This window comes from Sylvia atricapilla, chromosome 6, assembly GCF_009819655.1.
Source record: "Sylvia atricapilla isolate bSylAtr1 chromosome 6, bSylAtr1.pri, whole genome shotgun sequence".
In the NCBI taxonomy this organism is placed as follows: Eukaryota; Metazoa; Chordata; class Aves; order Passeriformes; family Sylviidae; genus Sylvia; species Sylvia atricapilla.
Genome location: NC_089145.1, coordinates 36,337,153 through 36,466,508, shown reverse-complemented (window position 1 = coordinate 36,466,508; position 129,356 = coordinate 36,337,153). Strand labels below are relative to the sequence as shown.

General features: G+C 53.3%; 6 protein-coding genes across 11 annotated transcripts; 1 reads left to right on the top strand and 5 right to left on the bottom strand.

The window, feature by feature from the left end:
• Nucleotides 1–14,186: 14,186 nt before the first annotated feature.
• PTGER2 (prostaglandin E receptor 2) lies at nucleotides 14,187–18,418 on the bottom strand. Its single transcript, XM_066321518.1, has 2 exons — nucleotides 17,551–18,418; nucleotides 14,187–14,821 (listed from the first exon to the last, which is right to left on the bottom strand). The coding sequence occupies exons 1-2, from the start codon at nucleotides 18,394–18,396 to the stop codon at nucleotides 14,576–14,578; spliced, it is 1,092 nt and encodes a 363-aa protein (XP_066177615.1). The 5' UTR covers nucleotides 18,397–18,418; the 3' UTR covers nucleotides 14,187–14,575.
• A 5,716-nt stretch (nucleotides 18,419–24,134) lies between these two features.
• On the bottom strand, nucleotides 24,135–28,135 carry PTGDR (prostaglandin D2 receptor). The gene is made up of 2 exons (XM_066322275.1): nucleotides 27,235–28,135; nucleotides 24,135–24,748 (listed from the first exon to the last, which is right to left on the bottom strand). The coding sequence occupies exons 1-2, from the start codon at nucleotides 28,048–28,050 to the stop codon at nucleotides 24,482–24,484; spliced, it is 1,083 nt and encodes a 360-aa protein (XP_066178372.1). The 5' UTR covers nucleotides 28,051–28,135; the 3' UTR covers nucleotides 24,135–24,481.
• Nucleotides 28,136–39,873: 11,738 nt separating this feature from the next.
• Nucleotides 39,874–56,949, top strand: NID2 (nidogen 2). The gene is made up of 22 exons (XM_066321517.1): nucleotides 39,874–40,092; nucleotides 40,753–41,055; nucleotides 44,404–44,639; nucleotides 44,862–45,229; nucleotides 45,879–46,028; nucleotides 46,105–46,350; nucleotides 46,598–46,798; nucleotides 46,911–47,129; nucleotides 47,407–47,550; nucleotides 48,300–48,428; nucleotides 48,505–48,648; nucleotides 48,731–48,850; nucleotides 48,933–49,166; nucleotides 49,836–50,072; nucleotides 50,171–50,392; nucleotides 50,499–50,668; nucleotides 51,686–51,815; nucleotides 52,866–53,037; nucleotides 54,470–54,627; nucleotides 55,191–55,314; nucleotides 55,966–56,078; nucleotides 56,161–56,949. Exons 1-22 carry the CDS (start codon nucleotides 39,904–39,906, stop codon nucleotides 56,169–56,171), a joined length of 4,020 nt encoding a protein of 1,339 aa, XP_066177614.1. The 5' UTR covers nucleotides 39,874–39,903; the 3' UTR covers nucleotides 56,172–56,949.
• A 257-nt stretch (nucleotides 56,950–57,206) lies between these two features.
• Nucleotides 57,207–70,136, bottom strand: RTRAF (RNA transcription, translation and transport factor). 2 transcript variants are annotated; one of them, XM_066321514.1, is made up of 8 exons: nucleotides 69,972–70,135; nucleotides 69,154–69,278; nucleotides 67,745–67,844; nucleotides 65,148–65,234; nucleotides 64,171–64,259; nucleotides 61,252–61,320; nucleotides 58,352–58,400; nucleotides 57,207–57,551 (listed from the first exon to the last, which is right to left on the bottom strand). In XM_066321514.1, exons 1-8 carry the CDS (start codon nucleotides 70,030–70,032, stop codon nucleotides 57,397–57,399), a joined length of 735 nt encoding a protein of 244 aa, XP_066177611.1. In that variant the 5' UTR covers nucleotides 70,033–70,135; the 3' UTR covers nucleotides 57,207–57,396. The 2 variants fall into 2 exon arrangements, with proteins under 2 accessions (XP_066177611.1, XP_066177610.1); XM_066321513.1 differs by lacking the exon at nucleotides 58,352–58,400 and having other exon boundaries at nucleotides 69,972–70,136.
• Nucleotides 70,137–75,871: 5,735 nt separating this feature from the next.
• On the bottom strand, nucleotides 75,872–96,912 carry GNG2 (G protein subunit gamma 2). Of its 2 annotated transcripts, XM_066321515.1 has the most exons (4): nucleotides 96,833–96,912; nucleotides 78,656–78,722; nucleotides 77,043–77,158; nucleotides 75,872–76,259 (listed from the first exon to the last, which is right to left on the bottom strand). In XM_066321515.1, the coding sequence occupies exons 3-4, from the start codon at nucleotides 77,127–77,129 to the stop codon at nucleotides 76,131–76,133; spliced, it is 216 nt and encodes a 71-aa protein (XP_066177612.1). In that variant the 5' UTR covers nucleotides 77,130–77,158; nucleotides 78,656–78,722; nucleotides 96,833–96,912; the 3' UTR covers nucleotides 75,872–76,130. The 2 variants fall into 2 exon arrangements, with proteins under 2 accessions (XP_066177612.1, XP_066177613.1); XM_066321516.1 differs by lacking the exon at nucleotides 78,656–78,722 and having other exon boundaries at nucleotides 96,833–96,899.
• A 5,988-nt stretch (nucleotides 96,913–102,900) lies between these two features.
• FRMD6 (FERM domain containing 6) lies at nucleotides 102,901–120,582 on the bottom strand. Of its 4 annotated transcripts, none has more exons than XM_066321509.1 (15): nucleotides 120,488–120,582; nucleotides 118,834–118,952; nucleotides 111,617–111,802; nucleotides 110,528–110,618; nucleotides 110,256–110,398; nucleotides 109,564–109,640; nucleotides 108,913–109,099; nucleotides 107,813–107,968; nucleotides 107,202–107,267; nucleotides 107,047–107,115; nucleotides 106,211–106,385; nucleotides 104,880–105,215; nucleotides 104,656–104,781; nucleotides 103,860–103,951; nucleotides 102,901–103,783 (listed from the first exon to the last, which is right to left on the bottom strand). In XM_066321509.1, exons 3-15 carry the CDS (start codon nucleotides 111,713–111,715, stop codon nucleotides 103,499–103,501), a joined length of 1,902 nt encoding a protein of 633 aa, XP_066177606.1. In that variant the 5' UTR covers nucleotides 111,716–111,802; nucleotides 118,834–118,952; nucleotides 120,488–120,582; the 3' UTR covers nucleotides 102,901–103,498. The 4 variants fall into 4 exon arrangements, with proteins under 4 accessions (XP_066177606.1, XP_066177605.1, XP_066177609.1 ...); XM_066321508.1 differs by having other exon boundaries at nucleotides 120,492–120,582; XM_066321512.1 differs by having other exon boundaries at nucleotides 110,319–110,398; nucleotides 120,492–120,582.
• Between the last annotated feature and the right edge of the window lie 8,774 nt (nucleotides 120,583–129,356).

Below are 129,356 nucleotides of genomic sequence, written 5' to 3'. Positions count from 1 at the left end.
CTGTTGCTTGCAGGGTGACCAGGATGGGGTCTCCATCCCTTCTGCCCCATGCCCAGCATGGGCAGGAGTTGGGTCTCAAGGACACCACTGCCTCCATCCTCCTGGATGGAGATTGGGATGGAGCTGGGAAGATCAATCCAAACCAGCTCCTCATAGAACACCTTCTGTCTGTATTTCCCCTTCCCATAGGAGTGCTCCACCTCCAGCCCATCCTGGCACTGCACCCACAGCTCTGCTCTCCTGTTCCATTCCCAAACCAGGTCCATACAGGGTCCTGACTGCTCATGACTCCCATGAAGTGGCTGTAGTCAAAGTCCAGGCTGGAAGAGCAGCAACCACCATGGACCATCCCACAGTAATCCCTTCCCAGTTCCTTTCCTGCTGCTCCCAAAAAAGCAGGAGCCCCCAGGGTTCCTCAGGGAGCAGAAGTGGCACGTCCCCTTGGGGATATTGTTGTTCATTGTCCATTGTTCCCTCTTGGCTCGATGTGGAGACAAGGAGTGATAAGTGGGGAGAGGGCAGCGCTTGGTTCCTGCTCCCTGACAGGTTATTTCCCGACCTCTCCTTAGGTAAACTCAGCCCTTCACCTCTCTGAGAGTTTTCTTTGCTCTCCCTCACCCCTCCAGCACGGCGTGGGGCCCAGGAGAGCAGCCTGGCTCTATTAATAGCCCGTGGAATTGCCAAATCCCTCCTGTGTGTTGAAAGAGTGGCTGCAAGCCCATGATTCAGCTCCGTGGTAACTCACGGGACAGTTCCCCAGCACGGCTGTGGTGGGAAAGCTCCCAGCTCTGCTGCAGCCCTGCAGGGCAAGCTGGGCTCTCCGGAAGGGAGGAGAGATGGGGAAGAGCCCATCAGCTGAGGTTTCTTGGCTTTCTGGCAGCACAAATGGTCCCACTGCTAAATTTGGTGGTGTTCTCTGCACTGGCCACTGCCCGATCTCACTCTGCACATGGATCCACAAAGAATAAAATCCAGGAGCCTCAGAGAGGACAAAGCCATGGAATCATGGAATCATCTAAGTTGGAAAGGACCTCTAAGATCATCGTGTCCAACCATTCCCCCAGCACTTCAAAGTCCCACCAAATCACATCCTCAAATGTGTCCACACAGCTTTTAAATCCCTCCAGGGATGGTGGCTCCACCACTTCCATGGGCAGCCCTGCCAGTGCTTGGCAACCCTTTTCATGAAGAAATTTTCCCTAATATCCAATCTAAACCTCTTCTGGAGCAATTTGAGGCCATTTTTTCCTTGTCCCCAGGGCTGAAGCAGGCTCATGGGGTTGAAATCCATGGTGTCCCTATCCCAGTCTTGCTTCATGAGCAGTCCTGCCTGGAGGAGAGGGGAGAGCAGAACCTCGGTGCAGAGCATGGACCAGCTCCTCAGGCTCCTGAGTTTGAAGTCTTGGAGCCTCCTTAAGTTGGGCTTGTGAGTGACTCACAATGAGGAGTGGGAGCTCTGCAGGGCTGAGGTGGCTCCCTGTGGATCCTGGACCTGCTGTGAGGACATGGGTGGGAGAAGGGACCCATGGGGAAAGGTGAGATCCTGCATATGGAAGTACAAGGGATGCTGCAGCTGGGAGAGTTCAGCTTAGCACAGCGGGGAGCAGGCAGGGAGCTCGAGCTGTCAGCAGGGCCAGGCACCAACACCAAGGCAAATATTTGGAAAGGCAGTTGCTACCAAAAAAATAGCTGGAAAAGCTTTCAGTGTTTGTGGGCAGCAGCCAGAGTCCCCCAGCCCAGCGCATCTCCCAGACACAGGGAACAGAGATGGGAAAGGGGAATGACCAACATCTGTCTATTAATTGCCCTTCCTATGGCAGTGGGGGATCTGTGGGGTTTCTTCTGGAGACATCCCATCCCATGGTCCTCGAAGCTGGATAGGGGAAAAGTAGAATCATCCTCCTTGTCAATATAGGGATGCTGAAATGTGGGGACCAGCATCCAGATAATCTCATTTGCTCCCAGGAATCAGCACTTTTGGATTCAAAGGGGCTGTGTGATTTTGCAGGGCGCAAGGTGACAGAGGGATGGAGCAGATTCCCCATCCCAGACACCCAGCTTGGAGCCCAAAAACCTCAGCCCACTCCCACTGAGCCACAGCTGGGTGTAAATCCAAGCAGGGAGCAGGGACAGGCAACAGGAACATCTGGGTGGGATTCCTTGCCAGGTGAATGTGTCCAGAGCCAAGTCCTCCCTGTTCCTGAACCATCCCTGGCGTCCTGCATTTCCCTCCTGCTGAATCCCGCTCTCTCTCCCCGAATCTCTACACACTCCCCAGGAAGGGCACAGCCCCCAAAAGGACACATGGTGGGTGACAAAACCCATCTCTAGGTGTTGGGAATGAGCTGAGAGGACAACCAGGGTAGGAACAACCGGTTTGAGTCACTTGGCCACTGTCCCCTCCTGGGTCCCCAGCCTGGTGACAGTCATCCTTCCTCCTCCTTTCAAGAAGAGCATGAAAAAAACTGAGCTGGCAACTCTGCCACACCATCCTCAGAGGCTCTGGCTCCCAAGGGACATGAGCTAAGGACCCCAGAGGGACAAATCCCAAAAGCTCCAGGTCTCTTGCCTCTCCTTGCTCTTCCCCTGGGGCTGGGGAGGAGGCAGCAGTGAGGCTCCGCAGGCTCTAGGTGCAGGCAGGATCCTGTTTCATTCCTTCTGCTCTGAGCCCAGACTGAGCTCCTCACCAGAGTCTTCCCTACCAAGGGATGCACTCAAAATGCTTTTGGAGCCTTAATTAAGTGCTGGCTTAATTATAGGGCTGGCTGTGACATTTTTGTGTCCCCGCGTCCCACCTGGCAGTGCTCCATGTTCCCACTCATCCCTGTCCCCGGGGCATCAGCCAAACCCAAAATCCATAAATAAAAAAGCCACCAAACCCCAACCTGTCTGTTTAGCCTCACTCCATGTTTTTCAATGGCATTGGAGATAGGAGCTGGGAATGTCTGTGGCTTCCAGCTCGAATGTGAGGCTGAGGCCTTGTGCTGTTACATGTTTGAGTAGGGTGGGAGATTGGGAGATTGGTCCCAAAAGGTTTGGAGGTACCAGCACCAATGCTGGGAATGGGTCACATCCTGTGAGGCACCATCCCCATACCCAAGGGCACCAGGGTGGCCATCCTGGGTGGCACCTGCAGCAGAGACCCTTAGGGTGAGGGTGGCATCCAGCCTTCCTGGAAAGGGGCACCCAGTCCTTTCTCCCAGTCTGCAACTGGTGTGCGCAGCTTTCTGCACTGAGGGCAGTTGGATCCCTCATTCCACCACAACTGGGATGCCCAGCAGGGGCTGTCCAGCCACTCTCACCCTGGGGGTGAAGCAGCTCAGGAGAAAGCCATGGAGAGTGAAATGGGAGGGTGGGAATGTGATTCAGGCTGTGTCACCCCGGGGCTGTCCCCACCAGAGGAAATCCCTCTTGATTCATGGCCTGGGAAGCCCTGTGGCTTTTTGGGACCACGGTGACCCAGCGATGCCACCCCACAGCAAAGAGGGCTTTGGGTGATGGGACACTGCCAGGTGCCAGCACTGCTCGCTCTGCCCACTGCATCCTCCCTGGCCAGGGAGGATACAGGAAGGCAGTGAGATTCCGGGGATGACACACAGGTCACCAAAATGCTTCCTGGGCTGAGTAAGAGAGAAAGCTGGAATTTTTCCCCAGCAGGGATTTCTCTCTTCCTTTCTCGCAGCCAACAGCACGGTTTTAAGGACTCTGCTCCAGCTGGGACAGGTCTCACATATTTTACTTTATCTGACTTCACTTTACACTGCAGTCTGGTTCCCAGGGAATGGGAAAGGCTTCCCAACACAGCCCAGCTGGCCCTGCCTCCTGATGGCAGAGCTTCAACTATTCCCCATGTCCTGCCATGTCAGAGGGGCCAGCTGGCCGCAATTCCCAGCTTTTCCCCCTAAAATAACACCCCCTACATCCCTTGTCCCCACAAGGTGGGTTCCCCACCCATGGAATAACCTCCAGTGCCTTGAGGGTGGGGGTCCCTTCAGAAAGGCTTGGGATCCACCATCCATCACCAGCTGAGGCGGTTCTGGCTTCCTTTATCCTTGGACTCATTCCCTAAATCCCAGCTCATGTCTGTTGGTGGAGACAAGCTACAAAGAGACCTTCGACATGAGCCAGCAGGGCCAGCCTTACGCATTCCTGTCCCCAAACAGCTCCCCAAGTAGATCTATGTCTGTAGGATATGAGTTAAAGCCATTTAATCACAAGCCTCCTGTTGTCCATTTCCTTTGGACCTCCTCAGATTTCCCTTTTTTTTTTTTTTTTTTCCTTGAGCAACATCCCTCTGAGATCCTGGAGATGGTTGGGAATTGAGTCATCGGATGCAAGGACGGTGTAACCCTGCTCTGCTCTCTCACACTCCGTGGATCTTCCCTGATCCACCACAGTCCAAACTCCTCTGTGCATCCACCCTCCTGTGAGGGGAAATCGAGTGCTCCAGTGCCACTTGATATCCAGGATATGCAGCCAGGCTGGGAGAGCTGGGAGTGTCCAGCTGGAGAAGAGAAGGCTCCAGGGAGAGCTCAGAGCCCCTTGCAGGGCCTAAAGGGGCTCCAGGAGAGCTGGAGAGGGACTGGGGACAAGGGATGGAGGGACAGGACACAGGGAATGGCTTCCCACTGCCAGAGGGCAGGGACGGATGGGAGATTGGGAACTGGCTCTGAGGGTGGGAAGGCCCTGGCACATGGTGCCCAGAGAATCTGTGGCTGCCCCTGGATCCCTGGAAGTGTCCAAGGCCAGGTTGGACAGGGCTTGGAACAACCTGGCATAATGGAAGGTGTCCCTGTCCACAGCAGGGGGTGGAATGGGATGAGCTTTAAGATTCCCACCAACCGAAACCATTCTGCAATTCTGAGACAGTTTTTCTTAGACTTACAGCCAGGCCCATTTTCTTACCTAGATGAGGAAAGGTGACTTTTTGTCCCTCCCAGCCCTCATTCCCAGCTGGCAGTGCTGACATCGGTCACTTTATTTTCTGCAGAGCTCAGCTCTTGCTCATCCCTCCTCGCTCCCCTGGCCATTGCCCTCTCACTGTGACCTCTGCCTGCCCTGTCCTGCTCTAATATCCCCAACATGAGGCTCTGTGAGATTTTCCAGACCACAGCAGCTGTTGGTCTGTGTTGGGAATGTCCCACAAACTGGATTTTCAGCCAATTCCTTGTCCCCTTCCATCCTGGCTGTCCCCTCTGGAATTTGGCTCCCTGTAGGAGACACCCAGCTCCTCTCAGCTGCTGCCATCCCCTACAGATCCCCTAAGAGGGCAAGGATGTCCTGCTCAAGGACAATGATCCCATAGGAGGACAAGGACACTCTAAAAGGGGTTTAAACCCTCTGGGAGGATGAGAATCCCACAATGACTCCCTACAAGGACAGGGATCATCCATAGGAGAGCAGGGACCCTGCTTCCAGGACAAGGATCTCACAGTGACTCCCTAAAACAGGGTCTTCTCTGCAAGGATGGGGACTCCAAAAGTGTCCTCTGTTAGTTATGGCCCTGTGGACTGCCAGCAGCCTTCCACTCGCAGAAAGGAACCAGTGGATCCAAGCAGGGGTGAAAGGGCAATTAAATAGGATTTAAAAAATGCTCTGAGCACTGCTGTGTGAAGGAAAATCTGAGAGAAAACATGCCTGCAAGAAGAAATCTTCCCTGGCTTGTCCTTCTAAAAACACACAATGACTTCAGAAAAATGTGAGAAAACACATTTTTCCCTTCCCGGAGGGAAAAACTAGAGAAAAGCAGCAATGTGATGGTGTTTGGTGACAGGACCTCAATCCTTGTCCTGGCAGGGGGTGGGGAATGTGCTCCAGGGGCTTTGGATGGGCAGGATGGGGGTGTTGGGAGCATGGGCAGCAGATATCCCTGAGAGCACCTCTGCAATGTCCAGGCAGAGCTGAACCCCCTCAAAAAGTTTTCAGATGCTCAGTATTTGTTCCAATGCTCCCAAACAGAAGGGATGTGCCACTCCTGGGCCCTCCCGCCCCCTCTCAAAGGGAGATTATTGATAATAAACATTGTAAATCCTGATTTATTCAAACAACATTAATCCCAGTCATTAATAATTAAAGCAATAGCTCTTGTGAAGCTCTGGAGAAGTGTTTGGCACCATGGGAGCACTTGGCTGCTTGAAGCCGAGCCCGGTTTCTCTGTGCTGCTGTTGGAAGAGGCACCAGTGGGATGCAGTGGCAGGAAAATGTTGTGCCCAGGGAGGCAGAACTGGCCTGGTCTGAACAGAAACTCCAACAAGGAGGAAAATGCTGAGCAAACCACTTGGGGCAGGACCTGTCTGAGGGGGAGAAAGCTGCCTGAAGCAGCAGATGTCCTGCCCTGGATGTTCTGGTGTTTGGATTTGATCCCTGAACCCTCTCAGGCACATCAGGGGTTCTGTCCTGGGATGCTCCCAAACCCCTCGGCAGCACCAAGCCTCCAGTTCTCAGAGCATCTTGCAGGGGATGCTGAGGTTTCTAGGGCTGATTGGCTGCCAAAATTGGGGAATGCAAAAGGTAATAAATGGAGGGATGATGGCAAAATGACACACACTAAGAAACCAGCTGGCACAGCAATTCAGACACACCAGGACAGAGCCTTGAAGCTTTTCCCTTGTCCTCTTTCCCCTTTCCCCTTTTCCCTTTCCCCTTTTCTTTTTCCCCCTTCCATTCCCTTCCCCTCTTCCTCGTCCCCTATCCCCTGCCCCCTGCTCCTTTCTATTTTCTCTTGTCCCCTTTCCCCTTTCTCTTCCATCTCCCTGACCTACTTCCCTTTTCTTTTGTTCCTTGTCTCATCCCCTTTCCATCTTCTCTTGCCCCATTTCCCCTTTCCCTTCTCTTCTCTTTGCCCACCCCTTCCTCTTTCCCCCATCCGCTTCCTCATTCCCTTGCCCACTGCCCCCTCTTCCTTTCTTTTCTCTTGCCCTTTTCCCTTTTTTCTTTCATTCCCCGACCTCCTTCCCCTTTTCTGTTCTCTGTCCTTTGTCCCCTTTCCACCTTCTCTTGCTCCATTTCCCCTTCCCCATTTCTCTTTGCCTTTCCCTTGTCTCTATCCCCTTTTCCTTTCCCATTTCTCTTTCTCTTTCCCTTGTCCTCTTTTCCTTTCCCTTTTCTCTTCCTGTTTTCCCATCCTCCTTCCCTATCCTTTGTCCCTTCCCTCTTCTCCTTCCCCATTTCTCTTCCCTTTCCCCCATCCCCTTCCCCTTTCCCTTGTTCCCCATCCATTATCCCCCTTCCCTTCTCTCTTGCCCCCTTTCCCCTGTCCCCATCGCTGTTTGCAGAGGCTCCGTGCTCCTCCTTATCCCCATCAGGGCCATTGTCCTGCAGCAGACAGGAATTCCAGGAACAGCTCCAGGGGAGCCCCGGATGCCGGGGATGGTGATGACCCGGGGGTGCTGGAGGAAGCAGGAGCACTCCACAGCTTTCCAAAACTGATGCCTGACGTGATCATTCCAAGATGATGAGCAGCTTCCTCCAGCAGCCCCAGGGAGCTCTTGGCAGAGCCCCTCAGCAGGGCATGGGCTGCTCCTGCCTTCCCCAGGCATTGATTTGCTGGGAGTGAATCCGGAGGACTCATCCTGATGGATCTGTGGCTCAATCCAGCCTCTGCAGGGCCCTTGGAGAGACCTCACAGCTCAATTCCCAGCCCCAGTTGCACGGAAAAGGTCTGGAGCAGAGGAAACAGCAGCTGCTCATGACAAATAAATGTTGCCTGGTGTACACATCCATGACAAACCCTGTGGCTCCGCGGGGCCAAAGCTCTGGTAGCACGAATGTCCAGGGATAAACAGGCTCCAAACCGCCCTGGAACAGCTTCTTGTAAACAGAGACTTTTCTTTTTAACTCTGTTCAAAACTCTGTCTGCTTTTGATGTTTCACATCTGTGCTGGCCCTCACCATTTCCTCCTGCCCCCACATGAGCAGATTGATAGAACCTTGTCCCTGCTGCAGTGTTTGGGATAGTGGGATCCCTATAAATGGTGTCCACAGTGGATTTATCCATCCCAGTTCTGCCAACCATTGCTGAGCTGCTTATCCAGCCCCTTCCAGGTGCAGAGGGAGGAGGGTGGTGCTGGAATGGGTTTGGGGAGGGTGATGTGCTCAAGGAGCTCTGAGAGGTTCTCCCAACACTGTTTCCCACCACCATGGAGGGGAAACTGAGGCAGAACAACCACAGAATCCTAGAATGGTTCAGATTAGAAAGACTCTTAAAGCTCATCTCATTCCACCCCCTGCCATGGGCAGGGACATCTTCCACTATCCCAGGTTGTTCCACTATCCCAACCTGGCCTTGAACACTTCCAAGGATGGGATATGCCAGACCTGAGGGCTGGAATTCTGACTATGGCTGGACCCAGCTGCTCAGAAAACAACATTTCCAGGTGGTTTTTCAGAGAGGTTTTAATTCAGCCACAAAATGGAACTTTCTGCATCTGGGGCAGCTCAGCGGGAACCACAATGAAGCCAGAGCCACAGCGCTGGCACGTGAAACCCTACAAAGATTTATGGCCTGACTTGCCTGGAAACCCTGGGACCTTTGCTCTCCTCTTTATGTGAGCTCAGCTCACGAGGCTGCTTATGGGGTCCTGATTTTTCCTATTAAGTGTGGGGTTTTTTTGGCAAAGGTGACAGGTTCATCACAGGGAGCAGGATGGTGAGAGATCCATCCAGCCCACTCCACGATGCCTCGAAGCTTTTATGGCCCCTATAAAATCCAGAAGCTCCATGTGAGTTTGACACTGTTTAGTCTCTTGGTTTGGAAGATTTAGGGAACAGCCCCAGAGCTGGCAGATGGGCAGCACTTCCCTGAGGATTTGATGGACGGGGATGTTTGCACATTTCAGGGAAAGCCAGTTAAAAAAGAAAAGAAAAAAAAAAAAAAAAAAAAAAAAAAAAAAAGCCCAGCATGGGAAACCCTGGAGATTTCCAGGAGTGTCCCCAGCACATTCCCCGCCTCGGGCTGTCAAACAGGGACACGATGTGCCCCTTCCAAACCTCTGTGGAACAGCCCGAGGGCACCGGGGAAGAGCCATCCCGCCCTCCCTGCCGGATGCATCAATGGAGAGCAGAGGGTGAGGATATAAATTCGCTCACACCTCATCTGGATGCTCTTAAGGGACCGGATTTTCTCCGGGGGCGAGCCCCGGGCCCGCCTTGAGCACACAAACCAGCGCTGCCTGGACACCCGGCCCCTCCCCGAGTCACTGCCGCTGTATTTTTAGCTCCACGTCCCAGTCAGGCTCGTAAAACTTTCCCTTCTTTCTGTTTTCAGTCACTTGTGGATCATCCTGGAGCTCTGGCTGGATTTTTCCCAGTCCTTCTGGTTGGTTTTCTGGTTGGATGTCCCCTGGCTGGAGGGGGGACTCAGGGCCTCTGCTCCATCCAAGAGTTTGTCACTGTGCATTTTGGATAAAGGATGGACCAGAGAATAGCAGGGATTCAGGGACACAGGGATATAGGAATTCAGGAATTCAGGGATATATGGATTCAGGGATAAAGGGATTCAGGGATACAAGGATTCAGGGATTCGGGGATTCGGGGATTCAGGGATATAGGGGTATAGGGGTACAGGGATACAAGGTCCAGCCCCATCCCAGGATCCTCCAGCTCACCCTCCCTCACACCCAGCTCCATCTGAGAGGAAAAACAAGCAGCAGAAGGGCTGCAGCTCCATGGAATCGTGAAATATTTAGGTTGGAAGAGACCTTACAGCCCATCTTATTCCAACTCCTGCCATGGGCAGGGACACCTTGCACTATACCAGGATGTTCACATTGTTGTTTTCGTGTCAGAGCAAGAGGAAAACAGAGTTACATGAGAAAATGTCTGGGCACGGCCCTTCTAAGTGAGGAGGTCACACCCACAGCTAAAAAAATGTCTTAGGCTTGAGAAATGGACACTTTATGGTAATCTGGGGAAAAGTCATATGAGACCTTCACCCCCTGCAATGCTGAACTCAAAATCCAGAGTCAAAATTGTTATTCATATATTGTAAAAAGGCTTGAAAATTCAGGGCTCTGCTGGGAGAGCTGGGAGTGTTCACATGGAGAAGATTCCAGGGACTCTTTAGAACCCTTCCAGTGCTTAAATGGGGCTCCAGGAGAGCTGGAGAGGGATTGGGGACAAGGGATGGTGGGACAGGACACAGAGAATGGCTTCCCACTGCCAGAGGGCAGAGATGGATGGGATATTGGGGTAGAATTTCTGACTGTGAAGGTGGGGAGGCTGATGCAGGGATCCCAGCCTGTGGATTCCACTGCAGAATTCCCAAGTAAATCTGATGTGGCACAAGGAATTTATGCCCCCACAAAAGTTTGTTCTGGGTCTCACAGGTGTGTTTGGTTTCCCTGGGTAATTCTGCCCAGCCCTCCTGCTTCCAAGGTCTCATAACTCCTCACGATGACAGGGGACAGGCCACAAATCACTCATTCTGGGTCTCAGTGTTGGGCACCAAGCTCTGACTTTAAACCTTTGAAGTTTGGGATACCACAAAAGCAAACAAACAAACAACAACCTGGAAAAGGCTGATCCCTCTTTCACAATGGGATCATTCTGATGTGAGGCAGCCTGGAGGACTCAGAGGAAAGGTTTCACATGGATATGTGGGGATGCTGAGGTGCAAAAGCAGAAGGCAGCTGTGATAAAGTCAAATGTGACCTTTTTCTGTGTCATGGGAAGCCCTGGAATCACTGCAGAGCTGGATGGGAAGCCCAGCCATGCCATGTCTCCATAAGTCATTTCCTTGGCTAATTAATTTAATCCAATTTAACATGGATCACGCCCTCTGGAGCCCAGGGAGGGCTCCTGTGTCTGGAAAGGCAGCTCTGCTCTGCTATCAAAGGACTGGAGCAGCAATTCCAGAACTGCTCTGCAGGAATGCTGGGCTTGGACACACCACTGCACCCCTCCCATCCCATCCCATCCCATCCCATCCCATCCCATCCCATCCTAAACCCACCTTTGTAGGGTGTTCCAAAATGTTGCCTACATTTCCTATCCCCCTGAATGGGGTGGAGGGGCTTTTGTGGCTCCCAGTAAAACCATGACCAAAACAGCCAAAAAATGAGTTTCCTCCTTGCTGACAGCACAGGAATGTGGAGGAAATGTTCCAAACAAGCCAGGAAAGGAGAGGGCAAGAGGGAAGTGTTTTTCCTTTCTTCTCTACTTCCCCAAAATGCTTATTTCCCAAAAACATGGTGTGGCATCACCATCATTTGGGAATGGAGAGGGATTATTTACAAGGGGCTGAAGTGCCAGAATAAGGGGCTTCCCACTGACAGAGGTTAGGTGGGATATTGGGGAGGAATTCCTGGCTCTGAGGTGGGGGAGGCCCTGGCACAGGGTGCCCAGAGAAGCTGTGGCTGCCCCTGGATCCCTGGAAGTGTCCAAGGCCAGGCTGGACAGGGCTTGGAGCAACCTGGGATAGTGGAAGCTGTCCCTGTCCATGGCAGGGGGTGGAATGGATGGGATTTAAGGTCCTTTACATCCCAAACCACTCCATGATTTTAATGCAGATTTTGGAGAAGATTCCCACTCCCTGCATCCCTCCAGCCACTTTGGAAAATCTCAGAATTTTTAAGAAGTCTGAGGGGCAGCTGAATGCCCTCTGCTGCCTCCAAGGAATGGCTTCTCCCTCCCTCCTCTCCAGCAGCAGATTCCCAGATGGAAATGCAGGATTAAAGACCTGCCTGGAGCTTCCCTGTGCCAGCAGGTTTCCGGTGGGCAATAAAAAAGTCATTAAGGGCTGGCACAGACAATGAAATTAAACTTTGTCATCTTCTATTTGAGCTGAGCAGACGCTGAGGGAGCTGACGAGTGACAAATTAATTTGCTTTTTCCAAATGCTCCTGCGTAACGTTAATAAGAGCAGCATTTTGTGCAGGCTCGTGGCTCAGGATGCAGGGATTCACAGTCCTCCTTGTCCTCACAGAGCTCTGGTGAAAGCTCTCTTCTCCTTTGGAAGCAGGGAAAGGAGGAGCTTTTGGATTCCAGAGCTTGGGGGCAATCCCTGGCCAACAGGTCATGATGTGTCCTGGCAAAGGGACTCAGGTTAAATGGGTTCCTCTCCTTTCATGCACCAATTTCTGTTCTGTTTTGGCATTCGGTTTGATCAAAATCATTTCCCTGAGCCCTCTTGCCAGGATTGCTGCCCTGATGGTTGGGACAGAGACTCTCCTGCAGCAAAAAGCAGATCCCAAGGGATGGATGCCGAGAGGTTCTCTCCCAGCCCTGCGTTTCCTGATGAGGAGCCACAAACCTCCCAAAAAAACAAGCAGCTGGTCATTAGTGGTCAGCAGAGGAGCTGGGGGCTGGCAGGAGTGAATCCTTGGATTCTGGGAGAATTCTCCCTTTGGGTTGTGCCACGGACCCTGCTGGGTTCTCTTCCCACCCTGTCACATTCCTCTGATCCCTGCAGGATGTGACCTCCTTGCCATTTCCAACATTTTTCCCATTTTTTTCTTAATTTTCTATCTTTTGCACACCAGGCAGACATCCCCTCTGGCTTAGAGGAGAATTAGGCAACTGCTCCTGAAATTCCAGCCTGAGCAACCAGGTCATGACCATCCAGATAAATAAAGCTCAAGGACCCAAGGCTCTTCCCAAAGTTTTTGGCTCCTTTTCCAGCTGAGCACACCCTGAGACATGATGGGACCCCCAAAACTGAGCCCAGAATGTGCTTTTCCACCTGCTGTGTGCATGGATGAGGAAATAATTTGGGAAGTGACAACTGTGCCCTCCAAGTTCTCAAGATGTCAATCCAACCAAATTTGGGTTGGCACCAGGATTAATGACATTCCAGTGGTGTGGGGAGCACCCCAGCTTCCCCCCTACAGCGGGCACATCTGGAAACCCTATCCCTAAAATTCCACACCCCCTCCAAAGCCCCCCCACTGCCAAAAACCCGTTTGAGCAAGAGCAGCCCCTGTCTGACATCTGCCCACGCACATTTGGGAGGCCAGGAAACTTCCTGTGGACATTGGCTGCCTGACAGCAGTGACCTCAATTCTGCCTTTTTTTAGTGTGGGTATTTTTGGGGGTTGTGTTTTGATAACAGGTGGCAGCTTTGTCTGCCTGTAGGATAAGAAGGTTTTAGGGAAGAGCTCAGAGATCAGGGGGATTTCTGTAGCTCTGGTAAAAAAATGTCATTCTACATCTGTAAAACAGAGTTTATTGCCACTTTTTAGGAAATTGGAGGCACCCACTTCCCCCTGCCAGCCTCTCCTGCTGCCCTCTCCCCCCATTCCCGCGGTTTCATCCCACATCCGACACTTCCTCCAGAAGCCAGATCTGCCCTGAGGAGCATCACAAGCACAAACCCACACATGATTCAGCAGGCTCCTTTGAGAGACATTTATTATTTAAATAATAACTCTTTTATTTGTTTTTCACATCACCTCGACTCACAAACCATGGAAAAGCCCCAAATCTCAGCACCTTTGGGCTCCCTGAGCAGACCTGCAGCTCCCAAATGGGGCTCCACACTCAGAATAGCACAAATGCCACTGGCTGTGTTGGATGCTGCTCAAATGGGAGCCACAAGAAAATTCCTACTGGCAGTGGCCTCGGGATGTGGAGCTGGATGCTCCTCATCCTGGCGGGAACAATCCTGGAGTCCCAAAGAGCAAGAGGGATCCCAAAAAATAAAATAGTGGTGTTGAAGGATGCTGCCCAGCAAGGCAGCATTGATGACCTGGATGGTTTTGCAGTTGGTTTTTTGCTTTTATTGGGGTTTTTGGGGGGTTTTATTTTAAATAAGTATTTGGCCCAAATCAAGGACAAACCCCAACCCCACCAGCAGCACCACCCTGGATGTGGGTGAAGCTCACGGCTGTGACCACTCCCTGGGCAGGCTGTTTATTCCCTCTGTTGGGTCTTGCAAAAATCACGGGGCAAAGGGAATTTCCAAATGGGTGCTGAGGAGGGGCTGCTCTGCTCCATCACAGTGCCAGGAAGTGCCAAAATCTGGCTTTTTTAGTATCGTGGTTCTCCTCAGGGACCCACCAGCGCCTAAAATCTCAGGGGTGTGGGACAGACAGAGAGACAGACATGAGAACACAGACCTGCCCCTGAAAAAGTGCATTTCTTTAGGCAACCAGCCTAAAAAAAGAGGGAATTTTTTTAGGATACACTGCTCCCTTCCTCTCCTTCCCAATCCTTATGGATCTGGGGGAACAGATCCTTACGGAATCTGGGTGCTTGCAGCCACCCAGCCCCATCTCCAGGAGCTGTAGCCCTGCCCACATCCTCAAAAAAACCAGGGAGACCTTGCTGGGAAGCACACCAAGCAGGAATCTCTGCTTCCCAACACGCCCCAGCCATGTGGTTACAACAAAGCCTCCCAATCTTCACCCCCAACAGGGCTGAGCCCTTTTCTAGGAGGGACCAGCCCTAAAGGGCGACAGCAGCACTCAGGGACTCACCAGCCCTTCCAACCTTGTCCTTTTGTCCCTGTGAGAGGCCGCCGTGGTGACAGGTGACACCTGAGCCACTGCCATCGTGCCCAGGCCGCGGCAGACGCGCCGAGAGCTTCCTCAACACCCTGAGGAGGGAAAATCCTCCGGGAACACCGGCCCAGAGGGATCTAAGGCCCGCAGAGGTCCGTCCGCGCCGGCAGCTTGGTCACCTTGGGGGAGGCGGCGCGGCCGCCCGGGGCCGTGGGGGTGACCTGGCAGCACAGCACCGCCCGCATCAGGCGCAGCACGGAGGGCCGCAGGATGGCGAACACCCAGGGGTCCACGATGGAGTTGATGGACAGGAATCGCAGCGCCAGCAGGTCCCACTCGTGGTCGGCCTCTTCCCTGGTGAACTTGTTCACGTAGGCGCGGATCTGCGAAGGCAGGGAGAGGGTCGGGTAGGGAAAGAGCTTAAAAATCATCTCGGTCCACCCCTCGCTGCCATCTCACTATCCCAGGTTCATCCAAGCCCCATCCAGCTTGGCCTGGAACACTTCCAGCCACAGCTGCTCTGGACAACCTGTATCAGGAAAGAATTTTTCCCCCCAGTGTCCCATCTAAACCTCACAGGAAAGAATTTTTCCCCAGTATCCCATCTAAAGCTCCTCTCTGACAGTCTGAATCCATTTCTCCCTCATCCTGTCACTCCAGGCCCTTGTAAAGAGCCTCTCTCTGCATGTCTACACAACATGTGCATGGTTACAATCAAAGGACCTGAAGGGAAGAAAGCAGTTATTCATCCTTTTGTTGTATAGGAACCCATTACAACATGGGGAAAAGACCCACTATTACAAAGGGGAGTAAAATAGAAGTGGATTTTTAATTAGAATAATGTACTATATTTAAGTCTAAGTTAAGTTTTCTTTCCTATAGTTCCTTTCAAGAACTGGAAGGTCATAATTAGGTGACCCCAAATCCTTTTCTTTTCCAGGATGACAAATCCCAATTCCCCTAGCCTTTCCTCACAGCACAGCTGCTCCATCCCTTTAATCAACTTGGTGCCTCCTCCGGACTCACTCCAACAGTTCCAGGTCCTTCCTGGGCTGGAAGGATCACAGAGCTGGACACAGCACTGCGCTGGGGTCTCACAACCAGGGAGAAATAATCCCGGGCCTGAGCCCCCAGGCAGCTCTTTTGGGGCCATTTGGGCTGTCACAGCAAATTTGCTGACTCCATGGGTTTAAATGAACTTTAAACGACAGCCAGCCACATGCTACGCTTTGTTCAGAGCCACAGTTAAACCTGTGGCTGCTAGAGGAAGTGGTATCTCTCACCTTGGGACCACACAGGAGAAATAAACGTGGGAGACAAGAGAGGACAAGGGGTGCTGGACCTCGCCGGTCCTTCCTGCGACTGCCGACTCATCACAGCCCGCGGGGCTTCCTGGAAGGGTGACTCAGCACTCCTTACTCATTCGGGTCACCCACCACCCCCTCGTCGGGGGTGGGGAGATGCTTTGGATGGGGATGGGCAGCAGAAGCATCTCTCCCCTGCCCGGGATCCACCGGGTACCACCCCGCATTGGTACACCCACCCGCGGTGGCCGCACGTGGCATTTCCAAGCTCTGGTGTGTTTTGGGAAGCTCTGGTGTGTTTTGGGAAGGAATTCGTGGCCTGATTGGGTTCATGTGCCTGGACTGCTCCTTGGGAGGAGCTGTGGGCAGCTGGGGACAGGAGAGAAAGTATCACCCGAAGGAGGCAGCTGGGTTTGAGCCGCTGCCAAAGCACAGCCCCACATGGGAGCCAGGCGATGGGAAAAGGGAAGCTGGCTCTGGATAAGGTTATATCTGCCACCACAGGGCCCATGGGATCCTGGCCAGGGCTGCTTTCCCAGCCCCTCTGCCCCAAGCACACTCACAGGGCCCTGCCCACGTGTCCCCACCAAGGGGTTCCACTTTGGGCTGACCACAGCGGCCAAGGCAGGGCTTTTCTGGGACACAGGAAGAGCTGTCCATCATGTGCAGGCTCATGGTCAGGAGCTGAAGTGTCTCTCAGGGCATTGAGATGCTCACGAGCATCTGCACATTATTCCTTTGTCCTAAAACCCTTGCTCAGCTGTAACCTGTGGTTATTTCCACCCCCCTTAGGAAAAGCAAGGGAGCATGAATGGCAGGTAGAGTCTTTTTAACACCAAGAGTATATGAAATGAGCACTGGCTGTGCTGCCAGCCTTGGTGGGGTCACTTTTAATGGGACCAAACTGACCTCCTGCACTGGGGGGGCTCACACACCCAGGCAGGGACCGGAGGTGCTCCAGAGCCATTGATGCTTCTGGTGGAAAAACACTTGGGTGGATAAAAAGTGGCCCTTGGGAGGGGAGAGCCCAGACAGCCAGGGGACTCACTCTCCCCGCTTCCTCACATGGCTGTTTTGATCCTGGACCTCTACTGGAAGCCTCGTGCATGGATGGGGCACGGGATGTGGGCATTTCCCTTGGGATAACACGTGCTATGGCTGCTGTTCCCAGAAATCTCCCATCTCTGTGCCTGTGCCTCCGTGCTGTTACAGAGGAGTAGAAACTGCTGCATAAGGTGGGTGCAGCTTCCCTCCACCTCCAGCTCCATCTGCAGAAGTCTGGGATAACTCATCCTGCCCAGCACAGATATCCACTGCCTCCAGCCCAGGGCAGCTCCTTCATCCCGTGTCTAGAAGTGGAATTGGTTGTTTTGCCATCCCTCACACCTCCACCATGAGTTCCTGGATCCTGGGAATCGCAGCAATGTTGGGTGGTCCAGGGGACCCCCAGCCTGTCCCTGCCTGAGCCACATGGCCTGGCCTGGGAGCCTCTGTGGGGTAGGAGGGCACCTCTGCTCCTGTCACACCATCCTCCTGCCATCCTGTCCTCCTGCCCCCCGTGATCCTGACCTCCCATCCTCCTCCTGCCACTGGTGATACAGGGAGTGATTCCCTCTCTCCCCAGGTGATGTGCAAATTGCCAAGCTCATGCCCGAGCTGGGCTCTGCCAAGCTTTGGGAACAGCAAAGCTTTGACCTCACCCCTCGAGGTTTGGCCAGCAGAGTTGGGGGAAGCTTTATCAAGGCCAGGAGACAAATGTGGGCGCTGGGGAGAGAGACCCCACCCCGGGGACAGACAGCGACACTCACCGTGAAGGGCAGGGAGCAGATGACGAAGGTGATGGTCATGATGGAGAGCAGCAGGAGGTGGTCGATCTCCTCGGCCATGGAGAACATGCGGCGGCCGCAGCCGGTGGAGGCGCGGGGCTGCTCCGGGGGCGTCACCCGGCGCGTCCTCTGCCCGCGGCGGTGCATGCGGGCCAGGTTCACGATGACGCTCAGGTTGCAGAGCAGCACGGCCAGGATGAGGAAGAGGAGCAGGGTGGCGTAGAGGAGCGAGAAGGTGACGTTCAGCTCCGCCACCTCCCCAGCGCTCTGGTGGGGACCCAGATGCATCTGGATGAAGCACCAGGTGCCGGGGCAGTACTGGACGTAGCGCCCGAAGCCCACCAGCGGCAGCGAGCAGAAGGCGGCCGAGAAGGTGTAGATGGCCGGCAGGGCCACCAGGCCCGTGCGGGGGCTCAGGAAACGCTCGTAGAAGTAGGGTCGCCCCAGGGCCAGGCAGCGCTCCAGCGCCATGGTGAAGAGGATGAGCATGGTGGCGAGGCCGAAGAAGCTCATGGCGAAGCCGAAGTAGAGGCAGATGTGCCCTCCGCGGGCCAGGGCGGTGAGGGTGAGGTTGCGGTGGTAGGAAGCCAGCACCAAGGGGCTGACGGAGCAGGTGCCCAGCAGGTCGGTGACCACCAGGGCCAGCACCAGGACGTGGAACAGCGCGGGCGGGCGCTGCCGGTGCCAGCGGCGGCCGCGCAGGAGCAGCCCCAGAGCCAGGAGGTTGCCCAGGAGTCCGGCCGAGAACATGAGCGCGCTGACCAGCGGGCGAGCCCCGGCCGGCAGCGCTGCCCCGTCGAGCCCGCACGCCCGGCTCGTCCCGTTCATCCCGCGCCGCCGCCGCCGCACGCCCGACTGCGCCACCGCCCCCGGCACCGGCACCGGCGCCGCCCGCCCCGACGGCACCGCCCCGCCCGCCGCCCCCGGCACCGCCCCGGGCCCCGGCACCGCCCCGGGCCCGCGGCACCGCGCTCACAGCCTTGGAAGGAGCGGGGGCGGGGGACGCGCACGGGCCGACCCTGGCCGGACTGAGAGTCCCGGTTCTGGTCCGGGAGACCGGGACACGGCCGGTCCCGGTGCGGTCCGACAGTCCCGGTACCGGTCTGGGAGCCGCGCACACACACAGTACTGGTACCGGTCTGGGAGCCCCGGTGCCGGGCCGGGAGTGCTGGGGCGGCCCCGGGGTCGCTGGGACAGTCCCCGATCTGACCCAGCCCGGCTCCGGCAAGCCCAGCCCCGCGGCCCGACCGGGAGCGTCTCTTACGATCAGCCCCGATGTCGGTCCAGGAGCCCCGGTGCGGCTTCGAGAGTCCCTCGTATGACTGACCCCGGTGCCGGTCCAAGAACCCGGTGCTGCTTTGAGAGCCCTGAGGCACGGCCAGTCCCCGTGCCAGAGCAGGAGCAGCTCTCACGGCCAGTCCCGGCACAGCTCCAGGAGACCTGGTGCCGGTCCAGGAGTCTCAGTGCCGGCCTGGGATCCCTCCCACGGCCAATCTCGGTACAGGTCCTGGAGTCACACTCTGTCCCAGGAATCCCAGTGCTGGTCCAGCAGCTCCTCACACGGGCAGGGATTCCCAGAGGTGCTCTGGGAGCCCTGAGGCACGGCCAGCCTCGGTTGGCTCCAGAGCCCCAAGTCGCTCTGAGCCCAGGGTCCTAGATGAGCCCAGGCTGTGCAGGAGAATTCCCACAGCTCCAGAAGAACCCATGGAGAACTCCCTGCCCCATGGCTGGCAGTGTGCCATGTCCCCATTGTCCCCTTCTCCTTCATGTCATCAGAGGTCCCCAGCGGGGTGCAGCCTGTCTGGCTGTGACCTTAAAGCCCATCCAGTCCCACTCTCTGCCATGGGCAGGGACGCCTTCCACTATCCCAGGGTGCTCCAAAGCTCATCCAGCCTGGAACACATCCAGGGATGGGAAATCCACATGCTCGATCCCAGTGGCCTCAGATGCTCTCTCCATCCTCTAGGACACTAGCCCTCACTCAAGCTGCCTTTATTTAAGCAGTTGGTGTTTTGCTTCCAAAACGCCTCAAAGATAGAAAATCTTTTCCCTCCTGTGGTTCTGGGGCTGTTCCAACAGCTGTTAACAAATTAATTTTTAATTTACTCTGTACACCTGGTTCCCCTGTAGCATGGACACAGCAGGTTGCAGACACATGGGTAGGTTTGGCTGTTACATTTAAAACCACGGTTTTGTAACAGGAACTTCATAAAGGAAATTCGGGGCACAGCAAACTTGAGGGCTGGGCGAGCTGCGGTTTGTGACAGCAGCACCTCCATTTCTGAGAGGCCACTCTGAGTCCTGGCTCTGCTTTTTCTTTCTCACACAGCTCAAAGGTCTCGTCAGCATGGTGGGGAGGATGAGCTGAGTGTAAGGTGGCCAAGCCACAGCTCTAGCTCTGTTCCCACAGTCAAAGCAGTGGGTGAGGCAGAGGGGACAGTGTGTCAGCCATCTCACTTCCCCTCAGCAAAGGTGAGCCAGGAAAACACATCCCAGGAATTCTTTTAACCCTGCAGAGCATCAAATCCCATCTGCTGGTGGGAGCCATCCTGTTTGATTCCACAGAGTTGGGTGGCACCCTGGCCCGTACAGCTTGCCTTTGTGCCACCCACAAATTCAGCTGAGGCTGAACCCTGTCCTGATCCCTCCAGGCAGCTGCAGTCTGCCCACCCAAGAGAAGTCCCCAGACCTTTTCCAAGCAGCAGGCACCCCCGCAGGGTGCTGCTCAAAAGCTTTTCCCAGCCTCCCGCTCCTTTCTGGCATTCCGTGTCACAGCTCAGGAAGGGGTTTTGGCTTCTTCTGGAGCTCATTTTCCTGGCAGCTAATGGAGCCTTAAATACCCTTCTGGGGCTTCAGGCTTCTCCACTGACAGTTGTCTCTGATGGGATTTTTTTCTGCAATAATAGGAAAATTGCTGGGCTTTTGTTTCTTCATTCCCCCTTTCGGAGCACAAAACCAGGAACAGACTGCTTGGTACAATCTGTCCTGCCTTGGGAAGTGTTTGTTTTCTTCCCTTTGCTTCCATGTTTAGCTCGTGTCTTGCCCTAGCGAGGGCCATATCAAATCCCAGAATTATTTAAGTTGGAAAAGTCCTCTAAGATATCGAGTCCAACCATTCCCCTAGCACTGCCAAAGTCAGCACTGACCAGTGTCCCCAAGTGCCACATCCACGCAGCTTTTAAGTCCCTCCAGGGATGGGGACTCCACCACTGCCCTGGGCAGCTGTGCCAATGAAGAGATTGTCTCCGATATCCAATCCAAACATCCCCTGGTGCAACTTGGGGTCATTTCCTCTTGTCCTCCTGTCCCTGTTCCCTGGGAGCAGAGCGCGACCCCCCCGGCTGTCCCCTCCTGTCAGGGACTTGTGCAGAGCCACAAGGTCCCCCCTGAGCCTCCTTTTCTCCAGGCTCAGCCCCTTTCCCAGCTCCCTCAGCCTCTCCTGGTGCTCTAGACCCTTCCCCAGCTCCGTTCCCTTCTCTGGTCACACTCCAGCACCTCATACACCCTCTCAAGGTTTGTTGGCATTGTTTTCCCTAAAAGAAAATTTCCAGGCTTGGCCCAATTGGAGAAAACACTCTGGGCTTGTAGGAAAATTTCATTAAATTCACAGAGAGGACCCAGCCTCTGAAGTTTGCTGCCTGTGGTTAGGGAGAGTGTTGGGATCCTGCTCCATCCCTGGTGGATTTTAAAGGATGGCTCTGGCACCAGGGACATGGAGTCCAGCCCTCCTGTTTATGATGAGTGGATTTCATCCCCTTTTAACCGAATCCCCATCCTGAGTTGTGTTTAACAAATCCTGACAACACTTCCAAAGCCTTCTCATCCTTTATCTCGTGTTCCAGTGCTTCCATCAGCCTCACTCCCCATCCTGGGAAAGCAGGCAGGTCCAGGTTTTGGTGCCTTGTCTTGTTATCCTGTACCAGCACCTGGGTGCATGGGTTAAAAAATAAATGAAGCCACTCCTGGGTTGGCAGGGGCTCCTGGCAGCCCTGGCACAGCTGCCTGCCCAGGCACGTGTCTCCCTGCTTCCAGAATAGCTGAAAAATGCAGGCAGGCAATAAAAAAAAAAAAAATTAAAAAAACCCAACAGGCTCTTTGAAAGAACGAAACAATTTGTCGGGAAATGAGCTTGAGCGAAGTTGTGCCTGGATTTCGTGAGCTGAAAAAAAAAAACAACCCACCCCACACTGAGAGTGATTTATATCCAGGAAAGGAGCGGGATGCAGGGAGAGGTGATGCTGGTAACAGCAGAGACAACGTGGGACAGGGCAGCTGGCAGTGCTGGAGGGTGACAGGGACATAAAAGAGCCCCCAAAAGAGCATCGCTGGCGGGGAGCTCCAGCCTGGAGCTGAGCAGCGTCTCTTTATTGCCTCCATTAAGCCTCAGGTCCATCCCTTTGGGAACGGCTGGCACAGGAGCGGTCTGGCACGGAGGTGTCCCGAGGGGAATGACTGAGCAGTGCGGGAGCCTGGGGGGAGGATGTGATCAGGGACGGCTCCACAGCCTCTCTCCCCTCCTCAGCTGGAGCTCCCTGAGCTTTTTTGGTTCCTATTTAGCAACATTCCGAACCAACCCTCGCCTTGTCGGGATTTTTCATTTCAATCCTTATTTGATTTATGTATTTTTTTTCCCTTTTATTTTGATGGTTCTCAGACTTAGTAAGGAGGGGATCTAAGTTTTGACATAACTCCTGGAAGCCCCAAACTGCACGTGTTGAGGCACTTAAAAATAGGGTGCCCAAGGGACCAGCGTGGGGTGGAGGACACCCGTGGCCTCCCGGCTCCTCGTGCTCGGCCAGGCAGGAGCCCGGCCCTGGCTGGGGACGTGCTGCCATCTCTGGCGAGGACGGTGACACGGCAGCTCGGCCCTGGGAACACCCGGGAGCCAGGATTTATCCGCCCTGGCTGCAGCCCCAAGTGCAAACCTCGCTGGCTGCAGCCCCGGCTTGGCTCGCCCGCAGGCAGCAGCGGCTGGCTGGAGACTCCAAGTCTGTTCCCACAGCAGGTAGGACACCAGGAAGGGCAGAACCCCGATTAAAAGTGCTGCCCAAGCCAGAGAAGCATGTCAAGGTCACTGGGAAATGTGTGGTTCCAGCCAAGGAGCAGGGAAGCTGCAGGGATGGGGAGGTCATTCATGGCTCCATGATTTATCTCCTGAGATGATAAAATCATGGATGGGTCAGTGATGTGGTGTTTGCTTCATCTTGGAGCTCAGGTAGAGTCTGGTTTTGTACCTTAATCAAGAACCTGGTTTGGTTTGTGTCACTTTAATTACTGATTTCCATGGATCGTGGTTGCCCTGGGATCTAAACACACACATGATGGGGCAGGGACTTTTCCTGGGGCAAGGCCTCTCCAGGAGTGAATCCTCAGAGGCATCGGAGGCAGGTGATTCCCTGCACACCCAGAGCACCCTCAGCTCCTGTTAATGCTGGATCCATGGTCTTGGAAATGTTATCCCACCTCAATGAACACTCCATGGTTCTACATTGCTGAACACAGTTCCTGCTCCATCTGTCTTTAGTGGAGCACGAATCTGTTTGAGGGAGGAGATCCCAGCTTAGGGGAGAAAACAACAAAGTTTTCCGGGGCTGTTATCTCATCCGGCTGGGGCAGAACAGATCCCGGGAATGCCACGGAGCAGGCTCGGAGCTGTTGACTCTGCAGCCCCACGTGAGCCATCTCCAAGTCGATACCATGCCAGTAACATGAAACCAATCCATGAACCAACCCTCATTTCCTTCTTTCTCCTCGGAAAAAAAGAAAAAAAAAACAAACCCAAGGAGAGGCACCGAGCCGGCAGCTCTCAGGTGCCCCCAATACATCCCCAAACACAACTCTGCCCTTTTCTCCAGCTGGGAGAGAAACAGCCAGAGCCAACCCCAGCAGGTCACCTCCAAAAAGCTCCAAGATATTGTTCCTTCAAAAACAGAATGTGTTTGACACCAAGAGTAAACATCACGTGAGAACACGGCAGGAACACGGCTACACCTTGCAAGGCTTAGCTAAACAAAGGAGAGAAATACTCTCTGTCTCCTCCAAGGGCACTAAACAGTTGGTCATCATAATTTTTTTTGGCCTAAATGGTCACTTGAGGCAAAAATTAAATCCAGTTAATACGTGTGGTGGAGCGGAAATGGATCTTCCATTAAAACAATCACTCTCTTGCACGCTTGTGCATCCCAGGCTCTGTGTTCTCTCAATTACTGCCCTCATTAAGGCTCAGGACAGTCATAAATACTGAATTTAAGTAATTACAGTGGAACAGGTACGGCTGGGGAACATAAATGCAACATCAGGGCTTGGAGTTCTCCAGAGAAGAGCGAGATAAAGGCGGATTAACCACAGCCCTGCCCCTGGGATTAGGGAAGATCGTGGGCAGGGATGGAGGGTGTGCCAGGGAGGGATTCCACCTTCATCCAGCTCCTCCTCACACCAGCAACTGCTGCTCAAATTTCTGAGTCCTTCACCCAGTCTGGGGCCACCCCAACCCAGCTCTGGATAAACCCCCTTGGCCTGGAATGGGATCACGCACAGGACAAGGTGATGAAAACGCTGATCCACTTTTATTCCACGGGGACACAGCCACACTTCTCCTCCCTATACGTCCCCACTGCCCTGTACCACACTCCAAATCCCTCCTGCCTTCCTGGAGCCGGGCGCTCCCCAAACCCTCCGCAAAACCGCTCGGAATATTCCCAAATCCCCGGGGAGCCCCGCCCCGACTCCTCTCCGGGGCCAAACACGGCCTGGGGAGGGGACAGAAACCCTTTCACAGCGCCCCTTGCAGCCAGCTGGACGCTGTCCCCGCCTTGCCACCGCCCTGGGACGCTCCAGGGCAGGGATGCGGGGCCGAAGGCTCGCTCCTCATCCTCGCCGGCAGCCGCCGGCCTCCGCAGCCAACTCTCCGCTCTCAGGGGACGCCGAGGTGCGGCGGGTCTGTCCTGCGCCAGCCCGGGGGACAGAACTGGCCGTCCCCGGGAGGGCTGGAGCCGTTCAGGGAGGCTCTGCGGGAGCCGAGGCGGCGGCAGACGCGGCGCACGAAGCCGCGGAAGACGGAGGTGCGGAAGATGATGAACACCCAGGGGTCCACGATGGAGTTGACGGAGAGGAAGCGCAGCGCGGTCAGGTCGGCGTTCTCGTTGAAGTCAGCGGCAAAGGCTCCCATGTACGCCCGGATCTAGAAAAAAAAAACCAAAAACAAAAAAACAAAACCCAAACCAAAACAAACCAAACCAAAACAAACAAACAACAAAACAAAACAAAATAAAACAAAAACAAAAATAAAACCAAACCAAAACAAAACAAAAAGCAGGGAAATGGGAGAAAGTTAGGGAAGGGCAAGGAAATAGGGGGAAATTAAGGGAGGTCTTGCTAGGGTGGGGGTAGAAATATTCCCGTGGATGTTTTAACCCCTCAGTGTTCCCATGAATGGCATCAGGGTCTGTTGTGGGTTGTGGATCCAGCTGGGAGTGGGGCTGGATCATGGATGACCGTGTCCTCATCCTATCAGGACAAGGATGTTCGAGCTGGAAATGTGGTCCCATTGACCGGGATTTTTTCATGGATGAAGGAATCATCCAGCCTCGGCAGGTGGTGCTCTGTCCGCGAGGCTTGGGCAACCCCCCTTGTGCCGCCCTCCTCGCCATGGGAATTGGAATTGGCATCCATTGGATAACTCAGCAGGGATCCATCCTGACTGAGGATCTCTGGGGTGGTCACAAAACCAGGAAGAGCCCAGGGCTGCTGGTGGCTGACACCTCATGGTTTGATTCCAGAGGTGTCAGAGGTGACAGGAAGAGGATGTGGAAATTGTCACCAAAGGCAGTGGCAGCCACCCATGCACACCTCCCATCCTGATTTTGGGGTGGCCCTGCCTGTGGCACCAGCTCTGCCTGCAGAGGGTGATGGAAAGGTGGAACTGCAGGATCCAGGCCCAGGAATGGGGGAGAAAGGGGCCAGCAAGGGCTCTCTGCTGCCGAAGGTCCCCCATCTCTGAGGGAGGATTTCAGGGATAATTTAGTGAGGTTCAAAGGGAGCTGGATCTGCCCAGCAGCTTTGGGACATGGGGGTGGGAATGGGGGGTTATTGAAGGGTCTGATGGGATGGGAATGGGGGTTTATTGAGGGGTCTGATGCAATGAACTGACACCCCCCTCCCAAACTTCAAACCCCTCAGGGGCAGCCTCAGAGGAACGGAGGGATGGTGATGGGGTGTGAGGTGGGTGTTATTCCAACGAAGTTAAAGCAGCAAACTGATCCCTGGGATGGGGTGGGAGACACTCAGATGGGACTGAAATAATAACCTGACCCCTCCAACACCTCTGGGACAGAGTGGTGATGATTGAGGGGGTTGTTTCAGGGGGTCAAAACAATGACCTGACCCCTGGGGATGTGGTGCTGGGATTGGGTATTCCAGGGAGGGGGCAATGGAATGACCCTCCCCAGGACAGAGTGGTGGGCCTAATTTTACAAGGAAGTTTGAGCAATGAATGAACCCCCAGGACAGGGTGGTGGAGTTGTTGTGGTTATTCCAAGAGGATTAAACAATGAATTAAATAAGTCCCCCCATCCCAGGATGGGTGTTGGATGTTATCCCATGGGAGTTAAAGCATCAGTCAGATCCCTGGGACAGGGTGGGGGACACCTGAGGACACCTGAGAGGCGGGGACCAAGTCATTACGTGACACTGCCCCCAGTACCTTTGGCACACAGTGGTGCTGCTGCGGGGTTATTGCATGAGGGTTAAAGGATAACCTTTGATTTAAATATATCTAATTAATTTAATGAATTGAAATAAATTGACTGCTGATGTGGTGCTTGTGTTGAGGGTGGGCAACCTCCCAGAATGGGATAGTGGAGCCAGTGGGGACTTATTCCAAGGGGATTAAACCTGATGCTTGAAGAGGATCCTAGAGGGTGGCAGGTGTGGGTTGCTCACAGGGGATTAAAGCAGTGAACCCCCCTGGAACCTCCAGGAGTGGGTGGTGGCTCCAGAGTTTATTCCAAGGGGCCAAAACAACCCCTGACCCCTGGGAGTGGGTGGAGACAATGGGGGGTTATTCCAAGAAGTTTTAGGCAGTGATCTGGTCCCTGTGGGGACCAGGGGAGGTTTTAGAAGGAGCCAAAGTCTTGGCCCTTAGGAGCTGGTAGTGGCGTCAGGGTTTATCCCAAAATCAGTGCTCTGACACCCCCAGGACTGAGTGGTGCTGGTTTTGGGGATATTCCAGGGTGCTTTAACAACGGCCTGACCCCCGTGGACAGGGTGGGAGACTATTCCAAGGGGCCCAAATCATCAGTCCAACCTCCCTGTGACAGGATAGAGCTAAGAAAGGATATTTTTCCAAATGGATTAATGCAACGACCATCTCCTGGGACACAGGGTGATGGGAATTTGAGGGGGGCCAAAGCAACCACCCACATTCTCAGGGGCAGAGGCTAGTTTTGGGGATATTCCAGGGTGCTTTAACAATGGCCTGACCCCCATGGACAGGGTGAGGGACTCTTCCAATGGGGCCAAATCATCAATTCAACCTCCCTGTGGCTGAGAAAAGGATATTTTCCAAGGGGTTTCACGGTGAGGGACCAAAGGGGACCAAATCAACCAGCCACACGCTCGGGGACAAGAGGATTTTCCCGGGGGCAAGGCGGCAGTGGGATTACTCACGATGAGCGGCAGGGAGCAGACGGTGAAGAGGACGGTCATGAGCCCCAGCAGGACGAGGTGATCGAGCTCCTCCATGCGCGGGGCAGCGGCGGGGGCCGGCCCGCGGCGGGGCTGCCTGCGGGCCATGCCGTACAGGTGCCGCATGCTGCTCACGTTGCAAGCCACGATGGCCAACACCAACAAGCCCATCAGGCTGGCATAGAGCACGGGGAAGCCCAGCTGGCGTGGGCCACCCCCTGCCATCCGGATGAAGCACCAGGTGCCCGGGCAATACTGCATGGGAGCCCCAAACCCCAGCAGGGGCAGCGCGCAGAAGAGCGCGCACAGCCCCGCGGCCGCCGGCCCCAGCGCGGCACCCAGGCGGCGGGTCAGGTGCCGCCGGTAGAAGTAGGGGTGGCCCAGGGAAAGCCAACACTCCAGCGCCATGGCCAGCAGCAGCAGGGTGGGGGCCAGCCCGAAGAAAGCCATGAGGAAGGCGAAGAGCTGGCACAGCACCCCCGGCTCGTCCTCGCCGCGGCCCCCCGGCCCCAGCTCGCTGAGGCTGCGGTTGTAGGCGTAGGCTGCCAGCACGATGGGGCTCAGCAGGCACTTGCCCAGCAGGTCGGTGACCGCCAGCCCGCTGACCAGCACGTAGAACGCCGACACTCTCGGAGGGCGGCCCCCGGGCGAGCGGGAACGCCGCCGGTGCTGGCCCAGCAGCAGCAGCGCCAACACGTTCCCCAAAAGCCCGGCGGCGAACAGCACCGAGCTGGGCACGGCCGACTGTCCGCTCTCGATGTAGCGGCTGCTGCGGCAGCGGTAACCCTCGGTCTCCATCGGGATGGGCTCAGAGGGATGCCCCGCTCCGCCTCGGGATGCCCCGCGCTGCACCAGCGTGCGAGAAATGTCCCCCAGCGCGCCGGGATGGGATAAAATCCCGCACTGGGATGATGTCCTGAAGCGCGCCGGGATGGGATGGGATGAGATGGGATGGGTGTCCCGCACCGGGATGCGATGGGATGGATGGATAGATGGATCGCACCAGGATACGGTGGGATGGATGGATCGCACCGCACCGCGCCGCGGCTGCCGGAGGCGACTGTCCCGGCGGGGCGGGTGGCCCCCGCCGCGGAGAGAGGGAGGAGGAGGAGGAGGCGCAGTGCAAGCGGGCACGGCCCCTGGGACAGCCCCTTCTCGCCGCCCGGCCCGCCCCAGCTGTCGGAGCTCGGCTGCGGGGCGGGGGGTTTGCGCTGCTCCCCCGGGGGAACCGAGGCTCCCGGGAAAAGGGAGGGGAAGGGGCCGGGGGTGAGTGCCGGGAGTGAGGGGCTCTGGGGTGAGACACGAGAGGGGAGGGAGCTGGAGCTGAGCCCTCCGGGCGTGGGGGGTGCGGGAAAGGGAACGGGGCTGAGCGCCGGGGGGGCTGTGGGTGCGGGAGTTGGGTCCAAGCACGATGGAGGAGTTACGGGGACTGAGCCCCTGGAGGGCTGACAGGGCCGAGGGATGAGGCTGAGCCCCCGAGGTGACAGGGAAGGGGGCTGGGGCTGGTTCCCTGAGGGTATCACAGCACAGAAGCCGACTTGATGCCGTGAAAAAAATGTCCCCTGGGCAGGAAGGTGGGAATGGGATGGTCTTTCAGATCCCTTCCAACCCAAGCAATTCTGGGATTCTATGATGTTTCAACCTGAGCAGGTGCCACATCTACCTGCAGCCCATCCCACAGGTGTGGGGACCCCCAGCCCCTGGCAGTGCTGCTCTGTCCCACCAGCAGACTCCGGGAGAAGCCCCCAGAGCTTCTTCCAGGAAAGGCAGTTCCGACCGCAGCAACGCGGCTGCAAAACACACACAAAGCAGCTTGCAGGATGCATGTGATGATGAATAAGCACGAAACCGTGCCCGTCTGCTTTCAGACCACTTTTCTCTGCTCTGGATGAGTGTACAAGAAGCACAGGGAAGTTATCAAGATGACAGCAGGGGTGGGAAAGGAGATTTGAGGGGCCAGACACCAGCATGGCAAGTTTTAGTGATAGAACGGAGTTCTTTCAGCTGATGATTCCTCCAGCAGTGAGGGCAGGGACTGTTTGTGGCACTGCAAGTGAAAGTCCCTGGTCCGGAAGAAATCAAGATAAAACTCAGCAGCTCAACTCTCACCCACGGTTGGTGTTGAAGTGCTGCCCTCATTAGGGCTGAGCGTGAACCCAGAGGCTGCTTCCTGTCTGGGGCCTGGGGGAGGGGAAATTCAGCCTGCCCTGGGGAGCAATCCGAATGATATCCTCCAAAACAGCTCCTGGAAAACACCCACTGCCTTCCTTAGCTGACCCTGCACTCTGGTCCCACCGACTGCGGTCAGCTCCCTGAGGGAATTCCCAGCAGCAGGGAGTAGGGGGAAGGAAGATGTGGTGGGATCCTGCAGGTTTTTCCCAGGATGAAGATTGGGAAGGAGAACCCAGAACCTCTGGAGAGCTGATTTACCAGGAGCACAATGCGTGTCTGACCCCTGGAGCAATTGGTGCCAGCCCTGCTGTGACGCTGCAAATGACAGGGAGGATGTGCTGGCACAGGGTGCCCAGAGAAGCTGTGGCTCCTCCAAATCCCTGGAAGTGTCCAAGGCCAGGCTGGACGGGGTTTGGAGCAGCCTGGGATAGTGGAAGGTGTCCCTGCCATGGCAGGGGGTGAGAATGAGATGAGCTTTGAGATCTGTTCCAACCCAAACCATTCTGGAATTCTGTGACACTCCCAGGGATGGGATCAGCTGTGTCTGAGCAGTGACCCCACACACTCCCACATCTGCTCTGATGAGGAAGAGACTGAAGTTCTGGGCTGCTCCCCCACCGCTGGAAAGTCCCTTCACAACCACCAGAAGGCCAAATTCAGTGCAAATTCAACTCTTGGCAAGAGGACGAGGAAGAACTGTGACAAAACCCAGCCCCTTCTGGAGGTGGGTGCTGGCCCCGCTTGCCCCAGCTGTGGCTGGAAACCCCGGGGGACCAGGGCGTGCTGCTGCTGCTCCTGACCTTGCACTGCTCGATGGGGAAAGCCTGGGGAGGAGAAGGGACTTTTGGGGACCATCTGATGCCCTGGGAGCAGGCACAGGAAGCAGCCGCCCAGTGCAGCTGTGGCTGGGGGGTGTCAGAGCAGGTGGAAACGGGGATGATTTCACCTGGTCCGGATTCCTTCCCCTGCTGCTGGAGGATGTAATGCTGAGGATGGCCAAGCACAGAGCCCATCCTGCTCTGCGGAGAGGGATGGATCCCTCCAGCCGGGCTCGGGGCTGGGAGAGGTGTCCAGCCAGGAGTGTAACCACAGACCTATCTCCTCCTCCACCCCGCTGGGAGAGAACCCGGCGTGGGCAGCCAGGTTGCATCAAATCTTCATTTAGCTCCTCTTTAGGTTCATTTGCATAAATTGCAGCTATTAGGGGAGGGGAGAAAATTTGGAGAAAGTCTCGTCACCACGGATGACGAATCTCTCCCGTTCGTCACGCTTCCGACGTGACCCTCTTTTGGCTGGTCATATTCCTGGTGGAGAGGAGGGAGGGGGAAAAACCGGAATAAAAACAACACAAAGCGGAAGAAAAAGCAGCCACGAAACCCAAAGACAAACGAGGAACTGGAAAAAACTTGAAGCATCCACAAGGAATTTTAGGTTTGGGTTTTGTTCTGTTTTTTGTTGACTTCCTACGGCTTCGCCTTGCCAGATTTTGGTGAGGAGCGCTTGCTCTACTGCTGTGCCAAGTTTTTTGGGTTTGTTTTTTTTTATTATTATTTTTTTTTTCCAAGCCTGGCTTTTCCCAAAGACCCGCTGTTGCCCAGAGGAGCCGTGTCTGCCTGCTCTTTGTCAGGAGCACGGCTCCGGGCGGCCGCGCTGGGAGTTTCTCCCTCCAGCTCACAGCGCTCCCTATGGAAGTGTTTGTCCCGCTGTGTGAATACCCTAATTTAGAGCCCGTAACTCCAGGAGGGTTTTGGAGAGATGCGCTGGCCGGGAATTGAGACTTTGGCAGCTCCTGCTGGATATTCCCGTGCGGAACAAACCAGGCTGGGAGAATCCTGAAGGGAGAAGCCTCTTCCTTGCCGAGAGCGCTGGATCGCCTCTGCCTGGTGCTTCCAGACCCAGCCCAGACTCGCTCCGCTTCTTAAAAACCCTACTCCTGGGGCAGAGCTTTGCCCTCCCCTCCCCGGGATCCTTTCCCGGTTGTTCCCAGGTCTCCCCCACCCCTGGTTTCCCCAGATTAAACAGGATTTCAGCCTTTCACTCTTCCCAGGCTGCGGGATTTGGGGATTCACAGCTCCCTGGTGTGGGCAGGAGGTGCTCCCATTGCCAAAAGGATGCCCTGAGATTTTGGGGAGGCACAAGAAGCATGGGGAACCCTCCACGTTGGGGGGGGGGGTGTTTCCTCCCTTAGGACAGTGGTGGGTTGTGGTTTTTTTTTTTTTTTTTTTTTTTTTTTTTTTTTTTTTTTTTTTTTTTTTTTTTTTTTTCTGGGAAGATGCACCGAGCATCTTGAACACGCCCCAAACCGCCGATTGAAAATGATAAAAGGGCTAAATTTAAATTGCTGCCGGCAGCCCGTGTCTCCCCATGCTGACTGTGACAGTGTCGCCAGCAGAGGGGAGGTTTGCTGCGCGGTCCCTCCGGTTTGAGAAGACAAAAAACCCACTCTGAGTCACCCCGACTGCAGCCCCGCCGATTGTTTCCAGCTGCGGGCTGGTCCCGGAGGAAAATAAAGCCTTGGGAAGTCGGGAATGGTGCTGACGGCCGCGGGTTCGTCCCGTGGGGGTCCCGAAGCTGCAGCCATCTCCTCCTGCCGTGTTTCCAGGGGCTGCCGGCACCGCATCCTGCCGGGGGGAGGAAAACGAGGGGAAAGAATGCAGGAAAAGCAGGAGGTGGGCGGGAAGGGGGCGATGGAGCAACGCTGCCCAGTTGCACAAGCCCAGCCCGGGCCAGAGTTTGTCCCAGCCGTGGGATGATCGGAAAGAGCGGGGAAAGTGGTTTGTTGGGCTCGGTGGAGTTTCCAGCACAACCGAGGGCGAGTCACGGGGCGGGATCCGGGCAGGGCTGGGCGGGCAGGGAGAGACAGGAGCCCTGGAAATCGGGGGGGAGAGGAGGGATTGGCCCTGGGATGGGGAGGAAAGGCAAGGGAAGGGAAGGGAAGGGAAGGGAAAGGAAGGGAAGGGAAAGGAAAGGAAAGGAAAGGTAAGGAAACGATAGGAAAGGAAAGGAAACGGAAAGGAAAGGAAAGGAAAGGAAAGGAAAGGAAAGGAAAGGAAAGGAAAAGGAAGAAAGGAAAGGAAAGGAAAAGGAAAGGAAAGGAAAGGAAAGGAAAGGAAAAGGAAAGGAAAGGAAAGGAAGGAAAGGAAAGGAAAGGAAAGAAAGGAAAGGAAAAAAGAGAAAGGAAAGGAAAAGGAAAGGAAAGGAAAGGAAAGGAAAGGAAAAGGAAAGGAAAGGAAAGGAAAGGAAAGGAAAGGAAAGGAAAGGAAAGGAAAGGAAAGGAAAGGAAAGGAAAAGGAAAGGAAAAGGAAAGGAAAGGAAAGGAAAGGAAAGGAAAGGAAAGGAAAGGAAAGGAAAGGAAAGGAAAGGAAAGGAAAGGAAAGGAAAGGAAAGACATCTGTCTTGGGTGGGTGCCATCGGTGCGTGTCCCAGTGCGGGCGGCAGGCGGCGGCAGCGACCGGGATCAGCTGGGATAACCGGGATCGCTGGGAGCGGCCCCGCTCCTTTTCCTCCCTCCATCCCGACAGCCCTGCCCAGCGCTACCCGCCCGATCCCCGAAATGCTGCCTCCAAGGATGTGGAGCTGCTGCAGCGAGTCCAAAGAGGCCACAGACATGCTCCAAGGGCGTGAGCCCCTCTCTCTGCGAGAGCTGGGAATGTTCCCCTGGAGAGGAGAAGGCTCCAGGGAGAGCTCAGAGCTCCTTGCAGGGCCTAAAGGGGCTCCAGGAGAGCTGGAGAGGGACTGGGGACAAGGGATGGAGGGACAGGACACAGGGAATGGCTTCCCACTGCCAGAGGGCGGGGATGGATGGGAGATTGGGAGTTGGGAATTCCTGGCTGGGAGGGTGGGGAGGCCCTGGCACAGGGTGCCCAGAGAAACTGTGGCTGCCCCTGGATCCCTGGTAGTGTCCAAGGCCAGGCTGCACAGGGCTTGGAGCAGCCTGGGACAGTGGAAGTTGTCCTCGTCCGTCTCAGGGGCTTGGAATGGGATGATTTTTAAGGTCCCTATCAACCCAAATCCATCCTTCCTTCCTTCCCTCCATCCTTTTCGCCCTCCATCTCTCCATCTCTTTTTTCCTTCCTTCATGAGCAGCCCTACCTCCTTGGGGAGAAAAAAAATCCCCAAAAGATTTGAAGCTCAGTTTACAGGGAGAAGAATCCTGAAGTTAAAAAAAATATCTCAGGACACATAAGAATAATTAACTCCAAGCGGGCTGGCTCATTGCTTTAGGCATGGAAAGGTTGTGAACCCCACACATGTGAGGATTTCCATCCCTCTGCGTGTCCGTGTGTCCATGGAGCTCCCCCGTGGATGCACAGCCTGTCCCGAGGAACGGGTTGGGCGGGGCCGGCAGAGATCCTAAATGTGCTGCCCATGTGTCCCGCTATTTCCCATTGAATTTCCAGCCACCCCAAGCCCTCTGTCCCCATTTAGCCGGATCGCTCAGCCCTAAAATCCCTTTTAGCCTGAAACGCCGCCGGCGCTGCATCCGTCTTCAATTTAAAGAACAAATCCTCCCGCCTGCGGGCGGAGCGGGTCCTGCCGGGGCCCGCTGACCTCGGCGCTGCTGGCTGCTGCTTTTTGGTCATAGGGGACACAAGGGACACGTGTCGGGGGGGAATAACCTCTTCACCCGGCTCCGGGAGGCTCCGCGGGACAAAAGCTGGCAGGGGCGATGGAGCCAGGGAAATGTGGCTTGGAAGCGGATTTGCTCGGAGGAGCTGTCAGGGGGAGACAAAGGCAGGAAGGAGATAAACGCAGGGAACGAGGCTAATTGCTGGGATTAGTCACCCCCGAGCCCTCGGGGGCTGCAGAGGTCAGGCCTGGAGGCCCCAGGAGGGTCAGGCAAGGAGAGATGAGCTGGAAAGATGCTCTGGGGGAAGATTTGGATTTGTTAGAGCCGTGGGAAGGGCTGAACCCCATCTCTGATGGTGCTGCCATGGGATTCCAGCTTCCCCAGGAGCTGATCTAGGGGAAGGTGTCCCTGCCCATGAAACAAGATGGGATTTAAGGTCCTTTCCAATCCAAACCATTCTGGGATTCCCTGTCCACTTCCAGCTGGGGAGGAGCTGGGCAGATTCCAGGGGTACCTAATTCATGCAACAAATAAACCCTAATTCTGCAGCAAACCCTTGATTCTGGGAATGAACACCTGAGGAAGGGTTGCAAAGCTGCAGCAGCTCAGCCCAGCGTGTGCAGGCGTCAGAGGCCTGGGATGGGACAGGATCAGACCTGTGTTGGGGAGGTTTAGGTTGGATTTCAGAGAAAAGTTCTTCCCCCAGAGGGTGCTGGGCACTGCCCAGGCTCCACAGGGAACATTCCCAAGGCTGCCAGAGCTCCAGGAGTGTTTGGACAGCACTGCCAGGGATGCCCAGGATGAGATTGTTGGGTGTCTGTGCAGGGCCTGGAGCTGCACTGGACAATCCTTGTAGGACCCTCCCAGCTCAGGGAATTCTGTGATTCCATTCTGACTCTGTGCTCTGCAGGGTGATGGGGACAGGCAGTGAGTGTCTGCCGTGCTTTGTGCTGCGGGGACAAACACGAGGCTCCTTGGAAACCAGGGCTGCGCTGATTTTATCTCTGCTGTGAGCCCGCTCCCTCCTGACAGATGCTGCAGCACAAACCCATCCAGGCTCTGCCTGCAGATGCAATCCCCTCTGCCAGGGAAGTTGCTGGAGCCTGGACCAAATAAGGAACTGGTGGCTAATCTTGGGGAGCAGGAATCAGTCAGTGTCAGGCACGGCTGGGAGCTCCCTGTGAGCTCTGAGCTGGGGGCTCACAGGGCTCCTCACGCTCATCCGGCAGCTGCTGGAGTAAAAACAGCTTTGCTGCAATATTTAGAGAGAGGAAGGAAGGAAGAAGAGCCCAAGAGGCTTAAAAAAAACCCCCCGTTTTCTTTACCTTTGTGTCTTAAAATACATTGTAAAACCTGCAGCTTTTTCTTTGGGCTGGGGCTCAGATGTCTCAGAAAGTTTTTCCATGTGGGAGCGGAGTTTTCATCCTGTGAGTCTTCACAGGACAGGAGATCTGAGCTCCACTTTCCAGCTGAGAGGACTCAACAGCTTAATCCTGGAATCCCAGAATGGTTTCTTAAATCTCATCCCATTCCAACCCCCTGCTATGGGCAGGGACACCTTCCCCTAGATCAGGTTGCTCCAAGCCTCATCCAACTTGGCTTTCCTGAAACCTTTTTACACATTTCTGCTCCAGAAACCCTCTTTTTATAAAAATCTTGTTTTTCCATGCACCCCATGGTGTTCTGGACCCCGTAATTCCAACTCTCCATAGGAGAGCCTCTCACCCACAACACCTGAGATGCCCTGAGCAGAAAGATCCATGCTGGGTCACAGCTGGAGGGTGGGAAATCACCTGCAGCAGGGATGGCTGTCCTTGATGAGGCTCCTCAGGCAGTCCTGGATCCATTAGGAAGTGGGTCCATCTCTGGATCCATTGGGAAATGTGTCCCTGCAGTGGGTCAGGGCAAGGAGGTGCTGAGTCATGAGGCAAAGCTGAGTCAAGGAATTGAGAGCAAAATTAATGAGAAGTGTTCCCAAAAATGGAGATGTGGAGAGCTGGATGCTGTGCTGGGGGGGACCTGCCCTGCTCTCAGCTCCCTCAGGATGCTCCCAGGAAAGGAAACAGCCCCGGGGAAGGCAGGGAGATGGAGCTGGCAGGAGAGTCGCTCAGGATGGCCTGAAGGGATGCAGAGCCACCCCACAGGAGGGGTACACCCATCCAGAGAGTCCCTCTTTGTCCTTGGCACAGCTCAGAGCTCGTTCCTGCTGCAGGAAAGCTGGGCACCAGCTGAGGGCTCTCAGATGGCTGCTGAGGGTAGAGCTCAAACCCACGGCTGTGCCCACCTTCCTGGGCCAGGGGGGCAGATAAAGAGGACTGCTTTTATTCTGTCTGGTGTTACAGAGCCTCAGAAACGCTGCTGTCACACTTGGCTGGTATCATCCAGCAAATTCCAGTTATTAGGATGGAGGAGTTTTCCTTCTATCATTCCACGAAAGGAGGGCGCAGCCAAGAGGGGACTGGGCTCTGCTCCCAGGGAACGAGGGACAGGACAAGAGGAAACAGCCTGAAGTTGCTCCAGAAGAGGTTTAGATTAGACATTAGGAAAAAATCTTCATGGAAAGGGTTGTCCAGCCCTGGCACATGTGCTGGAGGGATTTAAAAGGCATTTAGATGTGCCACTTGGGGACACAGGGCAGTGGTGGCCTTGGCAGTGCTGGGGGAATGGTTGGACTTGATCTCAAAGGGCTCTTCCAACCTAAACAATTCCACGATTCTATGAGGGCGATCCCCAGAGACATCTCTTTTTCTTAGGACATGAGGCCAAAACACTTTTTGGTGCTGATTCAGGGAGCTCAGGGGTGCACAGCCCATTTCCTCCCAGCCAGAGCCCTTTCCTGCAGGAACCACCGGGATGTTCAAGCCACGGCTTTGTGGCCCTTCCTGCCAAATCGCCTGACCTTGAGCAGGGCTGGTTTCCGATATCCAGGGGGGAGAAACGCTCCGAGGGCTTTATGACAGTGACCCACTAACCCAGCTGGCAGCGGGACACGGCTGACCACGCCCGTGCCAGCAATCCCTGCTCTCATCCCAGCCCCGCTTCCCTCCAAACATTCCAAAGCACCGAACGGTCCCTGCGCATCCTGTGAGCCTTTTGCTGTGTGCTGCAGCCCCCAGGCACGCTCCTGTCCCCGGGAATCACGCTTCCTTCCTTCCGCACCTGCCCCTGGAGAGGTGCGCGTTTCCTGCTCTTCCCCTTATCTCTGCCGGCTGCAGGGGCTCAGCAATTCCAGCGCTGCCAGGCTTGGGGGAGAGGCTGCCGGGATTTCCTGCCTCAGCACCAGGGATTCCTCTGCTTTTCCTGCCCCTCGCTGGGAGCGCAGAGGAAGGTGGGCCCTCAGCAGGACAGGGAGGTGCCGCTCCCCTCCCCCGGCAGGAGCGTGACCAGTGGTTTATCCTGGTTTTCCCAGTTTAGCACAGGGAGTTGGGAGTGTCTGCTGGGTCGGGACAGATCCATCCTCAGCCCCATGGTAGATCTTCCCCCGTTTCCATCATGTCAGCACATCTGTTTCTGCCCAAAATGCCTCCCAGGAAATGGCTTTGGATTGTTTTTATGCCCAAGCTAAGAGCAGGGATGAACCCTGCAGCCAGAGGCTCTGCCGAGGCACATGGAAGTGATTACAGGGATCAGTCCCTGCTCCACCTCTTTTCCCAGCACAGGCTGTGGGTGAGCACAGCCTGTCCCTGTCCCCATCCATATCCTGTCCCCATCCCATCTTCATTCTCATCCTCATCCCTATACCAAATCCCATCTACATCCCAAGACCTATTCCTATGCCCATCCACATCCTCATCCTTGCCGCTTTCCTCACCTTCCTTATCATTCTCTATTGCCCATCCTCATCCTTGTCCCATCCTCATCCCCATCCCCGTCTCCATCCCCATCCTTGTCTCCATATTTATTCCTGTTCCTATACCCATCCCCATCCCTGTCCCCATCCCAAAGTTCATCCCTGTCTCTGTCCCCATCCCCATCTCTACCCTTTCTCATCTCCCCATCCACATCACGGTCCTCATCCTTATCCTCGTCCAATTTCTTGTCTCCATCCTCTTCCTCAGCCCTATTCCAATCCCTGTTCCCATCCCCACCGAGGCTCCCAGCTTCTCCCAAAGGCACAGGGATGCCCAGACCAGGTGGGCTCTGCTCCCAAGGCCAGGCCAGGACTCCGGCTCTCCCCAGCTGCCTTTTTTTTTAACTGACTGGTGCCATTCTGGCTCAGGGAGTGGGGAAAGTGCCCTTTTTAGCATCCTAAAGACTGCAGGAAGCCTGGCAGCTCATCCTTCCCAATTCCAGAGGATTCTTAGGGCCTGTGGTTTGGTTTTTCAATAGACCCCAAAGATCTCCTGGAGCAGCATGGCTTTACTCCCTTTCCCTCCCCCGCTTCCTGCCCCCTGTGCCTATTGCCACCTCTGAGGTGCCACCAAATGCCACCATTCCCCACCATGCGGGTGTCATTCCAGCTGGGATCTCACCATACAGAGGAGCTGCTGGCTCCCTGCAGCTCTCAAGTTCCCTGGAGAGCCATGGAGGTGTTTGAGCTTCAAAGAAAAGCCACATTTTGGCTCAGGAAGCTCCTCAAATCATGTCCAGCTGGCCCGCACCCTGCTCGAAGTCCTAATGGTTTTCCATGTCCAGGCAAAAGACTCCTTCCAGGGGCTGGAGTCAGCCAGCTGCCTGCAGCCAAGGGGCAGTGGCTTCTCCAGATGTGGCCCCAGCAGTGACATTCCCTGGAAGAGCTGGAATTCCAAACCAGCTCAATCCCAGCACCAATGGGAGCTGCTTTCCAGGGTGAGCAGGATGCAGGGGGTTGCACTCTGCTAGGATGGAGGGGCCACAGTGACAAATCCCTGTCACTACAATGGACAGGGTGGAGGGTGTCCAGCTGCTTCCCATGTGAGGATTCCTGTCGGGAATGCCATCAATGTGTCCCTGATTTATTTCTCTCGACAGCCTACAGGGGTCTGACACTTCCCTCCTTGTTATCTGGCATTCCTCTGGCATGGCTGTGCCTCGGGACAGATGCGGACTCCAGGCCAGCAAGGGGGAAACGCTGAGGAAGCTGGAGCAGAGCTTTTGGCTGCTCCCAGCCCGGATTTCCAGGAGCACTCATGGAGTGCAGCTGTCGGAATTTGAGCTCTTCCTCCCCTTCCACCACCGTGGGTGCTCCCACCCCGACCCCCCGACCCAAAGGCAAACCCTCCTCGGTGCATCGGCCGCTGCAGAACTCTCCGGGCGGAGATGATGGATGACGGGACAGAGAAGGGATAAACAGCGCTGACCCCGCGCCCGGCCCTGCGTGCCTGGGGGGCCGCTGGCTGACCGCCTGCCAGTCGAGCTGCACGACAGCTTTCGGCCGGGGGCTGCTCCTGTCCTCCCCTACGCGGGTCCCCTGTGCATGAGGAGTCACGTTTCTGCCCGGCTCAAGGGAGCAGGACCCGAGGGAGGCAGCGGGGAGCGGCCAGAGCCTCCCGCCCACGCCGCGACCCCGGCCCCGACCCCGGCTGGACGCGGGCCCGGCCCCGGGGGCGTCGCGGCGAGGCGAGGGGGCTGCGGGGCTCCTGGGGGCAGCGGGGCACGAATTGGGGATCCCACTCTTCCGTCCCCTCGGGACACCGCCGCTGTGGTACCCCGCTCCCCCCGGGATGCCGCGACCGGCCTGGGGGATGCGCGGGGATGCGGGAGAGGGGAGGGGCCCTCAGCTCCGGACGGATTTTGGGTAAGACCTGATTGGCTCAGGACGGGGACGGCCGCTGCTTGGCCACGCCTCTCGGGCTACTCCCCGTCCCGCCCCACGGGGCTGGGGTCGCCCTCGCCCCGTCCGGTCCGTGCGGCTCCGCTCGGCTCCGCGGCTCCGCTCGGCTTCTCCCGCTCGGGTCCGCTCGGCGCCGTCGGGGCTGGTCGGTGTCGGGATGCGGGCGGTGCTGGCGGCGCTGGCGGCGGTGCTGGCGGTGGGGACAGCCCTGTCCCGCTCGGGGCTGCTCCCGCACGGCCCGGCCCGCGGCGATGCCCGGCTCCGGCCCGGGGACGATGAGAGTTCTCCCGGGGTGCTGCTCCGCCGCGCCCTGCGCCTCTACGGCCGCTCCGCCCGCCGCCTCTACGTGAGTCCCGGCTGGCCCCGGCCCCGCTCCTTCCCTGCCCTCCTTCCCCCCGGCCGCTCTTACTCCCTACCCCGCTTCCTCCTGTCCATCATCTCCCTCTCTCCTTCCATCTTCACTCCGTCCCTTTCTCTGCTCTCTGTCCCTCGCTCCTTCCAGCCCCGTCTCTCTCCCTCTTTCCACTCTGCTTTCCTCTATCCCTCTGTCCCACCATCTCTCCTTCCTTCTGGCTTTTCACCCCTCCATCTTTCCATCCTTCCTCTCACTCACCTCCCTCCTCCCCTGCCTTTACACCCCCTCCTCCTCCTGCCCGGTCCTGCCCCTCCATGTGCACCTTGGCTGTCCCACCGCACGTGTTTTCCCCGTCCATCCATTTCCCTCTTCCCTGCCCGGTGTCTCCGGCTGCGGAGGAACAAGAGGGCTTTCTCCTCCGCAGCTGTTCCCCCGCCAGCAGCGGCTGCAGCTGGGGTGGCCCCTGAGCTCTGCAGCTCCCTGGGGGATGGAGAAGCCCGAGGTCTTTGTTTTCTGCCCGGCCGGATGGGGCCACGCGGCCTCAGGGCTCTCAGCCCCGAGGAGTGCGGGGGACAGGGCGAGGGGATGCACTGCTGGTGCAGTGGTGGCACCTCTGCAGCTCCTGAGCACCCTGCACCGCTCTCCCTGCAGGTGGGGACCAACGGGGTCATCTCCACCCAGGATTTCCCCAGGGAGACGCAGTACGTGGATGACGATTTTCCCACAGACTTCCCCGCCATCGCCCCCTTCCTGGCAGACCTGGACACCTCCGGGGACAGAGGGAACATCTACTACCGGCAGGATGACTCCAGGGACGTGCTGGACCAGGCTGTGGGATATATCCAGGCTGGGTTTCCCCACTCTGCTGGCACCTTTGTGCCCACCAATGCCTTCATTGCCACCTGGGAGGCTGTGGGAGCCTACCAGGAGCTCTCCCAGGATCCTCAGCCCAAGGTGAGGCCAAGGAGCTGAGCTCGGATGCCCATTCTGTGTGTCATGGGAGGATGAGTTTTTCTTGTGTGGTACCCAAAATGCTGATTCTTTCCTATTTGAGCAGCTGGATGGTGCCTCCATCCATCCATCCATCCATCCATCCTTGGGTGAACACCAGGAGGAACATGGAGGTTTCCCCTCTGCTCAGAGCCGTGGCAGTGGTGGGGCTGTTGGCCGGAAGAGGTTTAGAGGTTGCCTTCATGGCTGGAGGGGCCTGAACAAGGACATGGAGTGACAGGACAAGGGAAAATGTCTTCACTCTGCTTGGATCAGATGTTAGGAGAAAATTCTTGGTTGTGAGGGAGGTGAGGCCCTGGCACAGGTTACACAGAGAAGCTGTGGCTGCGCCTAGATCCCTGGAAATGTTCAAGGCCAGGTTGGATGGGGCTTGGAGCAGCCTGGGACAGTGGAAGGTGTCCTTGCCTGTGGCAGGGGGTGGAATGGGATGAGTTTTAAGATCCCCTCAACACAAACCATTCCATGATTCTGATTCTTTTCAGACAAAGCTTTCCAGTGCTGGCAGCTCTGGCTGTGCAGGGCAGAGGGTGGCTGGGGGCAGCTGGGAGAGATCCCTACTTTAGGGCATCCATTGTGCTCCTGACCTTTCCTGGTGCCTCGGGGCTGGTCCTTCCTTCTGCCCCTGTGCTGATTACGCTGCTGTCCATGAACTGCCTTTGGAATTTCCACTGTGGGCTGATTTTGTGCCTGGAAAACAAGGTCATATGTGGTCTGCCAGGTCAGGGTGGGGGTGACCTGTGCTCTCCACCCACGGGGCTGATAAAGCTCCTGCGTGGGTGGACCTCCAGTGCTGCCTGTCCCCGAAAACGCCGGGTCATGAGCTGTCGCATCAGGGTGATGACGTGCTGAGGAGGTGGCAGTGACACTCCGCCAGCTGTGTGGACTCCAACGAGCTGAACAGGATGAGCTACACGAGGAAAACTGTGTTGATGGATACCCAGAGCTGGGTGGTGGGTGATGGGCTGTGACCCAAAGCCCAGCAGCAGCCACCAGGTCGCCAGGAGCCATCCCCCTGTTGCAGGGCCCTTGGGTAGCGTGTTGCTGAGAGGAAAGCCAAGCAAGGCAAGAAGCTGAGGTTTGGAAGGAGACGAGGCACATTTTTTCCTCTCATTTAAAAGTCGGGAAAACAGCTGAAGAGATGCCATCAGGGGCCTCACAGCGACCTCATGGCCATTGAAAATGCAGCCTCCTCTTCCTTTCTCTTCTCTTCCCCATTGTGGTTTTTTTCTTCCACTCTGAGAAGTTTGGATCAGGCTTTAAAATGAAACCAATCTTCTTTGGAAATGAGGAGCTTCAGGGAAAGCTCCTGAAATGCAGCTTGTGCCTGTGCTTTGCTGAGCTCCCCCTTCGCTGAAACTGCTAAAAAACTCCCCAAACACCTCTTTCTTTCACTGACCAAATGTGGAGTTTCTGGAAGCACTGCCCTCCTGCTGCTCAGAACCAGGACTGACTCCAAAGCCTTTTCCCCTGCCCTGGAAAGTCACAGCTAATCTCTTTTGAGCCCCCAAAGTAGAAAACTGGGTTAAGATGGGGAGCAGAGGATTCCCAGACCCCCTCTTTGGAGATCCTGCCTGGGTAGGCGGTCTGGCAGTGCCGTGTTCCCTCCAACTCCTTGGGACATGCTCCTGATCCCTGCAGTGACATTTTACCCGGGACAAGGCTGAGCCTGCTTCTGTAGGAGCAAAACTTGCTCTTTTGGGCTGGAATTTGCCCTTTGCAGCTCTTTGCTGGGGACTTCCCCCCTCCTTCCCTTCATCCCCCTGTGCCAGCACATCGATGTCACCCAGCGTGTCCCCCCTTGCCACCCACCCCGAGGCAGAATGACTCCTGCAGCTGCTGCTGTGATTTGGCTGCGTGGGGGAGGAATCCAGCCCCGGGGGCAGGGGGTGGGGGGATTATTCCACCCCCCTCCAGTTTTTTGGCCGCCTTTTCGGGGTCTCTGAATGCCCGAGTGTGTGACAGGCACAACAGGGCTCTTTATATCCCACGGGGCTGCCAGGAAATCCAGCGATGCTCCAGGGCCCCTGCACCCCAAAATCAGGGCTGGTGCTGTGGGGATGGAGTAGAGGGAGTCCCCAGCCTCCCTCCCTCTGCTCTGGGAGTTTTATTTAATCATTTTTCCTTCGCTCGGGCGCCGTTCCCTGCGTGCTGCTTCCAGCAGCTCGGTGGGAAGCGAAGGGAAAGGAAAGGCTGCTGCTCCCTGTTTGGAGCTGTTTGCCGGGGGAGCAGCAGCGGTGTGGGGCTGGTTTCTCGGCTTTTGGGCGGGTGTGGGATGTCGGGTGGCTCGGCAGGGCTGTGCTGGCTCCTCCCGCCCCTGAGTTGTGGCCGCGGTGCCGCCGCCTGGCTCTGCCCCAGGGCTGGCAGGGCAGGCGGCCAGCCTGCCTATAGCGGGATGTATGGGAAGCTGGGAGCACAGGAATGGAGTGTTGTTTTTCTTTTTTCTTTTTTTTTTTTTTCTTTTTTCCTGAGGAAACCGGGCGAAAATTGTTCTCAGGGACAAGGGGGAGGTGGGGCAGGTTTTCTTCTGGTGCTGATGGGATGGAGCAGGGGGGTGTCAGTGGGAGGACAGGAGTGAGGGGCTTCCCACTGCAGGGCTTGAATGGCCAGGGATGCTCTTGGGACACCTCTGCCCTGAGGGAGTGGCCTGGCTGTGCCTTGGGGATCTGAGGAGGATGCTGAGCATCTTCCCAGGATGTGGCACTGGGTGTTTGGCTGGGCATGAGCAGCCCCAGCTCCTGCTCTTCCTCAGGAGGTCTCTGCAGGCTGATCATAGAATGGGTTGGGTTGGAGGGACCTTAAAGGTCATCCCACCCCCTGCCACGGCTGGGACACCTTCCACTGTCCCAGGTTGTTCCAAGCCCCCATCCAACCTGGCCTTGGACAATTCCAGGGATCTAGGGCCATCCACAGCTTCTCTGGGCACCCTGTGCCTGGGCCTCCCCACCCTCCCAGCCAGTAATTCCCAACTCCCAATCTCCCATCCCTCTGGCAGTGGGAAGCCATTCCCTGTGTCCTGTCCCTCCATCCCTTGTCCTCAGTCCCTCTCCTGGAGCCCCTTTAGGCCCTGCAAGGGGCTCTGAGCTCTCCCTGGATGCTTTTCTTCTCCAGGTGAGCACCCCCAGTTCTCCCAGCCTATTTCCATGGAGGTGGTCTCTGTTGGAGGGCTCTTTTGGGGTGTTTGCCTGCCGTGGTGTGTGTGGCGCTTCCTCTCATATCCCTGCCCTCCCTTCCTTCACTCCTCTGCTGTGTTCCTGCCCCTCCATGCCATCTGTCTCTCTGTCCCTTTGGCAGCTCAACACCTTCCAGGCAGTCATAGCCTACAACGATGAGGACACCTACACCATCTTCCTCTACCCCAACGGTGGCCTCCAGTTCCTGGGGACACGACCCAAGGAGTCCTACAACGTCCAGCTGGAGCTGCCAGCCAGGGTGGGCTTCAGCTGGGGGGACAGCGATGACCCCAAGAGGGACGGGCTCTTCTTCCACAGCCTGGCCAGCAGTGAGCAGGCTCTGAGGAACCTGGAGAGGTGAGTGGAACCTGGGGGGCTGTGAGTGTGGGCAGCAGGGTCACCTTCTCCCACCATCTGGAGCCTTTGAGAGCCTGGAAAAATTTGGGCAGTGAGCTGGGGGTGCTGGGCTGCATCAAGGGCTCAGGCCCACATGCACAGGAGCCATACTGGGGTGGTGACACCTTTGGGGTGGCTTTTCCAGCATGGCTGTGATGATGTTTGTATGTGCTGTGTCCACAGGGAGAGCAACACAGGAATCCCTGGAGTGTGGGTTTTCCATGTGGGCAGTTCGGAGCACGTGGAGCCAGGGCATGGTGAAGGAACCACTCCTGCTGTGCCTCAGAGCCCCCCTGAGCACCTCAAGTCTGGCACCGCCGGCTATACCCACCCTCTCTCCAGCCACACATCCATGGCCCAGCGCCCCAGCCACGGATCCCGCACCCCAGTGCTCCTCGGCTTTGTCCCCGGGAGGAGGGACACCCAGGAGCAGGGCCACTGGCTCAGAGGGGATGGTGACACCCGGCAGAGCCACTCTGCCAACCCCTCCTCCTACAGCTCCGGCCACCACGGCGTTGGCGTGGAGGAGGACGTGCATTTTAACCCTGATGGTGAGAGACCACAGCCCCTGGCTGTGGCCCAGAGGGGACAGTGACCCCACAGGGTGATGACCTGGTGGGGACAGTGACCGAGTGGGGGGTGGCTCCCTAAAAAATGCCCCTGGCTGGAAGATCACCCCGTCCCGAGTGGCCGGTGCTGGAGGAGCTGCTTCTGTGAAACTGCTGCCCTTGCAGCTCCTCCTGTCAGCCCAGTCCTGCTGCCAAGGGGCTGCTGGAGCCGTACAGTCCTGCCTGCTGGGCTTGCCAAGGGAAAAAGAGGGAAGCTTGGAGCTTGGGATGCTCAGGGGACAGGTCCCAGCACGAGGTCAGAGTTGGCCTTGCCACGCTCCCCGCCACTGAGCCAGCTGTGGAGACGCCATGGCACGTGCCCAGGGGAGCAGAGCCCCGTCCCCAGCCAGCTGTCTCCCAAAAATACCCTCAGGAATTTGATCTTGTGCCCTCTGTCAGATCTGCCTGAAATCAGGCAACAGGTTCCAAACTCTCCACTACCCCTCTGCATCCCGAGTGACTCTCTTGGGAACCACCACCGCTAGCTGACTCATTTCCAGGTGGTGTTTTTGTAGCCAAGAAGGCGAGACACCCACCCCCTGTGAAGGGTGGCTTTGTCACTGCATCCCCAACCTTCTTCCTCTGTCCCCAGTGTTCACCTACAGCGCAGCCAGCAAGGAGACGTGTGCCCAGCACCACGGGCGCTGCTCCCCTCACGCCTTCTGTACCGACTACGCCTCTGGCTTCTGCTGCCACTGTCGGGCCACTTTCTATGGGAACGGGCGGCAGTGCCTGCCCGAAGGTACGCGGGGCGGGCGGCGGGGACGGGCAGCCCGTGCCTGGGCGGCCACTGCCAGGGGTGCCCGTCTCCCACCCAGGGGCCGTGCATCGCCTCAACGGCAAGGTGAGCGGGAGCCTGAGGGTGGGCCGGGCGTCCGTCCGCTTCCAGGACGTGGACCTGCACGCCTACATCGTGGGCAGCGACGGCAGAGCCTACACGGCCATCAGCGGGGTGCCCCAGCCCGCCGCCCGTGCCCTGCTGCCCCTGCTGCCCGTCGGGGGGCTCTTCGCCTGGCTCTTCGCCCTGGAGGAGCCTGGCTCTGAGAACGGCTTCAGCATCACCGGTGAGATGGGATTTGGGGTGTGCCGTGGCTCCTAGGGGTGTGGCTTCTGCAGCATGCCTCCGAGGGATGGGTCATGAGGGGTTTAGGGGCGGCTCTGTGGTTTCTCCAATCCCTCTCTGTGGTTTCTCCAATCCCTCTCTGTGGTTTCTCCAGTCCCTCTCTCAGCTGGTGCTCACCTCTTGCTGTGACCCGCCCCCCCTTTGGGGTTGTCACTGCAAATGGTGCCCATTCCCTTTTTCCTGCCCAGGCGCTGAATTCACCCAGAGCCTGGAGGTGACGTTTTACCCTGGTGGAGAGACAGTCCAGGTCACTCAGACAGCCGAGGGCCTGGGGCCGGACAATTATTTAAGCCTCAGGACACACATCCAGGGTGAGGTGCCATTCCTGCCAGAGAACGTCACCATCCACATCACTCCCTACAAGGAACTCTACTCCTACTCCAGCTCAGGTAAGACCCGGCTCAGTTCCTCACACACCTCCCCTGAATGCCCGAAAACAGACACACATTGATGCCGACTATTTTCTCCACATCCCACGGGGTTCTCCGTGCCACCCAGCAGCCGTGACATCCTCAGGCCAGCGGGAATACATGGTGGCCGCGGGCACTGCCAACCAGACCTTGTCCTACCGCCTGCGCCAGAACATCACTTTCTCGGGGTGTCCGCACGCGCGGCTGCCAGCGCGGCAGCGGCTGTCGGTGGTGCGCGCCTTCGCCCTCTTTGACGGCCACGAGCACGTCCTGCGCTATGCCCTGGCTGCCCGCATCGGCCTGGCACAAGGTGAGTGCCAGCACCCACTCCTGGGTGACAATCCGTGTGCCAATCCAGGGTGCTGGCCCCCAGCGGGAATGCTGCCATCTCGCTTTGCCCAAAAAGGAGGGGTTTTCCAAGCAGTTTGAGCCACAGCGCTGCTGGCGTGGTGGGGGTGGCACAGCTGTGGTTCCCTGCATGGGACAACGATGCTGCAGCACAGTGGTTGTGCCTGCATGGGGTGTAAGTGGGGATGGTCACTCCCTGTGTCTCTTTTATTCCCTCTGATATCCCTCTGTGCCCACAGACGATGCTGAGAATCCCAGGGTGAGCCCATGCCATGATGGCACTCACATGTGCCAGGCCCCGGCACGCTGCCAGCCCGGCACGGGCACAGAGTACACATGCGAGTGCACGGCTGGGTACCGTGGAGATGGACGAGGCTGCCGAGGTCAGCAGGGCTGGGGGGAGCTGGTGCTGGGGTCTGTGCCCCATCAGGCACTTAGGTGGTGGTTGGGATGCTGGGATGTCACAGCACCCACAGAGCTTCACCAGTGCATCACGGGGGGAAACTGAGGCAGGGTGCTGCAGGTCCCTGTGGAAGCGCTCCAGGAGCAAATAAAAAAGAGGAGAGGAAAAAAGGAGAGATGGGGATAAAAGCAAAACCAGTGGGAAAATAATCCCTGCATTTCATAAATCTAGCCAGCTTCATTGTTGCTTTCCTATCACATCAAACGTCATATGCAAATTTATCTTCTAAATTTGGAGTTCCCTTCCACAAGAAGGTGCCCAGTGCCAGTGAGTTGCACTGCACAGTGATGCTGGTGAGGAATTCAAGCATCCTGCCTTTCAATAAGGAACAGATTTCCTTCTCCTAAAATCCAAGGTTAAGTGATTAATCTGCTCACTTAATTTCAGGAAACTGAAACCAAGTCTTAAACCACACATAGTCGAGAATATTGGTGTGCCTTGAACAAATGCTTCTTTATCAAAACTATACACCAAAAGCGATCTTCTTCTTTTTTCCCTTCTATTTTGAGCTGATTAGAAAGTTAATTCTGTAGCTGATTAAGTTCAGTGACACACATGGGATGGGCAGTGTGGGGCAGGATATTCCCTGTCAGACCATGAGCAACCAGTCCATGAAAATGGGAGTGTCCCACCACCATCGGGGTGCCCGGTGTCTCCTCCTTTCCCCAGATGTGGACGAGTGCGCCGAGGGCCTGAGCCAGTGCGGCCCCTTCTCCGTGTGCCTGAACGCACCGGGCAGTTACCGCTGCGAGTGCCGCGGCGGGTACCGGCCAGCGGGGGACGGGCAGGCGTGTGTGCGTAAGTGCTGACCCCAAATGGGGTGTCCCCAACTCCCCAGTGGATGTGCCCTGACCACCCCTCCGTGTCCCCACAGCTCTGGCACCGCCGAGTGACCCCTGTGAGGATGGGCGGCATCCCTGCGCTCCGAGGGACCGCGCGCGGTGCCTGTCCCGCGGTGACGGCCGCGCCACCTGCGAGTGCCTCCCCGGCTACACCGGTGACGGCATCCGCTGCTCTGGTAAGGTGGGCACGGGAAGGACCCCACAGCACAGCTGGCAGGGTGTCTCTGTCCCCGCTGATGCCACCTTCCCCCTGCACAGATGTGGATGAGTGTGCAGAAAGCCCGTGTCACCCAGCCGCTATCTGCTACAACACCCCGGGCTCCTTCTCCTGCCGCTGCCGGCCCGGCTACGCGGGCGATGGCTTCCAGTGCACGTATGGTGAGGTGCCCGCTCAGCCCCGTGCCCTCTCTGCCTGGCACAGCTTGCCCAGCCTCACTCTCCTCTTTTTCTGCCTTTCCAGTGGTGGAAGGGAACCCGCAGTACCTCACGCCCTGCCAGCACGAGCGGATGTACCCGCGGGAGGTGCCACCCCTGGGTGATGGCCACGTGCCCCAGTGTGACGAGCAGGGCCGGTACCGGCCCCTGCAGTGCCACAGCAGCTCTGGGCACTGCTGGTGCGTGGATGCAGCAGGGCAGGAGATCGCGGGCACAAGGACAGCACCAGGCACCACTCCCCCACGCTGTGGGAGCCCAGGTCAGTGACATCCTGCAGGGGTGCGGGGAGCAGGGTTGGGTCCTTGGGTGTCTGGCTGGTGTCCCAATGGCATCCTGGTTTGGCCAGCAGTGTGGGGATAGTGGGGGCCACAGTGAGTGGAGGGGACCCATAAACTAAACAGCCGACAAATAATACTTGGGAAGTTTCACCTCAGCATGAGGGAGAAGTTTGTGATGCCGAGGGTCGTAAAGCCCTGGAAAAGCAGCCCAGGGAGGATGTGGAGTCTCCCTCTCTGGAGATATTCCAAACCCACGGGACACATTCCCATGTCACCTCCTCCAGGTGACCCTGCCATGGCAGGGAGGTTGGACTGGAGGATCTCCAGATGTCCCAACCTGAACAGTTCTGTGACTGTGGCCCTCTGCCCAGCCACCGTTCTGGGGTTTCACTGAGGGCAGGGCACTGTCAAGTGGGTGTATCGAGGGGCTCCTTGGGTGTTTAGGGTGGCCTGCCCATCGGGTTACAGTATCCGTGGCCATGGGGCCACCTCCCGTGTCAACTTGTGATGGAGGGAACGGCTATGGGGTGTCGAGGGGGCGGGAGGGGGGCAGCGCTGGCCCACGCCCGCCCCAGGGGTGCTGGAAGGCAGGGGAGAAGTACTGCCAAGTTGCCAAGTGGCTCCAGGGTGGGGACATTTGCCGCCGGCAGAGTCCATCCAGCAGCTGACACCCTGCGAGCACGCACGGATGTACCCGCGGGAGGTGCCACCAGGGCCGTCACCCGTGGGCGACGGCCACGTCCCCCAGTGTGACGAGCAGGGCCGGTACCGGCCCCTGCAGTGCCACAGCAGCTCCGGGCACTGCTGGTGCGTGGACACGGCGGGGCAGGAGATCGCCGGTACACGGACAGCGCCGGGCACCACTCCCCCACGCTGCGGGAGCCCAGGTCAGTGACACCCAGGGAGCGCCCTCGGCGTGGGGGCACAGGGACCAAGCCCTAAGTCCCCCCGGAATATGCTGGTGACTGTCACCCTCCCGTGCCAGAGCCCACGGAGCGGCCCCCCAGCATGTGCGAGCGCTGGCGGCAGAGTTTGCTGGAGCACTACGGGGGCAGCCCCCGCGGGGACCAGTACGTGCCACAGTGTGACTCCAGCGGGGACTTCACGCCGCTGCAGTGCCACGGCGACAGCGGCTACTGCTGGTGCGTGGAGCAGAGCGGCAGGGAGATCCCGGGGACGCGCTCCGAGCCCGGCACCACCCCGCCCTGTAAGAGCCCAGCACCCCACAGTGACCCTGCCACACCGACAGCACAGGGTGTGGAGCGCAGGGGACGACGCTACCTGAGCCATCTCTGTCCCCTCCCACATGCCAGGTCTGCCCAGTGTCGCCCCGCCCAGCGTCCGGCCCCAGCCCCGGCCCGACGTGTCCCCACCGGCCGCGGGGACGTTCCTGCTCTACGCCCAGGGCCAGCAGATCGGGTACCTGCCCCTGAACGGCACCCGGCTGCAGAAGGAGGCGGCCAAGACCCTGCTCTCCCTGCATGTACGGTGTCCTCGGGATGGGGATGGGGTGCAGGGATACTGGAGGGAGTTTGGGACAGGCTGGCGCCGCCGCTCGGTGTTGTCACCTTTCCCTGAGCCGCTTGTCTGAGCTGTCGGGGTTTGAGGAGGTTGATGTTGGTATTTGGGGAGATTGGTTGCATTGGCTGCTTTGGTGACACTTGGGACAAGTGAGGATGGCTTCCCAATGACAGAGAGCAGGGTCAGATGGGATTTTGGGATTAAATTATTGACTAGGAGGGTAGTGAGGCCCTGGCACAGGGTGCCCAGAGAAGCTGTGGCTGCCCCACCCCTGGAACTATCCAAGACCTGGTTGGGACAACCTGAGCTGGTGGAAGATGTCCCTGCTCATGGCAGGGGTGGAACTGAATGATCTTTAAGGTAATTTCCAACCCAAACCATTCTGAGATTCTATGGATTCTATTTTCACCTCCCTCCAGCCATCCCCAGCAGAGACAGGTCCCAGACAGGTCCCAGACCTGGGGCTGCTCACGAAGGGAAGGAGTTCAGGTGCTCCCAGAGCTCTCCAGGGTTGGTCACAGCCCAGGCTTCCAGCTGCAGGGCTGGCCTTTTTTCCTTCCTTAGACTTCGCTTGGAGCATGGCCATGTGCCTCTCCAGCCAGGGCAGACCAAGGCAGAGGAACACTGAAATCTGGGCCAGGACCCTCCCTACACCCTGGGGGAGTAAAGGATCTTGCCAAATATTCCCCATCCTGAAGGTCATTCCCCAGGCTGGCTTCGCTCTTGGAGCACCCTCTCCTTCAGGCAAAGGGTTCAAATCCATCTGGATGTGGGTGTGAGGCTGCACCAGGTGGCCTAAAATCCTCTGCTGAAGGATTCAGCTGGGAGGGTGCAGTGGGAATGTTGGAGCAGAGTTTTGCTGGGGAGATGGGATTTGAGTGTCACTGCCCACTTGCAGCTTGTCCCAGTGCTGGGTTGAGGTTGCCCCCTGAGCCTCCTGCCAAGATCTCACCCCATGTCCCTGTCCTGACCCTGGCAGGGCTCCATCGTGGTGGGGATTGACTATGACTGCCGGGAGAGGATGATCTACTGGACTGACGTGGCTGGCCGGACCATCAGCCGGGCAGGCCTGGAGCCAGGCTCCGAGCCAGAGACCATCATCAGCTCAGGTGTGCTCCTGTCCCCTGTGTCACCTGCTCACAGCCACATCTGCTGTTCCCATCACAGCTCCAGGGTCATCCTATTCATGCCTTATCAGGCTACCTAAAAACAGAGCCCAGACAGAATTAAGAGAAATAAAAGCAGTTCTATTTATTTAAGGGCCTTCAAGTACATTTCAGACAGATGAAGCTCCCCCAGGGCTACACCTGAAATGGACAATAGGTCATGGGTTTTCACACTTTTATAAGTTTGGCCCATTTGCACATTGAGGGTTAATCTTCTAATTACAGCTTCAGGTAATGAAGTCATTTAACCAAAGTTTGCTCTGCCCCCGCTCACGTTTGTTTACATCTCGCAGGGCTTGAGGCAGTGAGGTGTCCTTGATTCCCAGGCCTGAAGAGGAATTGTTTTGTCTGACTTAAATGGGATAGCAGTAGTTAACACTCTGTATGGGGTCTAAACGCCATACACTGAAGTTATACACTAGTTCTACAGTTATACTAGTATATATAGTATATATACTATATATGCACACTATATATACACTATATAGTATATATATACACTACATATACTATATAGTACATATATATATATACTATATACTGTGTATATACACTGGTTACACTAGTATATATATACAATATATATATACTAGTGTAACTGTTTACCTAGTGTATAACTTCAGTGTATATATACAGTTGTACTATATACTAGTTATACTAGTTCTATATAGTTTGATTACATACAAAAGAATTACAGGGTTACAAATATATGAAAAACATAAAAGTTAAAATCCTCAGGCATCACCATCCTTCAGGGCTGCCTTATGGATCCCAGAGCAGCATTTCCCTGAGTGTGGTCATCCCCCCAGCAGGACTGATCTGTGTAGTATAACTTACACAAGTTATATATAGTTTAGTTGCACACAAAAGAATTACGGGGTTACAAATATATGAAAAACATAAAAGCTGAAATCCTAAGGCATCCCCGAAGGCATGCCCTGCTCTGAGGGATCCCAGAGCAGCATTTCCCTGAGTGTGGCCATGCCCCAGCAGGACTGATGAGCCCCGAGGGCCTGGCCGTGGATCACCTTCGCCGGGCCGTGTTTTGGACGGACAGTGGCCTGGACAGGATCGAGCGTGCCCGGCTGGACGGCTCCGAGCGCCGCGTGCTCTTCGACACCGACCTCGTCAACCCCCGCGCCATCGCCGTCGACCCCGTCCGAGGGTGAGCTGCAGCACTGTGGGGTTCTTTGGATGGTGGAGGGGCTGCTTGTATCCCAATATCAGCATCGCCTGTGGAAAAGCTGCTTGGGGAGTGTGAGCTTCTGTTCTTCTCTGCCAAGGCCAGGGTGAATAATAGACGGGAAACATAAGATCGAGTTCAGACTTGGAATGTTTATTGTATCTTAGGTATTTACAGTATTTACAGGCTCATGAGCCATGAGCTTAACTAGCAAGTGAGGGAAACAAGGTAAAATGGAGTCCTGCTGACTCTTTCCAAGGTTATGTAAGTGATAATCCCCCAATAACGAGGTGACACCTATATTATTTATGTTTTCAACCCAATCATGACCACCCAAGGCCCGCAATGTGGACCTTTTTCACCCAATTACAGAAAACTACCCAAACCCATGAAGAAGAAGGAAGAAGAAGGTGAAGAAGGAGGGCTTAGACAACACCCAAAATCCTCCATCTTGACTCCTATGCACTACTATACACCAAAACCCCAAATCCTAAGTTTCTTTGAGTCCAACAAGGGAGGCTTGAGACAAAGCAGTGAAGCCCACACATCACACACTCCACAGCTGGGGTCAGCAAGGAGAGGCAAGGAGGGTCTTTGTGTGATCAGTTCCAGCGAGGTTTATTCCTACAAGGGAGATCAGGAGCAAAGACCTGGCCATGTGCTGTGCACAGGCCTAAATAGGGACCAGGAACCAATGGTCTGAGGGCACAGGGGCAGTACAAGGGGCAGGGCAAACGTCAGTCACCGATAGGGAAAACAGGACTGGCCACCAGGGATACCACCACCAATGGGGAAACAGGGAAAGGAGAAACCAGGAGAACCAGGGGTATAGGGATAGAAGGAGGCCGGGGCAGACCACACAGTGTTGTAAGGCACCATGGAGGAAGTCTTCTTTCCCTCTAGATGGAAACTCTATGGTAGATCTTTCCTGGGAATTCCCCTGAGAGCATGGAGGGATTCCACGGTGAGTGGCAGAAATCCCACAGGGATTTAGGACATGGAGCCCTGTGGCCAAGGCCCCTTCCTGACCCTGCACATCCTCTAGGAGGGATTGGCTCTGCTCCCCAGCCCCTCTTTTTATTTAATAATTCAAGATCTGGCTAAAACTGCTGTTTCAGTGTCAGGATGTAGATTATTTTGAAAAGCTCTGGGAATGCAAGCTGTGCCTCCAGGGTGCTGTTGGGATACAAAATGTGCCACTCCTCAGACTCGCCCTCGCTGAAGAGCCACAGTTTGAGTTATAAACATGTCTGATATTGTTCTGTTTTGCTTGGAGAGGTTTTTTTTTCCTAATCAAATAAAGATGGTTCAGGCACTGATAAGGGAAAAACCAGACCTTGCTCCTGGCAGGAACCAGGATAATCTCCCACCACTCCTTACTGTTGTGTGCCCTGTTTGTACATTATTTTCCAAGCAACCTTTACTGGACGGACTGGAATCGTGAAGCTCCCAAAATCGAAACTTCCACTGTCAATGGAGCCAACAGGAGGGTTCTGGTGCACACAGACATTGGTTTGCCCAATGGCCTGACTTTTGACCCCTTCTCCAAACTGCTGTGCTGGGCAGACGCAGGTAATGTCCCCAAGGGTAGATCGGAGAATGTCACACTGAGCCTCGAGGGAAAATCCTGGAAGTCTTCAGCCCAGTGCTACCTGTGGGCTCCAGTGTTGTGCCAGCCAAGGTTTAGATTGGATTTTAGGAAATATTTCTGCATGGAAAATGTCGTTGCTCAGGGCAGTGGTGGAGTCTTTGTCCCCAGAGGGATTTCAAAGCTGTGTGGATGTGGCATCTAGGGACATGGAGCACTGCTGGGAAGTGTCTGGACTTGGTTTTAGGGAGTTTTTCCAGCCTGAATTTTATGATTCTACGTCTTCAGGCTGAAAAGCTGTTTCCAGATGTAATAGATCAGGAAAAGGCTCTTCCCCCAGAGGGTGCTGGGCACTGCCCAGGCTCCCCAGGGGATGGTGACATTCCGGAGGCTGCCAGAGCTGCAGGAGTGTTTGGACAGTGCTGCCAGGGATGCCCAGGGTGGGATTGTTGGGGTGTCCTGTGATCCTTGTGAACTCTGTGAAACACAAAGGACATACTTGGTGTGCCATTTTCAGTGGGATGGGGAATATTTTGTGTTTGAACAGGCACCAAGCACCTGGAATGCACATTCCCGGATGGCACCGGTCGCCGTGTCATCCAAAGCAACCTCAACTACCCCTTCAGCATCATCAGCTACGCCAACCACTTCTACCACACGGACTGGAGACGGTGAGCAGGAAAACTCCCAATCCCTGCACGGCTGGGAATGCTGAGCTGCCCTCCCTGAGATTCCCAGCCTGCTCCCAAATCCTGGAGCCCCCCCCAGAGCTCTCCCCGGATCTCTGAGTGCGGCTTCAGCAACACCTGCTCGTAAATCTCAGCACAGAGGAGTTGTTTAGACACAAGCTCAGCTCCATGGGAGGGACAGAATCAGTGGTTTGGGTTTGTTTTTCTTTTTTTATTTTAACTAAAACTTGGCTCAAGTCTCTGGATCTAGATTAGGTCCAAGGAAAGAGCTTGTCCTCAGCCATTCCTTTTGCCTCGGCATCAGGAACTCGCCTCTCTTCCCACTCCAGCTGGAAGCTGTCACAGCTCCCATCCAATCTTAGATTACAACGAACACTTCAGAGTTTGCCACACTTGGAGGAGACTCTCAGGGAGATAATCTCTCCTTGGAAGGCTCTTTTCTGTGGCTGCATCACCAGACAGAAATGCACTGACTGAGCTGGAGGAGGATTTTACAGGGCAAATTTCCTCCCACTTGTCTTGCAGGTGTTCAGACCAAGCTTTTCAGCTGCCTGTTCTTAAACACACATAAATAGGGGGAAATCCCCAAGTTTCACAGGTGAATAAAACACTTCTTCCCCCTTTTTTCACCAGGGATGGGGTGATAGCTGTAAACAAAGAAACAGGAGCCTTCACCGATGAGTATCTTCCAGAGCAGCGATCCCACCTCTATGGAATCACAGCAGTTTATCCCTACTGCCCTGGAGGTAAAACCCACCCAAACCTCATCCCTCTGGGAATTCTGCTGGCTGCAAACTCAACACTCAAAATCTCTATTTCTCCCCACAGCCAGGAAATAGGAACTCCATTTTTCAAGGAAACAACGATCTTTGCACCCAGAGGAATTTCAGACCCAGAGAACTGTCACTGCGTACAAGGGGGGAGAAGTCCCTCACCAAGGCCAAAGAAGGGCCCTGCTTTCCTGCAAAAAGATTTTCAAGTTATTTTTTATAGTTATACCTCAAGACTTTACTACTGTATTTTTTTTTACCAAGTGGAAAACGTTGAGATATCACCAAAAAAAAAAAAAAAAAGGTCCTGGGAAGCCCAAGCCATGACTCAAACTCTTGCTCATGCAAGATTTCAAATGTAGCTTTTTTTTTACTCCAACGTTTGATTTTATTGGAAGAAGAATGGATTCATTTTTCATCATTTCGACAATCTGACCAAGAGGTCCTTTTATCCAAAAAAAAACCCCATGCCAAAACAAATTAAGTGCCTATGGGAAGCTGTGGATGCAGTAAATTGCTGGGTCTAAATAACAAACAGCCCTGAAGAGACAGAGACTGTGTGTGCTCCAAAATCCTGCAGAACAGGGATGGGATGTGGCAAAGGCATTGAAGATTTTCCAGAGGATGATTCTGTGTTCTCACCACTGCCTCCATGCATGTCTTTTAGTATTTATATTAGAAGAATATGCTAGAATTGATCTGTTCATGCTTGTTGGGTCTTCCAAGTGCCTTCCTAGACCTACCCAGTGTAGACCAATACATGTTCAGAAATTACCAGTTACCTTGTAATGCTTCACTTTTTCTAGGTTACTTCAATAATTGAATAAAAAAGGTTGGTTTAAGTTTCCCTTTGGATTCAGTTTTTCACTATTTCAGTTGTAGGGGGATGTTTTAGTGTGCAGAAGCCAGGAGCAAGCTATTCCGAGGGCACGACCTCAGGAAAAGGAAATTTTATGTAACGTTCCCCTCAACACAAAGCCAAACACAATGAAAAAGACACACACACACACACACACACACACACACACACACACACACACACACACACACACACACACACACGAAAGTCCTATTTGCCAACTCAGAGCTCACCAGAACAACTCGTCTGTTTCTCTCAATTTCATTTATTTAAAGAAAAAATCTGGTAATTCACCAGAAATCAGAATTCAATTTCCTGTTTTCTTTCCAAACAGGCAAATTAATCCCGTTTCAAACCGCATGCCAGAGTGGGGAGCTGTATGTGGTTCCTAATTGCACTAAGCACACACTGAAGGGGCTGAAAGCTTTTCTCCCTTCATCTCCCCACTTTGCCCAGTCTGTGGTCAGTCTTGGGGTCAGCAATGATGGCCTGGACAGCCACGATGGCTTCGTTGATTTTGGTTTGCAACTCTCTGAGCTCCTCGATGTGCAGCAGGCGGAGGATTTGCGCAGCTTCGTTGATAACAGCATCTGGGGAAGGGGCACAGAGAGGAAGGTGGAATTATCCAGCATTTCATCCATCATTTTTAGCTCATGGGAGGGAAGATTTAATGCTCTGCACCTTGTTCCTGCTGGTGGTTTCCAGGCTGGAAACAGAGAACAACTTTCCCTGCTGCTGGGGAGGGACAGGGTGGTCTCCAAACCCTCCCCACCATTCAAGGTCAGGGAATGAGGGAATCACAGGCTGGGTTAGGCTGGAAGGACTTTAAGGATCGTCTCATTCCAACCTCCCACTCCAAAGTTGGTGTGAAACATCCCAAGCAGTGATTTAAGTGACCTGGAGCAGAAGTGAAGCCAGACCCGTGGAGCTCCAGGTCATCCGGCTGCTCCTTTATCAATAACCCATCAGGTTTATCAATAACCCATCAGGTTTATCAATAACCCGTCAGGTCATGCTAACTTGAGCTGCCTTGATGGGATTTTAGGAAAAAAAAAAAAAAAAAAAAAAAAAAAAAAAAAAAAAGGCAGCTGAAATCCATGGAAGCAGCACAGCTGTCCTCTGCTGGTAGCAGCAGGATTTACAAACAGCAGGATGCATTCCTTGGGCTGCCATTAAAAGCTGTTATTTAAACATTCCAAACAGCTTGGATTTAGGCTTTGCTGTTCCAAACCCAAAATGTTCAGGAGTGCTCATAAATAACCAGCTGGGAGGGAGGAATTCTTTCCACTCCGGGGTTTTTTACTGTCCACATCAGCTCTGGATTTGACAGTAATAACTCTGTCAAAGGCAAACATTCCCATTTAAAAGTCACATTAGGAGCAGTGCTCACCTCCCGTGTCAAATCCAAGAATGTGCTTTTCCAGAGCAACAGGCAGACCCTGGAATAAGGCAAAAAAACCTGTTAAAAATGTCATTTTAGATGTTCGGTAAATAAAATCAAGTACTACAGGAGGTAACTGGGGGAGAAAATATGTGTGAAAAGTAAAAGCTTAGTGATAATCTTAGTAAAAAAAGTAAAAGCTTAGGAAAAAAGTGTGAAAAGTCACCGTGGTTGGTTAAACAACTCCCTTTGTGTCCTGAAACACCAAACCCAGAGTGTTATTAAAGAAAAATCTTCCTGCTTAAGAATCCCTCATTGGATACACAGTGCCTGCATTCAATCCTTAAAAGGCCAACAGCAGGACTGGGAGCCATCACCCAATCCAACAGCTTCCCATGAAAACAAAACTGGGCTTTCTCAGAAACTTCTGCCTTTCAACAGCTGCCAGGCTTTGAGCAGGGACTGATTGCAAAGAGTTACAGAAATTCTCTGTAATCAACTTTTGCTGAGCTCACAACATCCCCAGAAGCATTTGCTCAAGTGTAAAGCTTTCAGAATAAAGCAGAATATCCCATTTTCTAAACATTTTCTCTATTAAAACACTCCAAGGCAAAATTTATTAGTGGTCATTTCTAAGCATTGCTCTGTTTCCTTTGCCCTTGTCCAGCTGCAGAGGAGTACTCACACTAAATCATTACTCAATCAGGGAGCTTCAACATGTATTTAAATTAGATTTAAACATTCCAAATCCCAGAATTTGCTTTTACTACCCTCAGTAAGGATTTTTTGTTTGTTTGTTTTTTGCAACATTTGCCAAAAGCCTTGCATTTTGCACAACAGAAACATCAGAGTTCAATACCATTAATTTCTGCAGGGAATGGGGCTGTAAAGCTTTTAGACAGTGAAAAATTCCTTTAAAGGCTTTTATACACATGGGGGAAAAAAAAAAAGAATCTGAGTTGATCAAAACACATTAAACACAAACTGGTGGCTGCAACTTATTTGCAAAAAGTGGGGTTTTTCCATGGCCTTTATAGTAAAATCCACATTCAACTGCAATCTTGAAAACCCATCTCCGCCGTTAAAACTGGTGATAAAAATGCCACTAAAGCCACTTCAGAAAGATTCCAGAAATATCAGGCTTCCTACATGGATTTTTTTAAAGATCCAAGGGTTCCAAAGCCAGCCTGGGATGTTCTTGAGTTATACAAGTGGGAAAAAATATGAATTTTTTGGTCTTTTTTCCCCTTACGGTTCTTTGTGAATGAATCCCCCAAGGTTCTTCCAGTGTCACCTGGCTGCAGGAAATTCCTTACCCTCCCTACTCCTCACACTCCCTGAGTGTGATCCTTTTTGGGAAGCTGCCTTTGGAATCCCCTCACAAGCTCACAATCCTTTGTACAGCAGCTTCAAACAGGGAATAAACTAAAAAAAAGAGCAGCTTTACCTCAGGGACTACACAGACAACTTCATTTCCAGCCTCATTCCCTATAAATTTGATTTATGAATGCTGCACAAAAATTTGGCCATTTACAAATTCGTCAAAACCTGAAGAAAAAGAAGGAATATTAGATTTTTTTTTTTTTTTAATTCCTAACACAGTCATCCTCTCTGCTTTGGAGATATTTCCTTTTTTTAATTTTTTTTTCCTAGCACATCAAGATGTTGATGGTCCCTCTTGGCACAGATCTTCCTGCTTTTAACCACCCCCTTTCCTCCACACCCCTTGGAATGTGGCATTCCTGAGGAAAATACACTCCCAGGTTATCTCACAGACAGAGACATCTCAGCCCTGCTGATGCTTTGAAAATTTATCAGATACGAACAATTCCCTGGCAGGAAAAAAAGAAAAATTAAAATTCCCTTCTCCTCCAAGAAAATCTCATTTTGATCCCAGCTGTGCAGCTATGAAAACAACAGCTAAAATCTGCTTTTTATTAACATTACAGAACCTAAAATGAAGACAACGGGCTCAGCTGCTTTCCTATTTTCCTGCTCTTTTGAACAGTTTTATGGATTTGCAAGTCCAAAGCTTTGATTTACCCTTCCAATGTTTCTGGCAATTGCAGCAACTCAGAGCACCTGGGATTCCCACTTGGAGAACAGCATCAGCAAGGGGATGATAATGAATAAACAAATAATATAATAATAAACAAATAAAAATCAATAAATCATGGATTTTTTTTGTACAGAAAAAATGAAGGAATTTGGGCTCTTTGAGCAGATCCAGCTGCTTCAGCAGGGACACTCATATACCTGCAGGGCAGGTGAGGCTTTTCAGCCCTTTCCAGCCTTTCCCAGCTCTGCCAAATGCTGCAGAGATCTGGAATGAGGAGGAAATCACCAACTAAAAAACCCACAGTCATCCCCTGGAACATCTTCCCAACAGACAGCTCGTGGTTAGCAAAAGAATTCTGCAAAAAAAAATCTGAGTTTCAGTGCAGGAATTTCCTTCACCACTCCATTATTTGAGGGGGAAGAGAGGGGGAGATGGATTTCCAATGCCCCATTTCTTGAACAAATATGAGGGGTTGATATGAAGCAAAAACCATGAAGGAATATTTCAATGTTCTCTTTATGCAGCCAACACTGCTAATTCCAAGGTTGTGCATTTCTCCTCGCACTCTAGGCCTGTTTATCCTGAACAAGGATAAATCCTCTGGAAAACAACTCAGGGAAGAGCTGGTCCATGACTCCTCACACAGGAATATTTGTGTTGAAATGGAACAAAGCCAGCTTTGTGCACTGCTCTCCATAATCCCCTGGATTCAGGATGGTTGGGATAAATGAAGCTTCCACCTCCCTCCTAAATTAAGTGTTGGCACAGAACTGGTGGTTTTGACTGAGGGGACAGAGCTTTATCTTAATTAATGAACATGGACTAATTAAGCCTGGCCATGGGTACAAACCTCCTTGGACTGGCTGGCTTTGGCTATGGCATCCTGTGTCAGGCGCTCCTGAACCAGAATCCGAATTGCCTGGGAGAAACATGGAAAGGGGACAGCAATTAATTCAATGTCTTCAGGCATTTCTCAGTAATTCCAAAGGAAAAAGAGCCCAAAATAATAAACTCAAACCCAGTTTTGAGACAGGTTTCTTTTTCTGGAAAACTCTTCCAGCTCTTAAATCTTTCCATTCAGGAATAATCTTGGCATGTAGGATCTCACCCAGGTGTGCAAGGTTGATTTCACTCCATTAATTCCTGCCACTCCTGGGACAGGAGCTGCAAAATCCAAAGAATAGCCTGGAAAGGTTGGGGTTTTTAGCCTGGAGAAAAGGAGGCTCAGGAGGGTGACAGGAAGGAGGAATCAGGTGGGGGTTGGGATCTCCTGGAGAACAAGAGACAGGACAAGAGGAAACAGCCTCAAGCTGTGCCAGGGAAGGTTTAGGTTGGATATCAGGGAAGTTTTCTATCTGGGAAAGGTGGACAGACACTGGAAAGGCTTTCACAGTGGTGCAGTCCCCATCCCTGGAGGGATTTCAAAGCTGTGTGGATGTGGCACTTGGGGACACAGGACAGTGGCGGCCATGGCAGTGCTGGGAATGGTTTAAAGGTTGAAATGATTTAAAGCTCTTTTCCAACCCGAACAAATCCAAATGATTCCAAAATGAGCTGATCACAACCCCCAAAGCAGCAGCACAGATCTTCTTTTCCTGAGTTCTCACACCTGCAGCACAATGCAAAGTTTCCTTCCTTCTCCAGGAGGGAAATGCTGCCTTGGGAAGGAAATGCTGCTGCAAGGACCTTTCAGGAGGTGCTGAACCTCCTCCCATAGGCAGAGGAAGCTGCAGCAAGGCTTCCCAGGCAGGATGGGAAAGACTGAGAGCAGAAAGGAATTCACTTTACCCTTGGGAACACGAGCAGCCTTGACTTTGACAATCCTGGTGCTCATCTGTTTCCCCTGGCTCCAGCACATCGGGTGAAATCCTATCAGAGCTTTAAGTTACTGCTACCTACAGCTCCAAATGCCTCCAAAAATAGCTGCAGGAATACCAGGCAGGCAGATTTCCACAGGAAAGAAGAAGTGGCTCTGTCAAACACATTCCTCAGCCTGGCCCTGATGAGCAGCCAAAAGTGACAGAAGCAGCTCCGTGTTTCTCCCCCAGGATTTCTCCCAGTTTTGGTCATGATTAAAGCTGAGCTGAAATCAGAATTTTGTCACTTAAATACTTCTAGAAATCTTCCCCTGAAGGAAGTGGCCTGGACAAAGGAATGATTTGATGGGGAGTTTAATTCCAGCAGTGAAACCAGAGCTTGTGGAAGAGAATTCCAAGTGCTTCTGGCATTAGGAAATATCCAACTGTGTCCCACAGATGCTTTCTGATCAACTTGCCAGGTTTAAATGAAGAAAATGGGACCTAAATCTCTGCTCAGCCTGGCCAGATGTCTGTGGTGTGCTTGCACCCTCTGGCTCTCCCAAAACATCCACTCCTGAGTGTCCAAGCCTGGAAAGGGATCAGAAATTCCCTGCAAACCTGCTTATTGTGGGGGAGAATTAAAGAGTCTGATTGACACCTTCTAATATCATTATCTCAACCCCAAAACCAGCTTTGCATTGTTTCTGGAATGTGGATTCTCACTGCAGGAATCCACTCCTAGTTGAATTAAAAGCAAGATAATTCAGGCCGGATTTACCCAAATCTGTCTGAAAAAAAGAGATGTGGAAATAGTGACAGAAATGCAAATACATTTATGCAGAATTATACACCCAGTGAAGTTTGCCAGCCCTGGGAGAAGATCTGAAGGAATTTTGATATGAGCTGACCTCATTCATGCTGCAAATCCTCAATATCACCATACCCAGGGTCTCCTCTCCCTACCTGATACCCCTTTTCACTGATTTTGGGTGAGGGGGGAAGGTGAGTGGTGTTTGGTAGGGGGTTGATGTATGAGATCTTCATGCTCCTCCAAGGATATTTTAGGAAGGGAAAGTAAGAAACCAAACTGGAGATAAGGAGAAAAAAAATGGATGGAATAACTGAAGGCTTAGAATTCCTTAAGAAGCCAAGTCACCGTAAAACTATTCCAAGAGTTACAGACTTACACTAAATAAACTTCAATACCCACAGATTTTGGTTTCTCCAAAATAAATTACGCAAATATCACAATTATTGTCATGAACAGAACATTATGTTTGGGGTTTTTTTCAGTGAAATGCTTTTGTTTTAATGCCAAACAAAACGGAGTTTATTCCTATGTTATGCCATCGTCAAAGAAGAACTTGGGAATTTACACTCTCATCAATAATGTGCTTTTTTGGGTTAAAAAAGTACAGTATGGGTTTGACCCCAAATCTATAGAGCTGCACCAAAAAGTCAGAAGTTTTCTTAAAGGCATAAAAAAGATGGTTTAGAAAATTAATTAGCCTATTTAGGGCACTTAAAGTCCATAATTAGCTGTCAAAACTAAATTAAACTGATTTCAGTAATGACAAGAAGTAGACAGTTCAGAGGGCTAAAAGAAAAAGGAAAATTTTAACTGTAGCTCCTCCCTTGGATGTTGTTTTAAAACATCCTTGGCATCATGAACTTTTAAATTTTCAAATTTCTCTTAATTTCCAGCACTGGAACAGAACCTTCTCCTTTGAGGATGTTCCTTAAGGAACTCAGCTCAAATGGTTTACCAGGATAATTCTCCTTGCATAAATTTCCATGATTTATCTTCTGTGTTCTTATCTGCTTGAAAACACACAGAGATGGGTTTTTTTTTCTTATCTTTGCCTAAAAATTCCTATTTATCAGTAACTGCACGTCAAGCTATGAACAGACACCAAGCACTGGGGGAAAGAAGGGAAAAAAAAAGGAGATGGGAAAAGTGTGAAACTCACCTTGAGCATCACCAAGTAATCATCATGTCTCTGGATCTGAAGCAGATTAGCCAAAGCCATCACTCCAGCCTTGAAATCAGGGTTGTTCACTGGGAAAAATAAATTAAAAAAAAAGGATTATAATTGAAAATAAATAAGAATTTATTTTGGTTTAACTGATTTCAGCAGGCAGGATTTGCTATTGGATTGCTTCCAAGGATGGACAAAGGCAATTCCTCACCATCCTTGAAGTGTCCAAAAACCAAGGATGGATGTGGCACTTGGGGACATGATTTAGTGGTGGATGTGGCAGTGCTGGGTTAACTGTTGGGCTCAGTGATCTTAGAGGGCTTTTCCAATCTTAATTCCATGATTCCAAGGCCATGGATACACAGAAGCAAGGAAACAATGTGGCCACAGAGCAATCAGCACTGGGCTACATAACCAGGTGAAGTCTTTGAAAATAAAACAAATTACAGCCAGATATTCCCTTCTGGATGTTATTTGTACATTTTTATTTTTTTGTATCTTTTTATCCTCTGCTGCTGCTGAGGGCAGGATCAATCCCTGCCTTCTTTGTGATGGAGGAATGGAAAAAAGATTTGGAAGGTTTAGGGTTGCTTTTAGCAGCTCTTTTCCAGCACTTCCATTTATTGTGCCTAGCAGGGAAAAATTTAAAATTATTATGACAGAACAGCTGGGGAAGACTGAGCCAACATGAAAAATCCTGACAGCATGGGAGTAACCAGCCTGCCACCATGTTTCCTTGGGTATTTTTAATTTTTGAAGGCATCTTCGTACCTCTCTCTCACCTACAATAAATAATCATGATTTACAGAGCAAAGCTGTTCATGTAAATGCTCAGCTCTGCATTCCTAAAGCTTTAAATGGGGCTTTAAAAAAAATAAAATCTGCCTCACAGGATTAACCAACTTCCAGTCTGAGGAACACACAGATCATGGAGCACAATCCCATCCAGGAGCTTGTGGCACACTCACCATCCAGGTTAATCAGTGGCTCTGCATTTTTTGCTGTGTTGTCAGCATTTTTAGCACCATCAGGGGTGGAATCCTTGTACTTATCAGCTGCAAAAACAAGGAGGAAAACACAAAAATCAATGGCAAAAAGAACTAACTCGAAGTTTAGCAGGGAGCTGTGGGGTTACAGCTGGATTTTTGGGGTGTGCTGGTTGCCCAAGAGCCTTGTGAGATTGTAAACTGAGATTTCTAGGGTTATAAAGTGGGATTTTGGAGCTCCCCATTAATGATACCAAAAGCTGCCACTCCAGTGAGCTGCTCCAGGAGCTCTCACCTGCAGAGATATTCCAGGAGCAATCTCAGAGCCTGCTCCACACTTTTATGCAGGATGCTCCTCCTCACAGCCTAACGCCAGAAAGCTGAACAAGCTGCATCTCCCAGATCTGCCACTTTTAAAATCCATCAGTTCCACTGCCAAGGCCCTCTGCCTCAGGCCGGAATCAAGAATTAGGGGATGATGTTGGTCCTGATGAGCAAATAAAACATTTCCAGCTCAAGGTTTGTTTCACAGCCCACACAGGGGTTTTCCAAGCCTTTGGAATATGGAATCTCCTTTTTTCACACAATTAAAGGAATTAAAGGTAATGGAAAAACAGCACTTTGGCTGTTGTTATTCTGTAATTACATTTGTATTCCCATTCTCTGCACAAGGAGATGGAACTGCTGTGACTGGGGAGATTTAACTCCACTTTTTCATAACCTTGTCCTAGTTCCCAAGGGTTCCACATCTACAAAAGGGGGTCTAAGAATAACTTCTCTGAATAAATGCAGCACTAAATATAATGTATTTCATACACTTCAGAGGAAGTTCCCATAAAGGCAATCCCAGAGGGAAAAGGGGATAAATATCTACAATGGGATAGGCTCTATCCAGAAAAAAAACAACAAATGCAATTATGCTGCTCCAGTCCCATGGGAGCTGAAAAGAAACAGTTCCTGTGAGTATGGCTTGGAAACAAGCACATGAAATTGTGTTTTAATTTTTTTAAGCAAGTGAAATACACTTTTGACACTGTCTGATTCAGATGAAAACATCCAAAACAGTGTGAATTTATACAGGGGAAGGTGTCCATGCCCATGGCACTTCAGTGCTGTGTGCAAGGGCATTGTGACATCACAGCACATTTGGTGACAGAGTGAGGGTGACAACTCACATCCCCACCCCTGCAGAGCTCCAGGTGCCAGACAGGGATAGCCTGAGCAGGATCCCACAGGGATGCCCAGCCCGGAGCAGCTCCTCTTGGTGGCCCTTGGGCTCAGCTGTTTTTACCCTGGCAGCAGCAGCCCCTCCTGCCCACCACCCTGGGCCACCCTGGTGTGGGATGTGCCCCCTCTGGAGCTGGACGAGAAGGGCAGTGCCCACAAGGGCATCACCATGGCAGAGGTGCTTTCGTGGAGCATCCCAGCCCTGTGCCTGCTGCTCCTGGTGGTTCTCCTCAGCAGGAAAGTCAGGAACTACTGGAGAAAGGTGAGGGAATGGGTAAGGGGCAGTAAAGTGGTGCCAGGAACCCATAGGGACAAGGAAGGGACTTCCCAGACTGTGCCCAGCCCCAGCAGGCAGAGGGGGGCCCTGGCCACTGTAGAGAAAATCAGGACAGGCTTAGCAACCCTGGAGATTGGAATGAGATGGGGTTTAAAGGACCTTCCAACCCAAACCAATCCATGATTTCCACACAAGCTGCTGTCTGAGGCAGTCCAGCCAGGCCTGAGCTTCTAAAGGAGAGGCCTGAGGTCCCTCTGTCCCTGTCCCCTTGTGTCCCCTGTCCCCATGCTGTCACCTTGTGCCTTCCAGGACAGATGCTCCTGCAAGACCTCCAAGCTGCTCTCCCAGCTGATGGAAAATCCTGACTTGCTGAAGTGCTACCTGAAGCACCTGCAGAAGTGCAGGACATCCTTTGTGGAACTGCTCCAGGTGAGGCTGGATGGGGGTGGGAGCAACCTGGCCTGGCCTGGCTGGATAAGACCCAGGGAAAGTCTTTACAGGTTCCTTTCAATCCAAATCTCTCTGTGATTCTCCAGAAAAAACAGCAAGAAAATACAGGAATGCTTCAAGAAGGAGACGACACATTTTGCTCTTTGCCAAAAAATTCCCAGCTCTAGGAAAGCTCCCAGGAAGGCTGGGCAGTGGATGGAGCTGGCCCAAAGCACAGGAGCAGCACAGCTTTGATAATAAAGGCTGTAAAGGTTGAAAGGTTGTAAAGGCTGAAACTGTCTCCAAGGTAAATGGAACATGGAATGGATGCTCCAAGAAACAGAGAGGGTGACCCCACCTGGGAATGCTACAAAATCCCTCCAAACCAAAGGGAAGGAATTCCTGGCTGAGTGGGTGGGGAGGCCCTGGAACAGAATTCCCAGAGAAGCTGTGGCTGCCCCTGGATCCCTGAAAGTGTCCAAAGCCAGCCTGGACAGGGCTTGGAGCATCCTGGGACAGTGGAAGATGTTCCTGCCCACGGATCTTTAAGCTCCCTTCCAACCCAAACCATCCTGTGATTCTGTGAAATGGACCAGAAACCCCCATTCCCCTCCCATTTTGAGACATTAAATGCATTCCCTCATACCATTATCTCCATATTCCAGCCTCACAGCCAAGCCAAGAAGCCAATCCACCGTTTCTTGCCGTTCCTGTATTTTGAAGGGACAGTTCACGTCCTTCATGTACTGGGGAGCAGAAAAGAGAAAACAAATGGATTTGAGTGAGCTGGATGAATCAGTTGGGAGCACAGAACTGTTGTGTGAACAGTCACTTTCCCACAGGCCTCACAGAAAATATTAATTAACAAGAGGTGTCACTGTGAAATTCCTGCTGTGGCATCTGTTCCGTGTTGGAGTGTTCCAATCCACCTCTAGCTCCAAGTCTGACACCTGGTAATGGAACTTTCCTTTTAATTAATGTTTTTTTATTGTCAGACTGCACCCAGGGAAGCCCAAACACCCTTGCTTTACTCTCTGCTCATGTCACAGAGCAAATAGAACAAGGGAAGGAGGAAAAAATTGGAAGCCTTCCCACCTGGAATGAAGGCTTCCACAAACCAGAGGATTCCCTAGAGCAGGAGAAGTAATTTTCTCTTTTTGAGGGGTTTTGTTCAACAAGAGAGAACAAAACCAGGCTGAGGTTCTGTCCTTGACACAAGATCAAGCCCTAGCTGCTGCCAAGGCTCCCAAAATCCAGGACGTGGTGACATTCTGTTGTGTCCCTTTGCTGCAGGGACAGAAGTGCCAAACAGCTGGGCAAAGGATGCCAGGGGCTGGAAAGCAAGAATTCCCTGGAAATTCTGGACAGGACACTCTCATCAAGCCAGGAAAGGCACCACAACAGCACCAACTGCCAGGAATTCCAGATGTTACCATTTCCCTGGAATAATTCAAGTTCTCCCTGAGCACTGCAACTGCTGTGCTGCTAAGCTAGTGCTGTTAAGCAAGCGTTTCCAGGAGTGGGAAAAAAAATGAATGGGAATTACAGAGCAGGGAAATGAGAACTAAGAGAAAAAGCTCAAGAGCCTTGTGGTGGCTGCAAATGCTCAAGAGCACAGGGATCACCCAGAGTCCATCTGCATCCAGAACATCCATCTGGAATGACAGGAGGTGCAGGGATGAGCTTTCCCCCACATGCTGGCAAGGTCTGCAGGAGCTTCATCCACCTCCTTTTGGTACAGGAGGAGATTAATGCAGAAAAAAATTATTTACAGTCAGTCTTCTTTCTGTTTAAAGAGCTGAATCAAATCAGGCAAAAAAACACCCCATAAAAACCAGATTAGGATGGATGCTCCACCAACTAAACAAACAAAGCTGAGGGAAAACTATGCACAAAATGCTCCCATTGTAATAGACTTCTCCAGTCTGGCTTCAATGAGACATTTAAATTCCTAGAACTCTTAATAGGACAAACATCCAGAGTCATTTCCGTTGCAGAGCTCCAGCAGCTGTGAAAGATCATTTACACCATGGCTTGTTTGGAGCAAGGAAATACCTTCTCAAAGGATTTGGGCCAGTCCTCACTGTGGATGTTCCTCAGATTCCCTCGGTCCTCGATCTTGTAGTGTCTGATTTTCTGGTCCTCGAGCCAGACAATGAAATTCCTGAACTCTGTTTCATCTGTGGGCAAGAGGAAACAAAGCAGGAATTAAAAAAAAAAAATAAATCTTAAGTTTTGGTCCAATTCATACAAATCTCGACGCCTCTGAGCATTTTTACCATTAAAACCCCATACTTATATATAAAAAACCCACTAAAATTGTGCATTCTCTGACAAAAACTCAACGCTGCGTGTTTTTCATTTTTCACACTGCCTGTAACTGACTGACCTCATTAGAGGAATCAGCCAACAGATTATTTTTATTGGGAATATAACTTACGAAGCAAAGAAGGAAAGGTGAAAAAGTAACTAGAGAATTTGAGTTTCTAACTCTGTTTTCAGCACAAACACGACACATGTAGCACCAATCCCCAATTCCTCTCAAAAAACACGGCATAAATATTGTGGCGGCACATCTTTTGTCCATTCACTGTGGACTCCTCTTGCTCGCTGAGCCGAAATCCCGTTATTGAGGGGCTGGAATTCCACAATTCCCAGACTCTGGCGGACACGGGGATGTTCAGATTGACAGATCCCAGCTCTGGGCTGTCACCGCTCCCTCAAAGCCCAGCTGGGGCATTTTGGCTCTGGAGGAGCTTTAGTCATGGAATGACGGAATTATTTGGTGGCAAAGGACCTTAAAGCCCACCCCATCCCACACCTTCCACCACCCCAGGCTGCTCCAGCCTTCCCCGGACACCTCAGCCCCTCACCCCTGCAGTTGAAACCGGCGGGGTTGTGGTAGTCGAGCGCCGAGAGCTTGCGGCGGAACATGGTTCCGGTACCGGAGCCGGCCCCGATCCCGACCCGGATCCCGATCCCGGTGCCGGCGCCGCCTCCCCTTCTCAGGCCGCGCCGACGGCACCGGAAAGAGGGGAACGTCCGCCCCCTGCGCGGCTTTCTGCCCGCCCATTGGTCAGAGCGCTGAGCGGCGGCCATCTCGACCAATCAGAGGGCGGAAAGGGCTGACGGGAGGGGAAGTAGCTGCTCTGCCTTGGGTATGGACGCAGCGGCACAGGGGGCTGGGCCTGTTTGGGGCGGGGTCAGCGGGAGGGGGCGGGGTCAGCGGGAGGGGGCGGGGTCAGCGGGAGGGGCGGGGTCAGCGGGAGGGGGCGGGGCTTTAGGAACTGGCGCTGGGAGCTGTGCTGGAAACTGGTCTGGTTATAACGCTAGCTGTACTGGGGGGGCACTGGGAGCATTGAGCTGTAGTGGGAGGTCTGGGAACTCTACTGGGTAGCACTGGGAGAGCTGGAAGCTTTACTGGGAGCTGTACTGGGAACACTGAGAGCTGTACTGGGGAGCAGTGGGCAGCAGTGGGAAGCACTGAGCTGGACTGGGGAGCAGGGATTTGTACTGGGCAGCGCTGGGGAGCCGTCAGGTGATGGTTCCAGTTGAACCCGGGGTTTTTCCCCGTGCGGTTTTCCCTGGAGAAGGCGATGAGCTCCGGCTGGGAGCGAGGCCGCCCCCGTCCCCCCGCGTGGCTGGGGTGGCACTTTGCAGCCAGCCAGGCGGTGACAGCGTGACGAGCCACTGCAATATTCATCCTGACATTTCCTCCGTGCCAGCCTTTCCCGGCGCTCCAGCTGGCACCGGCTGCAGGATGGCACCGGGATGAGCCAACCCCCTCCGTGGCCTCAGGGGGGATCGAGAGGGGCTTCTGCCTCCTCTTTCCGTTTAGGATCATTCTTCTCCCATCCACTGGATCTGTTCCTGCTTCTTGCAGGAGTGGTGTCACCAGGGCAGGGACTCCCTGCCACCTCAGCCTACTTCAGCTTTTCTGGAACTCCAGAATTCCAGAATGGTTTGGGTCAGAGGACATGTTAAAACCCATCCAGTTCCACCCCCTGCCATGGGCAGGGACACCTTCCACTATCACTGGATGCTCCTAGCCCCGTCCAACCCGGCCATAGACACTTCCAGGGGTCCAGGGGCAGCCACAGCTTCTCTGGGCACCCTGTGCCATCACCTGCCCAGCCAAGAATTCCGTATATCCAACCTAAACTTGCAGTCTTTCAGTTTGAACCGATTATTCCTTTTTCTGTCCCGGCAGCTCCTGAGGAATTGTTCCTCTCCCACCCCAGGTGCGGCAGCAGTGAAATTCAAGTGAGCAGGACAGGCACAAGAACTCCAGCAAGGAGAACAGGAGCTTGGGACCATCAGCCACACGGGTGTCACACACTGTCCGTGCCACCACGAGTGACAAGAATGGAGGCAGTGACACCTCAGCTCTCCACCCCTTCTGCCTCAGAACAGCCCTTCCCAACCCATCCTTGCATTTCACCCCGGATTTGAGAATCCCCCCCATTCCCTGCTTGGTCCAACCCTTCCTGCAGCGGCACGCGGGACAAATCCATCCCCAGGACACGAGCTGTGCTTCTCCTCTCCCCGCTGCAGAGCCACGGGGCTTGCAGCTAATGACTGCAATTAGTGCGGGTGGGTTTATTCTCATTAGGCAGCCGGGCAGGGCCGGGCTCCCGGCGGCAGCACCGGGAGCAGCATCCCGCCCACGCTCCCCATGGAAGCTCCACACCGCCTCCTGCTCGGCAGATGCTGCTGGCTCCGAGGTGCTGCTGCTCCGGAGCTGAAGCCTGGGGAGGTGAGGATGGAAAGGGAGCAAGCGTTGGAGCTGGAGAGGAGCCAGGGAACAGCTGAGCTGCCTGGCAGGCGGGGAGAGGCTTGGCTCCTTCCTTCCCAGCAACACCATTTTGCTTCTGAGCTGCTCTGAGGGACAGGGAAAGGATGAGAGTTGATCTTGCTGCTCGTCAAGATGATTGGAAAACAGGTGTCAACACAGATCCATGCTGGACTCAGTGCTGGTGGTTTCATTGCAGAACCCACAGTGCTGCCTTGTTCCTGACCCCAGGAATGAGCTTTTGCAGCCTCAAAATGTGTCCAGCAGCTTTGCTGGGAAAACATTCAGACCTGAGGGTCCTGGGAAACTGGAGGGAAAATTCAGGGTGTGGGGAGTTTGGTAGGAGCAGAGTATGATTGGTTCTGTGATCAGGAAGTTTTGGTAGTAGAACGAGAAAGAATCATGGAATCACAGAATCCTGGGATGGTTTGCATTGGAAGGGACCTTAAAACTCACCCAGTTTCACCCCCTGCCATGGGCAGGGACACCTTCCACTAGCCCAGGCTGCTCCAAGCCCTGTTCAGCCTGGCGTTGAACACTTCCAGGGATGCAGGGGCAGCCACAGCTCCTCTGGGCACCCTGTGCCAGGGCCTCCCCACCCTCCCATTAAAAAATTATTCCTTATATCTGAGTCTGAATCAACCCTTTATTAGTCTAAAACACTTTTTGCTGTCACTCCAGGCCCTATAAAAATCTGTCCTTCTTTATAAGGTTCCTTTAGGCCCTGGAATGTCTGAGGTCTCCCTGGAACCTTCTTTTCTCCAGGTGAACATTCCCAGCTCTCCCAGCCTGGCTCCAGAGCAGAGGGGCTCCAACCCTCAGAGCATCTCTGTGGCGTCCTCTGGATTTGCCCCTGTGCTGACTGCCAGGGCTGGGAGAAGAAGGAAAGAGAGAGCAGAAGGGATTGGAAATTTTAGGTGTTTTCTGAGCAAGGAGCAATGTCCCACTCTGAAGGAGCCGGTTCTTTCCTGACCTGCCTCATCCTGTGGGAGCAAAAAATTCTGCTGAAACCCCAGGAGGCACCAAAACTCCCTCCCTGACAGGGAGCCCCCCTTGGGAACAGAAACCTACCACAACCAGGATGGGATCCCACCTCCCCAGAGGTTGACAGGCACAGAGCAGCATCTCCAAAGGCTTGAAACAAATCCAAAAGTTTATTTCCAACGAGTACACAGATCATGTGGGATGGGGATGCGCTACACCACGACTGGCTTTCGCCTACAACCACCCCCTCCCCAAAATCCTGCTGCTGGCACGGTGGCAAACTTGCCACCAGCAACCTTTGCAGACAATAAAAGTCCTTTTTTCCAGTACTCCAGATATTTATTTTTTTTTCCTTTAAAAGCCTGGGGGGTAATGGAATGTCATTTGAGAGCAGGCTGGAAATCCAGCATGGGGATGGGTGGGATTTTTGTTGTGAGGAGGGGGAAACAACCTTGGCAGGCGATCTCTGCTTGGCTAACAAAGGCAGATCTGTGTAAATAGAAATACTGGGGTGAAATACCTGGCAGCACACCAATGGCAACACCACAACCGACAGAAAAATCAAGCCCAGCAATGTAAAACACTTTCAATGAGTAGTTTGGGTTAATTCAAAATCTCCCCCTCCCCGCTCCCCCGTGTTCATGCAGGTTTATTTTGTCGTCTAAGTTATTAAGAATTCAAGTTGTAAAAGAGGACAGTCGTTAGAAAAACTTACTACAAACCACTTTTGTGACAGTGTTTGAGAAGGGGTGGGGTGGGAGCCCCGGGTCAGACCGGCTGCGCTTCACTCTCTGTGACAGTAAATCAGATTAAAGAGAAAAGGCAAAAATCAGGATGGGGTTTTTTACATCTCTGCCTGGTAAAACCGAGAGTGAAACCAGCTGCAGAGCAAACCACTTCATCCATCCTTCATCCTAAGACTACAGGAGCTGTAGTAAAAAGATCAAAATTGGGAGGATTAGGAGAGGGCTGGGACCATCTAGGCTACTTGTGGCTTATAAACATTCCCAGGTGCCAAAAGTTTGGAGTCCAGTGTGACAAGAACTGGCCTTCTCTGTAGAAGAACTAGAAAAAGAGTATGAAAAGGTAGAAAAACTAAAAAAAGCACTTTTTTACGGGCTAGAAAGAGTTACCAAAAGTTACCTAAAGACTTTTGCCCTCCCGGATACACAGGGATTTTTAAGCTCACACCTGACTCAGAACTGGTTCAGCAGGGTCACCGCAGACCCCCAAACCCCTTTGTGACACCCAGCTCGTTTTGTACATAAATCCCCATGTTATGATTCCCAAAGTGACGATTCCCAAAGTTTCCCAGGAAGATAGAGGAGCAGAGGAAAGCCAGGAGGTGTTTAGCAGCAGAAAGGAGAGACAAGCCACATCCACCAAAGCATGGGCCCAAGGAGGAGGCCAAAAAGGTGGTGTGTATCCCGCGGGAGCTGGGAGCAGATGATGCAGACCTGGGAATAACTGCGCCACCTGGCACAGAGCCCAGGCTGTGTGTAAACAGGGAATCAGGCACCTCCGGGAAGGGGCGGCCCCACAGCTCCTGGGGCTGCTCCCCTGGCCCTTCCCAATGGGGTGAGGGGGCAGCAGGAATGGGAGAGGAGCTGGGGGAAGGAAGGGCCACAAACATCCCAACATAAAGCAGCATCCCATGGTGGGGCAGCATCCCATGGTGAGACAGCATCCCACCATGGAACAGCATCCCATTTTGGAGTAGCATCTCACCATGGAGCTGTATCCTGTCATGGAGCAACATTCCATGGAGGAGCAGCATTCCATAGAGGACCAGCATCCCATGGAGGAGCAGCATCCCACCGTGGGGCTGAATTCCACCATGGAGCAGCATTCCACAATGGAGCAGCATTCCATGGAGGAGAATCCCATGGAGGAGCAGCAACCCACCATGGAGCTGTAGTCCACCATGGAGCAACATTCCATGGAGGAGAAGCATTCCATGGAGGAGCAGCATCCCATGGTGGAGCAGCATCCCATTTTGGAGTAGCATCCCACCATGGAGCAGCATCCCACCATGGACCAGCATCCCACCATGAGGCTATATCTCACCATGAAGCAGCATTCCACAGTGGAGCAGCATCCCATGGTGGAGCATCATCCCATTTTGGAGTAGCATCCCACCATGGAGAAGCATTCCGTGGAGGAGCAGCATCCCACCATGGGGCTGTATCCCACCCTGAAGCAGCATCCCAGCACAGAGCAGCATCCCAGCACCGAACAACATCCCAGCAACATCCCAGACCAACCCCAAGGGAAGGAAGAGCTCCCAGGAACCGGGAAAAGAGCAGGACCAAGCGAGGAGGGCAGAGGCACAGAGGTGTAGGAGAAAGGAAAGACCCGGAAAGAAGTGGTCGACTTTGATTTTCGGATTTCTGGCTTGCCCTGCACCCAGGCTGGCACCTGCCCCTGTGGCAGGAGGTATTTCAGGCACATCTAAGGCATCTCAGGAGCTCTCTTTGCTTTCAGAATCACCTCTGTTCCCTCCCTACAGCTTCTTCCACCAGCACGTGGTGCCAAACGCTAGAAAAGAAAAGTCTGGAGTGGATGAACGGAATTAAAAACTCTCATGCACTACCACTGAATGTCATCACAGGGCCAGGAAGCACAAAGCACGACACAGGAATCACTTCTACTCGCAGAACCGAAGCTAACCATAGAGAGAATGGTAAAAAAAGTGGGGTTTGCTGGGGACACGGAGCTGCCCGTGTCCCCTCGACCCACCCCCTGCTATGCTACAGCCAGAAATGAAAAAGCACAAGACCAAACATTGAGTAACAGCACAGCCACCTAACCTGTCGCTATTATATCTGACAAATCATAAAATATTAGCTTGGAAAGAAACCAACAATATCATTCCATGAAGGTTATACACATCCTTAGCAGTTAACTTTGCTCAGCACCGCTCTGGTGCTTTAAATACGGAACGATTGAATAGTTTTGTGGGCAGAAAAGTAACACAGATTTATCCTTTACATGGGGTTTTTGTTTGTTTGTTTGTTTGTTTTTCTCTTTCTAGGCAACTCTACAGACTTCAGATCTTTTGCCTCGCAATGCAGATCATCTGATTCCCCCAAAGGTGGCCAGGTTCTTTAAACATGCACATCTCTGTAGCTTCCAGGCCGTGGTTTTTTTTACTTATTTTTGTTTAAATTCTGCGGACCAGCAGGTCGTCCCCATTTCTAAAAACTCTACATCAGTGTTCAGGGTGGCCTGAGTGCCCGTCAGGCTCCTCCAGGGTTTACAGGATCACACAGAAGAACTTCTTCTCTCTAAAGGGGTTTTCTGAGGCCGGGACGGGGGTCAATAGCGGGTCCTCCTTGGCGTGGGCTTCGCAGTATGCCATCAGGTCTGCTGCTGCTTTGGACACCTGCAAAAGGAGGAAGGAGCCCTGTGTTAGGGACAGGCTGAGCTGGGGACATCCCACCTAGAGAGGTGCCACCAGCAGGGAAGGGCTGGCAGCATCCCTGGGCAGGAACATCAGATCTGAGAGTAGAGCCTGACCACTGGCGCGGCAGCACATCCCTGCTGCGGCTGGTGCTGGGCTGGTTCCTCACCTCTGTTCAGCCTGAATTCCCATTCCCAGCCTTCCCACATTGTCATCCTTCACCTGACAAGGACTGACTTGAGCACCCCTGCTGGCTCTCCCACACATCCCTTGGCAGGAACATCCACAGCAGCATTTCCTGCCCTCGCCCACCAACCTCGCTCTTTATTCCAGCAGCTCCCAAGCCACTAGAGCTCATCCCAGCCCTGGAACACTTCTCTCCCTGGATTTAAGCTCTTAGCAAGGGGCTGAGATGCCTTGGGGACAGTCACTCCTTCCTCCCACCCCCACAGGGTGATGCTTAGAGCTGCCTCTGACCCCTGGAATTGTCCAAGGCCAGGCTGGACAGGGCTTGGAGCAACCTGGGATAGTGAAAGTTGTCCCTGGCAGGAAGATGGAACAGGAAGGGCTTTAAGGTCTCCCCCAACCCAAACCATTCCTGGATTCTATGATCCCACTGCCTTCAGCCAGGGCCGTCAGGATCACTTAAAATAAGGGCATCTCCCACAAACATCCCAACCACCTGGCTCCACATCCCTCCACAAGCTTTGGGGCAGCAGCCACCACCTCCCAACATTGCCAGAGGCAGCTCCCAAGGATCCCTACCTTTATCCTGTCGATGTTGGCCTCCATCTTCAGCTGCTCCACCAGCTTGCGGGCTTGTGCTATGCTAGCAGTGTTGTTGCTAGCCATGGGCAGGCCAGGAGCGCTCCCGAGATGGGCTGTGGGCAGGAACACACCGGGATCAGCTGCTGGGCTGCTCCCAGCCCTGCAAGGCCCCAAAGGATGGGGTTGGGGTTGCATATGTGTGTGTGTGTGTGATGGTTCTGGCTTCTTTTTCCCTGCAGGGATTGGGATTCCCTGGGAATCCCAGTTGGGAGTCACAGTTTCATATTCGGAGTTGGATGTTTGTTATTTCTAATCTATTTACAGGCTGACGAGCCGTGAGCTCTAACTAGCAAATTAGAGAAATGAGGTAAAATGGAGAGCTTCTAACTCCTTCCAAGGTTATTTGAGTGCGAATAGAGGGGACACCTCTATTATTTAAATTTCTGGGCCAATAATGACCGCCCAAGGCCCAAAATGCGGGCGTTTTTCACCCAATTACAAAAAAACACCCAAACCCATGAAGAAGAAGGGAGAAGGTGAAGAAGGAAGAAGAAGGTGAAGAAGAAGGACCCAGACAATGCCCAAAATCCTCCATCTTGACTCATACATTACTATATACTAAAACCTTAAATCCAAGCTTTCACCCTGTGAGATCACACGCTTCTATTCAAACTCCACACCCACAACCCCAGTGCCATCACTCAGTTTTGGAAGCTTCTTCCAAGGCTTCAAGTCAAATGTGCTTCCTGCCTGAGGGTCAGCACCTTTTAGCAGAGAAATCTTCAGCCTCCAGGGTTCCCACACGTGTGTAGTGTTAGAGCCATCAAAACGAGGGGGTGACCTAGGGCAGGGACACACTGCCAGTGGTGCCCTCCCTGTTGTCCTCAGAGCAGGGATGTCACTTTGGTGACACTGGGACTGTCCAGAGCCCAGCCTGCAGCAGCAGGATCCCAGCTGAGCTGTGCTTTGGTGTTTGCTGTTCCGTGTGACAGCAACAAAAATCAGGGAACAGGATTTCTGTGCCAGACTCATTCCCTGCCCGTGCCGGTGCCCAGTGTGTGTCCAGTGTCCCTTGGCCTCCCTGGCTTTGTCCCTGCTGCCAATTTGCACATTGAGATGCTAAACAGGATGCTGGAGTTTCCTGTTTCTGGAGGTTCCTACCCCAGGCAGGCGGGGGGATGCTCATTAAGGCTGCTCCAGGCTGGATCCCGGATGTTTTTCCGGCACCTTCTACCAGCAGTGAGCTCTGGCAGAGGCAGCAGAATCCCAGCATCCACCTCCCCTAGCAGCAAGTGTTTTCCAGCAGCTCTCCTGCCTGACTGGGGCTGCCTGCCAGCTCCAAAAAGGGATATTTTTTTTCAGGATGTCCTGCAATAGGGCACAGCAAGACCTCTGGGCAATGGGGCAAGCTCCAAAATAAGGGTATTGTGGTGTTTTAAGGAAAAGGTGAGGGCATGCCCAGCTCAAGCTCATCTGAAGGGGTTTAGATGGAGAGAGGGATTTATAGAAGGAATCAGCCTGGCTCTGGTGCCTGTGCTTGGAGGAGTCATGCCAGGGCCAGTCAGGGTTTGAAGATGAGGAGGGGAGCACAAGAAAGGGTTATTTTTTACCAGAAGCCGATCTCTGCGGTGATTTGTGCCTCTAAAGGAAGCTCTGCTCCTCTTGGCCCTTCACTGCCTTCAAATAAAAAGAACAGAAAACAAAACTCAGCTCCGTGGCACCATCATTTCTGGCACCAGGGACCCCAGAAACCCCTCACAGATGCCGGTGCCACATCCCCAGGTTCATCCCCCGGGCGGTGCAAGCTCAGCCCACAGTGACGTTGTTTTGGTTTGCATTCAGCGAGGTTTTCAGCACAGGAAGAGGTTTCAGTCAGCGGGCAAATAGCCCAGGGCTGCTGGGCTGGAGGATGCACAGGGCACGGATTTAACTGTCTGCTGCACAGAACTCATGCTGGGGGCAAAGGAGCATCCCCTGGACACTGCTCCCAAAATGATCCAGCCCCAGCTCCTGGCTGGATCTGCTCCCCTCAGGCCATCCCTGGAGGTTCAGCTCAGCCCATCAATTGTTTCCCTGTGGGTTTATCTCATCTCTCCTCACGTTTTTTTTTTTTTTTTTTTTTTTTTTTTTTTTTTTTTTTTTTTTTTTTTTTTTTTTTTTTTTTTTTTTCCCTAGCTGAAGCAGCAGAGTGTGTCCCTGTTGCTTTTCCTTTCCCTGCAAGGCTGTGGAATGTGTCCTGGTTCTGGCACAGCAGCTGGGAAAGCTGGTGAAGGTTCCACCAGGCTGCTGCTGCCTGGTTTGGGTGCCACAGAGACTTTCCTCAGGCAGCAAAATGTCACCCCTGGACGTGTTCCAGAAGTGTGTGGATGTGGCACTTGGGGACATGGGTTAGTGGTGGGGCTGGCAGTGCTGAGGGCTCCATCTTAGAGGGCTTTTCCAACCTAAACAATTCCGTGTTGTGCCCTGCTCCAGAGGCAGGGAATCACTTCAGGGACACCTGTATGGCTACTACAACCCTGATCCTTTCAATCATTCTGTATATCCAACCCTGCTGCCACCCTCCTGCAAGGGAAACCTTCCCTTGCTCGTACTACAGCCAGCCCTAAGGACACTAAAATGGGGAAAACAGCCCCAAAAATAAGGTGAGGGAAGGGTGGGACCCTCCTGTGAGCACAGGCCTGCTGGGACAATGCTGGCGACTCTGGGGCAGCTCAGAGGAGCCTCGCAGGAGCCACCATACCCTCAGCCACACTGCAGGTGCTTCGAGTAGAAACAAGAATCAGTTTGGGGCCAGTGACGGTTTTAGAGCATTTCCACCCATGAGAAAACCTGGCGCGTTTCCTCCACCATGAATAACAACAACAAAAAAGCAGCAGGTGACACTTCAAAGTGAGCTCGTGAATGTCCCACCCCAACAAAACAGCCCTGGTGGAGCTGCTACAGCAGGGCAGCCACAAAAGCAGCTTTTAAATCCCAGAGAGGAGACTCCACTGTGCCCTCGGGAAGGTGTGGAACTACCAGGAGCAACCCCAAAATTCCATGGGTTTTTTTGTTTTGTTTTTGTTGGGTTTTTTTGGTTAGTTGGTTGGTTGGTTGGGGTTTTTTGGTGTGTTTTTGTTTTGTTTTGTGTTCTGTGTTTCGTTTGGATTGGGTTTATCACAGAGACATGAAATGGTTTGGGTTGGAAGCGATCTTAAATACCATCCCAGAGTGCTCCAAGCCCCAGTGTCCAACCTGGCCTGGGACACTTCCAGGCATCCAGGGGCAGCCACAGCTTCTCTGGGAACCTGTGCAAGCCCTTCCCCACCCTTATATTCCTTGCCAAAATCCCATCCATCCCTGCTCTCTGGCAATGGGAAGCCATCCCCTGTGTCCTGTCACTCCAGGCCCTTCTCCAAAGTCCCTCTGCAGCTTTTTGCATCTCTTTAAATAAATCTAACATTTCCACACACAGTAAATAACCCATGGCTCCTCTGCACAACAGACAAATCTCAAAACAACCTGGCAAGGTCCCCGAGTTGTAATTACACTGCAGAGCCCAAAAGAGACAATATCCATGTCCTGGCCAGTGTTAAACATCATTAGCATGAAAATAATGAGGAAGGACTCATTAACCTGTAGGCTCCAAGGCAGGAATCCCATTATCCAGGCACACACGTGCCATTAAGTGAGGGAAATCAGGCGCTGCCTGGATTCCCTTGGGAGTGCCTTAAAACTCTTTTATTGCAGGCAAAGCTGAGTGAGAGCTCAGTGTGAGAACAGCCCTGTGAAGATGGGAAGACCTGGAAATACTGGGTGGGTTTTAGCTTCACACTTGGGATTTTGCTGCCTAAGGCCAGGAGTTGAGCTCTGATGGAGGGGACCTGGAGATTAATTGGGATAATGCTGGCACAGCCCCTCAGTGACCTGTATCCATCTCTCCACCACCCTGGGAATACCCAGATTCCCCAAATGGGGTCAGGCAGGCTCTCTGCATGCAGTCCTGGCTCTGGCAGGTCCCATTCCCACGCCAGCCCAGCGAGGGAAGTCACTGTTAGGAAATACAATGCCTGGAAAATAAACTTCCCTCTAAATGCCACACTCATATATTTTTCCTGTCCCTTGTCTTGTAGGTGGTGTCAATGCCCAAGGGGAGCCCGGCCCAGAAGTGCCCAATGGGCAGGGGGTACCTGGGCATCACCTGCACCTCTCAGACCTGCCAGAACCAGCATTCCTGTAAAAAAATTTGGGATCAATTCCGGGGGGAAGATCTCAGAAAAGTTCTGATGAAAAATGGCGAAGAAAAGGCAAGAAAACAGCAAAAAATATCTGAAAATGGAGGGGGAAAAAAAAGGCAAAAACTGGGCAAAAATTGTGGGGGGGAATGAGGGAAAAATCGAGGGGAGAATGGGGAAAAAAGGGAAAATCTAGGGTCAGTTCTAGGGAAAAAATAAAAACAGAAAAGATACAATGGAAAACAGTGAAAAAACAGAAAAAAAAAGTGAAAAAATGGCAAAAACTGGGGAAAAATTGAGGAAAACTGAGGGAAAGATGGGGAAAAATAGTGAAAAAAATGGGGAAAATCCAGAATGAATCCAGGGAAAAAAACCTAGGTGACTATTTTGCCTTTTTTCTTTGGATCTGAGGATACTTTCCAGGGTGTTGTTTGGTTAACTGCAATGAGTAAAGATGAGCTGGGGCTTGAAGGAGAGGAGGATGCTCCAGCAGCTTGGCTTGGCTTAAATCTCTTCCCTGTGAGGGTGGTGAAACGCTGGCACAGGCTTTCCAGAAAAGCTGAGCCTGAGATATGTCCAAGGCCAGGCTGGACAGGGCTGGAGCAGCCTGGAATAGGGAAAGGTGTCCCTGCCATGGCAGGGATGGAATGGGATGGGCTTTAAGGTCCCTTCCAACCCAAAATTTTCTGGGATTTCATGAAAAACGGTGGCAATAAATGTTTGGACATGAAAATTTTGCTGCTGATTTTTGCTAGTTGGTCCCTAAGCTCCAAAAAAACACCTCATTTGTTGCTGTCTGCTGACTGAAGAGCCTTTGATGCATTTGAATGACATTTTTTTTCTGTCACCAGCAGCACCCAACCCAAACAGGCAGCAAAAATTGGGATTTAGGAGAGCAAACAGCAAGGCTCATCTCTGATCCCTGATGCAGCTGTGCCAGCTCTTGGTCTGCTCATTCCAGCCTTCCCAAAATCTTCATCTTTTACTCATGATGTGGAGCAATAATTGTGGATGTGGAGCAGCCCGATGGGATGAGACTGGGGTTTAAAGTGCTCTGAGCTAAAAGCCACCATTGCTCTGGGCCAAGGGACAACCAGCCCAGCTCCATCCCAGCCAGTCCCACCCCAATTCCAGCCCCAAAACAACCACAGCAAAAAGAGCATTTCTTGATGCTGAGCCCTCCTGCTAAGCTGCCATCCTGCTCCTCCCTCCCAACCTGGGCTCCTGTGGGGCTCTGGCACCCCAGAGCTGCCAGCTCTGCTTGCAGGAGTAATTAAGCTTCGTTTGCCAGCTCCTGTCAGCACCAGCTGCTGCCTGCTCTGCACAGAGCTGAGCTGAGAGCCTGTGGAGCAGAGGATCCTGGAATCCAAAGATCCATCACCAGCTCCAGCTCCAAACCCATGGAACTGGAGCAGAACCACTTCCATGAGGTTTTTTTTCTCCTCTTTTAGTTGGGTTTTAGCTCAAGGTCCTCGTGGGTGGAGATTGGAATTCTCTTAAATGTTTTTAAAAAATGGCATTTTCCCATCCCTTGAAGTGTCCAAGGCCAGGTTGGATGGAGCTTGGTGCAACATGGGATAGTGGAAGGTGTCCCTGCCCATGGCAGGGAGTGGAAAAAGATGAGCTCTAAGATCCCTTCCAACCCAAACCATTCCACAAATTCCATTATTTGATTCCATCCCAAACCATTCCACAATTCTATGATTTTTAAGGGTGATTAATTAGTGCAATTACCCCAAATAGGCTCTGCCATTACAGAAGGGGTCTCTCAAAGCACACTTTGCACTGGGTTGGGTCTTTCACTGTCCAAAGGCAGCACTAAACCTGGGAAGCAATCCCTGAAATTCCTGGAAATGCCGACAGGCCCTGAGTGAGATTTCATGGCTACCATGAAAAGGTGCCTCCTGCATCTCCTGGGGTCTGAGGCCTTTGCCCATCCAACTGCGGTTTAAAACTTCCAGTTTTAAAGGAAACACGTCCTCTCCTCTCAATTGCCAGCTGCAATTGGAATAGGCAGGAAGAGGCAGTGGAATTGGCAGCCCAATCCCTAGGGATTTAAAATCCATGTCGATGTGGTGCCTGGGGACAGGTGGCCTCAGGGAACAACCTCAAAGGGCCTTTTCCAACCCGAATCATTCCATGATTCAATCTTCTAGACTTTTTTTTACACCTCCCAGCGAGGCTTTTTCTCTGCTTCCCATAAAACCCATCCCTCCCCTCTGAACCAAAAGGAAAAGCAGGAGTGAAACAGAAAGTGCTGACACTGGCCAGGCTGAAACCTCTCCGCTCCCTCACCGAAAGCAGCATCACCCACCCCGAAAAACAGCTCCTTTTTGAGGTGAAAGCAGCACCCTCCATGCTCCTTGCTTTCAAAAAAAAAGTCATATTTTCCATCCATGATGCACCAGCATTTTCCACTCAGTTATAGCAAAGGGGGTGAATCTCACTGGGACAGACAGGATTTTGGGAAGAGCAGGGGTAAGGGTTGTTCCTACCAGACAGGCATCACCCAGAGGGGGTGGGTTCAGAAGAGAGGGCTTTTTTGGTCAGAAAAGGGGGGGATTTGGTCCAGAAAAGGGTTTTGTTGGTCCAGAAAATTTTCCAGGCTGGGTATTATAATGGAGAAATTTGTCCCAAATCTCATTCACGCTGGGATTTCTCCTTGTCCCTGTGCTTCCCAAGAGCTGAGCCCAGCCCAGCTTGCTGCATCCCCACTGAGACAAGCAGGTTCTCCCAAAAACTGCCTTTTCCTCACCAAAACCAGCCAGGATGCAGCATCCAGAAGGGATAACTGGGAATAGGACTGGTGCTGGAGCGTGGGAATCCCTTGTGAGGGGCTGGATGGTTTTGCCAGGCATCTCGTGGCTTTTGCTAAAAGCCATGGCTAAAAATAAGTGGCTCAGCTGAAAAAAAAAATAAAATTGCTAAATATATCCAGAAAAGTATAAAAATACAACAGGCAAACCAGAAAATAGCAGAGCCACGTTTTCCAGGGGGTGGGAGATGGGACAGTCTCGTGGATCCCAACAGGAGTTACAGATCTGGCTGGGAAAGGAGCTTTAATACACCCAAATTCCACAAGTTTCACTCCTACCTTAAGGAAAGAAAATGGTCTGAGCTCGATTTGTGCCTGTGAGCTTCCCGGGGGCAAAGAAAACCTTAATCCTGAGCAGAGGGTGCAGTCACAGCTCGCAGCCCCTCTCCAGGGGAATTTATTCCCTTCCCCAGCCATTTTTTTCATCCCAGACGTCCAATAGAGTGTTTAAATCCCTGGGAAGCAGCTTGCAGGTCAGAGATGTGCTGGCAGAGAAATAAATAAATAAACTGAAAGATAACAGAGTGGGGAAAAAAAAAAAAAAAACCACCAACAAAAAAACCAACACACGAGCCTGCTTCCATGGCAACAGCTTCCATCCCTCCTGCCAAACGGGAGAGGTGGGATGGGCACCCGTTTCAGCTCCTGTTATTGATCCCAGAATTGTTTGGCTTTGGAAGGGACCTTAAACCTCATCCAGTTCCACCCCCTGCCATCATCAGGGACACCTTCCACCATCCCAGGCTGCTCCAAGCCTTGTCCAACCTGCCTTTGGGCATTTCCAAGGATGGGAATTATCCAAGGGTATTTTTTCTCCTCGTGAATTTTGCTTTAAAGGAAGAGCTCAGCACTGGACTTGGCTCTGTCAGGGATGGGATGTGCCCTTCACCCACCTTGTATGCCAGAGCTGACCACGACTGGAGCCCGGATGGAGTCAGGAGGCCCAGGCCTCACATTCCTGGTCTGTCCCTTTTCCCTGGAGCAGTCTCTGCCCCCGTGGGCATCACAAGCAGTGGGAACCTCAGCTGTTTTCTCTCAGGGCCGTAACGGCTCAAACAAGAACAAACAGGAACCATCCTCCACTTCCTTGTTTTGTTTTTTGGGGTTTTTGTGGGTTTTTTTTAAAGAAAAAAGATTGTTTAGGTGAAGGACCAGCAGACTGGGACATCTGTTCTGGTCCCTTCTGCCACAGTTTCTACAAGATTTTGGCTCTCTCCATCCCAGTGCCACAGGGTTGGAAAAAGGGTCCAGAGCCATGGGAATGCCACTAGGGAATGCCACTAGGTAGTTGAGCAAAGCCTCAGCCTGCTCTAGGGTTGTTATTTGGGGAGAAACCCTGGGAAAACTGTTGGTGCACACAAGGGATAATCCCAGTGGTGGGAGCAGATCAGGCTCTGAGTGTTCTTCCCTCACCTTGGCCAAGTGCTGGGGAATGAGGATGCCCAGATTCTGAGCAATAATAATGCCCAAATACCAAGGAATAACATGCCCAAAAACAGGGAACAAGGATGCTCAAATATCGAGGAATTCCCAGCTACTGGGGAATTCAAAGATGCCCAAATACTGAGGAATACAAATGCCCACCTAAAGGGCAAATGAGGAATTCCTAGATGCCTGGGGAATAATGATGCCCAAAGACTGAGGAATAAGGGTGCCCATAAAGAGGGAAAAAATAATTCCCACATACTTGGGGAATTAGAATGCCCAAATATTGAGGAATAAGGATATCCAAATACTTGACAACAAGGATGTTCACATTTTGAGAGATAAGAATGTCCAAATACTGAAGGATAAGGTCCAAATCCTGAGGAATGAGGATGCTCAAATGCCAGAGAATAAGAATGCCCAGATACTGGAAAATAAAGATGCCCAAATCCTGAGGAATAAGGATGTCCAAATTTTGGGGAATGAGGATGCCCAAATACCAAGGAATACAAATGCCCACATAAAGGGCAAATGAGGAATTCCCAGATGCCTGGGGAATAATGATGCCCAAAGACTGATGAATAAGGGTGAATAATGAGAAGAAAAAAGAATTCCCACATACCTGAGGAATAAGAATGTCCAAACATTGGGGAATTCAAGGCTGATAAAATCCTCAGGAATAAGGATGCCCAGATACTGAGGAATTAGGATGTCCAGATACTGGGGAACATGGACACCCAAATATTGGGGAATTCAGGATACCCAAACACTGAGGAATAAGGGTGCCCATAAAGAGAAAAAAAATGGTTCCTAGATACTTGGGGAATAAGAACATTGAAATACCAAGGAATAAGGATGTCCAAATAATGGGAAATAAGAATGCCCAAATCCTGGAGAGCAAGGTTGCCCAAATACCAGGGAGTAAAAATGCCCGAATATTGGAGAATTCAGGGCTGCCCATACATCAGGGAATAAGGATGCCCAGGTACTGAGGGATGAGAAAGCCCATACAGAGGGAAATACGCATTCTCAGATATTTGGGAAATAAAAATGCCCAAATACTTGAGAACAAAGATGTCCAAATTTTGAGGAATAAGAATGTCCAAATACTGCAGGATAAAGATGTCCATATCCTGAGGAATAAGGATGCTCAAGTACCAGAGAATAAGGATGCCCAGATACTGGAAAATAAAGATGCCCAAATCTTGAGGAATAAGGATGTCCAAATTTTGGGGAATGAGGATGCCCAAGTATCAGGGAACAAGGATGTCCAAATCCTGAGGAATAAGGATGCCCAGGTCTTGGGGAGCAAGGCTGGCATCTCCTCCTGCTGTGACAAAGAAGAGATGTCACATGCTGTGACACCCCAGCAGGACAGATAAGGGCACACATCCTGTCACACCATCCCCAGCTCCAACCCCCTGCTCTCCACCAGGGCTCAGCCCTGCCACAGCTGCACTCACCAAAAATGAAAATGCCTTAAGGTTTAATGGGGTTTTTTGGGGGTTGGGTTTGGTTTTTAAGGTTTAATAAAACGTTAAACAGCACCCAGAGGTCACTGGGAGACTGAGGGCTGCTGCAGCACAGGAGTGGAGGAGAGGAGAACACACAGCTTCAGAAATTCCCCAAAATCCATGGATGGATCAGAGCATCTGCAGCACTCAAATCACATAATTCCAGATTGGTCTGGCTTGGAAGAAACCTTAAAGCTCATCCCATTCCAACCCCTGCCATGGGCAGGGACATCTTCCACTAGCCCAGGTTGCTCATCCAGGCTGGCATTGAACGTTTCCAGGGACTGAGCATCCTCAGCCTCTCTGGGTGACCTGTACCAGGGCCTCACCACCCTCCCAGTCAGGAATTCCTTCCTTTTCTGCTCATCCAGCTCTGAACTCCTGACCCATAATGAAGGGAAGCAGCCAAGTGCTGCTATTTCATGTTAATTAAAATATCTAGTCGTAGGTTTCAGGTTTTAACATCCTGCTCTTAAGTATTGGGCAGGGTCAAGATAGGAGATGGGAAATGAGGATTGAAAGGGAAGATGAAGGGAGAGCTGCAAATGGAGTTGTTTCTCCCAGCATCACATTTCCAGGAGGATTTGGGTATTTGGCTGTATCAACACCACATATTCAAGAGAATTTGGAAAAGGACAAACCCACCCTTGAGCCTCACACAGATCACTCCCAAATTCAAGGCCAGGGAATGGTTTGACTCAACGATCTCAGGGATATTCTCCTCCCTAAATGATTCCATGATTTATCAACCCCTACTGATTGTGGGGAAACAGCCACCCTGGAAGAATTGGGACAAGATTTTGCCCTGATTTGGTTCAAAGATCCTATTTTAGGGGCACCCTCCGTGTGACCACAGGAAATAGGAAGGAGAATCCTGATTTTGCCGTGGCTCGTGTCAGGTTGCCACCCCTCTGCAAATCAGTTTTGAGCTCAAATAAACGCCAAATCCCCTTTTTTTTTTTTTTTTTTTTTTTTTCCTAGAGCCTCACCCTTTTTTCCCCAAAAAACCTCCTGCAGCAGGCAAAAAGCCTTGGGCTGCAGAAATCCTCGTGATGAGAAATCATCCTCCAATGATTTCACCCCAATCAAACCTTTATTAGAATTTTATTTTAAGTAACACACAGGGAGCCCAATGACCCTTTCCAGCCTCTGGGAATCACCCAACAAGTTACATCAGCAGAGAAACAACCCCGTTAAGCAGCCCCATTAATTTGAAGCCCTCCCCACCCACAGGAATTACCTGAGACTGCTTTAATTAGGTATGCACCCTGCAAAAGAATTAATTAATTGGTGATAAGCACCTGAACCACATTACTCATAAGGCTCTATTTCAAGCTTCAAATACAGCAAACAGGTCACAGCCCAGCTGAGAGTGCAGACAGAATTCCCAGGGCTGCTGCCTGGTATTTCTTGTCATGGAAGGAACAAGGCTAGGAATTTTTTTTTTTTTTTAAATTAATTTTCCTTCCCGCTTTGGAAGGCTGGACAGGGTTTGGAGCAATCTGGGAAAGTAGGAATTGCCCCTGCCCATGGCAGGGCATGGGACTGGATGATTTCCAGGTCTCTTCCAGCCGAAACCATTCAGGGAATCCATTTCTTTTCCAGTTTTTCACAGCATCCAGAGCTGATGCCTTTAAAGCACTACTCCAATATTAGCTGCACCACATGGAGATGGGAGTTCTGTGACAATTTGGGGGGGATTTGGTGTGTTTTAAGTGTGAGTTGTGGGGTAAAACCCTGTTATCTTGGGGCTGTGAGGGTTTCACATCCCTGAGACAGCCGTGAAGTGAGTAAAGCATCTGCTGAGGGCCACGTCCCAATGTGCAGGTGGAGGAGCCACATGGAACGGGGGAGGGTTTAGCAGGTTTCTGAGGGGGGAAAAAAAAAGAGGAAAAGGAGAGGGGGGGAAAGGGTATAAAAGGAGGAAGGAAAGAGAAATTTAAAAAAATTAAGAAGAGAAAAAAAAAAAAGGAGAAAAAAGAGGGGGCAAAGGAAAAAAAAAATCCCTGTGCATTCTGTATTTCTACAATCCATAACTTTGAAAAGGAATTTTCTGTGGCTTGTGCTGGCTCTGACATTTCTCAGCCTGGCAAAGCTGTGAGGGGGGGGGTTCTCCAAGCCAATGGGGACGGGGGCAGGGATGGAGGCAGAAATGCAGGAAGAGATGCAAGCAGAGATGAAGGCAGGGATGGAGAAAGAGCTGTAGACAGGGATACAGGGATGTGGGCAGGGATCCAGACTAGGATGCCGGTGTGGATCAGGGCAGGGCTGCAGGCAGGGCTGGAGCCCTGGCACAGCTCAAACCAGGTTATTTGGGCGGGCTGGCAGAAGTAGGTTGTTGGTGCTGCAACTCCCTGCTCGGTCCCCAAGCTGACCCATATTATCCCAATTAAATTTAACTCCGTGCCCCACTGCTGCCTCTGTCTCCCCTGTGCCCTGCTGGATTCCAGGCTAAAGTAGGCCCTGTTATGGAGGCAGTGAGGACAGTGGGCCCTTCCCCAGGAAGAGAGGAGGGCACGGCCAGCATGGCAGAATTGGGGCAGGGACCGAGAGGCAGCAGCAGCGTGTGCTCAGCAGCTTCCCTTTGCTCCAGGCCTGACCCACCTACGTTTTCCCTGACCACGCTGCTCCTGCAAAACAGCAAAATTGGCTTTTCCCTCCCCAGCTGCTCCCTCGGAGCCTTTCCCACACCATTCCCTGGCCTGTCTCCGTCCTCACCCCCCACTCATTGCTTACTGACCTCCACATCCACCGCCTCCCCTTTCCGACAGAGCCCTCAATCCCTGAACCAGCCCGTTTCCCCCCTCAGAACCCTGGCAGAGCATCCCTGCCATGCTTCCTGCTGAGTCAAGGGCCCTGCTTTTCCCACCATGCCGGCTGTGGGATGACACATGCTCAGCACACACCGGGATTACGCAGGCGGCAGGAGAAGCCGCCAGCCTGGGCGGTGGTTTTACACTTACACGGGGAAAAAAAAAAAAAAAAAAAAAAAAAAAAAAAAAAAAAAAAAAAAAAAAAAAAAAAAAAGATGAAAAAATGCAAAGCCTGAATTAAGCAGCACAAGACAGCTGGGTTCCCTCCCTCCCCATGCATGGATCCCTCACGTGCTTCATTTATCCGCCTTTGTGTCCACTCCCAATTTTAATCCTTCTGGAATCGCTGCATTTTGCACCATGAGCTGCCTTGCCCAGGATTAAACACCTTTCCCTGCCTACCTGCTACTGGGAAACCTCCGTTTCAGTGGGTTTCTGTATTTTTCCTGAGCTGTAAAGTCACTGGAAGCAGCTGCTCTTTTGGGGGCTCTCAGTTCCAGGCAGGATATAGGTTCAAAACCAGCCTAACTTTTACATCATTTCATGGAAACACTTCCACAGGGCTTAGATTTTCGGCTTAAAAAATAATAATCAGCACCTCCCTTATTTGCTGCTTATACCTCTCCTTAAGCCTGGCTCACTGCATTAAAATAATCTTTTTTATTCCCTTTATTCCCCATTTTGATTCATGGCGTGGAGGGAGGAAGGAAGAGGGAGAATTTCCCCCCCCCACTGGCATTAAGTGGGGAGTGAGGGAAGCCCCAGAGGTGGATATAATCCCTAAGCAAGGATGTGAGGCTGAGCAATTCTATTAAATCAGCTGATAAATAATGCAAGGGATTTTGATGGGGCTGGCCCTGCCAGCACTGCCCAAACACCAGCACGTCTCCAGGAGATTAAAAATCCAAGGGATGCAGCACAGGCAGACTTTCAAGGATTGAACCCAAAGCCTTTCCCAACACCTAAAGCTGTCTCCAGGGTCACACTGGAGCTCTGTCCCCACCATGTCCTCAACCCTTGCCAAGGTTCTACACAAAGCCATGGAATCCACCAGGCCTGATCAATGCTCCCAAGGTGAGGAACCTTGCTTGGGCACTTCCCAGCAGGATCAGAGCTGCTCCAGCAGCAGCCACAGGCTTAGAGATGAATTAGAACAGGTTCAGAGAGGTTGTGATGGCTGATCCCCAACTACAAACCCCAAACTGCTGCAGAACCAGCAAAGGAAGTCCCTGAGAAGGAAAGAAGGAATGTGGAGAAGACCTGGAACATGGGAAAGACCTGACCATGTTCCTGCAGGACACCCTGGGGATGGCTGGACCCACATGGGCTCATACCACAGCCATGGGCACAGCTCTGATGTGCCCTGAGTGATGGGTGAGAGCAGAAATTCCTTCCCAATCTCCCATCCATCCCTGCCCTCTGGCAGTGGGAAGCCATTCCCTGTGTCCCGTTCCTCCATCCCATGTCCCCAGTCCCTCTCCAGCTCTCCTGGAGCCTCTTCAGGCCCTGCAAGGGGCTCTGAGCTCTCCCTGGAGCCTTCTCCTCTCCAGGTGAGCATCCCCAGCTCTCCCAGCCTGGCTCCAGTGCAGAGGGGCTCCAGCCCTTGGAGCAACCTCTAGGGCCTCCTCTGGGCACTGAGAACTTTTCCTGTCCTCAGGAGGCTCAGACCAAGCCCTGCCTGTTTCTCCCAAGGTTTTGTGCAGAAGACCTTTGGCTGCAGACATAACCAAGTTCTAACAGTGACAAACATCACAGGCAGGGACAGGCTGGCACTGCCTTGGTGTCCCCTGATGACAGTGGCATTGTGAAGACATTTTCCTGGCATCCCTGACTCTCAACACCTTCATCATCCTCCTCCCCTCCCTTCCCTGCACCTGCTCCAAGGCAGAACCAAAGGCTCCAAAGAGGAATCAAATCCACGCTGAGCATCTCACATCAGCTGACAGCTGCTGCCTTCTTACCCAAAACGACCCCAAAAACACAGCTCCTCCAAACCCACAGCTCCTGCACAGGGATTCACGGCTTCAGGGAGGATTTTGACACAACTGAAGCCTAAAGAATCCTTTCAGCATCCCTTCAGAATTCCCCTTAAGCAATTGAGATTGTTGGACACCTGGCAGTGCTCCCTGTGCCATCCAACAGGTTAAATATTCCTGAACTTCATCCAGCTCCTGGTCTCTCCTCTGGGACACAGCTCAGATGGGACAAGAGAGAAAACACGGCTCCTCCACACCCCTGCAGGCTCTGCAGGGGACACTCTGCCTGTCGCCGCCAGGAATGGTGGCTTTTCCCTGCCTGCAGGGGCTCAGCACCCCTTCCGTTCATTGGAAAAAGGAACCGGGAAAACAAATTGTTAAAGGGAATTGGCGAAAATTGCACAGGAATTTCAGGCACCGGCACGCTCTTCCCAGGGTGGAGTCCCCACCCCGGAGGGATTTTAAAGCCATGTGGATGTGGCAGTTGGGGACACGGGTGGGAATGGTTGGACTTGAAGATTATAGAGGAATTTTCCAACCTAAACAATTCCACGATTCTAACTCTGAAGTTTCGTGGCACAGCAGCACCCGAACGACCCGACCATAATGACCGTAATGACCCTAATTAGCACATGGACCCATCCCGGCAGTGTCACCGTTGTCCTGGAGGTGCCAGCCTTGGGAACACCGGGGCTCCAGCTCTTCCTACCCAGGCAGGTGCAGGAGGAGAGGGAGGAGGGGGATCCTCAGCAGGGATTTACTCCGGGAATGTGCCAGAATTAGGTTTGTGTGCCTGCACAGAGACGCTGGTGGTGGCACAGGGCACCGATGTCCCCACGGCACCGATGTCCCCGCGGTCTCCGCTGCAGCTGCTGGCTCTTCCCTGCAGGGATGGGCACAGGCAGCTCAAGGCACAGGAAAAGCAGGAAGCAGCCAGGCTTTGAGGCTGGGATTTATCCCCCTGCAGCAGGAGGAAGGATGCTGAGCAGCCCAGTGAGACTAGAAACACCCAGGAGTTTGCAGTGGGAATATCCTGTGCTTTTGCCAAGGATTTTTCCCCTTGGGAGGGATTTCATGTGAGCCAGGATCCCTGATGAGCTCCAAGGCTGCAGCAAGGCAGCCCCTTCCCACCCAGATCCCTGGTGCAGGTGTCCATCCAGGACCTTTCCAGGCAGGAAAGCTATTCCTGGGGAGCATCCTGGGATAGACAGAGCCAACTTTCCTTCCCGAAGGCCTCAGGAGAGCAGGAGAGGGCAGGAAGATAAACCTGTTAAAGTGAGACCCCAGCTCAGCTGAAGGAGCTTATCCTGGGAGCAGCACTTTTGGGAAGCACAGCAGCACCCCTGGAATAACCAACCTGCCGCTCAGCTGGCTGAGGAATCTGCATGAGAGCATCACCCACAGCAGAGAACTCCAACCAGGAACCAGCAACACCGGAGCTTCCCTTGGATAAACTAATTATCCCGGGTTCTAACGAGGATGATGATGACAGACAGGAGGGGAAGGAAACTGCTGAGTGAAAAGCCAGGGAAGGACGAGATAAGGTGAAAACTAATTGTGTTTGGGAGGATAAGCAGGTCCTGGTGCAGCTGCTTCCCAAGAATTATCCAGGGTGTCTCAGCTGCCAGGTGCTGATTTTTCAAGGCTTGGTCCAATGTCGTTTCAGAAGGGATTTTTATTCCCACCGATCCCAGTGTTTGGAGTCCATCATTCCCACATGAAATGCAGGAGATGAGTGATTTTAGACTCCAGCCTCAGCACAGCTTCATCCTTTCCCATCCCAGATGGTCTCAGATCCCTTCCAAGCCAAGCCACCCCGTGATTCCATGATTCTCTGATCCTGCCTCCAGCTGTCTCCCCGCCCGCCAAGCACATCAATAATCAAAGGCATCATTAATTAATCAATCACTGGCCTGATCCAACATACACACCCCACCAACACCATCCCAGCCACTCTGGCTGGGGTTTGGAGCAAGCCTGGCTTCTCCACGGAGCGAATCTGTGTTCTCCTGGCTCAGACCTGCCTCTCCAGGGAGCTGCAGCTATCCCAAGCTTCCCCACAAGCAGCAGGACCAGGAGACCCCCTGACCATTCCTCCCCCCCCCCGATTTTGGGTGGACAAGGCTGCTCCTGTGCTCCAAAGGGAGTGGGTTTGGGGGGTTGCACGAGGCATGTGGTGCCCAGAAGGTAAAATGCACATGGAAAGCCGGGCTGGAAATGAGCAGGGAATAAAATTGTGCAAGGACAAGCAAAAAGATCCTTGTTCAGTGGGCCAGGATGCAGCCACATCCTTTTCCATGGAATGGGGCTCCATCCCCATTGCCTTTGCCCTCATCCCTCCTCCCCACAAAGAGGCTGAGCCCAGAGAGGGAGAACAGAGAGAAAAGAGCCTGAAAAGCAAGAAAAACTGAAAACCCAACCTCATCCCTCAGCTCGTTGTTCCTGCGTCCCCGCTGGGTGTGAACACACACGGACACATCCCACTTTTCTACCCCGCTTTCCCATCCCGCTCCAGACACAGGAATGAGCCCCCTGGAGAAGCCGCGCTGAGAATTGATGCCTAAAAATGGTGTTTTCCCTAAATTTCAGCTCAAAACGGGGCAATCCAGCGGCAGGGAGCATCTCCGTGCTCCCGGCTGGCACCGCACGTGTCCCGGGCGTGGCCGCCTGGATCATCCTGGCTGGGATGTGCGGGATGGAGCGGGACAGTCGCCCCTGGGCAGCGCTTTTTGGGGACACGGGGGGTCCACAGGGCTCCAGCACCGTCTCTCCAGCCCTAATTACTATGGAAACAGCCAGCGCCGGCTCCTGGCTGTCCTCCTTCGGTGACTCACCGGGATTCAGGAGCCCCTGGAATTCCAGTGGGAGCAGCCAGGTGGGGATGGCACTGCCCACCCCGGGAAAATTGCCTTTTTATTGCATTTTCCACTTGGGACGGGGTGGCAAAGCAGCTGGCAGGCTTGGGGATTAATGACAGGAATAATAATAATAATAATAATAATAATAATAATAATAATAATAATAATAGAGCTTCTTCATTGGCTCACAGCCATAAATCCACGAGAATCCCTCTAGGATTGCCTGCTCCTGGTCTCGAGAGACCCCCACACCATGAAGCAGCCTCAATTATCATCTCCCCCAGATCCCAAATGTGCCCCACGAAGCCACCACCAGCTCATGACTGCAAGGAGAAAACCCCATGAGATCCTTCGTGCTGGTGCTTTATCCACTGGGAGCAAAGCTGGCAGCTCCCAGGGAGTCTGGGAGAGAGGATGGGCACGTGCAGGCACCGTGTGAGGACCACAGGTCCTCCCAAGCTGGGAATATCCCATTTTTGAGGGGAGAAGCTGCCTCCAGTCGTTATGCAGGTGATGCTGAGACTGCCAGGCTCGTGTTCCAGGTGAGCAGCCCATCAAGCAACATCCCTGCCTCCTCCTTCAATGCTGGAAATGCCTAAAAAAAGCCCCAAAACTGGTACCAAGGAGCAGCTGGGGTGATCCCCAGCCTTGTAGGGCCAACACAGAAGCTGAGGTGGGATGGGGCTGAGCCACATTCCTGAATTCCACAGCAAGGGGTGAGAAAAGCCCCGTGAGAACCCTGAGAGCATCTCCAAACCTTCTCCTGGAGAAAGGCTTGGCCCCAGGGCTTTCCTGGCAATAATTAATTGAGTCATATTTCAATCCAGCCAGCAGCCATATGGTGGGGAAGAGGATTAAAATCGCATGCTCCAGTTGCATTCAGGGAAATCCAGTTATAAGGAAAAATCCTCAGTGCCTGGCTGCAGCCTGCTGCCAGGGCATGGATGGGCTGCTGCCACCCATCCAACGTGGCCCCAGCCCCTTTTTCCAGGAGTGAGGAGCATGGGATTGCTGGTGAGGAGATGGATCATGAGCGATTTGGGTGAAATTGGGAAAGAAAGAACCCCGAGCCAGCAGCAGGAGCAGCAGTGGCAGATCATTGCTGTTCCCAGCCACTGCCCTTTGGCTACTGTGCTCTAAGTTCATTAGGAGCTCATTAGTAATTGATTAATGAGGGAGCATCGCTGCGTGTCAGGATTCTCCTTAAAAATAAATCATTTTCCACCAAGGAGGAGAGAATCGTGGAATCACTGATATGGATTGGAAGGGTCCTTAAAGTCCAGCCCATTCCACTCCCTGCCATCCACACCTCCCACTATCCCAGGCTGTTCCAAGTCCTGTCCAACCTGGCCTGGAACAATTCTAGAGATTTGGGGCAGCCACAGCTTCTTTGGGAAACCTGTGCCAGGGCCTCCCCACCCTCAGAGCCAGGAATTTCCTCCTAATATCTATTCCAAATCTTCCCTCTGTCAGTTTTTTGCTGGATTCCCCCCTCCCACTGGGCAAGCGAGCCCTGGACCAGTTTTCCTTGAGCTCATCTTCCCGGAGATTTTCCTGGGAATCCTTCACCCAAAGCACTGCTGGGGAAAACAGGGATTTTTACAGAAATGCTGGGAGAGGGCCAGTGCTGTAGGGATGGACCTGTATGGACATCACCCCCAAATCCTTCCAAGCCAGGCTGGGGCTGATCCCAGCTGAGGCTGCTGCAGGGATTTTGGGGTCGGGAAAGTCTCCCCTTTCTTTCCTTCCCTCCTTCCGGTGATTAAAAGAAAAAATCGGGAAAGAAAGAACACTACGTCTCATTCATCCCCGGCGAAAGCCTTGCCTCTGATGGCAAATCAGCTGATTAAGGAGGATCAAACCCTCTAAATCCAACCTTTGTTGCGAGACTGAACTCCCCGTACAAGGCACCTTCCCGGCTCCCAGCCCTGGCAGGGCGGGACCCACCCCCCCGAGCCCCCCGAGCCCGTGGGGTCCCCGTTGGATGCGGGGATTGCGGGATTTGGGGGGATGTTCTGCCGATTTGGGGAGCGGCTGGGTCCCCACGGGGGTCAGTGACAGCGGGTGGCGGCGATGGGGACCGCCCTGCCCAGCCCCACCTGCGCCAGTGTTCCCAGTGTTCCCAGCGCTCCCAGTGCCCCCAGCCCCGCTCCCCGCTGTGCCCGGCCGTACCTGGAAGCGGGCGGTGGTGCCCCGGTCCCCGCGGGGCGGGCGGGACGGACAGACGGACGGAGGGATGGAGGGATGGATGGATGGACAGACGGACGCCGGGATGGATGGAGGAAGGGATGGAGGAGGGAGGGCCGGAGGGATGCGGCCGCAGGAGGAGGAGGGTGGTCAGCAGCAGCCCCGAGCGGCGAGTCCCCACCCAGCTTTGTCTGCGCTCATCCCGCTGCCTACAGGAAGCGGCTCAGCCCCGACTTCCTCCTCCTCCTCCTCCTCCTCTCCTCCTCCTCCCGCTCTCCTCTCCTCTGCGATCCCCAGACCCCGCTGCCTCCTCTCCTGCCCCGTACCCTGCGCGGTCCCTTATATGGCCCCTTGTCCCCTGGTCCGCCCCATCCACGGCCCGGCCCTGCACCCCACACACGCTCCGTGCCACCCGCACAGCCCTCAGAGCTGTGCCCCCATCCTGCACCCCACACCCGTCTGCACCCACAGCTGCTACACCCGCCCCCTCACACCCCATATTCCCTCCTGAACGCACCCATCACACCCCTGAACCGCCCCTGTACCCCATCGCACCCATCCCCGCACTCACTGCCACCCTAAACCCATGCCTGCCCTCTCTCACCCCCTACACTGCTCCAAGCACCCCGTGCCTGGAGCCTTCCATGTCCGCTCAAACCTCCGCATCCCTCCCAACCCTTCCCTCACCGACAGCCCCCATCCCACTGACCCAAACCCCTCCCTGTCCCTCAAACCCTTCCCAACTCAAAAGTTCCCATTTAGGGCACAGCTCAGGGGGATCACTCAGTATTTTATATTTTCAGTCAATACGAGCCCACATGTCCGGTTTGGGGGATTTCAGGTGGAAGATTTTGGAGGCATTAGGGAGCTGGTCGGGTTTTTATGAGGTGGGTGCTCCGAGGAGCTGTGGCTGCCCCAAATTCCTGAAATTGTTCCAGGCCAGGTTGGACAGGGCTTGGAGCATCCTGGGATAGTGGAAGGCGTCCCTGCCTATGGCAGTGGAAGAAATGGGATGGGATTTAAGGTCCTTTCCAACCCAAACCATTCTAGAATTCCATGATTTTATGAAAGGAATCTCCTGTGCCCCCCGGCACGGCTAGGGCAGAGCTGGGGAGGGGTACAACCCCCAAAAGAGCCCTAAACAGCCCCAAATAACCCCAAACAACGCCAAACAGCCCAAACCAGCCGTGCCAGCACCCACAGCAGCAGCACGGCGGGATGCAGCTCCCTTTGGGAACATCCCGAAAGATGACAGCGGGAGCCCCTCGGGGCCACAGGGGGGAACACGGCGGGGGACACGGGGTCTGTGTGTCCCCTGTCCCCCGGCCGGGCTCCGCAGAGCCGCGCTGGCTGCCACGGTCCGGGTTTCCCCTCCCGTTTCCACAGCAACCCCCGATGACTGATTTCCTTCGATGACTGATTTCCTCCGCTGCCCTGCACCAGGGGCGCCGAGCTCAGCCCTGGCACATCACCCCGACATCCCCAAAAACCCACCCAGACCTGTCCCCGCAGCCCTGGCACCCACCTGGAACCCTCCTGGCAGCCAGCACGGAGCTGGCAGAGTCCCCCCCAACCCCTCCACAGTGACCCCGACACAGCGCCGGGGACCTGCGGTGCAGCATTAATTAAAAGCATTGCCTCCAGCGATCATTTCAGGGTGTCAGAAATTCCCTAAAAAGCCGCCAGCACGCGGGGGATATTTTGTAATTATCACCAGTTAGTCACTGGTGCCTCACCGGGGTGATGCTGATGGGCACATCCAGCCGGGCTTGTTTTGGGATGAAAAGAGGATGCAGTGCCAGGCACCCACAACGACACAGCCGTCCCTGCTCAACAGCAGGAGAAAGCAGGGAGAGGGAAATTAATTAGCAAATTAAAGATACCACTGCAACATTTCCCCTTTTTTTATCATGCATTTTGCAGTTGGCTCCACAAAACTGGCATTTGACCCTACAAATCCAAATCTCTGAGTTCTCCGGCAGCTCCGGAATAGTGATGGGAGCTGCAGAAATTGGAAATGGAGAAGAGATGGCCCCAGGGCAGCTTTTTTTTTTTTTTTTTTTTTTTTTTTTGTCAGCGTTTAAATCCATGGAATGGCAAGGCAGAGCAGCAGGGGAGGGCTGCCAGCAGCAGGGAGCATCCCAGGGAAAAAGGCCAGCGTGGGTGCCTGGGGACACGTCGGGATGGGAACTCAAGGACCTTTCCCTCCCCTAGGGACCTCCCCCGTGCTGAGATGAAGCAGGAATGGAGGTCAAGTCATCAGAGGGAGGGAGGGATTCATTAAATTCATTCCCATTTAGCCTTTTCCAAGCACGGCCCAGGGGGAGGGGAAAGCTCCCTCCCCTCTTCACCCCCTGCCAGACGGGGCTGGCCGGCGCGACAAACCCTTCCCCATCTGGTTTTAGGAAAATTCAGGGGTTTTATAGGGCAGGGATGAAATCTGGAGGCTATACTTAGCCAGCAGACAATGCAATCCCCCTCCCAGAAGTGGCTCATTCCCTCGTGCTCCTCCCCGCTGCCCCGAAAATGTCAGATCTCAGCAGAAATCAGCAATTAGGGCTCCGGACCTGCCGATGGTCAGTGCCCGCCTCGCCGGGGCCCAGCGATATTTTTAGAGGACAAAGGGAATTTGTTGGGAACATACAATTATTTCTGGAGCCTGTGGAAAAGGCACTGGATGCTCCTGGCACCGTGGATGCCGAAGGCGCCAGGGGTGGGGGGCAGTGACACTCCAGAGGGGCACAGCCCCACATCTCCATCTCTTGTCCCTCTCCAAGGATTTGGAGAAAGGATGGATGGCAAAGGCAGGCAGGATCCAGGGCCTCAGCCTTAAAGCGGGACATGGCTGCATGCAGGGCCACAGGACAGTGCTGTGTGCTGGGAGAAACTACTCTGGAAGTTTTACTGATGCTGCTTCCCCATGGAAAACGGGCTCTTCATGACCATCATCATGATCTTCATGAAATCCCAGAACGGTTTGGGTTGGAAAGGACCTTAAAGTTCATCTCATTCCATCCCCTGCCACAAGCAGGGACACCTTCCACTAGCCCAGGTTGCTCCAAGCCCCATCCAACCTGGCCTTGGACACTCCCAGGGATCTAGGGGCAGCCACAGCTTCTCTGGGCACCCTGTGCCAGGGCCTCCCCACCCTCAGAACCAGGAATTCCTTCCCAATATCCCATCCATCCTTGCCCTCTGGCAGTGGGAAGTCATTCCCTGTGTCCTGGCACTCCACACTCTCTTCCTGTGAGAGAATAAATCCACTGAGGATCAAGAGATGCTCCAGAAACTGGAAAGGGGAAATGGAAATGTTGTGGGTGTTGGTACCTTCCACAGTTTTCCTTGGCTGGAGGAAGGAGGTGCCAGGCTCAGCAAACCTGGCAAGATCACATGGAAAAGAACTGGCCAATTATGTTCTGAGTTTAATTAGCACTAGTGGGAGATGGGAGGGTGGTCCTGGGTGCTGTGGAGGAGAAAGGCAGCACAAACCTTCCATCAGACACTGGAGAATCCACGTGTACCAGCCAAAAACATCAACTCAGGATTCCCCTCGGAGTCACATCCTGACCCAACCCTGTGGAGCTTCCTCCCTTGGGGAAACCTCACCTGGGGTGCTGCTCCCAAATACCCATCCCACCATCCCTAAGGATGCTCTGAGCAGAGAAGGAAGAGGGATGAAAGGGAAGCAGAGGATCGGCTCGCTCATCACACACAGTGAGTTCCACCCATACCCTGCCCGAGGTGGGGAGCAGCATTTGGGTTCTGGGGGGCTGGGACAGGCTCTGCCCCACCAGCTCCACAATGAGGGGTTCACCCCTTTATCCCTACAGCTTCTGAAGGCTGGGGACCCCCCTGAGCATCCCATCAGGATCCTTACTATGGATACTCCATACTCTCACTTCTTTCAGGAGTTCCCCTGCACCTCTTCCCAACTCCACAGTGTTGGAACTGGCTGGCACTTCCACAAAAATCACCAAAAATGAGGACTGAGAGGCTCAGCCCATCCACTGACCTGCCCGAGGCATGAGTTGCCTTAACCTGCTCTCTCTGGAGCAGAGAACACAATAAATGCAACATTGTCCTCAAATTCCACCTCTCCCTTAAGGCTGGGAGCGTTTTAGACCTCCAAGAGTCAAAGTGCTGCAAACAACTGTCACTTTATTGTCACGTCCAGCCGTACTGCAAAAGGCACACAACAAACTTCATTGGTACAAAAGAATTTCGCTCCGGGGATTTTTCATGTGATTTTTTCCTTGAGTCTTCTTTCCTTTTTTTTTTTTTTTTTTTTTTTTTCTTTTTTTTTTTTTTTTTTTTTTTTTTTCTTTTTTTTTTTTTTCTTTTTCCTTTTTTTCTTCTTTTGCAACACAGTCACTGGGCTCTCCCATCGCCCTGATGGGAAGATCCTTTCACAGAAAGGATTATTTTTGTGCAGACAGACAGCTCCTTATTGCAGGGGGAACAGCCCTGAGGGCAGGTGGGCACGGCCACCCCTGGGCCCTGCTGAAACCGCCCTGGCCACCTGTGGAAAAACTGGGAATAAATGGCACCTCTGTGTCCCCCTGCTCCAATGGCACCTCTGTGTCTGTCCCCCTGCTCCCTGGCACTGTTTGTAGGGATAAGCTCCATCACAGCCCTCAACATCAGCCCAACTCCAAACCCCATTGCTCCGCTCCAGCTTTGGATGTGGGATAATGGGATATGGGGCTGCCCCCTTCCCTATTTCTGAGCAGTGCCGAGCATTTCTTTCCACAATTTATCCCTTTTTTCCCCTCCAGCTCTGTGTATCTGCAGGGATACACAGTGTATCTCTCTGGGAAAGCACCCAGAGGCTGAGAGAGGGGAGGAAAAGTGGCTGCGGATGAATTTGGGGCATTTTTTCTGCCTGTGCCAGCAGGGAAACTCATGCTGCTGGTGCACACACTGCAAACTCAGCCGTGGATGGGGGGCTGGAGCCACAAACCCAGCACCCAAAGAGAGGTTTTGGGGGTATTTGGTGGGGTCTCCCCCAAAGCAGAATGGGGCACACAGCCCTGAGCTCCAGCAGCATCCTTCCAGCTGCCCTGTGGGAATTTAGGGAGACAAGGATTCTTTAGGGACCACCACCCTGCCCTGCCAACATGGGATACCGACATTATTTTCCCATAAAACCCCTCAGGCAGGGCCAGATCAAGTTTTGAGGTGGGAACATGGTGCCAGTGTCACAGTCCCACAGCAGCTCTCCCATATGCCAACATCTTAAGAGATTTTTTTTTTTGCACTGTGCCTATAGCTAAGCTCCATATCTTTTGGTACCAGCTCCCTTTTCTCAGCTCCCTCCCCCAACATTTCTTATAAAAATAAGATTGTGCTTATTTATAAAATAATTATAATTTTTTTGGTTTGTTATTTTTAAGAAAAGCTTCCAGTTAAAAAAAAAAACAAAACAAAAACAAAAACAGTGGTATATCAAAATATGGCAAACCTTTGGCTGTCAATGGCTAAACTCTAATTAAAAATATCCACTACAAAGGCATTGTGCTGTGATAAAATTAACTCTGCAATGCTTCAATTGCAATATTCCACCTGGGCTGTCTGGCTTCCCTGGGACACACTCAGAGACCACCCTTGGATTTTCCTGGCACGTCACCATCATCCTCTGGCAGAATTATTCCGGCTGTAAGACACCTAAAGACGCATGAAAAGCCTTGGGAAAAAGAGAATGCAGATGCAGAGGGAAGAGCCACATGGACAAGGCAGTTTGGATACACATTCTCCTCGAGAAGAAAGTCTCTTTTCTCACCTTAGTGCTTAGGAAAAAGAAATAGGATTGTTGATAGAATTTGTGAAAGAAGAGAGGCAGATCCTTTGTATAAAAGGTGTTTCAAAGCAGGAGTAAAATGCAAATGGGTCTATAAGATCCAGACATATATAAACATACATACTTCGATATATTTATATATGTATTCTCTAGATATTCAATGTTTGGAATGCATTATTGCATTATCCTTATAGGGGGTTTATTTTCTTCCATCCTCCTTTGATTTCTTTTTTTTGGGAGGGTTTTGGGGGGTGTTTGGGGTTTTTTTGGTTTTGGGGTTTTGCTCAAAAAAAAAAAAAAAAAAAAAAGATAAAAACAAGTTGCAAATGGCTCTGAGAGCTTCCAGCCATCATCCACCAGGCTGGAACTGCTGTGGCCTGACCTCCAGCATGTGTTTTTGGAAAAACTGGGCTGATGCTCTGCCCCAGGAGCTGCTGGCCATGCCTTCCTCCATGGAACATCACTGTGCCCGGAGATCCCTGGCTGGTTATTGCTTAATTCTCCCCTCCCATACTGGCCTTTAGGGTTATTTACATTTCTTTGGCTTGGCTTCAACACGACAGAGTCTGGCACTTTCCAGCCACCCCAGAGTCACCTGGGGGCAAGGAGAGGGGAAGGTCACCTCGAAGAAAACCCGGGTGGGCTTCTGCCGGCTCCAGCTGAGCTGTGCTCCTCCCTCCTCAGTCGGAATAAGACAACTTGTGTTTGGCACAGACTCCTCTGGAATCCACTCCATGCCCAGGGATTCCCCATCCTGCCCCTCATCTGGACAATCCTCCAGCACCACGGTTCCCATGGTTTGCAGGCAGAACAGGGCAGGGCTGGGGGAAGGTGGCATTGGAGCCTCCCCACACTCAGACCACGAACTCGGGCACCTCGTCGTGGGTCAGATCCAAGGAGAAATATTTGCTGGTTCTTTTCACCGGGAAGGCATCCTGGATGTTGATGCACTGCTGGGCCAGGCAGCCGTTGCAGTAGAGCCCGTCCTGGTCCAGGCCATGGGCGCAGCCGAAGGTGAAGCTCTGTGCTGTGTCCTGGCACAGGTTGGCCAACTGCAAGAAGTCCTTCTGGTAGAGCCTGATGTCATCCAGGCTCAGGCTGTGCCGGTCCGTTGACGTCTTGGGTTTCCTGCATGTTGTCTGGGGAAAGCCAAGAGGAGGCTCAGGACATGCCCAGGGGATTGGGGAATCCCAAAACCTCAATCCCACCCCGTACCTGGGGTAAGGAGTCGGTGCTCTGCCCCCGCAGCTTCACCACCGTCTCTGAGGAGCTGGAGGTGGAGGAGCTGATCTCCTTCACAATGAGCCCTGCACAGAGGAGGGTGGCAAAGGTTATTTTGGGGTGGCTCAGCTCTCTTGGGATCCACTCCTGCTGGACATGGGGACAAAGGATCCCTCAGCGTAGTGTGGTGCCTTCAGCCCAACAGCTCCACTTGCAACCAACATTACCTACAAAGCATCCCAAATCTGCCCCAAAATGGCATCCAAAGCTGTCTCCAGGGAGCCTGGCATCCCTAAAGACCTCCCAGTAGCTCCCAGCACAGAGCTGGAAATACAGGTGACTTTCTGGGTCACAGCTCCAGAGAAGATCATGGAGTCCAACTGTTCACCAGCACTGCCAAGGCCACCACTGAGCCACGTCCCCAAGGGCCACATCCACACAGCTTTTAAATCCCTCCAGGGATGGGGACTCCACCACTGCTCTGGGCAGCTGTGCCAGAGCTGGATACACCTTTCAGTGAAGAAATTTTCCCAAATATCCAATCAAAACCTCTCCTGGCCCAACTTGAGAGAAGTTCCTCTTTTCTTTACCCCATCTCCCCTTCAACCCATCGGGTGAACAGCTTTTCCTAGCACCCCAAATGAACACCTTGGGCTAACTCTGCTCTGCCAAACACCAAAGAACCACAGAATGACCAGGCTTGGAAAGGACCTTAAAGACTATCTCATCCCAGCTCCCAAAGGTGTGACCTGCATTGGGGGATGGGCAAGAGAAGAGGCCACCACCTTACCCGAGTGCCCGTTGAACTTGCGGGACAGCAGCATGTCCTCGGTGATGTAGACGCACATGTCGGGGCTCACCTCCATCTCTCCAGCCTGCTCCAGCTCCCGGGGGTCATCCACCAGCATCTCGATTTCTGTCAGGCACAAGCAGACAGGACAAGTCAGCCATGCACCTTCAGAGCCACTCCTCCAACCTCAGAGACTTTGGGAAAAACCCAACATGGCTCCTCACCATCATCTTGGGAATCCTCCTCCAGCCGGTCCTTCCCGCCGCTCTCCACGCCGGAGGTGTGGGAGCTGCCGTGGCTGGTCATGGAGCTGCAGGTCTTCAGCTTGCGGTGGGCACCGGCGCCGGGGAATCCGTCCTCGGGCCCCATCTCCCGGGGTTTGGGGTCAGCCTCGATGCCGGAGGTGTGGGAGCTGCTGTGGGAGGCGGTGGAGTGCCGGGACAGCCGCTTGTGCCGGATGCTGCCGGCGCTGCTGCCGCTGGCGCGCGAGCGCTTCTCCAGCTGCTCCATGTCCAGGTCCAGGGTGTCGCTGATGTAGGATTCCCGGTACTGCTTCTTCTCTGCAGGGGGAGCACGGGATCAGCATCATTCCTATGGATGCCCTGGAAGGGCACAGACACCCCAGCACACTCAGCGATTGTCACCCAAGCTCAGCATGGTGGCACAGCTGGAGATGGGTCTGTCTCGGTGGCATTGAGGGAGGTGGGGCAGCAGCTCCAAACCTCCTGTGCTGGGCTGTTCCTCCAACAGAGGAGGAAGAGGAGAGAGAAGAGGAGGAGGAAGAGATGTAGAGGAAGAAGCAAAAGAAGAAAACAGAAAATAAGGAGGAGCAAGAAAAGGAGAAAATAAATAGGGTGGAAGATGAGGATGAGAAGGAAGAAGGTGAAACAAGGAGGAAGAAGATGATGAGGAGGAAGAAGATGAGAAGGAGGAAGCAGAGGAGAGGAAAGAGGAGCATAAGGAAGGGAAAGGAAGATGAGAATGGGAAAGACGAGAAAGCAATAAGAAGAGGAGGAGGGAGAGGAAGAGAAAAAAGATGAAGAGGAGGAGGAAGAAAACAAGAGAAGAGTATGATGAAGACGAGAAGGAGGAAGAAGATGAGGAAGACATGGAAGAAAAAGATGGGGAGGATGGTGAGGAGGAGGAAAACGAAAGAAGAGGAGGATGAAAATAAGAACAAGGAAGATGAAGAGGACAAGGAAGAAAAAGATGAAAAGGATGAGAAAGAGGAACAAGGTGAGGAGCATGAAGAAGAGTAGGCCAAGAAGAAAAAATAAGAGAACGAGGAATAGGGGAAAGAGGAAGATGAGGAAGAGAAGATGAGGAGAGGAAAAAAGAGGAAGAGGACCTTATGCTTGCACAAGGATGAGGGACACTGGGAAAGCTGTGCTGAAACACCGGGCAGAACTGGGATACCAAGCAGCAGGGCTTGTGCCCATCCCGATGCAGCTGCAGGGGCTGCGGCCATGGGGCCAGCACAAGAACCAGGTGCTCCCAGAGGTGTAAACAGCACGAGGGAGCCTGTCTGGGTGGGACTGGGGCCTGGGGCACCTACCCTCATTCTCCTCCAGCCTGCGGACCTGGCGCAGCACGGGCTGCAGGTTCATGTAGAGGCGGTGGCTGCTGCTCAGCAGCTGCAGGAGGTGGCGCGAGCGCAGCGGGCAGCCCGTGTAGTAGATGAGCTTCCGGGCTGAGGGCAGCCCGTCAGGCAGGATCTCGAACTTCTTGCCCTGAGTGGGACAAGGGGAGGGATCAGCCCCCAGGGGAGAATGCTCCAGTTCTCACCCAGTCCTGCTGCAGCTTCTTGTTAACCCCATGGGTTGTCATCATCTGCTGGGAGGTGAGTGTGAAAGTGTCCCCTGCCTGGGGATTGTAGAATCAGACTGGTTTGGGGTCAAAAGGACATTAAAGACCACCTAGTCCAACCCCCTTCCACCTTTCACTATCCCAGGTTGCTCCAAGCCCTGTCCAGCCTGGCCTTGGACACTGCCAGGGATCCAGGGGCAGCCACAGCTTCTCTGGGCACCCTGTGCCAGCACCTCCCCACCCTCAGAACCAGGAATTCCTTCCCAATATCCCATCCATTCCTGCCCTCTGGCACTGGGAAGCCATTCCCTGTGTCCTGTCCCTCCATCCCTTGTCCCCAGTCCCTCTCCAGCTCTCCTGGAGCCCCTTTAGGCCCTGCAAGGGGCTCTGAGCTCTCCCTGGAGCCTTCTCCTCTCCAGATGAGTACCCCCAGCTCTCCCAGCCTGGCCCCATAGGAAATGGTGCTCCAGTCCTTGATATATCTCCAAGGCCTTCTGTGGACTTGCTCCAACAGTTCCATGTCCTTCCTGTGCTGAGGACCCCAGAGCTGGAAGCAGTGCTCCAGGTGGAGATGGTGGCACTCACCACAAAAACCAGTTTCCCCACGTTTGTCCATGGGAAGTCATAGAGCAGCTGCTTTTCTTCATCCAGGTTCTGCAAAGAGAGGAGAGGGAGCCATGGCTGAGGATCCTGCTAGGGGCATGGAGCTGAGCTGAGCCATTACCCTCACAGCCACCCACCTGGAAAATCTGGATGCCCCGTGTTGTCAGTCCCAGAGTCAATGAGGCCTCCACTTCCCTCTTGTCCTAAGGGGGGAAGAAATGATTTTAAATACACAATTTACAGCATGAAGTGGGTGAATCCACCCCACCTCAGCCCAGGCATCCTCCCACAACCATCCCAGTCACCGTTCTATGATTCATGTGCCAAATCAAAAATGCAAAGTAACTTTGGACACAGGCAGAGGGTGACAGGATAAGGGGGAATGCTTTTAAACTAAAAGAGAAGAGATTTATATTAGTTATTAAGAAAAAACCCTGTGAAGGTGGTGGGCCCTGGCACAGAAGGTACCCAGAGAAACTGTGGCTCCCCCTGGATCCCTGGAAGTGCCCAAGGCTGAGTTGGAGCACCCTGGGATAGAGGAAGGTGTCCCTGCCCATGGCAGCAGGTAGAACGGGATGAGCTTTAAGGTCCCTTCAAACCCAACCATTCTGAGATTCTATTAAAACACCTCACTCTCTCCCAGCCAACAAACTGCTCTGTTCCCAGAAGAAAAACCCAGTGTGTATTTCCCTGAGAAATTCCCATTCTCAAAATTACGACCCTCAACAACCACAGGGCCAGGGCTCACCTTGTACAACCTGTAGTAGTGCACGGCCACATCGTCCAGCCTGACGGCCTCCTTGATGTACTTGAGATGGGCTTCTGAGGCTGTCAGGGCAAATTGGTCCTTGTGCATGTTGGGGACGTGCTTCAGGATGTAATCCTTGCCCCTCTTGGCAACCACCTGTTTGGGGGAGGAGAGGAGCTTGTCCAGCTGCCCTGTGCTGGCTCTCGGGGCTGGCTGCTGCCCCTGGTGCTCCTAGCAGTGGTGGTTTCAAGGGGAAAGGGCAAATTGGAGCTTTGTTCTAGAGTGAAAATGAAATAATTACGGCAGGCAGTGAGTTCTTGCCAGCAGGATTTCCTGCAGGGCAATGTGCTCCATGTGCCTGTCCCATGGTGACACCTGTGCTGGGGCAGGGAGAGTCACACAGGGAACGCCTGTCTGTGGTTGGGGACACGGGCCCAGGGCCAGGGCCACCACTCCTCAGTGACATGTGGGAAAAAAGGAGGAGCTGGCAGATTTGGGGAAAAAACCCAGAAAGACGTTGGGAAGGAGAAGAAAAGGCACCAGGGAGAGCTTTGAGCACCTGAAAGGGCTCCAGGAGAGCTGGAGAGGGACTGGGGACAAGGGCTGGAGGCACAGGACGCAGGGAATGGCTTCCCACTGCCAGAGGGCAGGGCTGGATGGGATCTTGGGAAGGAATTCCTGGCTGTGAGAGTGACGAGGCCCTGGCACAGGTGCCCAGAGAAGCTGTGGCTGCCCCTGGATCCCTGGCAGCGTCCAAGGCCAGGCTTGGAGCAACCTTGGATAGTGGAAGGTGTCCCTGCCCCCAGCAGGGGTGGGACTGGATAACCTTTAAGATCCTTCCAACCCAAGCCATTCTGGGATTCTGGGATTCTGTGCCAGCAGTTCCCAAAGGACTGCACCTGATGGTGCTGGGGGCAGAGAATCCCCCAGGATCATCCCTGCACCTCACGGTGAATTCCCCACCAGCCCCAACATCAACCCCAACCTGCAGCTGTTTCATCCCCACAGCAGTCCCAGGTTATTTACCACCAGGATTAACCCGGGCACCAGGATGCAGCCAGCATCAAGCTCAGAGCAGGGATCACACCAGGATATCTTACCCAGGCAGGGAAATAAGCCTCGGGCTCGAAGTACTTCCCGTAGTGCTTGTTCCTCTTGAAGTCCCCCAGGTCGGCTTGGAGGGCAAAGGCAGTGAGCAGGAAATAAGCCTCTTCCCTCAGCACACACTGAGAGTGCAGCACCTGCTTCCTCAGGTGCCAGTAGTAGTAGTACCGAGCTGTCCTGTCACTGTGGGAGGGACAGGGGACACAGGGAGGAGTGAGCAGCCAGAGGACACCCACTGGGAAGCCCTCAGGAAGGGGTCACCAAAGGATTTTGCTCCCTCTTCCCCTGTGTGTTACAATTCAGCAGCCACTTCATCAGTCAGGTGGAATAACTCTCTCAAAAAGTTTATGCAAGCGCCACTGTGTCCCCAAACCCTTGGAAATCATTTTATCCCCAAAGCAAGAGCTGCAGGTCCCACCCAACCATAGGTAAATTCAAATCAGGCTGTGCTAAACCCCTGAACACATTGTCCCCATCCCCCAAAAGGCTTTGTCATCACTAGCTGGGGGCAGTGTCCCCACCTGCCCCTGTGAGAAACCACTCAGCACCCACTCACAAACAGCCCCAGCTTTTAGGGTGTGCTCAGCACCCCAGAGCAGCCCCCAGGGTGCACCCCAAGCCCAGGAGGTGCCCGTGGCAGGCCCCACCTGATGAGCCGCCCATTCTCCACGTAGTACTGCACTCGGAAGTGGATGATCATTGGGGGGCCAAACTGGTCGATCCCCTGGAATGGAGGAGGTTTTCAGGAATCCTGTGGGCATCCCAGCATCACCCCAGCCCCTCACCTCAGCTCTCTGGGGTCATGTCTGTCACAGCCACCCTTGGTGAACCAGGGCACTGATGAGGATTTTTGTTTCTCAGTTAAGAGTCTGGCACCTGTTTTTCCACGCAAAATGATGGAAATGAAGGGGATTTGGATTTAAAAAAAGCAGGTGGCTAGGGGTGACAATCCCAGGAGTTCTGCAACACCTCACTGCTGCCCTCCCTCTCCCAGACCATCATCCACCAGCTCAGCACCAGCACTTGAGCCTGGACACCACTCCCTCAGCACTGAAAGAATGAAAAGGTGCTTAGGGGAGAAAAAACCCAAATCAAATTTAAAATCTGGGAGAAGTGACCTCAAAAATTCTGAAGGACAAGGGAGGAAAAAAAATCAGAGGAAAAAAACCCCAGAGCTCCAGGGATGGAGCATGGAGGATGCACCCCCAGCTGGGGCACAGGGTGGCACTTAGGAGTGACAACCCCAGGCATGTGATCTGGCAGATCCACCTCCCAAGCCCCACACTGACTAAATGCCACCCCCCACCCCTTGGCAGCATTCCCGGGTCCTGGAAGTGACCTGCGCCGGGGACAGAGGTGGCCTTACTGCCGTCAGCTCTCCATGCAAGACCTCACCGCTGACCTTGCTGGCCTCCTTCTTCCACTCCTTGGGGCAGTACTTGTAGAGTTTCTGGGCCAGGTCCATGTACACGTGCTCATTGTCTGGCAGGACAGAGATGGCATCAGCATCCCCACATGTCCCCTGCCTCCCACCAGGACTCACCAGTGGGAACTGTGACCTCCTCGTCACCAAAAGCGTTGATTTTCACACTTAGAGCCCCCCTGACTTACTCTGGATGACGCTGAGCCCGAAGAGGTGACAATCCTTCAGCCTCAGGAGGTCGCACACCTGCACCAGTAACTCTTGGCACAAAATCTTCACCTGTAAAAAAAAAACCCAAAAAACCCTTAAATGAGCCCTGGATGCATCTGTGCCCACCTGAGCTGGGCAGGGAGCACCAAACCCCTCAGCAGGACCCTGAGCAGGATAAGAGGTGACAGGATGGGCTGTCGGGCTCAGTTTTCCATGGGGAGATCCCAAAAGCCTAGGATGCAGGACCAGAGCTCTGCCAGGGCTGGGATGCTCAGATCACGGGGCAGCTCAAGAGCAGTGGGTAGTGGAGGACCCCAGCACTGAAGAGATGTTTTGGGGGCAGAAATCACAATATTCAGTGTCTCATTCCACCCCCTGGACACCTTCCGAGGTTGCTCCAAGTCCTATCCAACCTGGCCTTGGACACTTTCAGGGATCCAGGGACAGCCACAGCTTCTCTGGGCACCCTGTGCCAGGGCCTCCCCACCCTCACAGGCAAGGATTTATTCCTATTATCTAATCTAAATCTTTCCACTTCAAGTTTAAAACCATTCTCCTTATCCTATCATTATCTGCCTCTTTCCAAACCTCTTTCCATCTTTTTTCTAAGCTCCCTTCAAGTTCCGAAAGGAATTTCAACATTTTCCTGACTCAAAAGCAACATTGGGTGGTGGTGAATTAAAAAAAAAACAACAAAAAGTGTGTGAATTTCACATTCAGTGCCCCATCCCAACCAGAGCCAAAGCCCCTCCTGTTCATTCCCTGGGCTAGAGGAGGCTGAAGTGCCATCCAGAAGGGATCAGTGGAGTGAGGGCTGCAGGATGGGGCTCATGTCATGCCAAGCAGCAGGTCACCCTCTCCAAACCCCGCTGCTCCCATTGATCAAGGAGGTGCAGGAGAGCATAAAACAACATAACAACCTTCAGGAGGAGTAACTCCTGCGCATTTCCCCGGCAGGGCGAGGCCAGGCAGGCTCCAAAGGAAAACAGGAGCAAACCCAGGACATGCAGACACAGCCCCGGGGGGTGATGGAGATGTCAGCGCTCGGGGAAGGGGTGGTTTCTTACGTTAATGATGATGTTGAGGGAGTCGTCGTTGGGGAGGAAGATGCACACGCTGCGCCGGTCCTGCATGACTCTGTTGTTGTGGAAAGGCAGCTTGTTCATCGTGCTCTGGGCAGGGGGCTCGGGGTGGATGGTGGGGGGCACCTCACCGGCGGGCCGGGGCGGCCTCGGGCTCCGCGGGTGCCATCCCTGCAGGGAAAAAAGGGGGATGAGCCCTGGGCACGGCACCCTCAGCTCCCCATCTGCATCCCCCATCCCTCCCACCCACCAGCATCTCCCCCCAGGGTGTGGGCTTGTGGTGGGATGTTGGAACCCTGGGCACTGAGAATTCCAGCCTTTCTGTGCTGGCAGGCACTGACCCCCAAGCAAACACTGCATTGACCTGAGGCCATGGAAAAGGTTCCCAAAATTGAGTGACAGCACTGGGATTGTGGGTGTGGAGTTTGGATAGAAGTGTGTGATATCACAGGGGGGAAAACTTAGAGTTTAAGGCTTTAGACTACAGTAATATATATAAAGCAAGATGGAGGATTTAGGGTTTAGGCTAAGTTCTTCTTTCACCTTCTTCATGGGACTGGGTGGATTTTTGTAATTGGGTAGAAAAATCCACATTGCGGGCCACGGGTGGCTGGTTATTGGGTTAAAAGTAAAAATAATTTAGGTGTCATCTCATAATTGGTCCATTTGTGCTTAAAAGACCTTGGAAACAGTTAGAGACAGAGCCAATTTCTACTTTGTTAGCTGGAACTCACAGTTTGTGAGACTGTACTACAGATAAGAATTAATAAACATCCGAGTCTGAACACGAAAACTGCATCTCCTGTGCATTTAATCCCAGCTCTAACAGAAGGAAAGAAGATAACAAACCCACGACTGGGGTGTCCCCTAAAACCCCTGAAGACACCCCACCACAGCCACCTCCATGCCAACCCCATGGGTTTTGGCCCAGCCCCAAAAACTTGAGCCAGCAGTTTGATTCTCCAGGCTCTGGTTCAGAAAAACCTCAGGAAAAGCTTTTCTGGGATAATTAAAATAAATAGAAGTTTATCCACTGGGAATAACCCGGTTGGGCCAGCAAGGAGCGGTGCTGGAAGCAGGAGGTTTCCCTGCCAGCCATGGAAAGGCAAGGAAAGGCTGTGGGGTCCCAGGAGACAATCCCCACATCACTTCCAACATCCTCCCCACCAATTCTGACCCTTTACTGGAGTGAAATAAAACAATCCAACCCCTAACAGGGATTTGCAGGTTGGAATTGCCATTCAGAGCCAACAAACCCAACCTAACATCAACCCCAGGAAATTCTCATTTCTGAAGGTGAATATTCCCAAAGCACTTTTTACCCCACCATCCACAAGGACACCAATTCCCACGTGACACCATGAGGATGGACTTTAAACTCTGACCTAGTTCAGCCTTTTCCTACCCCAGATTTACACTGGCACCCAGACAGCAGAGTGTCTCCCTTGTCACCAAATATTTGCTCTGGTCTAAGTGAAAGCACCTTTGGCTTCCGAAAGCCTGGAATTCACGTATTTGTGCAGTAGCACGGGGAAAAGTGCCCCGAGGTGACTTTTTGTTGGTGGATCCTGAGGTTTTTCAGAAGCTGGGAAATCCAGAGGCAACACTTTCCCATGGCCAGGATACTCTGGGACTGCAGCATCGAGGTTGTGTCAGTGCATCGTGGATTCTGTGTGTGGCATCCATGGATTTCAAACTTGCATTGTATCCATGCATTGCATTCATGCCTTAGGATGGTGCATTGTGGCCACGTATTCTATCCATGTATTGCATCCTTGCATCTTGGCCATGCATTGCACCCACAGATTGCATCCATGCATCATGGTGGTACATCATGGATTCTCTGTGTTGCATCTGTGTCCATCATGGCCCTTCCACTGCATCCATGCATTACGGCAACCATGCATTGGGCTGGAACATCATGGCACCTATGCATTGCATCTGTGCAGCACAGACATGCATCCCAGCCGTGCACTGCACCTGTGCATTGCACCCATGCATCGTGGCATCCATGGGTTGAGTTGGCACTTCATGGCATCCAAGCAGTGCACCTGTGCATTGCACCAGTGCATCATGGCAACTGTGCATCCCAGCACTGCACTGTGGTATCCATAAACTGTGTTGGAATGTCATGGCATCCATGCATCGCATCTGTGTAGCACAGCTGTGCATCCTGGCCATGCACTGCACCTGTGCATTGCATCCATGCATCGGGGCATCCATGGAGTGAGTTGGAACCTCATGGCATCCATGTAGTGCATCTGTGCATTGCACCAGTGCATCATGGCATCTGTGCAAGGCAGAATTGCACTGTGGTATCCACAAATTGTGCTGGAATATCACGGCATCCATGCAGTGCACCTGTGCATTGCAGCACTGCATTGTGGCATCTGTGCATGGCAGCACTGCATTGTGGCATCCATAAATTGTGTTGGAACCTCATGGCATCTATGCAGTGCATCTGCACAGCACAGACGTGCATCCTGGCCATGCACTGCACCTACCCATGAACCCACGCACTGTGGCATCCATGCATTGAGTTGGAGCACATCCACGCAGTGCCCCTCTGCACCACAGCTCTGCACCTTGACTTTGCCTGGCTCCTCTCCATGGTATCCATGCTCCAAGGCTGTGCCCAGCACCATGGCTGATCCTGACGGGAGCCAGCAGCGCTGCGGCCAGGTTGGTTTCAGGGCTCATTAAAAGTCCCAGTGTGCACAGGATGGGGGTGAAGGAATTTGGCATGTCTTGGCCCAGCAGCTCCCAGGCACTGGCATGATGTGACTTGTGTGGGCTGGGCTGGGGAGGAGCTGCATTCCCGGCAAAGCAGCCATGTCCTGGGGCTCCTCCAGCACCCTCTGTGTCCTGCTCCCACCCAGAGGGCTCCTCAAGCCCCAGTAGTGCACAAGAGCTTCTTTCTATGGCAGCTCTGTGGGTGCAGCCAGCTTGAAATTCCAGCCATGGGCAGCACCCACTGCTGAGCTACTGAAGAATCCATCACCACAAGGGCAGGAACACCTTACACTATCCCAGGTTGCTCCAAACTCTGTCTAACATGGAAAATTTCCAAGGATGGGACCAGCCACAGCTTCTCTGGGCAGCCAGAGCCTCCCTTCCCTCATAACCAAGAATTCCTTCCCAATATCCCATCTAACCCTGCCCTCTGCCAGTGTAAAACCATCCCCTCTTGTCCTGTCACTCTCTGGCATTCTGGGGCTGTTCATCCCCACACCAGTCACTGCATTTCCTCCTCTTCCTGCAGCCTGGATTGGTCCCAGAGCACCGGGGATTAAAACACAACGAGCTGGCATCAGCAGAGCACGGACATTGGAGGGAAAAAAACCCCCAACCCCAAACCGTATATTTTGGTATTTGTATAGAAAACACCCCAGTTCCTGCTGCTGAACGGGAACATTCCACCAGCCCACCACAAAGGAACGGTCCCTGTGGAGATTCCATCAGTTCCAGGTGCTTCCCAGGGGCTCTACCAGCCCTGGGAGCTGCAGAGATTCAGCGAGGGGACACACAAAGCCCTTTCCAGGGTGCTGTGCTGCAGCAGCCCCAGCCAGACGCCGGGAAATTCTTTCCAAGCATCTGCTGCTCATTCCAACAATGTCGGCTTTGATTCCTCAGGACCCCGCGCTGCTGCCCTCGCTGAGTCCCTGCTGCTCCAGAGGAAGTGTTGATAGGAGGCACAAACATGGAAGCATGGAATGGTTTAGGTTGGAAAGGACTTTTAAAGATCTAGCCCAACCTTCCTGGCTCCAAGCTGGAAAGATCCTGGATTGGAGGGAGAGCCGCCCTGGATTTCCCCACGACAGAGGGGATGACAAAGATCACCCCACACTCCAAGCAGGAATCTCCACCCCGAGCAGTCTTCCAAAGGGTTTTCCATCCAAAGTCAGCTGGAAAAAAACACTGGGAATGAGGACTTGGGCATGGATCAGCAGAGTGAGGAGATCCAAGTTTTCCAGCCATGTTTTCCCTGCTATGGGGAAAAGAGCATTAAAACTACACAGGAAGGCACTGTAAACTGCTCATGACTCCAGAGCCGTGCCGAGAAAATTCCTCGATCCACCGTGTTTTCCAGGCCCAGGCTGCTGGAATATTGTCTCCCTCCCTGGGGCTGATGCCATGGGATAAATCCCGTTGCAAAGCTTTGCTGCAAAGAAAACATCCCGCAAAAAAACCTGGGAAAAGCAGCCAGGGCTGGCGCTGCTGACTCGGCGAGGGATTTGTTCATCCCGGGGTCCTGCAAACACATCCGAGGGCAGGCAGAGCCTGGGATCGGTTCAGATAGAGGTGGCTGGAGCAGGCTCTCGTCAGAAATAGAAATTTGGATGTAATTCCAGGGTGGGGACCGAACATCGCTTGAACTTGCTGGCTGAGGTGGGGTTTTCTTCCAGATTCCGGGCATGTGAAGCAAGGCTGGGCGGATATGCAGCATTTTTTCCCTCTCCGTGGATTGAAATGGATTGAAGAGAAGCAGATAAGTCTCCATCCTCGTGGGTTTGGGTCAGGTTTGTCACTCTGTGCTACCCACCAGACATCTCAGTGCCCCCAGTTCAACCCAGCCACGACCCAGAACCTCCAGGCAGATCCAGTCCATTTTTCCATCAACCAAATCCATCCTTCCTTGCCCAAAATACTCACTTTTCAAAAAAATTCAGCCCTATCAGACATCTCCATCCCTGGAGGAATTTAATAGCCGTGTGGCTGTGGCACTTAGGGACATAGTTATTGGTGGCCTTGGCAGTGCTGGAGGAAAGATTGATCACAACCCTAGAGGTCTTTTCCGATTTAAGTAATCCCACGATTCCCTGATTCTAACCCACTGCCAGGCTTTTGTTCCAGCCCTCCTGAAGCACCCCAGGGGCAAGGGAAGGGATCCAGCCCAGGACCCACACGTAGGCAGGGGCCATCCCGCAGCCAGAGGCTGCCCAGAGCGCGGGGCGAGACGGGAAGATGAATTCATGGGGCAGGAATTTCTTGTTTTGAAGAGTCTGGAGTGGGTCTCACCCCACATCACAGGCACAGGTATGCACAGAGCTGTTATTACAAGTTTTAGGGCCGTCCCTTAACGCAGCTTCTCCGAACCCAAAAGCCAGATTAATTCCTGCTTGCGGTTGCCCCGTAATTAAAATCGTCTCCAATTCTTCATGAACTCAACAGTTTCCTCCTAATGAAGAGAGGCAGATGAAAGAGACCTTCACTGGGAAAAAGGACTCAGTTATAAATATTCCATTACTTCATCCGCCACAAAAGCTATTTGGATGCTGGAAACTCAGCCTGGGCAGCTGGGGGCTAGCCCCCACCAGCCTCAGCAGATGCCCCCAAGTGCTGGGGGTATCCAAAAAGCCTCTCCAAGGAAAAGTCCTCCAGGAACTCGCCTGTCTCCATCTCTTCAACATTCGTCCTCTTCCTCATCCTCCTCCCCCTTGGCTACTGCAGTGGCACAACAGTACTGGGCAGGGATGGCTGAGCCGTGTGGATCATCCTAAAAATGGGATGATGTCCCCTCCTGCTAGGGGTGAGCCCCATGGGGGATCACATTCCACAGGATGAGCTAGGCAGCTCAGGAAAGTGCTCCCCTGCCTATCTTGTCATGCACAGAGCAAAATCCAGCCTGGAAGTGCTGATTTTCCATCCAACCCAAATAGAGCCACCCCAGGACTCTTCATTCCCTGACTTTGGAGCACTAAAATATGAATAAAGCATCCCTGCCTCCACCAGGGATGAACACAGAGATGGATTTCTGCTGGCAAGGGCTCCAGGGAGGGGAGGGACAATGTCTGCTCTTTTTCCCTCCTCTGCTCCAGAACCAGCCCCTTCCATCAGATTTCCTTCCGGGGAAACTTTGCCTGAGCCTTTGAGATTAGAACAATATCAAGACTGGGTTGGAGAGGGTTGTGCTCAGGGCAGCCAAGCTCTCCCATCCAGCTCCAGAGCCTGTCCCATGGCATTCCCAGGCATTTTAGGAACCATGCCCCCAGCACCAACAAGCCCAAGCCTCCCAGAGCTCCGATCCCACTCCCAGGATGACAGGCATCACTCCCAAGGCTGCACACGGATGTGGAGCATTGCCTTTGCTCCCCTCTCCGTGGGCAGGCTGCAGCCCACACCAGCAGCAGCTGCCAGAAATCCCTTGAGATTTGGCTGCGGGATTCCTGGACCACAAAGCAGCCCCGAGGGCCAGAGTCACCATCCCGAATCCCTGCACCACAGAAAGCACAGCCCTGAGTCTCCAAACCAAGGAGCTCCCAAGTTAGAAATTAAAGTCATATTTTCAATTTAATTAACAAGATTATATTACATAATTAAAAATGCCACGTAAATATTAATACTAATAATATGCCATGATGAATATTTATGTTATTTTCTCTAACAACACACCTCCAAGATGCTCTGACCCTGGGCAAACCCTTCTTTCCCAGCAGGAGGCACTTTTGGAGAGCCCCATTCCCAATATCCCGCTCACAGGCATGGGATTGCTGCCCAAACCCATTCCCACTCTGGGGAATGTGCAGTGCTTGCTGCACACGGAGGTGAAAAAAAAAAATAGGATGCAAAGTGCTCTGCAGACACACAACAACCCAAAAACCAGCTCCATTTTATGCCAAAATATTCAAATCCGTGCCTGGACTATCCGGAGCTCCTGCTGCCCTCTGCGGCGTCCTCGCCTCCAGCTCCAAATCCAGCAAAACAAAGCCAAACCAAGTTCCTGATTTTTTTAATCCTGAGGCGAGCAGAGGGAGATTTGTCTTCCCTCAGCAGCGCCGCTCTCCAGTTTTCCAGCTGGGAAAACTCCTCGGCCACGCCACAGCCTCCATCAACTTCCCTGCCCCAGCCGCAATCAAGATTTCTGGGAAAAATATCCCAAGCCCACTTTTCAGTCAAGGGGAAAAAAAACCCAGCATAAAACTCAATTAAGGAGCAGGCAGATATTTTAACCAGCACCATGGTTTGTATACTCCATCTGGAGTCCAAAGGCTGCCGGGTTTTTTTTTTAGCAGGAGGGAACTGACATCATCTTAATTTCAAATTCCCATTTATTTTTACATCTGGTCTGAATTAATCTTTCTCAGCGTCCTGACTTTCATGTAATGGAATAATTGCTTACAGACTCGGGGTTTAAAGAGCCTGAATAAACCCAGTTTAAAAAAAGAAACCCCTTTAAAAAATGATAGTAAAAAATCCAGTACCTAGAACCAAACTCCAATCTGCCTTCAGGATTGGGAATTTTAAACGGAACATCTCTTTCAGGCAAGAGAGCTCGAATTAATCCCAGCTCTATCCAAGATTCGGAGAGGGAGAACGAGCCCTGTGGAAAAACACCAACACAAACCAGCCCAGAATTAGGCAGAGCAGCAAAAGCTCCATCAGTGCCACGCGGAAGCATCTCTGGAAAAGCAGAGTTTGGCTTAGAGGGAAAAACATCCTGATGGCCAGAAAGGCACTGGCCATGAGGAGGAAAGAATGATGCGGGAATGGGAGACGGCAGTGAAGGTGGCAGGGGGCCAGGGCATGGCAGGGTCAGGATGTGCCTCACTCCCACGAGAGAGCCAAAGGACACAGGAAAACCAAGGATGGTCCTGGGAAAGCTCAGCCCCAATTTCCCCGCTGCCACGAGGGCACCGGGTCAGATAAAGCACAGTTTAGGAGCTGCATGGATTTACCCTGGCTGCTTCCAGAGCGTGTCAGGGGTACACATTCCCAGTGGGAAACACAGAGAGCGCCATCAGTGCCAACAGCAGGGACCAGCTGGCACCCCAAGCACCTCGGGGTGGGTGGGGGACACCCATGGGACAACGGGGACCCACAGGTGGCTATGACCCAGAAACAGGAGGAGCCATGGATGAGAGGACCACAGGTATGGGGACCAAGAGATGATGGGGACCACAGCTGAGGGGACCTGTGGGCCACCATAACCCACAGAAAAGAGCTGGCACACAGAGGACCCAGGGGTGAGGGGACCCACTGGGGAAGAGGACAGCCGGGTGACCTGTGGAGCCTGTGGGTGAGACCCGGGACAAGAGGGCAAGTGTGACCCAGGGACAAAGAGACTCGTGGGCACCTGTGAACCAGGAATGAGGGGACCTGTGGGTGAGGAGACCTGGGGGTGAGCATGGGGCGTCATGGGTGAAGTGACCCGTGGGTGAGTGTAACCCAGGGGCAAGGGGACCCATAGGCACCAGGAATGAGGGGACTCATGGGTGATGGTGACCCACAGGTGAGAGGACCTGCGGGTGAGTGTGACCCGAAAGCAAGGGGTCCCATGGGCGAGGGGACCTCTGGGTGAGCATCACCCAGGGACAAGGGTCCCAAGGGTGACAGAGACCTGTGGGTGAGGGGAGAAGGTGGCCCACGGATGACCGAGGGCAAGGAGGGTGACCCAGGGGCAAGGAGATCTGCGGGCAAGTGCGACCCAGAGGCGAGGGGTCCCGCAGATTTGGGGACCCGCGGGCGAGGGCGACCCAGGGGCGAGGGGTCCCATGGGCGAGCGCGCCCCTGGAGCGCTCCCTGCGCCAGAGCGGGACCAGAGTGGCCGTGGCCGTGTCGCGGCCGTGTCGCGGCCGTCGGGGGGCCGTGGGGGGGTTCCGGCGGAGCCGCAGCTCCCGCGGGCGGGCGGAGGAAATGACTCGCATTCCTGCAGCCGGGGCCGCTCGCACCGCTCCGGCTCCAACTCGCCCCCGAGCGCAACAAGCGGCCGCGCCGGGCCCACCCGCGGCACGGCCCCGCGGGGGCGAGCCGAGCCGGACCGAGCTGAGCCAAAGCGAGCCGAAGCGAGCGGAACCGGGCTGAGCCGAGGCGGACCGAGCCGAGCCGGGAGCGCGGTGCGGGGCGCCGGGCACGCACCTACCTGCGGCTGCGGGAGCGCGCTGCCTGCCAGCCGTGCCGAGCCGTGCCGAGCCGAGCCGTCCCGTGCCCAAGCCCGCCGTGCCGAGCCGAGCCGTGCCGAGCCGTGCCCAGCCCAGCCCATCCCGCCGCCTCCGCCCCTTCCCGGGCCGCCCCGCACCGCCCCGAGCGGCACCGGCGCCGCCTCCCTCCCCGGCGCCGTGCCCGGGACAGCGGGGAAAGGGGTCGGGAGAAGGGTGGTCCCGGGCAGGGGAGACGAGTGTTGGCCCCGGAGGAGGCGTGGGGAGCCCGGCAGCCGCCGCCACGGTTCCCACGAAAGGCTCTGGGGAGAGCCTGAGCATCCCCTGGGAGGGCACACGGGCACCGTCCCTGCGGGACTGGAGCCTCTCGGAGGTGCCGAGGAGCGGAGCTGAGCATCCTCCTGCGGGGACCTCGGGGAGCAGGGCTGGAGGGGGCTGGGGATGCTCCGAGCGGTGGGGAACTTCTGCTCGGGAGGGCTGGGAGAGCTGGGGGTGTTCTGCTTGGATTGACCTTAGAGCCCCTTCCAGTGGGGCTCCAAGAGAGCTGAAGAGGGAGTTTGGCTAAGGGGGAATGGCTTCCCACTGCCAAAGGACAGGGTTAGATTGCTTATGAGGGAGAAATTCTTTCCTGTGAGGGTAGGTAGGCCCTGGTACAGGGTGCCCAGAGAAGCTGTGGCTGCCCCTGGATCCCAGGAAGTGTCCAAGGTCTGGCTTGGACAGGGCTTGGAGAAACCTGGGATAGTGTGGAAGTTGTCCCTGCCCATGGCAGGGCATGGAACGAGATGTTTTTTAAGGTTTCTTCTAATCCAAACAACCCTGGGATTCCATGATCTCCCAGGGAAAGGGCCCACATGTCCTCTGGGGGGGTCCAAATACCCTTGAATAGGGACCCCTCGCACCCATCCCAGTATCCCCAGCCCTGGCTGTGCCACTGGCACATTAAACCAGTTCTTAGGATTCAAGCTTAGGCAGGAGCAAAATTAAGCCCTATTCCGATTAAATCCCCCGCTGACACCCTAGCAGCCGGATAAAGGTGAGTGGGGCTCACTCGTGTGAGGCCTGGCCACCTTTTGGAGCTGATGCACACACGGATCCCTCTCCATAGGTGACCCAGGCCTGGAATAGCAACAGCAGCAGCACCATAAATTAGCAGCAAAGCATCTCTGAGCCGTTCCTCCTTCACAAGTGCCATCTGGCGAGATTGTTTTTGGAGTAGTTATTTATTCCTCACTTTTAACTGTCTAAAGGCGTTTCTCGGGCTGACCTGCGAGGCCACCTCGGCCCCCACAGTCTCTACGAGGCTCTGGGAGAGAGGAGCCGCTTGTTCCCAGCCCTAAATAAAGAGCAGCTCTGCTGTGAACACCCTGACACTCCTTGCTGAAAATCTGTTTGCAGCTCAACAGATCGTGCTGGGTAATTACATTATGGGAGTGCACGGTACCAGCGCTGGGAATCCATCGCGCCACTCTCCTCATGGAAAAAAACAACCTGGCTTTCCGCAGAGCTGGGGCTGGGAATCCCTTGGTTTGGGGCTCACTCTCATGCTCCTGTTCATGTCAGATGGAATTGGGAGAGGGTTTCTACCCCACACCTCCTGTTCCAGTAAGGACCACCAGTCCTTTACAAAGCCACTGGTGCCATCACTGAGGGCACGGGGAGCATCCTGTCCAAGCAGGGCCTGTCATTCCACCCAGAAACGTCTTTTTCCCCCCAAAACTCTCTCTAGAAACACCCATCCTGCAGTTAACACGGGGGAATAACCAAGCAAAGCCACCCTTTGATTCATTTATCCGAACCCACAAAACATTTTAGGGCTGTGGGGAGGCACGAGCGGGACACGGCCCCCGTTGCTGCGGTGCTGAGGTGGACAATCAGGTCCTGCTGATCACATCCCAGCCCAATTCCAAGCCCCGTGGAACACAGGGATACAGGAACCCAGCGCCTGCCTTGCCGCAGAGGCTAAATAAAGCAGCAGGAAGAGCTCTCAGATGCCAGCGAGGCGATGTATAAACACCGACGTGGATGGCGCGGGCGCGACACTGCTCCAGAGCTGGGAGAAATATCTTGGCTCATTCCAATGGGGAGATGATCCCAAGACCAGAGGAGACTCTGGGAAAAGCCGTCCCAGGCTGTAACATGGGGAGAGCTTGGAAAAATGGACCTCAGCCAGCATCCTCTCTGCCTCTCCTCTCTGAGAGAGGAAAAGCCCAAAGACTCCGGTGCCATTTCTCTCACAGTTCTGGAATAAATCTCCCTCAAAGTCCCAAGGAGCGGAAACACAGATGGAAAGTGGAAAAAAAAAGGCGGAATTCTTTTGGAGTTGGTTTCTTTTTTTCTTTTTTTGTCTAGCTAATGGCATCACTAGGCCTATCTCAAAATAATAACAAGAAAAAAGAAAAAAAAAAAGGTGATGTGGTTATGACTGAAAATACCATTCCCATAACATACATGGATTTTTCTCGCACTGGATGTATTTAAATGGAAAGGACAGGAAATAGCAGTGGCTCACTGTGATCCTGCATTATCACCAGCTGAGTGTCTCCCATCCCAGAATTTCAATGCCGGCATTGTCACTAGCAAGGATGGACACGGAGACGTGGGAGCTCTCTTATCTCATAGTTCTCCTCTAGGATTTTGTTAATGGCATAAAAATTATTCAACAAGCAACAAAATAACTGAACACATCCCTCTCTGCATCCCATTCCCTTCCCAAGGGCTAATGGACCAGTTGTGCCAAGCCAGGCTTGCTGCTGTTAGTGTCCAGCATCCATTTCTAGGGATTTTCTGGATATCTTGCTGGAAAAATTTACCCTGGAGCAGCAGCACAGAGACATCAGCACTGACTACAAGCCTTGTGGGGTGCATTTGGGGACAAGGGTGTCACCACTGCTCAGTGACACCTGGCACAGCATCGGACTCGATGATCTTGATGGGCCCCTTCCAGCTCGGCATATTCCAGCTCTGGCTGCAGCTGGGATTTAGAAATTCCTCCCTGGACAAGAGAGGAAAACAAATCCCAGCTACTGTGAGCAGGCTGTGCTGGGGCTGGGAAGGTTTCTCAGCCCATAAGGGGAAGAAATTAAATAAAGAAACCCCGGCACGGAGCCACAACAGCCGGAGCGTTGCTATAAACTCCGGAGAGGAGCTGGACCTCGCTCCCATTCCTGCATTTCATGGGGATTTCCAAGGAAGCTTTTCCTCCCTCACTATCCAGGCTGGGCTGGGCAAGTCCCTGTCCCCCCAGCCCAGAAGCAACCAGGGTAGTGGGACCCTCTCCAGCGTTTCCTGAGCTGTTTAGGAGAATCCCATCTGATTTTTTGCCATAAATACCCAATTTGCAGAGATCTAATCAAGCCTCCTCTTCAACTGGGTTTATAATGAAAAGCCTGAGAACATATTGCGACCCTTCCTCAGGGGTTTTGCCCCAGTGCTGGCCCCTGGGTGTACCCACTCGGGGACAGCTCCAGCTACATCCTTCACAGCTGAATTTTGGGGAAATTGGTGTCCAGCTTTGGATGGTGCTGGGAAAGGGGGAGCATTCCTGAGAGTGGCCAGCTCAGGAGCCTGGTGGAGAGCGGGATGGCTCCTTGAGCATTCTGGAATTTTGGCAATGCCAAACCACCTTTGTCTCCTCGGGAATTCAGGGGATACACCCAGGGGGGGCTCTTTCCATCAGATTTTAGCTGGGGGAGGATGTTGCTACATTTAACTGCCCCTCCTCAGATCTCTCTCTGTATTTACCGTGCCCAGCCTGTGCCTGGGAAGTCGGCAAGGACGAAAATAAAAAGGAGCTGCATGAGATTTAAGTCCAACGAGGCTGGAAAGCGAGAAAATCCAGCCTGAATCCCCAAGCGTTGGAACCATCAAGAAAATCCGAGCGTGCATCCGGCAGGGAAGCATCCCCCCGGCTCGGCACTGCTGATACGGTGCGTTCTGCTAATCTACCCCGCAGTATTTACAGCTCCGCGAGCCCAGCATCCTTCTCCAGCAGCAGCCGCAGGGATGCGACTGGAGCCCGGGAGATTCCTCGGGATGGCTGGAGGGAAAGGCGGGATCGCCCCCCCACCCCACCCCAACCGAACCCAGGGCACCAAACTGCGGTTTGCCACCAAATTATTGATAATTTCGGGATGAAGGGCAGGGATTTTCTATAGAATAAGCCTGGTTTTCCCACAGCCCCCCCCCCCCCCCCCCCCCCCCCGCCGGCCCATTCCCAAATCCACTCGGCATTTCCTTAATTAAAAAGCCCCTTCTCCCCCCTCCCACCGCAGCTCCCCCATCATTTCTCTTTTGCGGGGCCCTAAAAAGCTTTTTTCGTGGCTCTGGGCCTGGGGGTTATTCCTAGAGTTTACTCTCAGCCTGCCAGAGCTGCTGAAATCCCCTGGAATTGTGGTGTAAAGCAGGAAAGGGCGGCAGGGAGGGGCTGACGGGGAGGAAAGATCACAGGAGCGAGCGGGGGAATATTTTTAGCCCGTCTGTTCTCCGGCTTCAACACCACTCCACGAGTCCAATCCCATCTGACAGAGGGGCAGATGCCTCAGGGCTGCTGAAACGGGAGAGAAACCCCAGCAAGGGCCCCCTCGGGGGGGTCACCAACAGCCCCGAGCTACAAAACATCAGAGAATTCCCCCCTCAGTGTCGTGAGAGGAAAACAGGGAATTTCTCTGCTGGAAAAAAAAAAAATAAAAAATGGAGCCAGGGCATCCATCAGGGACCAGGGTGCTCCAAAGGAGGAGGTGTAGGGGGCACCTTTTCCTCCTGGCATCTTGGTGATCCAGCTCCTTGCTCATCTGTGCCCATGTATTTTCCATGGCAGCAGAGTTTGGTTACAAGTGCAGGAGCCATGGTGAAATCTGGTAATGGGGTCATGGAGCTGAAGGTTTTTGCTCCAAACCTGATCCAGGGAAGCGTGGATCTGGGATGAACTGGATAAGGAGCCAGTGCCAAGCAGGTCAGGGGAGCAGGGCTGGGTTTGCTCTGTGCAGCCACATCAGGACTGAATTGAGCACGAGGGGTCATGGACCCAGCACCACACTCACACTGGGACAACTGGAGATCCTCCAATACACTTCCTGAAGTGAATCCAGTCAAACCCTCACACTCTGAGCTGGTTAAATTAGGATTTTCCCATCATTTAAACCCCAACTCTGCTGGAATTCTGGAAACTGAGAATTTGGGGGTTTAATATATCTTGACGTGAGTCAAGATGGAGGGCTTTGGGCATTGACTGAATCCTTCTTCTGCACCTTCTTCGTTTTTCTTCATAGGTTTGGGTGGTTGTCTGTAATTGGGTGAAAAAGGTCAGCATTGCGGGCCTTGGGTGGTCATTATTGGGTGAAAAGTATAAATAATATAGGCATCACTTCTTTATTGAGTGATTAGCACTTAAATAACCTTGGAAAGAGTTAGAAGCTCTCCATTTTACCTCATTTCTCTAACTTGCTAGTTAGTGCTCACAGCTCGTGAGTCTGTAAATAGATAAGAAATAGTAAACATCCAACTCCAAACACGAAACCTACATTTCCCGTGTGTTAATCCCGACCTTGGCAAGGGAAAAAAGAAAGCAGAACCATCACACAGCTCCATCACAGAAGGACACAAAGGCTCCCATCCCATTCCCTCCATCCACACCACCATGCCCTGGGGTGGCACTGGCCTGCCGGGATGTGCTTCCCTTGGCGTGGTTAATAACAACCCTGGTGCCAGCACAACTCTCTGGGCTGCTTTGGGAAGTGGCTGGGGCTGTTTCCATCCCCAGAGAAAATGGGCAGGCACCTCTTTGCCCAGGGAAAACGGGACATGAGGCTCGTGCTTTGTAAACAGGATTGGAGCAGGGAAAAGCCAGCCCAGGCCACCCGTCCCCTCCTGCATCCCTGGGGACAAAGCAGCCCCAGGGAGCCCAGGGAGCTTGGCCCTGGCCCCATGTGTCCATCAGGCGTCTGTCAATGATTTACTGCTGCTGTGAAGAGCTGTTTGTGCTCCGGGGCTTCCTGGCGGCCCCAGCCAAGGTCAGCGCTCCATTTGGCAGGGGAAGGGATGGATGCCAAAGGAGAGAGGGGGTCCAAGGCAGGGAAAAGCAGAGCCCCCTTGGAGCCCAGCAGCACCATGGACTCATCCTGAGCATCCCTGCTCCTCCAGAGGGACAAAATGTAGGAACATGGAACTATTTGGGTTGGATCTTCAAGCCCATCTCATTCCAATAACCACTTTCACATTCACCTGGTACCCCAGGGAGTTACAGGGCTGGTGCCAACAACTCCTGCCCGGGCTCTGAGTCACAGCAGGGCTGAAAACCCCCTTTGGGGACAGCAGGAATCACTTCCCACCAGGGTCACCGACACAGAGGCCAGCACAGCCTAAAACCAGCCCTGGCAGCACCAACAGCAGGATGTTGGGGTTGGAACAAAACAGGCACCTCACACAAGGGGTTCCAAAGGTGCTGGTGCTGCTAGGCAGGATTTGTGCAATTCCTCTGCTTTTTGTGCAATTCCTCTGCTTTTTGAAGCAGCTGCAACGTCTCTCCATGCCCACCCAAAAGCGAATTGATTTTTATCAAATGGACTGAGGCAGCCTCCAGGAGGATCCATAGCTGGGCTAATATTTGTCTAATGGGCTCCCACAAATGGCTCGTTAATCCCTTTGTGTTTATTAATGGCACACAGGAGCCAGACAGCTGCAGCCCAGCTCCCTGTGTCCCTGAGCTCCCCAAGACCCCAAATTCGCAGGATCTCCAAGCTCCCTGCGTCCCTGAACTCCCCAGGACCCCAAGTTCTCAGGGTCTCCAAGCTCCCCAGACACACTGCTGTGGTCCCATATCCCTGCATCCTTTCACTGTGGCCATCCCCTTTTTTCTCCCCACTTCTCCCAGAGCATCTCCTTCCCCCTTCCTCATTCCATCCCACCCCAAGGGGATCTCCCCCTGCTCCATCACACCCCCAGGGCTAAATCTCCCGTTTTTTACGGTGAACCAGCACTGGACATCAGCTCTGAAACAATCACAGGTTTTGGCTGGGCTGTATCCCAACTCAGTTCCCTGGGGAATCTCACTGGAGAGGTGTCACCACTGAGTGCTCTGGCACCCATGGGACAGTATGGAGCTGGCACCATGTCCCCAAAAGCCTTGAAACCCCACAGCTTTAGTCATGGATTGGGAATATCTCCCTGCTGTTGCAGCAAACATTTTATTTATGTGTTTATTTGCTTATTTAAGTGTGAATTAATATCAGGAATGTTCTTATAAACCTGTAAGTGAGCAAAGGCATTTTGAGGGCTTGCAACACCATGATGTATTTTTGCAATGTATTTTTTTTTCCAGACAGGATTTTGGGGTGCTCCATTGGCAGGGAAAGCCTGTGGATAGGTGGATATACATTTTTATATATGTCTAGATAGGATTTGGTCATTTATATATAAAACCCGAGCAACGTGGGCTAGTGGAAAATTTGGAAAGTTTTGAAACGGGTTTAGAATGAGGTGGTCTTCCAATCCAAACCGTACTGGAATTCCATGATTCCCACTTCCCTCCCTCCCTTCTCTGCAGCAGGAAAAGGCATGGTTTTGTTTTGGTTTAAGGGCAACTTTCAGTGGAAACCTTTCCCAGACATGTCACTTTGCTGGGAAGAAGCAGCTGTGGAGTCTCCAGCCTGTTCCCCCTGCCAGCTCCACACACTGCTCCCAGTCCATGGCACAGAGAAAAGGACATGTTTTAACAGTGAAAATACCATCCCCAGCTTTCACCCAGCAGGATTATCCTGCTCCAAAAGTATTTATCCCTCAGGAAGCTGGTAAAGCCCCTCCTGGAAGAACTGTGTCTCCCAGACCATCACCAAATTGAATTTTTGGAAAATGTGGCCCTGAAATGACATCGTTCCCTCGTGTCTGGGATGTGCAGGGTACCTGAATGGGCTCAGGGGACATCAAAGCCAGGACTGGCTCAGGGATGTGCCCCAGACCAGCCTGACCTAGAGGAACAGATGATTTTCCTCCTGGAGAATAGGAGCTCCCGGGGTGGACACAATGCCCAAGCCACCCACTGTGGGTGGTGTGGCATCCTGTGGATGGGGTAAGTGCTGACCCCAACCTGGAGTCCTGCACTTCCAGGAGAGAATTTGCTCGATGTTTAAACCCCTCCCTCCCTTCCCAGGGTCTGAGGAAGCCTGGATTCTCAGCAGGCGCCCAGGAACTGTTTCATTAAAGCGAACTGGGAGGCAAGAGCCGGCTCACCCTTCCCCAGGGCTGTGTCTGGGAGTCAGTGCAAGGCAGAAGGAAGGCAAATCACAGATTTGGGGACGGATCTGGACCACCCCAAAAATGTCCCTTGCTGCCCTGGCAGCTCACAAACCTCTGCCCCATCCCTGGACGTGTCCAAGGCCAGGTTGGATGGGGCTTGGAGCAGCCTGGGACAGTGGAGTGAGTCCCTGCCCATGGCAGGGGAGGTTGGAACTGGGTGGTCTTGAAGGTCTCTTCCAACCCAAATAATTCTAAAATTTTAGGATTCTACCCCATTTTGGGGTCCCACTCCCCCAGTGAGTACAGCAGCCCTCCCCTCCATCCCTGGCAGGACCTTTGTCCATGGGGACATGTCCATGCAGGGAATTATCAAGGCAAGCTCCAGTCACCAAAATCTCATTCCACTGTCCCATGAGCTCACATTTTCATGAGCCTTGAAATCTCCAGGTTCCCACCCCAAACATCCCACAGCAGCTGGACCTGGCCCTCTCCACTTCCAAACCCAAGCTGTTTATGAGCTCTGTGAGCACAATAAACCAAATGCAGCTGTGGCTGTGACCTCCTTTTATGTGATTCCTTTTTTCCCTCCTCTGAATTTTTATGATCCAGATATAAAGCCC

What these genes read in the sequence shown, in the direction of transcription:
- PTGDR (XM_066322275.1), bottom strand. Translation starts at nt 28,050, where the DNA reads ATGGAGACCGAGGGTTACCGCTGCCGCAGCAGCCGCTACATCGAGAGC. An exon ending in TCTGCTCCCTGCCGCTCATC is followed by an intron (nt 24,749 to 27,234) that starts GTGAGTAATCCC and finishes TTTTTTTTCTAG; the next exon opens with ATCCGGGCGTACATGGGAGC.
- GNG2 (XM_066321515.1), bottom strand. Translation starts at nt 77,129, where the DNA reads ATGGCTAGCAACAACACTGCTAGCATAGCACAAGCCCGCAAGCTGGTG. An exon ending in CCAACATCGACAGGATAAAG is followed by an intron (nt 76,260 to 77,042) that starts GTAGGGATCCTT and finishes CTCCTTTTGCAG; the next exon opens with GTGTCCAAAGCAGCAGCAGA.
- FRMD6 (XM_066321509.1), bottom strand. Translation starts at nt 111,715, where the DNA reads ATGAACAAGCTGCCTTTCCACAACAACAGAGTCATGCAGGACCGGCGC. An exon ending in CACCTCTGTCCCCGGCGCAG is followed by an intron (nt 109,641 to 110,255) that starts GTCACTTCCAGG and finishes CCTCCATTCCAG; the next exon opens with GGGATCGACCAGTTTGGCCC. An exon ending in GAGAATGGGCGGCTCATCAG is followed by an intron (nt 109,100 to 109,563) that starts GTGGGGCCTGCC and finishes TCCCTCCCACAG; the next exon opens with TGACAGGACAGCTCGGTACT.
- NID2 (XM_066321517.1), top strand. Translation starts at nt 39,904, where the DNA reads ATGCGGGCGGTGCTGGCGGCGCTGGCGGCGGTGCTGGCGGTGGGGACA. An exon ending in GGACGGGCAGGCGTGTGTGC is followed by an intron (nt 48,429 to 48,504) that starts GTAAGTGCTGAC and finishes GTGTCCCCACAG; the next exon opens with CTCTGGCACCGCCGAGTGAC. An exon ending in GCTGTGCTGGGCAGACGCAG is followed by an intron (nt 54,628 to 55,190) that starts GTAATGTCCCCA and finishes GTGTTTGAACAG; the next exon opens with GCACCAAGCACCTGGAATGC.
- PTGER2 (XM_066321518.1), bottom strand. Translation starts at nt 18,396, where the DNA reads ATGAACGGGACGAGCCGGGCGTGCGGGCTCGACGGGGCAGCGCTGCCG. An exon ending in TCTGCTCCCTGCCCTTCACG is followed by an intron (nt 14,822 to 17,550) that starts GTGAGTGTCGCT and finishes CTGCCTTCGCAG; the next exon opens with ATCCGCGCCTACGTGAACAA.
- RTRAF (XM_066321513.1), bottom strand. Translation starts at nt 70,032, where the DNA reads ATGTTCCGCCGCAAGCTCTCGGCGCTCGACTACCACAACCCCGCCGGT. An exon ending in GCTGGAATATGGAGATAATG is followed by an intron (nt 65,235 to 67,744) that starts GTATGAGGGAAT and finishes TTGTTTTTGCAG; the next exon opens with CTGATAAGTACAAGGATTCC. An exon ending in GCCACTGATTAACCTGGATG is followed by an intron (nt 64,260 to 65,147) that starts GTGAGTGTGCCA and finishes TATTTTTCCCAG; the next exon opens with TGAACAACCCTGATTTCAAG.